A 144,179-nucleotide genomic window follows, 5' to 3' on the forward strand; every position below is an offset into this window, starting at 1 on the left:
TTTGATCATTTTTGGCTTATTTCTACTTAGTCCAGTAATAAAGGACCTTTATGTATACATTTTGACTTACTTGGATCAAAATTTCAATGATTTGTATAGTCATGACTCTCATGTTGGAAAATCGAAAATTTTCAAAAAATGTTTTTTCTATCGAAAAATTTCAAATTTGATCATTTTTGGCTTAATTATACTTAGTCCAGTCATAAAGGACCTCTTTGTATACATTTTGACTTACGTGGATCAAAATTTCAATGATTTGTATAGTCATGACTCTCATGTTGAAAAAATCGAAAATTTCAAAAAATGTTTTTTCTATCGAAAAATGTCAAATTTGATCATTTTTGGCTTATTTATACTTAGTCCAGTCATAAAGGACCTCTATGTATACATTTTGACTTACTTGGATCAAAATTTCAATCATTTGTATAGTCATGACTCTCATGTTGGAAAATCGAAAATTTTCAAAAAATGTTTTTTCTATCGAAAAATTTCAAATTTGATCATTTTTGGCTTAATTATACTTAGTCCCAGTCATAAAGGACCTCTTTGTATACATTTTGACTTACGTGGATCAAAATTTCAATGATTTGTATAGTCATGACTCTCATGTTGAAAATCGAAAATTTTCAAAAAATGTTTTTTTCTATCGAAAAATTTCAAATTTGATCATTTTTGGCTTAATTATACTTAGTCCAGTCATAAAGGACCTCTTTGTATACATTTTGACTTACGTGGATCAAAATTTCAATGATTTGTATAGTCATGACTCTCATGTTGGAAAATCGAAAATTTTCAAAAAATGTTTTTTCTATCGAAAAATTTCAAATTTGATCATTTTTGGCTTAATTATACTTAGTCCAGTCATAAAGGACCTCTTTGTATACATTTTGACTTACGTGGATCAAAATTTCAATGATTTGTATAGTCATGACTCTCATGTTGAAAAGTCGAAAATTTTCAAAAAATGTTTTTTCTATCGAAAAATTTCAAATTTGATCATTTTTGGCTTATTTATACTTAGTCCAGTCATTAAGGACCTCTTTGTATACATTTTGACTTACTTGGATCAAAATTTCAATGATTTGTACAGTCATGACTCTCATGTTGAAAAATCGAAAATTTTCAAAAAATGTTTTTTCTATCGAAAAATGTCAAATTTGATCATTTTTGGCTTATTTATACTTAGTCCAGTCATAAAGGACCTCGATGTATACATTTTGACTTACTTGGATCAAAATTTCAATGATTTGTATAGTCATGACTCTCATGTTCAAAAATCGAAAATTTTCAAAAAGTGTTTTGTCTATCGAAATATGTCAAATTTGATCATTTTTGGCTTATTTATACTTAGTCTAGTCTAACGGACTTCTATGTATACATTTTGACTTACTTGGATCAAAATTTCAATGATTTGTATAGTCATGACTCTCATGTTGAAAAATCTAAAATTTTCAAAAAATGTTTTTTCTATCGAAAAATGTCAAATTTGATCATTTTTGGCTTATTTCTACTTAGTCTAGTCATAAAGGACCTCTTTGTATACATTTTGACTTACTTGGATCAAAATTTCAATGATTTGTATAGACATGACTCTCATGTTGAAAAATCGAAAATTTTCAAAAAATGTTTTTTCGATCGTAATATGTCAAATTTGATCATTTTTGGCTTATTTCTACTTAGTCCAGTAATAAAGGACCTTTATGTATACATTTTGACTTACTTGGATCAAAATTTCAATGATTTGTATAGTCATGACTCTCATGTTGAAAAATCCAAAATTTTCAAAAAATGTTTTTTCTTTCGAAAAATGTCAAATTTGATCATTTTTGGCTTATTTCTACTTAGTCCAGTCATAATGGATCTTTATGTTTACATTTTGACTTACTTGGATCAAAATTTCAATGATTTGTATAGTCATGACATTCTTGTTGAAAAATCGAAAATTTTCAAAAAAAGTTTTTTCTATCGAAAAATGTCAAATTTGATCATTTTTGGCTTACTTCTACTTAGTCCAGTCATAATGGACCTCAATGTATACATTTTGACTTACTTGGATCAAAATTTCAATGATTTGTATAGTCATGACTCTCATGTTGAAAAATCGAAAATTTTCAAAAAATGTTTTTTCTATCGAAAAATGTCAAATTTGATCATTTTTGGCTTATTTATACTTAGTCTAGTCATAAAGGACCTCTATGTATTTATTTTGACTTACTTGGATCAAAATTTCAATGATTTGTATAGACATAACTCTCATGTTGAAAAATCGAAAATTTTCAAAAAATGTTTTTTCTATCGAAAAATGTCAAATTTGATCATTTTTGGCTTATTTCTACTTAGTCTAGTCATAAAGGACCTCTATGTATACATTTTGACTTACTTGGATCAAAATTTCAATGATTTGTATAGACATGACTCTCATGTTGAAAAATCGAAAATTTTCAAAAAATGTTTTTTCTATCGAAAAATGTCAAATTTGATCATTTTTGGCTTATTTCTACTTAGTCTAGTCATAAAGGACCTCTATGTATACATTTTGACTTACTTGGATCAAAATTTCAATGATTTGTATAGACATGACTCTCATGTTGAAAAATCGAAAATTTTCAAAAAATGTTTTTTCGATCGTAATATGTCAAATTTGATCATTTTTGGCTTATTTCTACTTAGTCCAGTAATAAAGGACCTTTATGTATACATTTTGACTTACTTGGATCAAAATTTCAATGATTTGTATAGTCATGACTCTCATGTTGAAAAATCGAAAATTTTCAAAAAATGTTTTTTCTATCGAAAAATGTCAAATTTGATCATTTTTGGCTTATTTCTACTTAGTCCAGTCATAAAGGACCTCTATGTATACATTTTGACTTATTAGGATCAAAATTTCAATGATTTGTATAGTCATGACTCTCATGTTGAAAAATCGAAAATTTTCAAAAAATGTTTTTTCTATCGAAAAATGTCAAATTTGATCATTTTTGGCTTATTTCTACTTAGTCCAGTCATAATGGACCTTTATGTTTACATTTTGACTTACTTGGATCAAAATTTCAATGATTTGTATAGTCATGACTCTCATGTTGAAAAATCGAAAATTTTCAAAAAATGTTTTTTCACTCGAAAAATGTTAAATTTGATCATTTTTGGCTTATTTATACCTTGTCCATTCATAAAGGACCTCTATGTATACATTTTGACTTACTAGGATCAAAATTTTAATGATTTGTATAGTCATGATTCTCATGTTGAAAAATCGAAAAATTTCAAAAAATGTTTTTTCTGTCGAAAAATGTCAAATTTGATCATTTTTGGCTTATTTATACTTAGTCCAGTCATAAAGGACCTCTATGTATAAATTTCGACTTACTTGGATCAAAATTTCAATGATTTGTATAGTCATGACATTCTTGTTGAAAAATCGAAAATTTTCAAAAAAAGTTTTTTCTATCGAAAAATGTCAAATTTGATCATTTTTGGCTTACTTCTATTTAGTCCAGTCATAATGGACCTCTATGTATACATTTTGACTTACTTGGATCAAAATTTCAATGATTTGTATAGACATGACTCTCATGTTGAAAAATCGAAAATTTTCAAAAAATGTTTTTTCGATCGAAATATGTCAAATTTGATCATTTTTGGCTTATTTCTACTTAGTCCAGTCATAAAGGACCTCTATGTATACATTTTGACTTACTTGGATCAAAATTTCAATGATTTGTATAGACATGACTCTCATGTTGAAAAATCGAAAATTTTCAAAAAATGTTTTTTCGATCGTAATATGTCAAATTTGATCATTTTTGGCTTATTTCTACTTAGTCCAGTAATAAAGGTCCTTTATGTATACATTTTGACTTACTTGGATCAAAATTTCAATGATTTGTATAGTCATGACTCTCATGTTGAAAAATCGAAAATTTTCAAAAAATGTTTTTTCTATCGAAAAATGTCAAATTTGATCATTTTTGGCTTATTTCTACTTAGTCCAGTCATAAAGGACCTCTATGTATACATTTTGACTTATTAGGATCAAAATTTCAATGATTTGTATAGTCATGACTCTCATGTTAAAAAATCGAAAATTTTCAAAAAATGTTTTTTCTATCGAAAAATGTCAAATTTGATCAATTTTGGCTTATTTCTACTTAGTCCAGTCATAATGGACCTTTATGTTTACATTTTGACTTACTTGGATCAAAATTTCAATGATTTGTATAGTCATGACTCTCATGTTGAAAAATCGAAAATTTTCAAAAAATGTTTTTTCTATCGAAAAATGTCAAATTTGATCATTTTTGGCTTATTTATACTTAGTCTAGTCATAAAGGACCTCTATGTATACATTTTGACTTACTTGGATCAAAATTTCAATGATTTGTATAGACATGACTCTCATGTTGAAAAATCGAAAATTTTCAAAAAATGTTTTTTCTATCGAAAAATGTCAAATTTGATCATTTTTGGCTTATTTCTACTTAGTCTAGTCATAAAGGACCTCTATGTATACATTTTGACTTACTTGGATCAAAATTTCAATGATTTGTATAGACATGACTCTCATGTTGAAAAATCGAAAATTTTCAAAAAATGTTTTTTCTATCGAAAAATGTCAAATTTGATCATTTTTGGCTTATTTCTACTTAGTCTAGTCATAAAGGACCTCTTTGTATACATTTTGACTTACTTGGATCAAAATTTCAATGATTTGTACAGTCATGACTCTCATGTTGAAAAATCGAAAATTTTCAAAAAATGTTTTTTCTATCGAAAAATGTCAAATTTGATCATTTTTGGCTTATTTATACTTAGTCCAGTCATAAAGGACCTCGATGTATACATTTTGACTTACTTGGATCAAAATTTCAATGATTTGTATAGTCATGACTCTCATGTTCAAAAATCGAAAATTTTCAAAAAGTGTTTTGTCTATCGAAATATGTCAAATTTGATCATTTTTGGCTTATTTATACTTAGTCTAGTCTAACGGACTTCTATGTATACATTTTGACTTACTTGGATCAAAATTTCAATGATTTGTATAGTCATGACTCTCATGTTGAAAAATCTAAAATTTTCAAAAAATGTTTTTTCTATCGAAAAATGTCAAATATGATCAATTTTGGCTTATTTATACTTAGTCCAGTCATAAAAGACCTCTATGTATACATTTTGACTTACTTGGATCAAAATTTCAATGACTTGTATAGTCATGACTTTCATGTTGAAAAATCGAAAATTTTCAAAAAATGTTTTTTCTATCGAAAAATGTCAAATTTGATCATTTTTGGCTTATTTCTACTTAGTCTAGTCATAAAGGACCTCTATGTATACATTTTGACTTACTTGGATCAAAATTTCAATGATTTGTATAGACATGACTCTCATGTTGAAAAATCGAAAATTTTCAAAAAATGTTTTTTCTATCGAAAAATGTCAAATTTGATCATTTTTGGCTTATTTCTACTTAGTCTAGTCATAAAGGACCTCTATGTATACATTTTGACTTACTTGGATCAAAATTTCAATGATTTGTATAGACATGACTCTCATGTTGAAAAATCGAAAATTTTCAAAAAATGTTTTTTCGATCGTAATATGTCAAATTTGATCATTTTTGGCTTATTTCTACTTAGTCCAGTAATAAAGGACCTTTATGTATACATTTTGACTTACTTGGATCAAAATTTCAATGATTTGTATAGTCATGACTCTCATGTTGAAAAATCGAAATTTTCAAAAAATGTTTTTTCTATCGAAAAATGTCAAATTTGATCATTTTTTGGCTTATTTCTACTTAGTCCAGTCATAATGGATCTTTATGTTTACATTTTGACTTACTTGGATCAAAATTTCAATGATTTGTATAGTCATGACATTCTTGTTGAAAAATCGAAAATTTTCAAAAAAAGTTTTTTCTATCGAAAAATGTCAAATTTGATCATTTTTGGCTTACTTCTACTAAGTCCAGTCATAATGGACCTCATGTATACATTTTGACTTACTTGGATCAAAATTTCAATGATTTGTATAGTCATGACTCTCATGTTGAAAAATCGAAAATTTTCAAAAAATGTTTTTTTCTATCGAAAAATGTCAAATTTGATCATTTTTGGCTTATTTATACTTAGTCTAGTCATAAAGGACCTCTATGTATACATTTTGACTTACTTGGATCAAAATTTCAATGATTTGTATAGACATGACTCTCATGTTGAAAAATCGAAAATTTTCAAAAAATGTTTTTTCTATCGAAAAATGTCAAATTTGATCATTTTTGGCTTATTTCTACTTAGTCTAGTCATAAAGGACCTTTATGTTTACATTTTGACTTACTTGGATCAAAATTTCAATGATTTGTATAGTCATGACTCTCATGTTGAAAAATCGAAAATTTTCAAAAAATGTTTTTTCTATCGAAACATGTCAAATTTGATCATTTTTGGCTTATTTCTACTTAGTCCAGTCATAAAGGACCTCTATGTATACATTTTGACTTATTAGGATCAAAATTTCAATGATTTGTATAGTCATGACTCTCATGTTAAAAAATCGAAAATTTTCAAAAAATGTTTTTTCTATCGAAAAATGTCAAATTTGATCATTTTTGGCTTATTTCTACTTAGTCCAGTCATAATGGACCTTTATGTTTACATTTTGACTTACTTGGATCAAAATTTCAATGATTTGTATAGTCATGACTCTCATGTTGAAAAATCGAAAATTTTCAAAAAATGTTTTTTCACTCGAAAAATGTTAAATTTGATCATTTTTGGCTTATTTATACCTTGTCCATTCATAAAGGACCTCTATGTATACATTTTGACTTACTAGGATCAAAATTTTAATGATTTGTATAGTCATGATTCTCATGTTGAAAAATCGAAAAATTTCAAAAAATGTTTTTTCTGTCGAAAAATGTCAAATTTGATCATTTTTGGCTTATTTATACTTAGTCCAGTCATAAAGGACCTCTATGTATAAATTTCGACTTACTTGGATCAAAATTTCAATGATTTGTATAGTCATGACATTCTTGTTGAAAAATCGAAAATTTTCAAAAAAAGTTTTTTCTATCGAAAAATGTCAAATTTGATCATTTTTGGCTTACTTCTATTTAGTCCAGTCATAATGGACCTCTATGTATACATTTTGACTTACTTGGATCAAAATTTCAATGATTTGTATAGACATGACTCTCATGTTGAAAAATCGAAAATTTTCAAAAAATGTTTTTTCGATCGAAATATGTCAAATTTGATCATTTTTGGCTTATTTCTACTTAGTCCAGTCATAAAGGACCTCTATGTATACATTTTGACTTACTTGGATCAAAATTTCAATGATTTGTATAGACATGACTCTCATGTTGAAAAATCGAAAATTTTCAAAAAATGTTTTTTCGATCGTAATATGTCAAATTTGATCATTTTTGGCTTATTTCTACTTAGTCCAGTAATAAAGGACCTTTATGTATACATTTTGACTTACTTGGATCAAAATTTCAATGATTTGTATAGTCATGACTCTCATGTTGAAAAATCGAAAATTTTCAAAAAATGTTTTTTCTATCGAAAAATGTCAAATTTGATCATTTTTGGCTTATTTCTACTTAGTCCAGTCATAAAGGACCTCTATGTATACATTTTGACTTATTAGGATCAAAATTTCAATGATTTGTATAGTCATGACTCTCATGTTAAAAAATCGAAAATTTTCAAAAAATGTTTTTTCTATCGAAAAATGTCAAATTTGATCATTTTTGGCTTATTTCTACTTAGTCCAGTCATAATGGACCTTTATGTTTACATTTTGACTTACTTGGATCAAAATTTCAATGATTTGTATAGTCATGACTCTCATGTTGAAAAATCGAAAATTTTCAAAAAATGTTTTTTCACTCGAAAAATGTTAAATTTGATCATTTTTGGCTTATTTATACCTTGTCCATTCATAAAGGACCTCTATGTATACATTTTGACTCACTAGGATCAAAATTTTAATGATTTGTATAGTCATGATTCTCATGTTGAAAAATCGAAAAATTTCAAAAAATGTTTTTTCTGTCGAAAAATGTCAAATTTGATCATTTTTGGCTTATTTATACTTAGTCCAGTCATAAAGGACCTCTATGTATAAATTTCGACTTACATGGATCAAAATTTCAATGATTTGTATAGTCATGACATTCTTGTTGAAAAATCGAAAATTTTCAAAAAAAGTTTTTTCTATCGAAAAATGTCAAATTTGATCATTTTTGGCTTACTTCTATTTAGTCCAGTCATAATGGACCTCTATGTATACATTTTGACTTACTTGGATCAAAATTTCAATGATTTGTATAGTCATGACTCTCATGTTGAAAAATCGAAAATTTTGAAAAAATGTTTTTTCTATCGAAAAATGTCAAATTTGATCATTTTTGGCTTATTTATACTTAGTCTAGTCATAAAGGACCTCTATGTATACATTTTGACTTACTTGGATCAAAATTTCAATGATTTGTATAGACATGACTCTCATGTTGAAAAATCGAAAATTTTCAAAAAATGTTTTTTCGATCGAAATATGTCAAATTTGATCATTTTTGGCTTATTTCTACTTAGTCCAGTCATAAAGGACCTCTATGTATACATTTTGACTTACTTGGATCAAAATTTCAATGATTTTTATAGTCATGACTCTCATGTTGAAAAATCGAAAATTTTCAAAAAATGTTTTTTCTATCGAAAAATGTCAAATTTGATCATTTTTGGCTTATTTCTACTTAGTCTAGTCATAAAGGACCCCTATGTATACATTTTGACTTACTTGGATCAAAATTTCAATGATTTGTATAGACATGACTCTCATGTTGAAAAATCGAAAATTTTCAAAAAATGTTTTTTCTATCGAAAAATGTCAAATTTGATCATTTTTGGCTTATTTCTACTTAGTCTAGTCATAAAGGACCTCTATGTATACATTTTGACTTACTTGGATCAAAATTTCAATGATTTGTATAGACATGACTCTCATGTTGAAAAATCGAAAATTTTCAAAAAATGTTTTTTCGATCGTAATATGTCAAATTTGATCATTTTTGGCTTATTTCTACTTAGTCCAGTAATAAAGGACCTTTATGTATACATTTTGACTTTCTTGGATCAAAATTTCAATGATTTGTATAGTCATGACTCTCATGTTGAAAAATCGAAAATTTTCAAAAAATGTTTTTTCTATCGAAAAATGTCAAATTTGATCATTTTTGGCTTATTTCTACTTAGTCCAGTCATAATGGACCTTTATGTTTACATTTTGACTTACTTGGATCAAAATTTCAATGATTTGTATAGTCATGACTCTCATGTTGAAAAATCGAAAATTTTCAAAAAATGTTTTTTCACTCGAAAAATGTTAAATTTGATCATTTTTGGCTTATTTATACCTTGTCCATTCATAATGGACCTCTATGTATACATTTTGACTTACTAGGATCAAAATTTTAATGATTTGTATAGTCATGATTCTCATGTTGAAAAATCGAAAAATTTCAAAAAATGTTTTTTCTGTCGAAAAATGTCAAATTTGATCATTTTTGGCTTATTTATACTTAGTCCAGTCATAAAGGACCTCTATGTATAAATTTCGACTTACTTGGATCAAAATTTCAATGATTTGTATAGTCATGACATTCTTGTTGAAAAATCGAAAATTTTCAAAAAAAGTTTTTTCTATCGAAAAATGTCAAATTTGATCATTTTTGGCTTACTTCTACTTAGTCCAGTCATAATGGACCTCTATGTATACATTTTGACTTACTTGGATCAAAATTTCAATGATTTGTATAGTCATGACTCTCATGTTGAAAAATCGAAAATTTTCAAAAAATGTTTTTTCTATCGAAAAAATGTCAAATTTGATCATTTTTGGCTTATTTATACTTAGTCTAGTCATAAAGTACCTCTATGTATACATTTTGACTTACTTGGATCAAAATTTCAATGATTTGTATAGACATGACTCTCATGTTGAAAAATCGAAAATTTTCAAAAAATGTTTTTTCGATCGAAATATGTCAAATTTGATCATTTTTGGCTTATTTCTACTTAGTCCAGTCATAAAGGACCTTTATGTATACATTTTGACTTACTTGGATCAAAATTTCAATGATTTGTATAGTCATGACTCTCATGTTGAAAAATCGAAAATTTTCAAAAAATGTCTTTTCTATCGAAAAATGTCAAATTTGATCATTTTTGGCTTATTTCTACTTAGTCTAGTCATAAAGGACCTCTATGTATACATTTTGACTTACTTGGATCAAAATTTCAATGATTTGTATAGACATGACTCTCATGTTGAAAAATCGAAAATTTTCAAAAAATGTTTTTTCGATCGTAATATGTCAAATTTGTTCATTTTTGGCTTATTTCTACTTAGTCCAGTAATAAAGGACCTTTATGTATACATTTTGACTTACTTGGATCAAAATTTCAATGATTTGTATAGTCATGACTCTCATGTTGAAAAATCGAAAATTTTCAAAAAATGTTTTTTCTATCGAAAAATGTCAAATTTGATCATTTTTGGCTTATTTCTACTTAGTCCAGTCATATAGGACATCTTTGTATACATTTTGACTTATTAGGATCAAAATTTCAATGATTTGTATAGTCATGACTCTCATGTTGAAAAATCGAAAATTTTCAAAAAATGTTTTTTCTATCGAAATATGTCAAATTTGATCATTTTTGGCTTATTTCTACTTAGTCCAGTCATAATGGACCTTTGTGTTTACATTTTGACTTACTTGGATCAAATTTCAATGATTTGTATAGTCATGACTCTCATGTTGAAAAAATCGAAAATTTTCAAAAAAATGTTTTTTCACTCGAAAAATGTTAAATTTGATCATTTTTGGCTTATTTATACCTTGTCCATTCATAAAGGACCTCTATGTATACATTTTGACTTACTAGGATCAAAATTTTAATGATTTGTATAGTCATGATTCTCATGTTGAAAAATCGAAAATTTTCAAAAAATGTTTTTTCTGTCGAAAAATGTCAAATTTGATCATTTTTGGCTTATTTATACTTAGTCCAGTCATAAAGGACCTATATGTATACATTTTGACTTACTTGGATCAAAATTTCAATGATTTGTATAGTCATGACATTCTTGTTGAAAAATCGAAAATTTTTAAAAAAAGTTTTTTCTATCGAAAAATGTCAAATTTGATCATTTTTGGCTTACTTCTACTTAGTCCAGTCATAATGGACCTCTATGTATACATTTTGACTTACTTGGATCAAAATTTCAATGATTTGTATAGTCATGGCTCTTATGTTGAAAAATCGAAAATTTTCAAAAAATGTTTTTTCTATCGAAAAATGTCAAATTTGATCATTTTTGGCTTATTTATACTTAGTCCAGTCATAAAGGACCTCTTTGTATACATTATGACTTACTTGGATCAAAATTTCAATGATTTGTATAGTCATGACTCTCATGTTGAAAAATCGAAAATTTTCAAAAATGTTTTTCCTATCGAAAAATGTCAAATTTGATCAATTTCGGCTTATTTCTGCTTAGTCCAGTCTTAAAGGACCTCTATGTATACATTTTGACTTACTTGGATCAAAATTTCAATGATTTGTATAGTCATGACTCTCATGTTGAAAAATCGAAAATTTTCAAAAAATGTTTTTTCTATCGAAAATGTCAAATTTGATCATTTTTGGCTTATTTATACTTAGTCTAGTCATAAAGGACCTCTATGTATACATTTTGACTTACTTGGATCAAAATTTCAATGATTTGTATAGACATGACTCTCATGTTGAAAAATCGAAAATTTTCAAAAAATGTTTTTTTCGATCGAAATATGTCAAATTTGATCATTTTTGGCTTATTTCTGCTTAGTCCAGTCTTGAAGGACCTCTGTGTATACATTTTGACTTACTTGGATCAAAATTTCAATGATTTGTATAGTCATGACTCTCATGTTGAAAAATCGAAATTTTCAAAAAATGTTTTTTCTATCGAAAAATGTCACATTTGATCATTTTTGGCTTATTTATACTTAGTCCAGTCATAAAGGATCTCTATGTATACATTTTGACTTACTTGGATCAAAATTTCAATGATTTGTATAGTCATCATACTCATGTTGAAAAATCGATAATTTTCAAAAAATGTTTTTTCTATCGAAAAATGTCAAATTTGATCATTTTTGGCTTATTTGTACTTAGTCCAGTCATAAAGGACCTCTATGTATACATTTTGACTTACTTGGATCAAAATTTCAATGATTTGTATTGTCATGACATTCTAGTTGTAAAATCGGAAATTTTCAAAAAATGTTTTTCCTACCGAAAAGTGTCAAATTTGATCATTTTTTGCTTATTTCTACTTAGTCCAGTCATGAAGGACCTCTATGTATACATTTTGACTTACTTGGATCAAAATTTCAATGATTTGTATAGTCATGACTATCATGTTGAAAAATCGAAAATTTTCAAAAAATGTTTTGTCTATCGAAATATGTCAAATTTGATCATTTTTGGCTTATTTATACTTAGTCTAGTCTAACGGACCTCTATGTATTCATTTTGACTTACTTGGATCAAAATTTCAATGATTTGTATAGTCATGACTCGCATGTTGAAAAATCGAAAATTTTCAAATAATGTTTTTTCTATCGCAAAATGTCAAATATGATCATTTTTGGCTTATTTATACTTAGTCCAGTCATGAAGGACCTCTATGTATACATTTTGACTTACTTGGATCAAAATTTCAATGATTTGTATAGTCATGACTCTCATGTTGAAAAATCGAAAATTTTCAAAAAATGTTTTGTCTATCGAAATATGTCAAATTTGATCATTTTTGGCTTATTTATACTTAGTCTAGTCTAACGGACCTCTATGTATTCATTTTGACTTACTTGGATCAAAATTTCAATGATTTGTATAGTCATGACTCTCATGTTGAAAAATCGAATATTTTCAAATAATGTTTTTTCTATCAATAATGTCAAATATGATCATTTTTGGCTAATTTATACTTAGTCCAGTCATAAAGGACCTCTATGTATACATTTTGACTTACTTGGATCAAAATTTCAATGATTTGTATAGTCATCATACTCATGTTGAAAAATCGATAATTTTCAAAAAATGTTTTTTCTATCGAAAAATGTCAAATTTGATCATTTTTGGCTTATTTCTACTTATTCCAGTCATAAAGGACCTTTATGTATACATTTTGACTTACTTGGATCAAAATTTCAATGATTTGTATTGTCATGACATTCTAGTTGTAAAATCGGAAATTTTCAAAAAATGTTTTTTCTACCGAAAAATGTCAAATTTGATCATTTTGTGCTTATTTCTACTTAGTCCAGTTATTAAGGACCTCTATGTATACATTTTGACTTACTTTGATCAAAGTTTCAATGATTTGTATAGTCATGACTCTCATGTTGAAAAATCAGAAATTTTCAAAAAATGTTTTTTCTATCGAAAAATGTCAAATTTGATCATTTTTGGCTTATTTATACTTAGTCCAGTCATAAAGGACCTCTTTGTATACATTTTGACTGACTTGGATCAAAATTTCAATGATTTGTATAGACATGACTCTCATGTTCAAAAATCGAAAATTTTCAAAAAATGTTTTTTCTATCGAAAAATGTCAAATTTGATCATTTTTGGCTTATTTATACTTAGTCCAGTCTAACGGACCTCTATGTATACATTTTGACTTACTTGGATCAAAATTTCAATGATTTGTATAGTCATAACTCTCATGTTGAAAAATCGAATATTTTCAAATAACGTTTTTTCTATCAATAATGTCAAATATGATCATTTTTGGCTAATTTATACTTAGTCCAGTCATAAAGGACCTCTATGTATACATTTTGACCTACTTGGATCAAAATTTCAATGATTTGTATAGTCATGACTCTCATGTTGAAAAATCGAATATTTTCAAATAATGTTTTTTCTATCAATAATGTCAAATATGATCATTTTTGGCTAATTTATACTTAATCCAGTCATAAAGGACCTCTATGTATACATTTTGACTTACTTGGATCAAAATTTCAATGATTTGTATAGTCATGACTCTCATGTTCAAAAATCGAAAATTTTCAAAAAATGTTTTGTCTATCGAAATATGTCAAATATGATCATTTTTGGCTTATTTATACTTAGTCCAGTCATGAAGGACCTCTATGTATACATTTTGACTTACTTGGATCAAAATTTCAATGATTTGTATAGTCATGACTCTCATGTTGAAAAATCGAAAATTTTCAAAAAATGTTTTGTCTATCGAAATATGTCAAATTTGATCATTTTTGGCTTATTTATACTTAGTCTAGTCTAACGGACCTCTATGTATTCATTTTGACTTACTTGGATCAAAATTTCAATGATTTGTATAGTCATGACTCTCATGTTGAAAAATCGAAAATTTCCAAAAAATTTTTTTCTATCGAAAAATGTCAAATTTGATCATTTTTGGCTTATTTGTACTTAGTCCAGTCATATAGGACCTCTATGTATACATTTTGACTTACTTGGATCAAAATTTCAATGATTTGTATTGTCATGACATTCTAGTTGTAAAATCGGAAATTTTCAAAAAATGTTTTTTCTTCCGAAAAATGTCAAATTTGATCTTTTTTGGCTTATTTCTACTTAGTCCAGTCATAAAGGACCTCTATGTATACATTTTGACTTATTAGGATCAAAATTTCAATGATTTGTATAGTCATGACTCTCATGTTGAAAAATCGAAAATTTTCAAAAAATGTTTTTTCTATCGAAAAATGTCAAATTTGATCATTTTTGGCTTATGTCTACTTATTCCAGTCATAAAGGACCTTTATGTATACATTTTGACTTACTTGGATCAAAATTTCAATGATTTGTATTGTCATGACATTCTAGTTGTAAAATCGGAAATTTTCAAAAAATGTTTTTTCTACCGAAAAATGTCAAATTTGATCATTTTGTGCTTATTTCTACTTAGTCCAGTCATAAAGGACCTCTATGTATACATTTTGACTTACTTTGATCAAAGTTTCAATGATTTGTATAGTCATGACTCTCATGTTGAAAAATCAAAAATTTTCAAAAAATGTTTTTTCTATCGAAAAATGTCAAATTTGATTATTTTTGGCTTATTTATACTTAGTCCAGTCATAAAGGACCTCTTTGTATACATTTTGACTGACTTGGATCAAAATTTCAATGATTTGTATAGACATGACTCTCATGTTCAAAAATCGAAAATTTTCAAAAAATGTTTTTTCTATCGAAAAATGTCAAATTTGATCATTTTTGGCTTATTTATACTTAGTCCAGTCTAACGGACCTCTATGTATACATTTTGACTTACTTGGATCAAAATTTCAATGATTTGTATAGTCATGACTCTCATGTTGAAAAATCGAATATTTTCAAATAATGTTTTTTCTATCAATAATGTCAAATATGATCATTTTTGGCTAATTTATACTTAGTCCAGTCATAAAGGACCTCTATGTATACATTTTGACTTACTTGGATCAAAATTTCAATGATTATTATGGTCATGACTCTCATGTTCAAAAATCGAAAATTTTCAAAAAATGTTTTGTCTATCGAAATATGTCAAATTTGATCATTTTTGGCTTATTTATACTTAGTCTAGTCTAACGGACTTCTATGTATACATTTTGACTTACTTGGATCAAAATTTCAATGATTTGTATAGTCATGACTCTCATGTTGAAAAATCGAAAATTTTCAAAAAATGTTTTTTCACTCGAAAAATGTTAAATTTGATCATTTTTGGCTTATTTATACCTTGTCCATTCATAAAGGACCTCTATGTATACATTTTGACTTACTAGGATCAAAATTTTAATGATTTGTATAGTCATGATTCTCATGTTGAAAAATCGAAAATTTTCAAAAAATGTTTTTTCTGTCGATAAATGTCAAATTTGATCATTTTTGGCTTATTTATACTTAGTCCAGTCATAAAGGACCTCTATGTATACATTTTGACTTACTTGGATCAAAATTTCAATGATTTGTATAGTCATGACATTCTTGTTGAAAAATCGAAAATTTTCAAAAAAGTTTTTTCTATCGAAAAATGTCAAATTTGATCATTTTTGGCTTACTTCTACTTAGTCCAGTCATAATGGACCTCTATGTATACATTTTGACTTACTTGGATCAAAATTTCAATGATTTGTATAGTCATGACTCTCATGTTGAAAAATCGAAAATTTTCAAAAAATGTTTTTTCTATCGAAAAATGTCAAATTTGATCATTTTTGGCTTATTTATACTTAGTCCAGTCATAAAGGACCTCTATGTATACATTATGACTTACTGGGATCAAAATTTCAATGATTTGTATAGTCATGACTCTCATGTTGAAAAATCGAAAATTTTCAAAAAATGTTTTTTCTATCGAAAAATGTCAAATTTGATCAATTTTGGCTTATTTCTGCTTAGTCCAGTCTTAAAGGACCTCTATGTATACATTTTGACTTACTTGGATCAAAATTTCAATGATTTGTATAGTCATGACTCTCATGTTGAAAAATCGAAAATTTTCAAAAAATGTTTTTTCTATCGACAAATGTCAAATTTGATCATTTTTGGCTTATTTATACTTAGTCCAGTCATAAAGGACCTCTATGTATACATTTTGACTTACTTGGATCAAAATTTCAATGATTTGTATAGTCATCATTCTCATGTTGAAAAATCGATAATTTTCAAAAAATGTTTTTTCTATCGAAAAATGTCAAATTTGATCATTTTTGGCTTATTTGTACTTTGTCCAGTCAGAAAGGACCTCTATGTATACATTTTGACTTACTTGGATCAAAATTTCAATGATTTGTATTGTCATGACATTCTAGTTGTAAAATCCGAAATTTTCAAAAAATGTTTTTCCTACCGAAAAATGTCAAATTTGATCATTTTTTGCTTATTTCTACTTAGTCCAGTCATAAAGGACCTTTATGTATACATTTTGACTTACTTGGATCAAAATTTCAATGATTTGTATAGTCATGACTCTCATGTTGAAAAATCGAAAATTTTCAAAAAAATTTTTTTCTATCGAAAAATGTCAAATTTGATCATTTTTGGCTTATTTCTACTTAGTCCAGTCATAAAGGACCTCTATGTATACATTTTGACTTATAAGGATCAAAATGTCAATGATTTGTTTAGTCATGACTCTCATGTTGAAAAATCGAAAATTTTCAAAAAATGTTTTTTCACTCGAAAAATGTCAAATTTGATCATTTTTGGCTTATTTATACCTTGTCCATTCATAAAGGACCTCTATGTATACATTTTGACTTACTAGGATCAAAATTTTAATGATTTGTATAGTCATGACATTCTTGTTGAAAAATCGAAAATTTTCAAAAAATGTTTTTTCTATCGAAAAATGTCAAATTTGATCATTTTTGGCTTATTTCTACTTAGTCCAGTCATAATGGACCTCTATGTATACATTTTGACTTACTTGGATCAAAATTTCAATGATTTGTATAGTCATGACTCTCATGTTGAAAAATCGAAAATTTTCAAAAAATGTTTTTTCTATCGAAAAATGTCAAATTTGATCATTTTTGGCTTATTTATACTTAGTCCAGTCATAAAGGACCTCTATGTATACATTTTGACTTACTTGGATCAAAATTTCAATGATTTGTATAGTCATCATACTCATGTTGAAAAATCGATAATTTTCAAAAAATGTTTTTTCTATCGAAAAATGTCAAATTTGATCATTTTTGGCTTATTTGTACTTAGTCCAGTCATAAAGGACCTCTATGTATACATTTTGACTTACTTGGATCAAAATTTCAATGATTTGTATTGTCATGACATTCTAGTTGTAAAATCGGAAATTTTCAAAAAATGTTTTTCCTACCGAAAAATGTCAAATTTGATCATTTTTTGCTTATTTCTACTTAGTCCAGTCATGAAGGACCTCTATGTATACATTTTGACTTACTTGGATCAAAATTTCAATGATTTGTATAGTCATGACTCTCATGTTGAAAAATCGAAAATTTTCAAAAAATGTTTTGTCTATCGAAATATGTCAAATTTGATCATTTTTGGCTTATTTATACTTAGTCTAGTCAAACGGACCTCTATGTATTCATTTTGACTTACTTGGATCAAAATTTCAATGATTTGTATAGTCATGACTCTCATGTTGAAAAATCGAAAATTTTCAAAAAATGTCTTTTCTATCGAAAAATGTCAAATTTGATCATTTTTGGCTTATTTCTACTTAGTCTAGTCATAAAGGACCTCTATGTATACATTTTGACTTACTTGGATCAAAATTTCAATGATTTGTATAGACATGACTCTCATGTTGAAAAATCGAAAATTTTCAAAAAATGTTTTTTCGATCGTAATATGTCAAATTTGTTCATTTTTGGCTTATTTCTACTTAGTCCAGTAATAAAGGACCTTTATGTATACATTTTGACTTACTTGGATCAAAATTTCAATGATTTGTATAGTCATGACTCTCATGTTGAAAAATCGAAAATTTTCAAAAAATGTTTTTTCTATCGAAAAATGTCAAATTTGATCATTTTTGGCTTATTTCTACTTAGTCCAGTCATATAGGACATCTTTGTATACATTTTGACTTATTAGGATCAAAATTTCAATGATTTGTATAGTCATGACTCTCATGTTGAAAAATCGAAAATTTTCAAAAAATGTTTTTTCTATCGAAAAATGTCAAATTTGATCATTTTTGGCTTATTTCTACTTAGTCCAGTCATAATGGACCTTTGTGTTTACATTTTGACTTACTTGGATCAAAATTTCAATGATTTGTATAGTCATGACTCTCATGTTGAAAAATCGAAAATTTTCAAAAAATGTTTTTTCACTCGAAAAATGTTAAATTTGATCATTTTTGGCTTATTTATACCTTGTCCATTCATAAAGGACCTCTATGTATACATTTTGACTTACTAGGATCAAAATTTTAATGATTTGTATAGTCATGATTCTCATGTTGAAAAATCGAAAATTTTCAAAAAATGTTTTTTCTGTCGAAAAATGTCAAATTTGATCATTTTTGGCTTATTTATACTTAGTCCAGTCATAAAGGACCTATATGTATACATTTTGACTTACTTGGATCAAAATTTCAATGATTTGTATAGTCATGACATTCTTGTTGAAAAATCGAAAATTTTTAAAAAAAGTTTTTTCTATCGAAAAATGTCAAATTTGATCATTTTTGGCTTACTTCTACTTAGTCCAGTCATAATGGACCTCTATGTATACATTTTGACTTACTTGGATCAAAATTTCAATGATTTGTATAGTCATGGCTCTTATGTTGAAAAATCGAAAATTTTCAAAAAATGTTTTTTCTATCGAAAAATGTCAAATTTGATCATTTTTGGCTTATTTATGCTTAGTCCAGTCATAAAGGACCTCTTTGTATACATTATGACTTACTTGGATCAAAATTTCAATGATTTGTATAGTCATGACTCTCATGTTGAAAAATCGAAAATTTTCAAAAATGTTTTTCCTATCGAAAAATGTCAAATTTGATCAATTTCGGCTTATTTCTGCTTAGTCCAGTCTTAAAGGACCTCTATGTATACATTTTGACTTACTTGGATCAAAATTTCAATGATTTGTATAGTCATGACTCTCATGTTGAAAAATCGAAAATTTTCAAAAAATGTTTTTTCTATCGAAAAATGTCAAATTTGATCATTTTTTGGCTTATTTATACTTAGTCTAGTCATAAAGGACCTCTATGTATACATTTTGACTTACTTGGATCAAAATTTCAATGATTTGTATAGACATGACTCTCATGTTGAAAAATCGAAAATTTTCAAAAAATGTTTTTTCGATCGAAATATGTCAAATTTGATCATTTTTGGCTTATTTCTGCTTAGTCCAGTCTTGAAGGACCTCTGTGTATACATTTTGACTTACTTGGATCAAAATTTCAATGATTTGTATAGTCATGACTCTCATATTGAAAAATCGAAAATTTTCAAAAAATGTTTTTTCTATCGAAAAATGTCACATTTGATCATTTTTGGCTTATTTATACTTAGTCCAGTCATAAAGGATCTCTATGTATACATTTTGACTTACTTGGATCAAAATTTCAATGATTTGTATAGTCATCATACTCATGTTGAAAAATCGATAATTTTCAAAAAATGTTTTTTCTATCGAAAAATGTCAAATTTGATCATTTTTGGCTTATTTGTACTTAGTCCAGTCATAAAGGACCTCTATGTATACATTTTGACTTACTTGGATCAAAATTTCAATGATTTGTATTGTCATGACATTCTAGTTGTAAAATCGGAAATTTTCAAAAAATGTTTTTCCTACCGAAAAATGTCAAATTTGATCATTTTTTGCTTATTTCTACTTAGTCCAGTCATGAAGGACCTCTATGTATACATTTTGACTTACTTGGATCAAAATTTCAATGATTTGTATAGTCATGACTATCATGTTGAAAAATCGAAAATTTTCAAAAAATGTTTTGTCTATCGAAATATGTCAAATTTGATCATTTTTGGCTTATTTATACTTAGTCTAGTCTAACGGACCTCTATGTATTCATTTTGACTTACTTGGATCAAAATTTCAATGATTTGTATAGTCATGACTCGCATGTTGAAAAATCGAAAATTTTCAAAAAATGTTTTTTCTATCGCAAAATGTCAAATATGATCATTTTTGGCTTATTTATACTTAGTCCAGTCATGAAGGACCTCTATGTATACATTTTGACTTACTTGGATCAAATTTCAATGATTTGTATAGTCATGACTCTCATGTTGAAAAATCGAAAATTTTCAAAAAATGTTTTGTCTATCGAAATATGTCAAATTTGATCATTTTTTGGCTTATTTATACTTAGTCTAGTCTAACGGACCTCTATGTATTCATTTTGACTTACTTGGATCAAAATTTCAATGATTTGTATAGTCATGACTCTCATGTTGAAAAATCGAATATTTTCAAATAATGTTTTTTCTATCAATAATGTCAAATATGATCATTTTTGGCTAATTTATACTTAGTCCAGTCATAAAGGACCTCTATGTATACATTTTGACTTACTTGGATCAAAATTTCAATGATTTGTATAGTCATCATTCTCATGTTGAAAAATCGATAATTTTCAAAAAATGTTTTTTCTATCGAAAAATGTCAAATTTGATCATTTTTGGCTTATTTCTACTTATTCCAGTCATAAAGGACCTTTATGTATACATTTTGACTTACTTGGATCAAAATTTCAATGATTTGTATTGTCATGACATTCTAGTTGTAAAATCGGAAATTTTCAAAAAATGTTTTTTCTACCGAAAAATGTCAAATTTGATCATTTTGTGCTTATTTCTACTTAGTCCAGTTATTAAGGACCTCTATGTATACATTTTGACTTACTTTGATCAAAGTTTCAATGATTTGTATAGTCATGACTCTCATGTTGAAAAATCAGAAATTTTCAAAAAATGTTTTTTCTATCGAAAAATGTCAAATTTGATCATTTTTGGCTTATTTATACTTAGTCCAGTCATAAAGGACCTCTTTGTATACATTTTGACTGACTTGGATCAAAATTTCAATGATTTGTATAGACATGACTCTCATGTTCAAAAATCGAAAATTTTCAAAAAATGTTTTTTCTATCGAAAAATGTCAAATTTGATCATTTTTGGCTTATTTATACTTAGTCCAGTCTAACGGACCTCTATGTATACATTTTGACTTACTTGGATCAAAATTTCAATGATTTGTATAGTCATAACTCTCATGTTGAAAAATCGAATATTTTCAAATAACGTTTTTTCTATCAATAATGTCAAATATGATCATTTTTGGCTAATTTATACTTAGTCCAGTCATAAAGGACCTCTATGTATACATTTTGACCTACTTGGATCAAAATTTCAATGATTTGTATAGTCATGACTCTCATGTTGAAAAATCGAATATTTTCAAATAATGTTTTTTCTATCAATAATGTCAAATATGATCATTTTTGGCTAATTTATACTTAATCCAGTCATAAAGGACCTCTATGTATACATTTTGACTTACTTGGATCAAAATTTCAATGATTTGTATAGTCATGACTCTCATGTTCAAAAATCGAAAATTTTCAAAAATGTTTTGTCTATCGAAATATGTCAAATATGATCATTTTTGGCTTATTTATACTTAGTCCAGTCATGAAGGACCTCTATGTATACATTTTGACTTACTTGGATCAAAATTTCAATGATTTGTATAGTCATGACTCTCATGTTGAAAAATCGAAAATTTTCAAAAAATGTTTTGTCTATCGAAATATGTCAAATTTGATCATTTTTGGCTTATTTATACTTAGTCTAGTCTAACGGACCTCTATGTATTCATTTTGACTTACTTGGATCAAAATTTCAATGATTTGTATAGTCATGACTCTCATGTTGAAAAATCGAAAATTTCCAAAAAAATTTTTTCTATCGAAAAATGTCAAATTTGATCATTTTTGGCTTATTTGTACTTAGTCCAGTCATATAGGACCTCTATGTATACATTTTGACTTACTTGGATCAAAATTTCAATGATTTGTATTGTCATGACATTCTAGTTGTAAAATCGGAAATTTTCAAAAAATGTTTTTTCTTCCGAAAAATGTCAAATTTGATCTTTTTTGGCTTATTTCTACTTAGTCCAGTCATAAAGGACCTCTATGTATACATTTTGACTTATTAGGATCAAAATTTCAATGATTTGTATAGTCATGACTCTCATGTTGAAAGGACCTCTATGTATACATTTTGACTTACTTGGATCAAAATTTCAATGATTATTATGGTCATGACTCTCATGTTCAAAAATCGAAAATTTTCAAAAAATGTTTTGTCTATCGAAATATGTCAAATTTGATCATTTTTGGCTTATTTATACTTAGTCTAGTCTAACGGACTTCTATGTATACATTTTGACTTACTTGGATCAAAATTTCAATGATTTGTATAGTCATGACTCTCATGTTGAAAAATCGAAAATTTTCAAAAAATGTTTTTTCACTCGAAAAATGTTAAATTTGATCATTTTTGGCTTATTTATACCTTGTCCATTCATAAAGGACCTCTATGTATACATTTTGACTTACTAGGATCAAAATTTTAATGATTTGTATAGTCATGATTCTCATGTTGAAAAATCGAAAATTTTCAAAAAATGTTTTTTCTGTCGATAAATGTCAAATTTGATCATTTTTGGCTTATTTATACTTAGTCCAGTCATAAAGGACCTCTATGTATACATTTTGACTTACTTGGATCAAAATTTCAATGATTTGTATAGTCATGACATTCTTGTTGAAAAATCGAAAATTTTCAAAAAAGTTTTTTCTATCGAAAAATGTCAAATTTGATCATTTTTGGCTTACTTCTACTTAGTCCAGTCATAATGGACCCCTATGTATACATTTTGACTTACTTGGATCAAAATTTCAATGATTTGTATAGTCATGACTCTCATGTTGAAAAATCGAAAATTTTCAAAAAATGTTTTTTCTATCGAAAAATGTCAAATTTGATCATTTTTGGCTTATTTATACTTAGTCCAGTCATAAAGGACCTCTATGTATACATTTTGACTTACTGGGATCAAAATTTCAATGATTTGTATAGTCATGACTCTCATGTTGAAAAATCGAAAATTTTCAAAAAATGTTTTTTCTATCGAAAAATGTCAAATTTGATCAATTTTGGCTTATTTCTGCTTAGTCCAGTCTTAAAGGACCTCTATGTATACATTTTGACTTACTTGGATCAAAATTTCAATGATTTGTATAGTCATGACTCTCATGTTGAAAAATCGAAAATTTTCAAAAAATGTTTTTTCTATCGACAAATGTCAAATTTGATCATTTTTGGCTTATTTATACTTAGTAAAGTCATAAAGGACCTCTATGTATACATTTTGACTTACTTGGATCAAAATTTCAATGATTTGTATAGTCATCATTCTCATGTTGAAAAATCGATAATTTTCAAAAAATGTTTTTTCTATCGAAAAATGTCAAATTTGATCATTTTTGGCTTATTTGTACTTATTCCAGTCATAAAAGACCTCTATGTATACATTTTGACTTACTTGGATCAAAATTTCAATGATTTGTATTGTCATGACATTCTAGTTGTAAAATCCGAAATTTTCAAAAAATGTTTTTCCTACCGAAAAATGTCAAATTTGATCATTTTTTGCTTATTTCTACTTAGTCCAGTCATAAAGGACCTTTATGTATACATTTTGACTTACTTGGATCAAAATTTCAATGATTTGTATAGTCATGACTCTCATGTTGAAAAATCGAAAATTTTCAAAAAAATTTTTTTCTATCGAAAAATGTCAAATTTGATCATTTTTGGCTTATTTCTACTTAGTCCAGTCATAAAGGACCTCTATGTATACATTTTGACTTATAAGGATCAAAATGTCAATGATTTGTTTAGTCATGACTCTCATGTTGAAAAATCGAAAATTTTCAAAAAATGTTTTTTCACTCGAAAAATGTCAAATTTGATCATTTTTGGCTTATTTATACCTTGTCCATTCATAAAGGACCTCTATGTATACATTTTGACTTACTAGGATCAAAATTTTAATGATTTGTATAGTCATGACATTCTTGTTGAAAAATCGAAAATTTTCAAAAAATGTTTTTTCTATCGAAAAATGTCAAATTTGATCATTTTTGGCTTATTTCTACTTAGTCCAGTCATAATGGACCTCTATGTATACATTTTGACTTACTTGGATCAAAATTTCAATGATTTGTATAGTCATGACTCTCATGTTGAAAAATCGAAAATTTTCAAAAAATGTTTTTTCTATCGAAAAATGTCAAATTTGATCATTTTTGGCTTATTTATACTTAGTCCAGTCATAAAGGATCTCTATGTATACATTTTGACTTACTTGGATCAAAATTTCAATGATTTGTATAGTCATCATACTCATGTTGAAAAATCGATAATTTTCAAAAAATGTTTTTTCTATCGAAAAATGTCAAATTTGATCATTTTTGGCTTATTTGTACTTAGTCCAGTCATAAAGGACCTCTATGTATACATTTTGACTTACTTGGATCAAAATTTCAATGATTTGTATTGTCATGACATTCTAGTTGTAAAATCGGAAATTTTCAAAAAATGTTTTTCCTACCGAAAAATGTCAAATTTGATCATTTTTTGCTTATTTCTACTTAGTCCAGTCATGAAGGACCTCTATGTATACATTTTGACTTACTTGGATCAAAATTTCAATGATTTGTATAGTCATGACTCTCATGTTGAAAAATCGAAAATTTTCAAAAAATGTTTTGTCTATCGAAATATGTCAAATTTGATCATTTTTGGCTTATTTATACTTAGTCTAGTCAAACGGACCTCTATGTATTCATTTTGACTTACTTGGATCAAAATTTCAATTATTTGTATAGTCATGACTCTCATGTTGAAAAATCGAAAATTTTCAAATAATGTTTTTTCTATCGCAAAATGTCAAATATGATCATTTTTGGCTTATTTATACTTAGTCCAGTCATAAAGGACCTCTATGTATACATTTTGACTTACTTGGATCAAAATTTCAATGATTTGTATAGTCATGACTCTCATGTTGAAAAATCGAAAATTTTCAAAAAATGTTATTTCTATCGAAAAAGGTCAAATTTGATCATTTTTGGCTTATTTCTACTTAGTCCAGTCATAAAGGACCTCTATGTATACATTTTGACTTACTTGGATCAAAATTTCAATGATTTGTATAGACATGACTCTCATGTTGAAAAATCGAAAATTTTCAAAAAATGTTTTTTCGATCGAAATATGTCAAATTTGATCATTTTTGGCTTATTTCTACTTAGTATAGTCATAAAGGACCTCTATGTATACATTTTGACTTACTTGGATCAAAATTTCAATGATTTGTATAGTCATGACTCTCATGTTGAAAAATCGAAAATTTTCAAAAAATGTTTTTTCCATCGAAAAATGTCAAATTTGATCATTTTTGGCTTATTTGTACTTAGTCTAGTCATAAAGGACCTCTATGTATACATTTTGACTTACTTGGATCAAAATTTCAATGATTTGTATTGTCATGACATTCTAGTTGTAAAATCGGAAATTTTCAAAAAATGTTTTTTCTTCCGAAAAATGTCAAATTTGATCTTTTTTGGCTTATTTCTACTTAGTCCAGTCATAAAGGACCTCTATTTATACATTTTGACTTATTAGGTTCAAAATTTCAATGATTTGTATAGTCATGACTCTCATGTTGAAAAATCGAAAATTTTCAAAAAATGTTTTTTCTATCGAAAAATGTCAAATTTGATCATTTTTGGCTTATTTCTACTTATTCCAGTCATAAAGGACCTTTATGTATACATTTTGACTTACTTGGATCAAAATTTCAATGATTTGTATTGTCATGACATTCTAGTTGTAAAATCGGAAATTTTCAAAAAATGTTTTTTCTACCGAAAAATGTCAAATTTGATCATTTTGTGCTTATTTCTACTTAGTTCAGTCATAAAGGACCTCTATGTATACATTTTGACTTACTTTGATCAAAGTTTCAATGATTTGTATAGTCATGACTCTCATGTTGAAAAATCAAAAATTTTCAAAAAATGTTTTTTCTATCGAAAAATGTCAAATTTGATCATTTTTGGCTTATTTATACTTAGTCCAGTCATAAAGGACCTCTTTGTATACATTTTGACTGACTTGGATCAAAATTTCAATGATTTGTATAGACATGACTCTCATGTTCAAAAATCGAAAATTTTCATAAAATGTTTTTTCTATCGAAAAATGTCAAATTTGATCATTTTTGGCTTATTTATACTTAGTCCAGTCTAACGGACCTCTATGTATACATTTTGACTTACTTGGATCAAAATTTCAATGATTTGTATAGTCATGACTCTCATGTTGAAAAATCGAATATTTTCAAATAATGTTTTTTCTATCAATAATGTCAAATATGATCATTTTTGGCTAATTTATACTTAGTCCAGTCATAAAGGACCTCTTTGTATACATTTTGACTTACTTGGATCAAAATTTCAATGATTTGTATAGTCATGACTCTCATGTTCAAAAATCGAAAATTTTCAAAAAATGTTTTGTCTATCGAAATATGTCAAATTTGATCATTTTTGGCTTATTTATACTTAGTCTAGTCTAACGGACTTCTATGTATACATTTTGACTTACTTGGATCAAAATTTCAATGACTTGTATAGTCATGACTCTCATGTTGAAAAATCGAAAATTTTCAAAAAATGTTTTTTCTATCGAAAAATGTCAAATATGATCAGTTTTGGCTTATTTATACTTAGTCCAGTCATAAAGGACCTCTATGTATACATTTTGACTTACTTGGATCAAAATTTCAATGATTTGTATTGTCATGACATTCTAGTTGTAAAATGGGAAATTTTCAAAAAATGTTTTTCCTACCGAAAAATGTCATATTTGATCATTTTTTGCTTATTTCTACTTAGTCCAGTCATGAAGGACCTCTATGTATACATTTTGACTTACTTGGATCAAAATTTCAATGATTTGTATAGTCATGACTCTCATGTTGAAAAATCGAAAATTTTCAAAAAATGTTTTGTCTATCGAAATATGTCAAATTTGATCATTTTTGGCTTATTTCTACTTAGTCCAGTCATAAAGGACCTCTATGTATACATTTTGACTTACTTGGATCAAAATTGCAATGATTTGTATAGACATGACTCTCATGTTGAAAAATCGAAAATTTTCAAAAAATGTTTTTTCTATCGAAAAATGTCAAATTTGATCATTTTTGGCTTATTTATACTTAGTCCAGTCATAAAGGATCTCTATGTATACATTTTGACTTACTTGGATCAAAATTTCAATGATTTGTATAGTCATCATACTCATGTTGAAAAATCGATAATTTTCAAAAAATGTTTTTTCTATCGAAAAATGTCAAATTTGATCATTTTTGGCTTATTTGTACTTAGTCCAGTCATAAAGGACCTCTATGTATACATTTTGACTTACTTGGATCAAAATTTCAATGATTTGTATTGTCATGACATTCTAGTTGTAAAATCGGAAATTTTCAAAAAATGTTTTTCCTACTGAAAAATGTCAAATTTGATCATTTTTTGCTTATTTCTACTTAGTCCAGTCATGAAGGACCTCTATGTATACATTTTGACTTACTTGGATCAAAATTTCAATGATTTGTATAGTCATGACTCTCATGTTGAAAAATCGAAAATTTTCAAAAAATGTTTTTTCTATCGAAAAATGTCAAATTTGATCATTTTTGGCTTATTTATACTTAGTCTAGTCATAAAGGATCTCTATGTATACATTTTGACTTACTTGGATCAAAATTTCAATGATTTGTATAGTCATCATACTCATGTTGAAAAATCGATAATTTTCAAAAAATGTTTTTTCTATCGAAAAATGTCAAATTTGATCATTTTTGGCTTATTTATACTTAGTCTAGTCTAACGGACCTCTATGTATTCATTTTGACTTACTTGGATCAAAATTTCAATGATTTGTATTGTCATGACATTCTAGTTGTAAAATCGGAAATTTTCAAAAAATGTTTTTCCTACCGAAAAATGTCAAATTTGATCATTTTTTGCTTATTTCTATTTAGTCCAGTCATGAAGGACCTCTATGTATACATTTTGACTTACTTGGATCAAAATTTCAATGATTTGTATAGTCATTATACTCATGTTGAAAAATCGATAATTTTCAAAAAATGTTTTTTCTATCGAAAAATGTCAAATTTGATCATTTTTGGCTTATTTATACTTAGTCTAGTCTAACGGACCTCTATGTATTCATTTTGACTTACTTGGATCAAAATTTCAATGATTTGTATAGTCATCATACTCATGTTGAAAAATCGATAATTTTCAAAAAATGTTTTTTCTTTCGAAAAATGTCAAATTTGATCATTTTTGGCTTATTTATACTTAGTCTAGTCTAACGGACCTCTATGTATTCATTTTGACTTACTTGGATCAAAATTTCAATGATTTGTATAGTCCTGACTCTCATGTTGAAAAATCGAAAATTTTCAAAAAATGTTTTTTCTATCGAAAAATGTGAAATTTGATCATTTTTGGCTTATTTATACTTAGTCCAGTCATAAAGGACCTCTTTGTATACATTTTGACTTACTTGGATCAAAATTTCAATGGTTTGTATAGTCATGACTCTCATGTTGAAAAATCGAAAATTTTCAAAAAATGTTTTTTCTATCGAAAAATGTCAAATTTGATCATTTTTGGCTTATTTGTACTTAGTCTAGTCATAAAGGACCTCTATGTATACATTTTGTCTTACTTGGATCAAAATTTCAATGATTTGTATAGTCATGACTCTCATGTTGAAAAATCGACAATTTTCAAAAAATGTTTTTTCTATCGCAAAATGTCAAATATGATCATTTTTGGCCTATTTATACTTAGTCCAGTCATAAAGGACCTCTATGTATACATTTTGACTTACTTGGATCAAAATTTCAATGATTTGTATTGTCATGACATTCTAGTTGTAAAATCGGAAATTTTCAAAAAATGTTTTTTCTTCCGAAAAATGTCAAATTTGATCTTTTTTGGCTCATTTCTACTTAGTCCAGTCATAAAGGACCTCTATGTATACATTTTGACTTATTAGGATCAAACTTTCAATGATTTGTATAGTCAGGACTCTCATGTTGTAAAATCGGAAATTTTCAAAAAATGTTTTTTCTTCCGAAAAATGTCAAATTTGATCTTTTTTGGCTCATTTCTACTTAGTCCAGTCATAAAGGACCTCTATGTATACATTTTGACTTACTTGGATCAAAATTTCAATGATTTGTATAGTCATGACTCTCATGTTGAAAAATCGAAAATTTTCAAAAAATGTTTTGTCTATCGAAATATGTCAAATTTGATCATTTTTGGCTTATTTATACTTAGTCTAGTCTAACGGACCTCTATGTATTCATTTTGACTTACTTGGATCAAAATTTCAATGATTTGTATAGTCATGACTCTCATGTTGAAAAATCGAAAATTTCCAAAAAAATTTTTTCTATCGAAAAATGTCAAATTTGATCATTTTTGGCTTATTTGTACTTAGTCCAGTCATATAGGACCTCTATGTATACATTTTGACTTACTTGGATCAAAATTTCAATGATTTGTATTGTCATGACATTCTAGTTGTAAAATCGGAAATTTTCAAAAAATGTTTTTTCTTCCGAAAAATGTCAAATTTGATCTTTTTTGGCTTATTTCTACTTAGTCCAGTCATAAAGGACCTCTATGTATACATTTTGACTTATTAGGATCAAAATTTCAATGATTTGTATAGTCATGACTCTCATGTTGAAAAATCGAAAATTTTCAAAAAATGTTTTTTCTATCGAAAAATGTCAAATTTGATCATTTTTGGCTTATGTCTACTTATTCCAGTCATAAAGGACCTTTATGTATACATTTTGACTTACTTGGATCAAAATTTCAATGATTTGTATTGTCATGACATTCTAGTTGTAAAATCGGAAATTTTCAAAAAATGTTTTTTCTACCGAAAAATGTCAAATTTGATCATTTTGTGCTTATTTCTACTTAGTCCAGTCATAAAGGACCTCTATGTATACATTTTGACTTACTTTGATCAAAGTTTCAATGATTTGTATAGTCATGACTCTCATGTTGAAAAATCAAAAATTTTCAAAAAATGTTTTTTCTATCGAAAAATGTCAAATTTGATCATTTTTGGCTTATTTATACTTAGTCCAGTCATAAAGGACCTCTTTGTATACATTTTGACTGACTTGGATCAAAATTTCAATGATTTGTATAGACATGACTCTCATGTTCAAAAATCGAAAATTTTCAAAAAATGTTTTTTCTATCGAAAAATGTCAAATTTGATCATTTTTGGCTTATTTATACTTAGTCCAGTCTAACGGACCTCTATGTATACATTTTGACTTACTTGGATCAAAATTTCAATGATTTGTATAGTCATGACTCTCATGTTGAAAAATCGAATATTTTCAAATAATGTTTTTTCTATCAATAATGTCAAATATGATCATTTTTGGCTAATTTATACTTAGTCCAGTCATAAAGGACCTCTATGTATACATTTTGACTTACTTGGATCAAAATTTCAATGATTATTATGGTCATGACTCTCATGTTCAAAAATCGAAAATTTTCAAAAAATGTTTTTTCTATCGACAAATGTCAAATTTGATCATTTTTGGCTTATTTATACTTAGTAAAGTCATAAAGGACCTCTATGTATACATTTTGACTTACTTGGATCAAAATTTCAATGATTTGTATAGTCATCATTCTCATGTTGAAAAATCGATAATTTTCAAAAAATGTTTTTTCTATCGAAAAATGTCAAATTTGATCATTTTTGGCTTATTTGTACTTATTCCAGTCATAAAAGACCTCTATGTATACATTTTGACTTACTTGGATCAAAATTTCAATGATTTGTATTGTCATGACATTCTAGTTGTAAAATCCGAAATTTTCAAAAAATGTTTTTCCTACCGAAAAATGTCAAATTTGATCATTTTTTGCTTATTTCTACTTAGTCCAGTCATAAAGGACCTTTATGTATACATTTTGACTTACTTGGATCAAAATTTCAATGATTTGTATAGTCATGACTCTCATGTTGAAAAATCGAAAATTTTCAAAAAAATTTTTTTCTATCGAAAAATGTCAAATTTGATCATTTTTGGCTTATTTCTACTTAGTCCAGTCATAAAGGACCTCTATGTATACATTTTGACTTATTAGGATCAAAATGTCAATGATTTGTTTAGTCATGACTCTCATGTTGAAAAATCGAAAATTTTCAAAAAATGTTTTTTCACTCGAAAAATGTCAAATTTGATCATTTTTGGCTTATTTATACCTTGTCCATTCATAAAGGACCTCTATGTATACATTTTGACTTACTAGGATCAAAATTTTAATGATTTGTATAGTCATGACATTCTTGTTGAAAAATCGAAAATTTTCAAAAAATGTTTTTTCTATCGAAAAATGTCAAATTTGATCATTTTTGGCTTATTTCTACTTAGTCCAGTCATAATGGACCTCTATGTATACATTTTGACTTACTTGGATCAAAATTTCAATGATTTGTATAGTCATGACTCTCATGTTGAAAAATCGAAAATTTTCAAAAAATGTTTTTTCTATCGAAAAATGTCAAATTTGATCATTTTTGGCTTATTTATACTTAGTCCAGTCATAAAGGATCTCTATGTATACATTTTGACTTACTTGGATCAAAATTTCAATGATTTGTATAGTCATCATACTCATGTTGAAAAATCGATAATTTTCAAAAAATGTTTTTTCTATCGAAAAATGTCAAATTTGATCATTTTTGGCTTATTTGTACTTAGTCCAGTCATAAAGGACCTCTATGTATACATTTTGACTTACTTGGATCAAAATTTCAATGATTTGTATTGTCATGACATTCTAGTTGTAAAATCGGAAATTTTCAAAAAATGTTTTTCCTACCGAAAAATGTCAAATTTGATCATTTTTTGCTTATTTCTACTTAGTCCAGTCATGAAGGACCTCTATGTATACATTTTGACTTACTTGGATCAAATTTCAATGATTTGTATAGTCATGACTCTCATGTTGAAAAATCGAAAATTTTCAAAAAATGTTTTGTCTATCGAAATATGTCAAATTTGATCATTTTTGGCTTATTTATACTTAGTCTAGTCAAACGGACCTCTATGTATTCATTTTGACTTACTTGGATCAAAATTTCAATTATTTGTATAGTCATGACTCTCATGTTGAAAAATCGAAAATTTTCAAATAATGTTTTTTCTATCGCAAAATGTCAAATATGATCATTTTTGGCTTATTTATACTTAGTCCAGTCATAAAGGACCTCTATGTATACATTTTGACTTACTTGGATCAAAATTTCAATGATTTGTATAGTCATGACTCTCATGTTGAAAAATCGAAAATTTTCAAAAAATGTTATTTCTATCGAAAAAGGTCAAATTTGATCATTTTTGGCTTATTTCTACTTAGTCCAGTCATAAAGGACCTCTATGTATACATTTTGACTTACTTGGATCAAAATTTCAATGATTTGTATAGACATGACTCTCATGTTGAAAAATCGAAAATTTTCAAAAAATGTTTTTTCGATCGAAATATGTCAAATTTGATCATTTTTGGCTTATTTCTACTTAGTATAGTCATAAAGGACCTCTATGTATACATTTTGACTTACTTGGATCAAAATTTCAATGATTTGTATAGTCATGACTCTCATGTTGAAAAATCGAAAATTTTCAAAAAATGTTTTTTCCATCGAAAAATGTCAAATTTGATCATTTTTGGCTTATTTGTACTTAGTCCAGTCATAAAGGACCTCTATGTATACATTTTGACTTACTTGGATCAAAATTTCAATGATTTGTATTGTCATGACATTCTAGTTGTAAAATCGGAAATTTTCAAAAAATGTTTTTTCTTCCGAAAAATGTCAAATTTGATCTTTTTTGGCTTATTTCTACTTAGTCCAGTCATAAAGGACCTCTATTTATACATTTTGACTTATTAGGTTCAAAATTTCAATGATTTGTATAGTCATGACTCTCATGTTGAAAAATCGAAAATTTTCAAAAAATGTTTTTTCTATCGAAAAATGTCAAATTTGATCATTTTTGGCTTATTTCTACTTATTCCAGTCATAAAGGACCTTTATGTATACATTTTGACTTACTTGGATCAAAATTTCAATGATTTGTATTGTCATGACATTCTAGTTGTAAAATCGGAAATTTTCAAAAAATGTTTTTCTACCGAAAAATGTCAAATTTGATCATTTTGTGCTTATTTCTACTTAGTTCAGTCATAAAGGACCTCTATGTATACATTTTGACTTACTTTGATCAAAGTTTCAATGATTTGTATAGTCATGACTCTCATGTTGAAAATCAAAAATTTTCAAAAAATGTTTTTTCTATCGAAAAATGTCAAATTTGATCATTTTTGGCTTATTTATACTTAGTCCAGTCATAAAGGACCTCTTTGTATACATTTTGACTGACTTGGATCAAAATTTCAATGATTTGTATAGACATGACTCTCATGTTCAAAAATCGAAAATTTTCATAAAATGTTTTTTCTATCGAAAAATGTCAAATTTGATCATTTTTGGCTTATTTATACTTAGTCCAGTCTAACGGACCTCTATGTATACATTTTGACTTACTTGGATCAAAATTTCAATGATTTGTATAGTCATGACTCTCATGTTGAAAAATCGAATATTTTCAAATAATGTTTTTTCTATCAATAATGTCAAATATGATCATTTTTGGCTAATTTATACTTAGTCCAGTCATAAAGGACCTCTATGTATACATTTTGACTTACTTGGATCAAAATTTCAATGATTTGTATAGTCATGACTCTCATGTTCAAAAATCGAAAATTTTCAAAAATGTTTTGTCTATCGAAATATGTCAAATTTGATCATTTTTGGCTTATTTATACTTAGTCTAGTCTAACGGACTTCTATGTATACATTTTGACTTACTTGGATCAAAATTTCAATGACTTGTATAGTCATGACTCTCATGTTGAAAAATCGAAAATTTTCAAAAAAATGTTTTTTCTATCGAAAAATGTCAAATATGATCAGTTTTGGCTTATTTATACTTAGTCCAGTCATAAAGGACCTCTATGTATACATTTTGACTTACTTGGATCAAAATTTCAATGATTTGTATTGTCATGACATTCTAGTTGTAAAATGGGAAATTTTCAAAAAATGTTTTTCCTACCGAAAAATGTCATATTTGATCATTTTTTGCTTATTTCTACTTAGTCCAGTCATGAAGGACCTCTATGTATACATTTTGACTTACTTGGATCAAAATTTCAATGATTTGTATAGTCATGACTCTCATGTTGAAAAATCGAAAATTTTCAAAAAATGTTTTGTCTATCGAAATATGTCAAATTTGATCATTTTTGGCTTATTTCTACTTAGTCCAGTCATAAAGGACCTCTATGTATACATTTTGACTTACTTGGATCAAAATTGCAATGATTTGTATAGACATGACTCTCATGTTGAAAAATCGAAAATTTTCAAAAAATGTTTTTTCTATCGAAAAATGTCAAATTTGATCATTTTTGGCTTATTTATACTTAGTCCAGTCATAAAGGATCTCTATGTATACATTTTGACTTACTTGGATCAAAATTTCAATGATTTGTATAGTCATCATACTCATGTTGAAAAATCGATAATTTTCAAAAAATGTTTTTTCTATCGAAAAATGTCAAATTTGATCATTTTTGGCTTATTTGTACTTAGTCCAGTCATAAAGGACCTCTATGTATACATTTTGACTTACTTGGATCAAAATTTCAATGATTTGTATTGTCATGACATTCTAGTTGTAAAATCGGAAATTTTCAAAAAATGTTTTTCCTACTGAAAAATGTCAAATTTGATCATTTTTTGCTTATTTCTACTTAGTCCAGTCATGAAGGACCTCTATGTATACATTTTGACTTACTTGGATCAAAATTTCAATGATTTGTATAGTCATGACTCTCATGTTGAAAAATCGAAAATTTTCAAAAAATGTTTTTTCTATCGAAAAATGTCAAATTTGATCATTTTTGGCTTATTTATACTTAGTCTAGTCATAAAGGATCTCTATGTATACATTTTGACTTACTTGGATCAAAATTTCAATGATTTGTATAGTCATCATACTCATGTTGAAAAATCGATAATTTTCAAAAAATGTTTTTTCTATCGAAAAATGTCAAATTTGATCATTTTTGGCTTATTTATACTTAGTCTAGTCTAACGGACCTCTATGTATTCATTTTGACTTACTTGGATCAAAATTTCAATGATTTGTATTGTCATGACATTCTAGTTGTAAAATCGGAAATTTTCAAAAAATGTTTTTCCTACCGAAAAATGTCAAATTTGATCATTTTTTGCTTATTTCAACTTAGTCCAGTCATGAAGGACCTCTATGTATACATTTTGACTTACTTGGATCAAAATTTCAATGATTTGTATAGTCATTATACTCATGTTGAAAAATCGATAATTTTCAAAAAATGTTTTTTCTATCGAAAAATGTCAAATTTGATCATTTTTGGCTTATTTATACTTAGTCTAGTCTAACGGACCTCTATGTATTCATTTTGACTTACTTGGATCAAAATTTCAATGATTTGTATAGTCATGACTCTCATGTTGAAAAATCGAAAATTTTCAAAAAATGTTTTTTCTATCGAAAAATGTCAAATTTGATCATTTTTGGCTTATTTGTACTTAGTCTAGTCATAAAGGACCTCTATGTATACATTTTGTCTTACTTGGATCAAAATTTCAATGATTTGTATAGTCATGACTCTCATGTTGAAAAATCGACAATTTTCAAAAAATGTTTTTTCTATCGCAAAATGTCAAATATGATCATTTTTGGCCTATTTATACTTAGTCCAGTCATAAAGGACCTCTATGTATACATTTTGACTTACTTGGATCAAAATTTCAATGATTTGTATTGTCATGACATTCTAGTTGTAAAATCGGAAATTTTCAAAAAATGTTTTTTCTTCCGAAAAATGTCAAATTTGATCTTTTTTGGCTCATTTCTACTTAGTCCAGTCATAAAGGACCTCTATGTATACATTTTGACTTATTAGGATCAAACTTTCAATGATTTGTATAGTCATGACTCTCATGTTGTAAAATCGGAAATTTTCAAAAAATGTTTTTCCTACCGAAAAATGTCAAATTTGATAATTTTTTGCTTATTTCTACTTAGTCCAGTCATGAAGGACCTCTATGTATACATTTTGACTTACTTGGATCAAAATTTCAATGATTTGTATAGTCATTATACTCATGTTGAAAAATCGATAATTTTCAAAAAATGTTTTTTCTATCGAAAAATGTCAAATTTGATCATTTTTGGCTTATTTATACTTAGTCTAGTCTAACGGACCTCTATGTATTCATTTTGACTTACTTGGATCAAAATTTCAATGATTTGTATAGTCATGACTCTCATGTTGAAAAATCGAAAATTTTCAAAAAATGTTTTGTCTATCGAAATATGTCAAATTTGATCATTTTTGGCTTATTTATACTTAGTCTAGTCTAACGGACCTCTATGTATTCATTTTGACTTACTTGGATCAAAATTTCAATGATTTGTATAGTCATGACTCTCATGTTGAAAAATCGAAAATTTTCAAATAATGTTTTTTCTATCGCAAAATGTCAAATATGATCATTTTTGGCTTATTTATACTTAGTCCAGTCATAAAGGACCTCTATGTATACATTTTGACTTACTTGGATCAAAATTTCAATGATTTGTATAGTCATGACTCTCATGTTGAAAAATCGAAAATTTTCACAAAATGTTTTTTCTATCGAAAAAGGTCAAATTTGATCATTTTTGGCTTATTTCTACTTAGTCCAGTCATAAAGGACCTCTATGTATACATTTTGACTTACTTGGATCAAAATTTCAATGATTTGTATAGTCATCATACTCATGTTGAAAAATCGATAATTTTCAAAAAATGTTTTTTCTATCGAAAAATGTCAAATTTGATCATTTTTGGCTTATTTATACTTAGTCTAGTCTAACGGACCTCTATGTATTCATTTTGACTTACTTGGATCAAAATTTCAATGATTTGTATAGTCATCATACTCATGTTGAAAAATCGATAATTTTCAAAAAATGTTTTTTCTATAGAAAAATGTCAAATTTGATCATTTTTGGCTTATTTATACTTAGTCTAGTCTAACGGACCTCTATGTATTCATTTTGACTTACTTGGATCAAAATTTCAATGATTTGTATAGTCCTGACTCTCATGTTGAAAAATCGAAAATTTTCAAAAAATGTTTTTTCTATCGAAAAATGTGAAATTTGATCATTTTTGGCTTATTTATACTTAGTCCAGTCATAAAGGACCTCTTTGTATACATTTTGACTTACTTGGATCAAAATTTCAATGGTTTGTATAGTCATGACTCTCATGTTGAAAAATCGAAAATTTTCAAAAAATGTTTTTTCTATCGAAAAATGTCAAATTTGATCATTTTTGGCTTATTTGTACTTAGTCTAGTCATAAAGGACCTCTATGTATACATTTTGTCTTACTTGGATCAAAATTTCAATGATTTGTATAGTCATGACTCTCATGTTGAAAAATCGACAATTTTCAAAAAATGTTTTTTCTATCGCAAAATGTCAAATATGATCATTTTTGGCTTATTTATACTTAATCCAGTCATAAAGGACCTCTATGTATACATTTTGACTTACTTGGATCAAAATTTCAATGATTTGTATTGTCATGACATTCTAGTTGTAAAATCGGAAATTTTCAAAAAATGTTTTTTCTTCCGAAAAATGTCAAATTTGATCTTTTTTGGCTCATTTCTACTTAGTCCAGTCATAAAGGACCTCTATGTATACATTTTGACTTATTAGGATCAAACTTTCAATGATTTGTATAGTCATGACTCTCATGTTGAAAAATCGAAAATTTTCAAAAAATGTTTTTTCTATCGAAAAATGTCAAATTTGATCATTTTTGGCCTATTTCTACTTATTCCAGTCATAAAGGACCTTTATGTATACATTTTGACTTACTTGGATCAAAATTTCAATGATTTGTATTGTCATGACATTCTAGTTGTAAAATCGGAAATTTTCAAAAAATGTTTTTTCTACCGAAAAATGTCAAATTTGATCATTTTGTGCTTATTTCTACTTAGTCCAGTCATAAAGGACCTCTATGTATACATTTTGACTTACTTTGATCAAAATTTCAATGACTTGTATAGTCATGACTCTCATGTTGAAAATTCAAAAATTTTCAAAAAATGTTTTTTCTATCGAAAAATGTCAAATTTGATCATTTTTGGCTTATTTATACTAAGTCCAGTCATAAAGGACCTCTTTGTATACATTTTGACTGACTTGGATCAAAATTTCAATGATTTGTATAGACATGACTCTCATGTTCAAAAATCGAAAATTTTCAAAAAATGTTTTTTCTATCGAAAAATGTCAAATTTGATCATTTTTGGCTTATTTATACTTAGTCCAGTCTAACGGACCTCTATGTATACATTTTGACTTACTTGGATCAAAATTTCAATGATTTGTATAGTCATGACTCTCATGTTGAAAAATCGAATATTTTCAAATAATGTTTTTTCTATCAATAATGTCAAATATGATCATTTTTGGCTAATTTATACTTAGTCCAGTCATAAAGGACCTCTATGTATACATTTTGACTTACTTGGATCAAAATTTCAATGATTTGTATAGTCATGACTCTCATGTTGAAAAATCGAAAATTTTCAAAAAATGTTTTGTCTATCGAAATATGTCAAATTTGATCATTTTTGGCTTATTTATACATAGTCTAGTCTAACGGACCTCTATGTATTCATTTTGACTTACTTGGATCAAAATTTCAATGATTTGTATAGTCATGACTCTCATGTTGAAAAATCGAAAATTTTCAAATAATGTTTTTTCTATCGCAAAATGTCAAATATGATCATTTTTGGCTTATTTATACTTAGTCCAGTCATAAAGGACCTCTATGTATACATTTTGACTTACTTGGATCAAAATTTCAATGATTTGTATAGTCATGACTCTCATGTTGAAAAATCGAAAATTTTCAAAAAATGTTTTTTCTATCGAAAAAGGTCAAATTTGATCATTTTTGGCTTATTTCTACTTAGTCCAGTCATAAAGGACCTCTATGTATACATTTTGACTTACTTGGATCAAAATTTCAATGATTTGTATAGACATGACTCTCATGTTGAAAAATCGAAAATTTTCAAAAAATGTTTTTTCGATCGAAATATGTCAAATTTGATCATTTTTGGCTTATTTCTACTTAGTCCAGGCATAAAGGACCTCTATGTATACATTTTGACTTACTTGGATCAAAATTTCAATGATTTGTATAGTCATGACTCTCATGTTGAAAAATCGAAAATTTTCAAAAAATGTTTTTTCTATCGAAAAATGTCAAATTTGATCATTTTTGGCTTATTTGTACTTAGTCCAGTCATAAAGGACCTCTTTGTATACATTTTGACTTACTTGGATCAAAATTTCAATGATTTGTATTGTCATGACATTCTAGTTGTAAAATCGGAAATTTTCAAAAAATGTTTTTCCTTCCGAAAAATGTCAAATTTGATCTTTTTTGGCTTATTTCTACTTAGTCCAGTCATAAAGGACCTCTATGTATACATTTTGACTTATTAGGATCAAAATTTCAATGATTTGTATAGTCATGACTCTCATGTTGAAAAATCGAAAATTTTCAAAAAATGTTTTGTCTATCGAAATATGTCAAATTTGATCATTTTTGGCTTATTTATACTTAGTCTAGTCTAACGGACCTCTATGTATTCATTTTGACTTACTTGGATCAAAATTTCAATGATTTGTATAGTCATGACTCTCATGTTGAAAAATCGAAAATTTTCAAATAATGTTTTTTCTATCGCAAAATGTCAAATATGATCATTTTTGGCTTATTTATACTTAGTCCAGTCATAAAGGACCTCTATGTATACATTTTGACTTACTTGGATCAAAATTTCAATGATTTGTATAGTCATGACTCTCATGTTGAAAAATCGAAAATTTTCAAAAAATGTTTTTTCTATCGAAAAAGGTCAAATTTGATCATTTTGTGCTTATTTCTACTTAGTCCAGTCATAAAGGACCTCTATGTATACATTTTGACTTACTTGGATCAAAATTTCAATGATTTGTATAGACATGACTCTCATGTTGAAAAATCGAAAATTTTCAAAAAATGTTTTTTCGATCGAAATATGTCAAATTTGATCATTTTTGGCTTATTTCTACTTAGTCCAGTCATAAAGGACCTCTATGTATACATTTTGACTTACTTGGATCAAAATTTCAATGATTTGTATAGTCATGACTCTCATGTTGAAAAATCGAAAATTTTCAAAAAATGTTTTTTCTATCGAAAAATGTCAAATTTGATCATTTTTGGCTTATTTGTACTTAGTCCAGTCATAAAGGACCTCTATGTATACATTTTGACTTACTTGGATCAAAATTTCAATGATTTGTATTGTCATGACATTCTAGTTGTAAAATCGGAAATTTTCAAAAAATGTTTTTCCTTCCGAAAAATGTCAAATTTGATCTTTTTTGGCTTATTTCTACTTAGTCCAGTCATAAAGGACCTCTATGTATACATTTTGACTTATTAGGATCAAAATTTCAATGATTTGTATAGTCATGACTCTCATGTTGAAAAATCGAAAATTTTCAAAAAATGTTTTTTCTATCGAAAAATGTCAAATTTGATCATTTTTGGCTTATTTCTACTTATTCCAGTCATTAAGGACCTTTATGTATACATTTTGACTTACTTGGATCAAAATTTCAATGATTTGTATTGTCATGACATTCTAGTTGTAAAATCGGAAATTTTCAAAAAATGTTTTTTCTACCGAAACATGTCAAATTTGATCATTTTGTGCTTATTTCTACTTAGTCCAGTCATAAAGGACCTCTATGTATACATTTTGACTTACTTTGATCAAAATTTCAATGATTTGTATAGTCATGACTCTCATGTTGAAAAATCAAAAATTTTCAAAAAATGTTTTTTCTATCGAAAAATGTCAAATTTGATCATTTTTGGCTTATTTATACTTAGTCCAGTCATAAAGGACCTCTTTGTATACATTTTGACTGACTTGGATCAAAATTTCAATAATTTGTATAGACATGACTCTCATGTTCAAAAATCGAAAATTTTCAAAAAATGTTTTTTCTATCGAAAAATGTCAAATTTGATCATTTTTGGCTTATTTATACTTAGTCCAGTCTAACGGACCTCTATGTATACATTTTGACTTACTTGGATCAAAATTTCAATGATTTGTATAGTCATGACTCTCATGTTGAAAAATCGAATATTTTCAAATAATGTTTTTTCTATCAATAATGTTAAATATGATCATTTTTGGCTAATTTATACTTAGTCCAGTCATAAAGGACCTCTATGTATACATTTTGACTTACTTGGATCAAAATTTCAATGATTTGTATAGTCATGACTCTCATGTTCAAAAATCGAAAATTTTCAAAAAATGTTTTGTCTATCGAAATATGTCAAATTTGATCATTTTTGGCTTATTTATACTTAGTCTAGTCTAACGGACTTCTATGTATACATTTTGACTTACTTGGATCCAAATTTCAATGATTTGTATAGTCATGACTCTCATGTTGAAAAATCGAAAATTTTCAAAAAATGTTTTTTCGATCGAAATATGTCAAATTTGATCATTTTTGGCTTATTTCTACTTAGTCCAGTCATAAAGGACCTTTATGTATACATTTTGACTTACTTGGATCAAAATTTCAATGATTTGTATAGTCATGACTCTCATGTTGAAAAATCGAAAATTTTCAAAAAATGTTTTTTCTATCGAAAAATGTCAAATTTGATCATTTTTGGCTTATTTCTACTTAGTCCAGTCATAAAGGACCTCTATGTATACATTTTGACTTACCTGGATCAAAATTTCAATGATTTGTATTGTCATGACATTCTAGTTGTAAAATCGGAAATTTTCAAAAAATGTTTTTCCTACCGAAAAATGTCAAATTTGATCATTTTGTGCTTATTTCTACTTAGTCCAGTCATGATGGACCTCTATGTATACATTTTGACTTACTTGGATCAAAATTTCAATGATTTGTATAGTCATGACTCTCATGTTGAAAAATCGAAAATTTTCAAAAAATGTTTTGTCTATCGAAATATGTCAAATTTGATCATTTTTGGCTTATTTATACTTAGTCTAGTCTAACGGACCTCTATGTATTCATTTTGACTTACTTGGATCAAAATTTCAATGATTTGTATAGTCATGACTCTCATGTTGAAAAATCGAAAATTTTCAAATAATGTTTTTTCTATCGCAAAATGTCAAATTTGATCAATTTTGGCTTATTTATACTTAGTCTAGTCTAACGGACCTCTATGTATACATTTTGACTTACTTGGATCAAAATTTCAATGATTTGTATAGTCATGACTCTCATGTTGAAAAATCGAAAATTTTCAAAAAATGTTTTTTCTATCGAAAAAGGTCAAATTTGATCATTTTTGGCTTATTTCTACTTAGTCCAGTCATAAAGGACCTCTATGTATACATTTTGACTTACTTGGATCAAAATTTCAATGATTTGTATAGACATGACTCTCATGTTGAAAAATCGAATATTTTCAAAAAATGTTTTTTCGATCGAAATATGTCAAATTTGATCATTTTTGGCTTATTTCTACTTAGTCCAGTCATAAAGGACCTCTATGTATACATTTTGACTTACTTAGATCAAAATTTCAATGATTTGTATAGTCATGACTCTCATATTGAAAAATCGAAAATTTTCAAAAAATGTTTTTTCTATCGAAAAATGTCAAATTTGATCATTTTTGGCTTATTTGTACTTAGTCCAGTCATAAAAGACCTCTATGTATACATTTTGACTTACTTGGATCAAAATTTCAATGATTTGTATTGTCATGACATTCTAGTTGTAAAATCGGAAATTTTCAAAAAATGTTTTTTCTACCGAAAAATGTCAAATTTGATCATTTTGTGCTTATTTCTACTTAGTCCAGTCATAAAGGACCTCTATGTATACATTTTGACTTACTTTGGTCAAAATTTCAATGATTTGTATGGTCATGACTCTCATGTTGAAAAATCAAAAATTTTCAAAAAATGTTTTTTCTATCGAAAAATGTCAAATTTGATCATTTTTGGCTTATTTATACTTAGTCCAGTCATAAAGGACCTCTTTGTATACATTTTGACTGACTTGGATCAAAATTTCAATGATTTGTATAGACATGACTCTCATGTTCAAAAATCGAAAATTTTCAAAAAATGTTTTTTCTATCGAAAAATGTCAAATTTGATCATTTTTGGCTTATTTATACTTAGTCCAGTCTAACGGACCTCTATGTATACATTTTGACTTACTTGGATCAAAATTTCAATGATTTGTATAGTCATGACTCTCATGTTGAAAAATCGAATATTTTCAAATAATGTTTTTTCTATCAATAATGTCAAATATGATTATTTTTGGCTAATTTATACTTAGTCCAGTCATAAAGGACCTCTATGTATACATTTTGACTTACTTGGTTCAAAATTTCAATGATTCGTATAGACATGACTCTCATGTTCAAAAATCGAAAATTTTCAAAAAATGTTTTTTCTATCGAAAAATGTCAAATTTGATCATTTTTGGCTTATTTCTACTTAGTCTAGTCATAAAGGACCTCTATGTATACATTTTGACTTACTTGGATCAAAATTTCAATGATTTGTATAGACATGACTCTCATGTTGAAAAATCGAAAATTTTCAAAAAATGTTTTTTCGATCGTAATATGTCAAATTTGATCATTTTTGGCTTATTTCTACTTAGTCCAGTCATAAAGGACCTCTATGTATACATTTTGACTTATTAGGATCAAAATTTTAATGATTTGTATAGTCATGACTCTCATGTTGAAAAATCGAAAATTTTCAAAAAATGTTTTTTCTATCGAAAAATGTCAAATTTGATCATTTTTGGCTTATTTCTACTTAGTCCAGTCATAAAGGACCTCTATGTATACATTTTGACTTACCTGGATCAAAATTTCAATGATTTGTATTGTCATGACATTCTAGTTGTAAAATCGGAAATTTTCAAAAAATGTTTTTCCTACCGAAAAATGTCAAATTTGATCATTTTTTGCTTATTTCTACTTAGTCCAGTCATGATGTACCTCTATGTATACATTTTGACTTACTTGGATCAAAATTTCAATGATTTGTATAGTCATGACTCTCATGTTGAAAAATCGAAAATTTTCAAAAAATGTTTTTTCTATCGAAAAATGTCAAATTTGATCAGCTTTGGCTTATTTGTACTTAGTCCAGTCATAAAGGACCTCTATGTATACATTTTGACTTACTTGGATCAAAATTTCAATGATTTGTATTGTCATGACATTCTAGTTGTAAAATCGGAAATTTTCAAAAAATGTTTTTTCTTCCGAAAAATGTCAAATTTGATCTTTTTTGGCTCTTTTCTACTTAGTCCAGTCATAAAGGACCTCTATGTATACATTTTGACTTACTTGGATCAAAATTTCAATGATTTGTATAGTCATGACCCTCGTGTTCAAAAATCGAAAATTTTCAAAAAATGTTTTGTCTATCGAAATATGTCAAATTTGATCAATTTTGGCTTATTTATACTTAGTCTAGTCTAACGGACTTCTATGTATACATTTTGACTTACTTGGATCAAAATTTCAATGATTTGTATAGTCATGACTCTCATGTTGAAAAATCGAAAATTTTCAAAAAAAGGTTTTTTCCATCGAAAAATGTCAAATATGATCAGTTTTGGCTTATTTATACTTAGTCCAGTCATAAAAGACCTCTATGTATACATTTTGACTTACTTGGATCAAAATTTCAATGATTTGTATAGTCATGACTCTCATGTTGAAAAATCGAAAATTTTCAAAAAATGTTTTTTCTATCGAAAAATGTCAAATTTGATCATTTTTGGCTTATTTCTACTTAGTCTAGTCATAAAGGACCTCTATGTATACATTTTGACTTACTTGGATCAAAATTTCAATGATTTGTATAGACATGACTCTCATGTTGAAAAATCGAAAATTTTCAAAAAATGTTTTTTCGATCGAAATATGTCAAATTTGATCATTTTTGGCTTATTTCTACTTAGTCCAGTCATAAAGGACCTTTATGTATACATTTTGACTTACTTGGATCAAAATTTCAATGATTTGTATAGTCATGACTCTCATGTTGAAAAATCGAAAATTTTCAAAAAATGTTTTTTCTATCGAAAAAGGTCAAATTTGATCATTTTTGGCTTATTTCTACTTAGTCCAGTCATAAAGGACCTCTTTGTATACATTTTGACTGACTTGGATCAAAATTTCAATGATTTGTATAGACATGACTCTCATGTTCAAAAATCGAAAATTTTCAAAAAATGTTTTTTCTATCGAAAAATGTCAAATTTGATCATTTTTGGCTTATTTATACTTAGTCCAGTCTAACGGACCTCTATGTATACATTTTGACTTACTTGGATCAAAATTTCAATGATTTGTATAGTCATGACTCTCATGTTGAAAAATCGAATATTTTCAAATAATGTTTTTTCTATCAATAATGTCAAATATGATCATTTTTGGCTAATTTATACGTAGTCCAGTCATAAAGGACCTCTATGTATACATTTTGACTTACTTGGATCAAAATTTCAATGATTTGTATAGTCATGACTCTCATGTTCAAAAATCGAAAATTTTCAAAAAATGTTTTGTCTATCGAAATATGTCAAATTTGATCATTTTTGGCTTATTTATACTTAGTCTAGTCTAACGGACTTCTATGTATACATTTTGACTTACTTGGATCAAAATTTCAATGATTTGTATAGTCATGACTCTCATGTTGAAAAATCGAAAATTTTCAAAAAATGTTTTGTCTATCGAAAAATGTCAAATTTGATCATTTTTGGCTTATTTATACTTAGTCCAGTCATAAAGGACCTCTTTGTATACATTTTGACTGACTTGGATCAAAATTTCAATGATTTGTATAGACATGACTCTCATGTTCAAAAATCGAAAATTTTCAAAAAATGTTTTTTCTATCGAAAAATGTCAAATTTGATCATTTTTGGCTTATTTATACTTAGTCCAGTCTAACGGACCTCTATGTATACATTTTGACTTACTTGGATCAAAATTTCAATGATTTGTATAGTCATGACTCTCATGTTGAAAAATCGAATATTTTCAAATAATGTTTTTTCTATCAATAATGTCAAATATGATCATTTTTGGCTAATTTATACTTAGTCCAGTCATAAAGGACCTCTATGTATACATTTTGACTTACTTGGATCAAAATTTCAATGATTTGTATAGACATGACTCTCATGTTGAAAAATCGAATATTTTCAAAAAATGTTTTTTCGATCGAAATATGTCAAATTTGATCATTTTTGGCTTATTTCTACTTAGTCCAGTCATAAAGGACCTCTATGTATACATTTTGACTTACTTGGATCAAAATTTCAATGATTTGTATAGTCATGACTCTCATGTTGAAAAATCGAAAATTTTCAAAAAATGTTTTTTCTATCGAAAAATGTCAAATTTGATCATTTTTGGCTTATTTGTACTTAGTCCAGTCATAAAGGACCTCTATGTATACATTTTGACTTACTTGGATCAAAATTTCAATGATTTGTATTGTCATGACATTCTAGTTGTAAAATCGGAAATTTTCAAAAAATGTTTTTTTTTCCGAAAAATGTCAAATTTGATCATTTTTGGCTCTTTTCTACTTAGTCCAGTCATAAAGGGCCTCTATATATACATTTTGACTTATTAGGATCAAAATTTCAATGATTTGTATAGTCATGACTCTCATGTTGAAAAATCGAAAATTTTCAAAAAATGTTTTTTCTATCGAAAAATGTCAAATTTGATCATTTTTGGCTTATTTGTACTTAGTCCAGTCATAAAGGACCTCTATGTATACATTTTGACATACTTGGATCAAAATTTCAATGATTTGTATTGTCATGACATTCTAGTTGTAAAATCGGAAATTTTCAAAAAATGTTTTTTCTATCGAAAAATGTCAAATTTGATCATTTTTGGCTTATTTATACTTAGTCCAGTCTAACGGACCTCTATGTATACATTTTGACTTACTTGGATCAAAATTTCAATGATTTGTATAGTCATGACTCTCATGTTGAAAAATAGAATATTTTCAAATAATGTTTTTTCTATCAATAATGTCAAATATGATCATTTTTGGCTAATTTATACTTAGTCCAGTCATAAAGGACCTCTATGTATACATTTTGACTTACTTGGATCAAAATTTCAATGATTCGTATAGACATGACTCTCATGTTCAAAAATCGAAAATTTTCAAAAAATGTTTTTTCTATCGAAAAATGTCAAATTTGATCATTTTTGGCTTATTTCTACTTAGTCCAGTCATAAAGGACCTCTATGTATACATTTTGACTTATTAGGATCAAAATTTTAATGATTTGTATAGTCATGACTCTCATGTTGAAAAATCGAAAATTTTCAAAAAATGTTTTTTCTATCGAAAAATGTCAAATTTGATCATTTTTGGCTTATTTGTACTTAGTCCAGTCATAAAGGACCTCTATGTATACATTTTGACTTACTTGGATCAAAATTTCAATGATTTGTATTGTCATGACATTCTAGTTGTAAAATCGGAAATTTTCAAAAAATGTTTTTTCTTCCGAAAAATGTCAAATTTGATCTTTTTTGGCTCTTTTCTACTTAGTCCAGTCATAAAGGACCTCTATGTATACATTTTGACTTACTTGGATCAAAATTTCAATGATTTGTATAGTCATGACTCTCATGTTGAAAAATCGAAAATTTTCAAAAAAAGGTTTTTTCTATCGAAAAATGTCAAATATGATCAGTTTTGGCTTATTTATACTTAGTCCAGTCATAAAAGACCTCTATGTATACATTTTGACTTACTTGGATCAAAATTTCAATGATTTGTATAGTCATGACTCTCATGTTGAAAAATCGAAAATTTTCAAAAAATGTTTTTTCTATCGAAAAATGTCAAATTTGATCATTTTTGGCTTATTTCTACTTAGTCTAGTCATAAAGGACCTCTATGTATACATTTTGACTTACTTGGATCAAAATTTCAATGATTTGTATAGACATGACTCTCATGTTGAAAAATCGAAAATTTTCAAAAAATGTTTTTTCGATCGAAATATGTCAAATTTGATCATTTTTGGCTTATTTCTACTTAGTCCAGTCATAAAGGACCTTTATGTATACATTTTGACTTACTTGGATCAAAATTTCAATGATTTGTATAGTCATGACTCTCATGTTGAAAAATCGAAAATTTTCAAAAAATGTTTTTTCTATCGAAAAATGTCAAATTTGATCATTTTTGGATTATTTCTACTTAGTCTAGTCATAAAGGACCTCTATGTATACATTTTGACTTACTTGGATCAAAATTTCAATGATTTGTATAGACATGACTCTCATGTTGAAAAATCGAAAATTTTCAAAAAATGTTTTTTTCGATCGTAATATGTCAAATTTGATCATTTTTGGCTTATTTCTACTTAGTCCAGTAATAAAGGACCTTTATGTATACATTTTGACTTACTTGGATCAAAATTTCAATGATTTGTATAGTCATGACTCTCATGTTGAAAAATCGAAAATTTTCAAAAAATGTTTTTTCACTCGAAAAATGTTAAATTTGATCATTTTTGGCTTATTTATACCTTGTCCATTCATAAAGGACCTCTCTGTATACATTTTGACTTACTAGGATCAAAATGTTAATGATTTGTATAGTCATGATTCTCATGTTGAAAAATCGAAAATTTTCAAAAAATGTTTTTTCTGTCGAAAAATGTCAAATTTGATCATTTTTGGCTTATTTATACTTAGTCCAGTCATAAAGGACCTCTATGTATACATTTTGACTTACTTGGATCAAAATTTCAATGATTTGTATAGTCATGACATTCATGTTGAAAAATCGAAAATTTTCAAAAAAAGTTTTTTCTATCGCAAAATGTCAAATTTGATCATTTTTGGCTTATTTCTACTTAGTCCAGTCATAATGGACCTCTATGTATACATTTTGACTTACTTGGATCAAAATTTCAATGATTTGTATAGTCATGACATTCTTGTTGAAAAATCGAAATTTTTCAAAAAATGATTTTTCTATCGAAATATGTCAAATTTGATCATTTTTGGCTTATTTCTACTTAGTCCAGTCATAAAGGACCTTTATGTATACATTTTGACTTACTTGGATCAAAATTTCAATGATTTTTATAGTCCTGACTCTCATGTTGAAAAATCGAAAATTTTCAAAAAATGTTTTTTCTATCGAAAAATGTCAAATTTGATCATTTTTGGCTTATTTATACTTAGGTCAGTCATAAAGGACCTCTATGTATACATTTAGACTTACTTGGATCAAAATTTCAATGATTTGTATAGTCATGACATTCTAGTTGAAAAATCGAAAATTTTCAAAAAATGTTTTTTCTATCGAAAAATGCCAAATTGTTCACTTTTGGCTTATTTCTACTTAGTCCAGTCATAAAGGACCTTTAGTATACATTTTGACTTACTTGGATCAAAATTTCAATGATTTGTATAGTCATGACATTCTAGTTGAAAAATCGAAAATTTTCAAAAAATGTTTTTCCTATCGAAAAATGTCAAATTTGATCATTTTTGGCTTATATCTACTTAGTCCAGTCATAAAGGACCTCTATGTATACATTTTGACTTACTTGAATCAAAATTTCAATGATTTGTATAGTCATGACATTTTAGTTGTAAAATCGGAAATTTTCAAAAAATGTTTTTTCTATCGAAAAATGTCAAACTTGATCATTTTTGGCTTATTTATACTTAATCCAGTCAAAAAGACCCTCTCTGTAAACATTTTGACTTACTTGGATCAAAATTTCAATGATTTGTATAGTCATGACTCTCATGTTGAAAAATCGAAAATTTTCAAAAAATGTTTTTTTCTATCGAAAAATGTCAAATTTGATCATTTTTGGCTTATTTATACTTAGTCCAGTCATAAAGGACCTCTATGTATACATTTTGACTTACTTGGATCAATATTTCAATGATTTGTATAGTCATGACATTCTAGTTGTAAAATCGGAAATTTTCAAAAAATGTTTTTTCTATCGAAAAATGTCAAATTTGATCATTTTTGGCTTATTTATACTTAGTCCAGTCATAAAGGACCTCTATGTATACATTTTGACTTACTTGGATCAAAATTTCAATGATTTGTATAGTCATGACATTCTTGTTGAAAAGTCGAAAATTTTCAAAAAATGTTTTTTCTATCGAAATATGTCAAATTTGATCATTTTTGGCTTATTTCTACTTAGTCCAGTCATAAAGGACCTTTATGTATACATTTTGACTTACTTGGATCAAAATTTCAATGATTTTTATAGTCCTGACTCTCATGTTGAAAAATCGAAAATTTTCAACAAAATTTTTTTCTATCGAAAAATGTGAAATTTAATCATTTTTGGCTTATTTATACTTAGTCCAGTCATAAAGGACCTCTATGTATACATTTTGACTTACTTGGATCAAAATTTCAATGATTTGTATAGTCATGACGCTCATGTTGAAAAATCGAAAATTTTCAAAAAATGTTTTTTCTATCGAAAAATGTCAAATTTGATCATTTTGGCTTATTTATACTTAGTCCAGCCATAAAGGACCTCTTTGTTTACATTTTGACTTACTTGGATCAAAATTTCAATGATTTGTATAGTCATGACATTCTAGTTGAAAAATCGAAAATTTTCAAAAAATGTTTTTTCTATCGAAAAATGTCAAATTTGTTCATTTTTGGCTTATTTCTACTTAGGCCAGCCATAAAGGACCTCTATGTATACATTTTGACTTATTTGGATCAAAATTTCAATGATTTGTATAGTCATGACATTCTAGTTGAAAAATCGAAAATTTTCAAAAAATGTTTTTCCTATCGAAAAATGTCAAATTTGATCATTTTTGGCTTATTTCTACTTAGTCCAGTCATAAAGGACCTCTATGTATACATTTTGACTTACTTGGATCAAAATTTCAATGATTTGTATAGTCATGACATTCTAGTTAAAAAATCGAAAATTTTCAAAAAATGTTTTTCCTATCGAAAAATGTCAAATTTGATCATTTTTGGCTTATTTTTACTTAGTCCAGTCATAAAGGACCTCTATGTTTACATTTTGACTTACTTGGATCAAAATTTCAATGATTTGTTTAGTCATGACTCTCATGTTGAAAAATCGAAAATTTTCAAAAAATGTTTTTTCTATCGAAAAATGTGAAATTTGATCATTCTTGGCTTATATATACTTAGTCCAGTCATAAAGGACCTCTATGTATACATTTTGACTTACTTAGATCAGAATTTCAATGATTTGTATAGTCATGACATTTTAGTTGTAAAATCGGAAATTTTCAAAAAATGTTTTTTCTATCAAAAAATGTAAAATTTGATCATTTTTGGCTTATTTATACTTAGTCCAGTCATAAAGGACTTCTATGTATACGTTTTGACTAACTTGGATCAAAATTTCAATGATTTGTATAGTCATGACATTTTAGTTGTAAAATCGGAAATTTTCAAAAAATGTTTTTTCTATCGAAAAATGTCAAATTTTATCATTTTTGGCTTATTTATACTAAGTCCAGTCATAAAGGACTTCAATGTATACATTTTGACTTACTTGGATCAAAATTTCAATGATTTGTTTAGTCATGACTCTCATGTTGTAAAATCGAAAATTTTCAAAAAATGTTTTTTCTATCGGAAAATGTCAAATTTGATCATTTTTGGCTTATTTATACTTAGTCCGGTCATAAAGGACCTCTATGTATACATTTTGACTTACTTGGATCAAAATTTCAATGATTTGTATAGTCATGACATTCTTGTTGAAAAGTCGAAAATTTTCAAAAAATGTTTTTTCTATCGAAATATGTCAAATTTGATCACTTTTGGCTTATTTCTACTTAGTCCAGTCATAAAGGACCTTTATGTATACATTTTGACTTACTTGGATCAAAATTTCAATGATTTGTATAATCATGACATTTTAGTTGTAAAATCGGAAATTTTCAAAAAATGTTTTTTCTATTGAAAAATGTCAAATTTGATCATTTTTGGCTTATTTATACTTAATCCAGTCAAAAAGGACCTCTTTGTATACATTTTGACTTACTTGGATCAAAATTTCAATGATTTGTATAGTCATGACATTCTAGTTGAAAAATCGAAAATTTTCAAAAAATGTTTTTTCTATCGAAAAATGTCAAATTTGTTCATTTTTTGCTTATTTCTACTTAGGCCAGTCATAAAGGACCTCTATGTATACATTTTGACTTACTTGGATCAAAATTTCAATGATTTGTATAGTCATGACATTCTAGTTGAAAAATCGAAAATTTTCAAAAAATGTTTTTCCTATCGAAAAATGTCAAATTTGATCATTTTTGGCTTATTTCTACTTAGTCCAGTCATAAAGGACCTCTATGTATACATTTTGACTTACTTGGATCAAAATTTCAATGATTTGTTTAGTCATGACATTTTAGTTGTAAAATCGGAAATTTTCAAAAAATTTTTTTTCTATCGAAAAATGTGAAATTTGATCATTTTTGGCTTATTTCTACTTAGTCCAGTCTTAAAGGACCTCTATGTATACATTTTGACTTACTTGGATCAAAATTTCAAGGATTTGTATAGTCATGACTCTTCTGTTGAAAAGTCGAAAATTTTCAAAAAATGTTTTTTCTATCGAAAAATGTCAAATTTAATCATTTTTGGCTTATTAATACTTAGTCCAGTCATAAAGGACCTCAATGTATACATTTTGACTTACTTGGATCAAAATTTCAATGATTTGTATAGTCCTGACTCTCATGTTGAAAAATCGAAAAATTTCAAAAAATGTTTTTTCTGTCGAAAAATGTGAAATTTGATCATCTTTGGCTTAATTATACTTAGTCCAGTCATAAAGGACCTCTTTGTATACATTTTGACTTACTTGGATCAAAATTTCAATGATTTGTATAGTCATGACTCTCATGTTGAAAAATCGAAAATTTTCAAAAAATGTTTTTTCTATCGAAAAATGTCAAATATGATCATTTTTGGCTTATTTATACTTAGACCAGCCATAAAGGACCTCTTTGTATACATTTTGACATACTTGGACCAAAATTTCAATGATTTGTATAGTCATGACATTCTAGTGAAAAATCGAAAATTTTCAAACAATGTTTTTTCTATCGAAAAATGTCAAATTTGATCATTTTTGGCTTACTTATACTTAGTTCAGCCATAAAGGACCTCTTTGTATACTTTTTGACTAACTTGGATTAATATTTCAATAATTTGTATAGTCATGACTCTCATGTTGAAAAATCGGAAATTTTCAAAAAATGTTTTTTCTATCGAAAAATGTCAAATTTGATCATTTTTGGCTTATTTCTACTAAGTCCAGTCATAAAGGACCTCTATGTATACATTTTGACTTACTTGGATCAAAATTTCAATGATTTGTATAGTCATGACATTTTAGTTGTAAAATCGAAAATTTTCAAAAAATGTTTTTTCTATCGAAAAATGTCAAATTTGATAATTTTTGGCTTATTTATACTTAGTCCAGTCATAAAAGACCTCTTTGTATACATTTTGACTTACTTGGATCAATATTTCAATGATTTGTATAGTCATGACATTTTAGTTGTAAAATCGGAAATTTTCAAAAAATGTTTTTTCTATCGAAAAATGTCAAATTTGATCATTTTTGGCTTATTTATACCTTGTCCAGTCATAAAGGACCTCTATGTATACATTTTGACTTACTTGGATCAAAATTTCAATGATTTGTATAGTCATGACATTCTTGTTGAAAAATCGAAAATTTTCAAAAAATGTTTTTTTCTATCGAAAAATGTCAAATTTGATCATTTTTGGCTTATTTCTACTTAGTCCAGTCATAATTGACCTCTATGCATACATTTTGACTTACTTGGATCAAAATTTCAATGATTTCTATAGTCATGACTCTCATGTTGAAAAATCGAAAATTTTCAAAAAATGTTTTTTCTATCGAAAAATGTCAAATTTGATCATTTTTGGCTTATTAATTCTTAGTCCAGCCATAAAGGACCTCTTTGTATACATTTTGACATACTTGGATCAAAATTTCAATGATTTGTATAGTCATGACATTCTAGTGAAAAATCGAAAATTTTCAAACAATGTTTTTTCTATCGAAAAATGTCAAATTTGATGATTTTTGGCTTACTCATACTTAGTTCAGCCATAAAGGACCTCTTTGTATACATTTTGACTTACTTGGATTAATATTTCAATAATTTGTATAGTCATGACACTCATGTTGAAAAATGGGAAATTTTCAAAAAATGTTTTTTCTATCGAAAAATGTCAAATTTGATCATTTTTGGCTTATTTATACTTATTCCAGTCATAAAGGACCTCTATGTATACATTTTGACTTACTTGGATCAAAATTTCAATGATTTGTATAGTCATGACATTTTAGTTGTAAAATCGAAAATTTTCCAAAAATGTTTTTTCTATCGAAAAATGTCAAATTTGATAATTTTTGGCTTATTTATACTTAGTCCAGTCATAAAAGACCTCTTTGTATACATTTTGACTTACTTGGATCAATATTTCAATGATTTGTATAGTCATGACATTTTAGTTGTAAAATCGGAAATTTTCCAAAATGTTTTTTCTATCGAAAAATGTCAAATTTGATCATTTTTGGCTTATTTATACTTAGTCCAGTCATAAAGGACCTCTATGTATACATTTTGACTTACTTGGATCAAAATTTCAATGATCTGTATAGTCATGACATTCTTGTTGAAAAATCGAAAATTTTCAAAAAATGTTTTTTCTATCGAAAAATGTCAAATTTGATCATTTTTGGCTTATTTCTACTTAGTCCAGTCATAAAGGACCTTTATGTATACATTTTGACTTACTTGGATCAAAATTTCAATGATTTGTATAGTCCTGACTCTCATGTTGAAAAATCGAAAATTTTCAAAAAATGTTTTTTTCTATCGAAAAATGTGAAATTTGATCATTTTTGGCTTATTTATACTTAGTCCAGTCATTAAGGACCTCTATGTATACATTTTGACTTACTTGGATCAAAATTTCAATGATTTCTATAGTCATGACTCTCATGTTGAAAAATCGAAAATTTTCAAAAAATGTTTTTTTCTATCGAAAAATGTCAAATTTGATCATTTTTGGCTTATTTATACTTAGTTTAGCCATAAAGGACCTTTTTGTATACATTTTGACTTACTTGGATCAAAATTTCAATGATCTGTATAGTCATGACATTCTAGTGAAAAATCGAAAATTTTCAAACAATGTTTTTTCTATCGAAAAATGTCAAATTTGATCATTTTTGGCTTATTTCTACTTAGTCCAGTCATAAAGGACCTCTATGTATACAATTTGACTTACTTGGATCAAAATTTCAATGATTTGTATAGTCATGACATTTAAGTTGTAAAATCGAAAATTTTCAAAAAATGTTTTTTCTATCGAAAAATGTCAAATTTGATCAGTTTTGGCTTATTTCTACTTAGTCCAGTCATAAAGGACCTCTATGCATACATTTTGACTTACTTGGATCAAAATTTCAATGATTTGTATAGTCATGATATTCTTGTTGAAAAATCGAAAATTTTCAAAAAATGTTTTTCCTATCGAAAAATGTCAAATTTGATCATTTTTGGCTTATTTCTACTTAGTCCAGTCATAAAGGACCTCTGTGTATACAATTTGACTTACTTGGATCAAAATTTCAATGATTTGTATAGTCATGACATTTTAGTTGTAAAATCGGAAATTTTCAAAAAATGCTTTTTCTATCGAAAAATGTCAAATTTGATCATTTTTGGCTTATTTATACTTAATCCAGTCATAAATGACCTCTTTGTATACATTTTGACTTACTTGGATCAAAATTTCAATGATTTGTATAGTCATGACTCTGATGTTGAAAAATCGAAAATTTTCAAAAAATGTTTTTTCTATCGAAAAATGTCAAATTTGATTATTTTTGGCTTATTTATACTTAGTCCAGTCATAAAGGACCTCTTTGTATACATTTTGACTTACTTGGATCAAAATTTCAATGATTTATATAGTCATGACATTCTAGTTGTAAAATCGAAAATTTTCAAACAATGTTTTTTCTATCGAAAAATGTCAAATTTGATCATTTTTGGCTTATTTCTACTTAGTCCAGTCATAAAGGACCTCTATGTATACATTTTGACTTACTTGGATCAAAATTTTAATGATTTGTATAATAATGACATTTTAGTTGTAAAATCGAAAATTTTCAAACAATGTTTTTTCAATCGAAAAATGTCAAATTTGATCATTTTTTTCTTACTTATACTTAGTCCAGCCATAAAGGACCCCTTTGTATACATTTTGACTTACTTGGATCAAAATTTCAATGATTTGTATAGTCATGACTCTGATGTTGAAAAATCGAAAATTTTCAAAAAATGTTTTTTCTATCGAAAAATGTCAAATTTGATTATTTTTGGCTTATTTATACTTAGTCCAGTCATAAAGGACCTCTTTGTATACATTTTGACTTACTTGGATCAAAATTTCAATGATTTCTATAGTCATGACTCTCATGTTGAAAAATCGAAAATTTTCAAAAAATGTTTTTTCTATCGAAAAATGTCAAATTTGATCATTTTTGGCTTATTTATACTTAGTTTAGCCATAAAGGACCTTTTTGTATACATTTTGACTTACTTGGATCAAAATTTCAATGATCTGTATAGTCATGACATTCTAGTGAAAAATCGAAAATTTTCAAACAATGTTTTTTCTATCGAAAAATGTCAAATTTGATCATTTTTGGCTTATTTCTACTTAGTCCAGTCATAAAGGACCTCTATGTATACAATTTGACTTACTTGGATCAAAATTTCAATGATTTGTATAGTCATGACATTTAAGTTGTAAAATCGAAAATTTTCAAAAAATGTTTTTTCTATCGAAAAATGTCAAATTTGATCATTTTTGGCTTATTTCTACTTAGTCCAGTCATAAAGGACCTCTGTGCATACATTTTGACTTACTTGGATCAAAATTTCAATGATTTGTATAGTCATGATATTCTTGTTGAAAAATCGAAAATTTTCAAAAAATGTTTTTTCCTATCGAAAAATGTCAAATTTGATCATTTTTGGCTTATTTCTACTTAGTCCAGTCATAAAGGACCTCTGTGTATACAATTTGACTTACTTGGATCAAAATTTCAATGATTTGTATAGTCATGACATTTTAGTTGTAAAATCGGAAATTTTCAAAAAATGCTTTTTCTATCGAAAAATGTCAAATTTGATCATTTTTGGCTTATTTATACTTAATCCAGTCATAAATGACCTCTTTGTATACATTTTGACTTACTTGGATCAAAATTTCAATGATTTGTATAGTCATGACTCTGATGTTGAAAAATCGAAAATTTTCAAAAAATGTTTTTTCTATCGAAAAATGTCAAATTTGATTATTTTTGGCTTATTTATACTTAGTCCAGTCATAAAGGACCTCTTTGTATACATTTTGACTTACTTGGATCAAAATTTCAATGATTTATATAGTCATGACATTCTAGTTGTAAAATCGGAAATTTTCAAAAAATGTTTTTTCTATCGAAAAATGTCAAATTTGATCATTTTTGGCTTATTTCTACTTAGTCCAGTCATAAAGGACCTCTATGTATACATTTTGACTTACTTGGATCAAAATTTTAATGATTTGTATAATAATGACATTTTAGTTGTAAAATCGGAAATTTTCAAAAAATGTTTTTTCTATCGAAAAATGTCAAATTTGATCATTTTTGGCTTATTTATACTTAATCCAGCCATAAAGGACCTCTTTGTATACATTTTGACTTACTTGGATCAAAATTTCAATGATTTGTATAGTCATGACATTCTAGTGAAAAATCGAAAATTTTCAAACAATGTTTTTTCTATCGAAAAATGTCAAATTTGATCATTTTTGGCTTATTTCTACTTAGTCCAGTCATATAGGACCTCTATGTATACATTTTGACTTACTTGGATCAAAATTTTAATGATTTGTATAATAATGACATTTTAGTTGTAAAATCGAAAATTTTCAAACAATGTTTTTTCAATCGAAAAATGTCAAATTTGATCATTTTTTTCTTACTTATACTTAGTCCAGCCATAAAGGACCCCTTTGTATACATTTTGACTTACTTGGATCAAAATTTCAATGATTTGTATAGTCATGAAATTCTAGTGAAAAATCGGAAATTTTCAAACAATGTTTTTTCTATCGAAAAATGTCTAATTTGATCATTTTTGGCTTATTTCTACCTAGTCCAGTCATAAAGGACCTCTATATACACATTGACTTACTTGGATCAAAATTTCAATGATTTGTCTAGTCATGACTCTCATGTTGAAAAATCGAAAATTTTCAAAAAATGTTTTTTCTATCGAAAAATGTCAAATTTGATCATTTTTGGCTTATTTATACTTAATCCAGCCATAAAGGACCTCTTTGTATACAATTTGACTTACTTGGATCAAAATTTCAATGATTTGTATAGTCATGACATTTTAGTTGTAAAATCGGAAATTTTCAAAAAATGTTTTTTCTATCGAAAATTGTCAAATTTGATCATTTTTGGCTTATTTATACTTAGTCCAGTCATAAAGGACCAATATGTATACATTTTGACTTACTTGGATCAAAATTTCAATGATTTGTATAGGCATGACATTTTAGTTGTAAAATCAAAAATTTGCAAAAAATGTTTTTTCTATCGAAAAATGTCAAATTTGATCATTTTTGGCTTATTTCTATTTAGTCCAGTCATAAAGGACCTCTATGTATACATTTTGACTTACTTGGATCAAAATTTCAATGATTTGTATAGTCATGACTCTCATGTTGAAAAATCGAAAATTTTCAAAAAATGTTTTTTCTATCGAAAAATGTCAAATTTGATCATTTTTATCTTATTTCTACTTAGTCCAGTCATAAAGGACCTCTATGTATACATTTTGACTTACTTGGATCAAAATTTCAATGATTTGTATAGTCATGACTCTCATGTTGAAAAATCGAAAATTTTCAAAAAATGTTTTTTCTATTGAAAAATGTCAAATTTGATCATTTTTGGCTTAGTTATACTTAGTCCAGCCATAAAGGACCTCTTTGTATACATTTTGACTTACTAGGATCAAAATTTCAATGATTTGTATAGTCATGACATTCTAGTGAAAAATCGAAAATTTTCAAACAATGTTTTTTCTATCGAAAAATGTCAAATTTGATCATTTTTTTCTTACTTATACTTAGTCCAGCCATAAAGGACCTCTTTGTATACATTTTGACTTACTTGGATCAAAATTTCAAAGATTTGTATAGTCATGAAATTCAAGTGAAAAATCGAAAATTTTCAAACAATGTTTTTTCTATCGAAAAATGTCTAATTTGATCATTTTTGGCTTATTTCTACTTAGTCCAGTCATAAAGGACCTCTATGTATACATTTTGACTTACTTGGATCAAAATTTCAATGATTTGTATAGCCATGACTCTCATGTTGAAAAATCGAAAATATTCAAAAAATGTTTTTTCTATCGAAAAATGTCAAATTTGATCATTTTTGGCTTATTTATACTTAGTCCAGTCATAAAGGACCTCTATGTATACAATTTGACTTACTTGGATCAAAATTTCAATGATTTGTATAGTCATGACATTTTAGTTGTAAAATCGGAAATTTTCAAAAAATGTTTTTTCCATCGAAAAATGTCAAATTTGATAATTTTTTTCTTATTTATACTTATTCCAGTCATAAAGGAATTCTATGTATACATTTTGACTTACTTGGATCAAAATTTTAATGATTTGTATAGTCATGACATTTTAGTTGTAAAATCGGAAATTTTCAAAAAATGTTTTTTCTATCGAAAAATGTCAAATTTGATCATTTTTGGCTTATTTATACTTAGTCCAGTCATAAAGGACCAATATGTATACCTTTTGACTTACTTGGATCAAAATTTCAATGATTTGTATAGTCATGACATTTTAGTTGTAAAATCAAAAATTTGCAAAAAATGTTTTTCTATCGAAAAATGTCAAATTTGATCATTTTTGGCTTATTTCTACTTGTTCCAGTCATAAAGGACCTCTATGTATACATTATGACTTACTTGGATCAAAATTTCAATGATTTGTATAGTCATGACTCTCATGTTGAAAATTCGAAAATTTTCAAAAAATGTTTTTTCTATCGAAAAATGTCAAATTTGATCATTTTTGGCTTATTTCTACTTAGTCCAGTCATAAAGGACCTCTATGTATACATTTTGACTTACTTAGATCAAAATTTCAATGATTTGTATAGTCATGACTCTCATGTTGAAAAATCGAAAATTTTCAAAAAATGTTTTTTCTATCGAAAAATGTCAAATTTGATCATTTTTGGCTTAATGCTACTTAGTCCAGTCATACAGGACCTCTATGTATACATTTTGACTTACTTGGATCAAAATTTCAATGATTTGTATAGTCATGACTCTCATGTTGAAAAATCGAAAATTTTCAAAAAATGTTTTTCTATCGAAAAATGTCAAATTTGATCATTTTTGGATTATTTATACTTAGTCCAGCCATAAAGGACCTCTTTGTATACATTTTGACTTACTTGGATCAAAATTTCAATGATTTGTATAGTCATGACATTCTAGTGAAAAATCGAAAATTTTCAAAGAATGATTTTTCTATCGAAAAATGTCAAATTTGATCATTTTTTTCTTACTTATACTTAGTCCAGCCAAAAAGGACCTCTTTGTATACATTTTGACTTACTTGGATCAAAATTTCAATGATTTGTATAGTCGTGACTCTCATGTTGAAAAATCGAAAATTTTCAAAAAATGTTTTTTCTATCGAAAAATGTCAAATTTGATCATTTTTGGCTTATTTCTACTTAGTCCAGTCATAAAGGATCTCTATGTATACATTTTGACTTACTTGGATCAAAATTTCAATGATTTGTATAGTCGTGACTCTCATGTTGAAAAATCGAAAATTTTCAAAAAATGTTTTTTCTATCGAAAAATGTCAAATTTGATCATTTTTGGCTTATTTCTACTTAGTCCAGCCATAAAGGACCTCTATGTATACATTTTGACTTACTTAAATCAAAATTTCAATGATTTGTATAGTCATGACTCTCATGTTGAAAAATCGAAAATTTTCAAAAAATGTTTTTTCTATCGAAAAATGTCAAATTTGATCATTTTTGGCTTATTTCTACTTATTCCAGTCATAAAGGACCTCTATGTATACATTTTGACTTACTTGGATCAAAATTTCAATGATTTGTATAGTCATGACTCTCATGTTGAAAAATCGAAAATTTTCAAAAAATGTTTTTTCTATCGAAAAATGTCAAATTTGATCATATTTGGCTTATTTCTACTTAGTCCAGTCATAAAGGACCTCTATGTATACATTTTGACTTACTTGGATCAAATTTTCAATGATTTGTATAGTCATGACTCTCATGTTGAAAAATCGAAAATTTTCAAAAAATGTTTTTTCTATCGAAAAATGTCAATTTTGATCATTTTTGGCTTATTTATACTTAGTCCAGCCATAAAGGACCTCTTTGTATACATTTTGACTTACTTGGATCAAAATTTTAATGATTTGTATAGTCATGACATTCTAGTGAAAAATCGAAAATTTTCAAACAATGTTTTTTCTATAAAAAAATGTCAAATTTGATCATTTTTGGCTTATTTCTAGTTAGTCCAGTCATTAAAGACCTCTATGTATACATTTTGACTCACTTGGATCAAAATTTCAATGATTTGTATAGACATGACATTTTAGTTGTAAAATCGGAAATTTTCAAAAAATGTTTTTCTATCGAAAAATGTCAAATTTGATCATATTTGGCTTATTTCTACTTAGTCCAGTCATAAAGGACCTCTATGTATACATTTTGACTTACTTTGATCAAATTTTCAATGATTTGTATAGTCATGACTCTCATGTTGAAAAATCGAAAATTTTCAAAAAATGTTTTTTCTATCGAAAAATGTCAAAATTGATCATTTTTGGCTTAATTATACTTAGTCCAGCCATAAAGGACCTCTTTGTATACATTTTGACTTACTTGGATCAAAATTTCAATGATTTGTATAGTCATGACATTCTAGTGAAAAATCGAAAATTTTCAAACAAGGTTTTTTCTATCGAAAAATGTCAAATTTGATCATTTTTGGCTTACTTTTACTTAGTCCAGTCATACAGGACCTCTATGTATACAATTTGACTTACTTGGATCAAAATTTCAGTGATTTGTATAGTCATGACATTTAAGTTGTAAAATCGGAAATTTTCAAAAAATGGTTTTTCTATCGAAAAATGTCAAATTGGATCATTTTTGGCTTATTTATACTTAGTCCAGTCATAAAGGACCTCTATGTATACATTTTGACTTACTTGGATCAAAATTTCAATGATTTGTATAGTCATGACTCTCATGTTGAAAAATCGGAAATTTTCAAAAAATGTTTTTTCTATCGAAAAATGTCAAATTTGATCATTTTTGGCTTATTTATACTTAGTCCAGTCATAAAGGACCTCTATGTATACATTTTGACTTACTTGGATCAAAATTTCAATGATTTGTATAGTCGTGACTCTCATGTTGAAAAATCGAAAATTTTCAAAAAATGTTTTTTCTGTCGAAAAATGTCAAATTTGATCATTTTTGGCTTATTTCTACTTAGTCCAGTCATAAAGGACCTCTATGTATACATTTTGACTTACTTAAATCAAAATTTCAATGATTTGTATAGTCATGACTCTCATGTTGAAAAATCGAAAATTTGCAAAAAATGTTTTTTCTATCGAAAAATGTCAAATTTGATCATTTTTGGCTTATTTATACTTAGTCCAGTCATAGAGGACCTCTTTGTATACATTTTGACTTACTTGGATCAAAATTTCAAAGATTTGTATAGTCATGACTCTCATGTTGAAAAATCGAAAATTTTCAAAAAATGTTTTTTCTATCGAAAAATGTCAAATTTGATCATTTTTGGCTTATTTATACCTAGTCCAGGCATAAAAGACCTCTATGTATACATTTTGACTTACTTGGATCAATATTTAATGATTTGTATAGTCCTGACATTCTAGTTGTAAAATCGGAAATTTTCAAAAAATGTTTTTTTCTATCGAAAAATGTCAAATTTGATCATTTTTGGCTTATTTATACTTAGTCCAGTCATAAAGGACCTCCATGTATACATTTTGACTTACTTGGATCAAAATTTCAATGATTTGTATAGTCATGACTCTCATGTTGAAAAATCGAAAATTTTCAAAAAATGTTTTTTCTATCGACAAATGTCAAATTTGATCATTTTTTTCTTATTTCTACTTAGTCCAGTCATAAAGGACCTTTATGTATACATTTTGACTTACTTGGATCAAAATTTCAATGATTTGTATAGTCGTGACTCTCATGTTGAAAAATCGAAAATTTTCAAAAAATGTTTTTTCTGTCGAAAAATGTCAAATTTGATCATTTTTGGCTTATTTCTACTTAGTCCAGTCATAAAGGACCTCTATGTATACATTTTGACTTACTTAAATCAAAATTTCAATGATTTGTATAGTCATGACTCTCATGTTGAAAAATCGAAAATTTGCAAAAAATGTTTTTTCTATCGAAAAATGTCAAATTTGATCATTTTTGGCTTATTTATACTTAGTCCAGTCATAGAGGACCTCTTTGTATACATTTTGACTTACTTGGATCAAAATTTCAAAGATTTGTATAGTCATGACTCTCATGTTGAAAAATCGAAAATTTTCAAAAAATGTTTTTTCTATCGAAAAATGTCAAATTTGATCATTTTTGGCTTATTTATACCTAGTCCAGGCATAAAAGACCTCTATGTATACATTTTGACTTACTTGGATCAATATTTAATGATTTGTATAGTCATGACATTCTAGTTGTAAAATCGGAAATTTTCAAAAAATGTTTTTTCTATCGAAAAATGTCAAATTTGATCATTTTTGGCTTATTTATACTTAGTCCAGTCATAAAGGACCTCCATGTATACATTTTGACTTACTTGGATCAAAATTTCAATGATTTGTATAGTCATGACTCTCATGTTGAAAAATCGAAAATTTTCAAAAAATGTTTTTTCTATCGACAAATGTCAAATTTGATCATTTTTGGCTTATTTCTACTTAGTCCAGTCATAAAGGACCTTTATGTATACATTTTGACTTAATTGGATCAAAATTTCAATGATTTGTATAGTCCTGACTCTCATGTTGAAAAATCGAAAATTTTCAAAAAATGTTTTTTCTATCGAAAAATGTGAAATTTGATCATTTTTGGCTTACTTTTACTTAGTCCAGTCATACAGGACCTCTATGTTTACAATTTTACTTACTTGGATCAAAATTTCAATGATTTGTATAGTCATGACATTTTAGTTGTAAAATCGGAAATTTTCAAAAAATGTTTTTTCTATCGAAAAATGTCAAATTTGATCATTTTTTTCTTACTTATACTTAGTCCAGCCTAAAAGGACCTCTTTCTATACATTTTGACTTACTTGGATCAAAATTTCAATGATTTGTATAGTCGTGACTCTCATGTTGAAAAATCGAAAATTTTCAAAAAATGTTTTTTCTATCGAAAAATGTCAAATTTGATCATTTTTGGCTTATTTCTACTTAGTCCAGTCATAAAGGATCTCTATGTATACATTTTGACTTACTTGGATCAAAATTTCAATGATTTGTATAGTCGTGACTCTCATGTTGAAAAATCGAAAATTTTCAAAAAATGTTTTTTCTATCGAAAAATGTCAAATTTGATCATTTTTGGCTTATTTCTACTTAGTCCAGCCATAAAGGACCTCTATGTATACATTTTGACTTACTTAAATCAAAATTTCAATGATTTGTATAGTCATGACATTCTAGTGAAAAATCGAAAATTTTCAAACAATGTTTTTTCTATCAAAAAATGTCAAATTTGATCATTTTTGGCTTATTTCTAGTTAGTCCAGTCATTAAAGACCTCTATGTATACATTTTGACTTACTTGGATCAAAATTTCAATGATTTGTATAGACATGACATTTTAGTTGTAAAATCGGAAATTTTCAAAAAATGTTTTTCTATCGAAAAATGTCAAATTTTATCATATTTGGCTTATTTCTACTTAGTCCAGTCATAAAGGACCTCTATGTATACATTTTGACTTACTTGGATCAAATTTTCAATGATTTGTATAGTCATGACTCTCATGTTGAAAAATCGAAAATTTTCAAAAAATGTTTTTTCTATCGAAAAATGTCAAAATTGATCATTTTTGGCTTATTTATACTTAGTCCAGCCATAAAGGACCTCTTTGTATACATTTTGACTTACTTGGATCTAAATTTCAATGATTTGTATAGTCATGACATTCTAGTGAAAAATCGAAAATTTTCAAACAAGGTTTTTTCTATCGAAAAATGTCAAATTTGATCATTTTTGGCTTACTTTTACTTAGTCCAGTCATACAGGACCTCTATGTATACAATTTGACTTACTTGGATCAAAATTTCAATGATTTGTATAGTCATGACATTTAAGTTGTAAAATCGGAAATTTTCAAAAAATTGTTTTTCTATCGAAAAATGTCAAATTGGATCATTTTTGGCTTATTTATACTTAGTCCAGTCATAAAGGACCTCTATGTATACATTTTGACTTACTTGGATCAAAATTTCAATGATTTGTATAGTCATGACTCTCATGTTGAAAAATCGGAAATTTTCAAAAAATGTTTTTTCTATCGAAAAATGTCAAATTTGATCATTTTTGGCTTATTTATACTTAGTCCAGTCATAAAGGACCTCTATGTATACATTTTGACTTACTTGGATCAAAATTTCAATGATTTGTATAGTCGTGACTCTCATGTTGAAAAATCGAAAATTTTCAAAAAATGTTTTTTCTGTCGAAAAATGTCAAATTTGATCATTTTTGGCTTATTTCTACTTAGTCCAGTCATAAAGGACCTCTATGTATACATTTTGACTTACTTAAATCAAAATTTCAATGATTTGTATAGTCATGACTCTCATGTTGAAAAATCGAAAATTTGCAAAAAATGTTTTTTCTATCGAAAAATGTCAAATTTGATCATTTTTGGCTTATTTATACTTAGTCCAGTCATAGAGGACCTCTTTGTATACATTTTGACTTACTTGGATCAAAATTTCAAAGATTTGTATAGTCATGAAATTCTAGTGAAAAATCGAAAATTTTCAAACAATGTTTTTTCTATCGAAAAATGTCAAATTTGATCATTTTTGGCTTATTTCTACTTAGTCCAGTCATAAAGGACCTCTATGTATACATTTTGACTTACTTGGATCAAAATTTCAATGATTTGTATAGTCATGACTCTCATGTTGAAAAATCGACAATTTTCAAAAAATGTTTTTTCTATCGAAAAATGTCAAATTTGATCATTTTTGGCTTATTTATACCTAGTCCAGGCATAAAAGACCTCTATGTATACATTTTGACTTACTTGGATCAATATTTAATGATTTGTATAGTCATGACATTCTAGTTGTAAAATCGGAAATTTTCAAAAAATGTTTTTTCTATCGAAAAATGTCAAATTTGATCATTTTTGGCTTATTTTTACTTAGTCCAGTCATAAAGGACCTCCATGTATACATTTTGACTTACTTGGATCAAAATTTCAATGATTTGTATAGTCATGACTCTCATGTTGAAAAGTCGAAAATTTTCAAAAAATGTTTTTTCTATCGACAAATGTCAAATTTGATCATTTTTGGCTTATTTCTACTTAGTCCAGTCATTAAGGACCTTTATGTATACATTTTGACTTAATTGGATCAAAATTTCAATGATTTGTATAGTCCTGACTCTCATGTTGAAAAATCGAAAATTTTCAAAAAATGTTTTTTCTATCGAAAAATGTGAAATTTGATCATTTTTGGCTTACTTTTACTTAGTCCAGTCATACAGGACCTCTATGTATACAATTTGACTTACTTGGATCAAAATTTCAATGATTTGTATAGTCATGACATTTTAGTTGTAAAATCGGAAATTTTCAAAAAATGTTTTTTCTATCGAAAAATGTCAAATTTGATCATTTTTGGCTTATTTCTACTTAGTCCAGTCATAAAGGACCTCTATGTATACATTTTGACTTACTTGGATCAAAATTTCAATGATTTGTATAGTCATGACTCTCATGTTGAAAAATCGAAAATTTTCAAAAAATGTTTTTTTCTATCGAAAAATGTCAAATTTGATCATTTTTGGCTTATTTATACTTAGTCCAGGCATAAAAGACCTCTATGTATACATTTTGACTTACTTGGATCAATAATTAATGATTTGTATAGTCATGACATTCTAGTTGTAAAATCGGAAATTTTCAAAAAATGTTTTTTCTATCAAAAAATGTCAAATTTGACCATTTTTGGCTTATTTATACTTAGTCCAGTCATAAAGGACCTCTATGTATACATTTTGACTTACTTGGATCAAAATTTCAATGATTTGTATAGTCATGACTCTCATGTTGAAAAATCGAAAATTTTCAAAAAATGTTTTTTCTATCGAAAAATGTCAAATTTGATCATTTTTGGCTTATTTCTACTTAGTCCAGTCATAAAGGACCTTTATGTATACATTTTGACTTAATTGGATCAAAATTTCAATGATTTGTATAGTCCTGACTCTCATGTTGAAAAATCGAAAATTTTCAAAAAATGTTTTTTCTATCGAAAAATGTGAAATTTGATCATTTTTGGCTTACTTATACTTAGTCCAGTCATAAAGGACCTCTATGTATACATTTTGACTTACTTGGATCAAAATTTCAATGATTTGTATAGTCATGACTTTTAGTTGTAAAATCGGAAATTTTCAAAAAATGTTTTTTCTATCGAAAAATGTCAAATTTGATCATTTTTGGCTTATTTATACTTAATCCAGCCATAAAGGACCTCTTTGTATACATTTTGACTTACTTGGATCAAAATTTCAATGATTTGTATAGTCATGACATTCTAGTTGTAAAATCGGAAATTTTCAAAAAATGTTTTTTCTATCGAAAAATGTCAAATTTGATCATTTTTGGCTTATTTATACTTAGTCCAGTCATAAAGGACCTCTATGTATACATTTTGACCTACTTGGATCAAAATTTCAATGATTTGTATAGTCATGACATTCTAGTTGTAAAATCGGAAATTTTCAAAAATTGTTTTTTCTATCGAAAAATGTCAAATTTGATCATTTTTGGCTTATTTATACTTAGTTCAGCCATAAAGGACCTCTTTGTATACATTTTGACTTACTTGGATCAAAATTTCAATGATTTGTATAGTCTTGACATTCTAGTGAAAAATCTAAAATTTTCAAACAATGTTTTTTCTATCGAAAAATGTCCAATTTGATCATTTTTTTCTTACTTATACTTAGTCCAGCCATAAAGGACCTCTTTGTATACATTTTGACTTACTTGGATCAAAATTTCAATGATTTGCATAGTCATGAAATTCTAGTGAAAAATCGAAAATTTTCAAACAATGTTTTTTCTATCGAAAAATGTCAAATTTGATCATTTTTGGCTTATTTCTACTTAGTCCAGTCATAAAGGACCTCTATGTATACATTTTGACTTACTTGGATCAAAATTTCAATGATTTGTATAGTCATGACTCTCATGTTGAAAAATCGAAAATTTTCAAAAAATGTTTTTTCTATCTAAAAATGTCAAATTTGATCATTTTTGGCTTATTTCTACTTAGTCCAGTCATAAAGGACCTCTATGTATACATTTTGACTTACTTGGATCAAAATTTCAATGATTTGTATAGTCATGACTCTCATGTTGAAAAATCGAAAATTTTCAAAAAATGTTTTTTCTATCGAAAAATGTCAAATTTGATCATTTTTGGCTTATTTATACTTAGTCCAGTCATAAAGGACCTCTATGTATACATTTTGACTTACTTGGATCAAAATTTCAATGATTTGTATAGTCATGACTCTCATGTTGAAAAATCGAAAATTTTCAAAAAATGTTTTTTCTATCGAAAAATGTCAAATTTGATCATTTTTGGCTTATTTCTACTTAGTCCAGTCATAAAGGACCTTTATGTATACATTTTGACTTAATTGGATCAAAATTTCAATGATTTGTATAGTCCTGACTCTCATGTTGAAAAATCGAAAATTTTCAAAAAATCTTTTTTTCTATCGAAAAATGTGAAATTTGATCATTTTTGGCTTACTTATACTTAGTCCAGTCATAAAGGACCTCTATGTATACATTTTGACTTACTTGGATCAAAATTTCAATGATTTGTATAGTCATGACTTTTAGTTGTAAAATCGGAAATTTTCAAAAAATGTTTTTTCTATCGAAAAATGTCAAATTTGATCATTTTTGGCTTATTTATACTTAATCCAGCCATAAAGGACCTCTTTGTATACATTTTGACTTACTTGGATCAAAATTTCAATGATTTGTATAGTCATGACATTCTAGTTGTAAAATCGGAAATTTTCAAAAAATGTTTTTTCTATCGAAAAATGTCAAATTTGATCATTTTTGGCTTATTTATACTTAGTCCAGTCATAAAGGACCTCTATGTATACATTTTGACCTACTTGGATCAAAATTTCAATGATTTGTATAGTCATGACATTCTAGTTGTAAAATCGGAAAATTTTCAAAAATTGTTTTTTCTATCGAAAAATGTCAAATTTGATCATTTTTGGCTTATTTATACTTAGTTCAGCCAGAAAGGACCTCTTTGTATACATTTTGACTTACTTGGATCAAAATTTCAATGATTTGTATAGTCTTGACATTCTAGTGAAAAATCGAAAATTTTCAAACAATGTTTTTTCTATTGAAAAATGTCAAATTTGATCATTTTTTTCTTACTTATACTTAGTCCAGCCATAAAGGACCTCTTTGTATACATTTTGACTTACTTGGATCAAAATTTCAATGATTTGCATAGTCATGAAATTCTAGTGAAAAATCGGAAATTTTCAAAAAATGTTTTTTCTATCGAAAAATGTCAAATTTGATCATTTTTGGCTTATTTATACTTAGTCCAGTCATAAAGGACCTCTATGTATACATTTTGACTAACTTGGATCAAAATTTCAATGATTTGTATAGTCATGACTCTCATGTTGAAAAATCGAAAATTTTCAAAAAATGTTTTTTCTATCGAAAAATGTCAAATTTGATCATTTTTGGCTTACTTATACTTAGTCCAGTCATACAGGACCTCTATGTATACAATTTGACTTACTTGGATCAAAATTTCAATGATTTGTATAGTCATGACTCTCATGTTGAAAAATCGAAAATTTTCAAAAAATGTTTTTTCTATCGAAAAATGTCAAATTTGATCATTTTTGGCTTATTTATACTTATTCCAGTCATAAAGGACCTCTATGTATACATTTTGACTTACTTGGATCAAAATTTCAATGATTTGTATAGTCATGACTCTCATGTTGAAAAATCGAAAAATTTCAAAGAATGTTTTTTCTATCGAAAAATGTCAAATTTGATCATTTTTGGCTTATTTCTACTTAGTTCAGTCATAAAAGACCTCTATGTATACATTTTGACTTACTTGGATCAAAATTTCAATGATTTGTATAGTCATGACTCTCATGTTGAAAAATCGAAAAATTTCAAAGAATGTTTTTTCTATCGAAAAATGTCAAATTTGATCATTTTTGGCTTATTTCTACTTAGTTCAGTCATAAAAGACCTCTATGTATACATTTTGACTTACTTGGATCAAAATTTCAATGATTTGTATAGTCATGACTCTCATGTTGAAAAATCGAAAAATTTCAAAGAATGTTTTTTCTATCGAAAAATGTCAAATTTGATCATTTTTGGCTTATTTATACTTATTCCAGTCATAAAGGACCTCTATGTATACATTTTGACTTACTTGGATCAAAATTTCAATGATTTGTATAGTCATGACTCTCATGTTGAAAAATCGAAAAATTTCAAAGAATGTTTTTTTCTATCGAAAAATGTCAAATTTGATCATTTTTGGCTTATTTCTACTTAGTTCAGTCATAAAAGACCTCTATGTATACATTTTGACTTACTTGGATCAAAATTTCAATGATTTGTATAGTCATGACTCTCATGTTGAAAAATCGAAAATTTTCAAAAAATGTTTTTTCTATCGAAAACTGTCAAATTTGATCATTTTTGGCTTATTTCTACTTAGTTCAGTCATACAGGACTTCTATGTATACATTTTGACTTACTTGGATCAAAATTTCAATGATTGGTATAGTCATGACTCTCATGTTGAAAAATCGGAAATTTTCAAAAAAATGTTTTTTCTATCGAAAAATGTCAAATTTGATCATTTTTGGCTTATTTATACTTAGTCCAGTCATAAAAGACCTCTATGTATACATTTTGACTTACTTGGATTAAAATTTCAATGATTTGTATAGTCATGACTCTCATGTTGAAAAATCGAAAAATTTCAAAGAATGTTTTTTCTATCGAAAAATGTTAAATTTGATCATTTTTGGCTTATTTCTACTTAGTCCAGTCATAAAGGACCTCTATGTATACATTTTGACTTACTTGGATCAAAATTTCAATGATTTGTATAGTCATGACTCTCATGTTGAAAAATCGAAAATTTTCAAAAAATGTTTTTTCTATCGAAAACTGTCAAATTTGATCATTTTTGGCTTATTTCTACTTAGTTCAGTCATACAGGACTTCTATGTATACATTTTGACTTACTTGGATCAAAATTTCAATGATTTGTATAGTCATGACTCTCATGTTGAAAAATCGAAAATTTTCAAAAAAATGTTTTTTCTATCGAAAAATGTCAAATTTGATCATTTTTGGCTTATTTATACTTAGTCCAGTCATAAAAGACCTCTATGTATACATTTTGACTTACTTGGATAAAAATTTCAATGATTTGTATAGTAATGACATTTTAGTTGTAAAATCGGAAATTTTCAAAAAATGTTTTTTCTATCAAAAAATGTCAAATTTGATCATTTATGGCTTATTTATACTTAGTCCAGTCAAAAAGGACCTCTATGTGTACATTTTGACTTACTCGGATCAAAACTTCAATGATTTGTATAGTCATGACTCTCATGTTGAAAAATCGGAAATTTTCAAAAAATGTTTTTTCTATCGAAAAATGTCAAATTTGATCATTTTTGGCTTATTTATACTTAGTCCAGTCATAAAGGACCTCTATGTTTACATTTTGACTTACTTGGATCAAAATTTCAATGATTTGTATAGTCATGACTCTCATGTTGAAAAATCGGAAATTTTCAAAAAATGTTTTTTTCTATCGAAAAATGTCAAATTTGATCATTTTTGGCTTATTTATACTTAGTCCAGTCATAAAAGACCTCTATGTATACATTTTGACTTACTTGGATCAAAATTTCAATGATTTGTATAGTAATGACATTTTAGTTGTAAAATCGGAAATTTTCAAAAAATGTTTTTTCTATCGAAAAATGTCAAATTTGATCATTTATGGCTTATTTATACTTAGTCCAGTCATAAAGGACCTCTATGTGTACATTTTGACTTACTTGGATCAAAATTTCAATGATTTGTATAGTCATGACTCTCATGTTGAAAAATCGGAAATTTTCAAAAAATGTTTTTTTCTACCGAAAAATGTCAAATTTGATCATTTTTGGCTTATTTATACTTAGTCCAGTCATAAAGGACCTCTATGTATACATTTTGACTTACTTGGATCAAAATTTCAATGATTTGTATAGTCATGACTCTCATGTTGAAAAATCGGAAATTTTCAAAAAATGTTTTTTTCTATCGAAAATGTCAAATTTGATCATTTTTGGCTTATTTATACTTAGTCCAGTCATAAAGGACCTCTCTGTATACATTTTGACTTACTTGGATCAAAATTTCAATGATTTGTATAGTAATGACATTTTAGTTGTAAAATCGGAAATTTTCAAAAAATGTTTTTTCTATCGAAAATGTCAAATTTGATCAATTATGGCTTATTTATACTTAGTCCAGTCATAAAGGGACCTCTATGTATACATTTTGACTTACTTGGATCAAAATTTCAATGATTTGTATAGTCATGACTCTCCTGTTGAAAAATCGGAAATTTTCAAAAAATGTTTTTTTCTATCGAAAAATGTCAAATTTGATCATTTTTGGCTATTTATACTTAGTCCAGTCATAAAGGACCTTCTATGTATACATTTTGACTTACTTGGATCAAAATTTCAATGATTTGTTTAGTCATGACTCTCATGTTGCAAAATCGGAAATTTTCAAAAAATGTTTTTTCTATCGAAAAATGTCAAATTTGATCATTTTTGGCTTATTTATACTTAGTCCAGTCATAAAGGACCTCTATGTATACATTTTTAACTTACTTGGATCAAAATTTCAATGATTTGTATAGTCATGACTCTCATGTTGAAAAATCGAAAATTTTCAAAGAATGTTTTTTTCTATCGAAAAATGTCAAATTTGATCATTTTTGGCTTATTTCTATTTAGTCCAGTCATAAAGGACCTCTATGTATATATTTTTAACTTACTTGGATCAAAATTTCAATGATTTGTATAGTCATGACTCTCATGTTGAAAAATCGGAAATTTCAAAAAATGTTTTTTCTATCGAAAAATGTCAAATTTGATCATTTTTGGCTTATTTATACTTAGTCCAGTCATAAAGGACCTCTATGTATACATTTTGACTTACTTGGATCAAAATTACAATGATTTTTATAGTCATGACATTTTAGTTGTAAAATCGGAAATTTTCAAAAAATGTTTTTTCTATCGAAAATGTCAAATTTGATCATTTTTTACTTATTTATACTTAGTCCAGTCATAAAAGACCTCTATGTATACATTTTGACTTACTTGGATCAAAATTTCAATGATTTGTATAGTCATGACTCTCATGTTGAAAAATCGAAAAATTTCAAAGAATGTTTTTTCTATCGAAAAATGTTAAATTTGATCATTTTTGGCTTATTTCTACTTAGTCCAGTCATAAAGGACCTATATGTATACATTTTGACTTACTTGGATCAAAATTTCAATGATTTATATAGTCATGACTCTCATGTTGAAAAATCGAAAATTTTCAAAAAATGTTTTTTCTATCGAAAACTGTCAAATTTGATCATTTTTGGCTTATTTCTAATTAGTTCAGTCATACAGGACTTCAATGTATACATTTTGACTTACTTGGATCAAAATTTCAATGATTGGTATAGTCATGACTCTATAGTCATGACTCTCATGTTGAAAAATCGGAAATTTTCAAAAAATGTTTTTTCTACCGAAAAATGTCAAATTTGATCATTTTTGGCTTATTTATACTTAGTCCAGTCATAAAAGACCTCTTTGTATACATTTTGACTTACTTGGATCAAAATTTCAATGATTTGTATAGTAATGACATTTTAGTTGTAAAATCGGAAATTTTCAAAAAATGTTTTTTCTATCGAAAAATGTCAAATTTGATCATTTTTGGCTTATTTATACTTAGTCCAGTCATAAAGGACCTCTATGTATACATTTTGACTTACTTGGATCAAAATTTCAATGATTTGTATAGTCATGACATTTTAGTTGTAAAATCGGAAATTTTCAAAAAATGTTTTTTCTATCGAAAAATGTCAAATTTGATCATTTATGGCTTATTTATACTTAGTCCAGTCATAAAGGACCTCTATGTGTACATTTTGACTTACTTGGATCAAAATTTCAATGATTTGTATAGTCATGACTCTCATGTTGAAAAATCGAAAATTTTCAAAAAATGTTTTTCTATCGAAAAATGTCAAATTTGATCATTTTTGGCTTATTTCTACTTAGTTCAGTCATACAGGACTTCTATGTATACATTTTGACTTACTTGGATCAAATTTCAATGATTTGTATAGTCATGACTCTCATGTTGAAAAATCGGAAATTTTCAAAAAATGTTTTTTCTACCGAAAAATGTCAAATTTGATCATTTTTGGCTTATTTATACTTAGTCCAGTCATAAAAGACCTCTATGTATACATTTTGACTTACTTGGATCAAAATTTCAATGATTTGTATAGTAATGACATTTTAGTTGTAAAATCGGAAATTTTCAAAAAATGTTTTTTCTATCGAAAAATGTCAAATTTGATCATTTCTGGCTTATTTATACTTAGTCCAGTCATAAAGGACCTCTATGTGTACATTTTGACTTACTTGGATCAAAACTTCAATGATTTGTATAGTCATGACTCTCATGTTGAAAAATCGGAAATTTTCAAAAAATGTTTTTTCTATCGAAAAATGTCAAATTTGATCATTTTTGGCTTATTTATACTTAGTCCAGTCATAAAGGACCTCTATGTATACATTTTGACTTACTTGGATCAAAAATTCAATGATTTGTATAGTCATGACTCTCATGTTGAAAAATCGGAAATTTTCAAAAAATGTTTTTTCTATCGAAAAAAGTCAAATTTGATCATTTTTGGCTTATTTATACTTAGTCCAGTCATAAAGGACCTCTATGTATACATTTTGACTTACTTGGATCAAAATTTCAATGATTTGTATAGTAATGACATTTTAGTTGTAAAATCGGAAATTTTCAAAAAATGTTTTTTCTATCGAAAAATGTCAAATTTGATCATTTATGGCTTATTTATACTTAGTCCAGTCATAAAGGACCTCTATGTGTACATTTTGACTTACTTTGATCAAAATTTCAATGATTTGTATAGTCATGACTCTCATGTTGAAAAATCGGAAATTTTCAAAAAATTTTTTTTTCTATCGAAAAATGTCAAATTTGATCATTTTTGGCTTATTTATACTTACTCCAGTCATAAAGGACCTCTATGTATACATTTTGACTTACTTGGATCAAAATTTCAATGATTTGTATAGTCATGACATTCTAGTTGAAAAATCAAAAATTTTCAAAAAAATGATTTTTCTATCGAAAAATGCCAAATTGTTCACTTTTGGCTTATTTCTACTTAGTCCAGTCATAAAGGACCTTTAAGTATACATTTTGACTTACTTGGATCAAAATTTCAATGATTTGTATAGTCATGACATTCTAGTTGAAAAATCGAAAATTTTCAAAAATGTTTTTCCTATCGAAAAATGTCAAATTTGAACATTTTTGGCTTATTTCTACTTAGTCCAGTCATAAAGGACCTCTATGTATACATTTTGACTTACTTGAATCAAAATTTCAATGATTTGTATAGTCATGATATTTTAGTTGTAAAATCGGAAATTTTCAAAAAATGTTTTTTCTATCGAAAAATGTCAAATTTGATCATTTTTGGCTTATTTATACTAAGTCCAGTCATAAAGGAACTCTATGTTTACGTTTTGACATACTTGATCAAAATTTCAATGATTTGTATAGTCATGACTCTCATGTTGAAAAAATCGAAACTTTTCAAAAAATGTTTTTTCTATCGAAAAATGTCAAATTTGATCATTTTTGGCTTATTTATACTTAGTCCAGTCATAAAGGACCTCTATGTATACATTTTGACTTACTTGGATCAAAATTTCAATGATTTGTTTAGTCATGACTCTCATGTTGCAAAATCGGAAATTTTCAGAGAATGTTTTTTCTATCGAAAAATGTCAAATTTGATCATTTTTGGCTTATTTATACTTAGTCCAGTCATAAAGGACCTCTATGTATACATTTTAACTTACTTGGATCAAAATTTCAATGATTTGTATAGTCATGACTCTCATGTTGAAAAATCGAAAATTTTCAAAGAATGTTTTTTCTATCGAAAAATGTCAAATTTGATCATTTTTGGCTTATTTCTATTTAGTCCAGTCATAAAAGACCTTTATGTATACATTTTAACTTACTTGGATCAAAATTTCAATGATTTGTATAGTCATGACTCTCATGTTGAAAAATCGGAAATTTTCAAAAAATGTTTTTTCTATCGAAAAATGTCAAATTTGATCATTTTTGGCTTATTTATACTTAGTCCATTCATAAAGGACCTCTATGTATACATTTTGACTTACTTGGATCAAAATTTCAATGATTTGTATAGTCATGACATTTTAGTTGTAAAATCGGAAATTTTCAAAAATGTTTTTTCTATCGAAAAATGTCAAATTTGATCATTTTTGGCTTATTTATACTTATTCCAGTCATAAAGGACCTCTATGTATACATTTTGACTTACTTGGATCAAAATTTCAATGATTTGTATAGTCATGACTCTCATGTTGAAAAATCGAAAATTTCAAAGAATGTTTTTTCTATCGAAAAATGTTAAATTTGATCATTTTTGGCTTATTTCTACTTAGTCCAGTCATAAAGGACCTCTATGTATACATTTTGACTTACTTGGATCAAAATTTCAATGATTTATATAGTCATGACTCTCATGTTGAAAAATCGAAAATTTTCAAAAAATGTTTTTTCTATCGAAAACTGTCAAATTTGATCATTTTTGGCTTATTTCTACTTAGTTCAGTCATACAGGACTTCTATGTATACATTTTGACTTACTTGGATCAAAATTTCAATGATTTGTATAGCCATGACTCTCATGTTGAAAAATCGGAAATTTTCAAAAAAATGTTTTTTCTATCGAAAAATGTCAAATTTGATCATTTTTGGCTTATTTATACTTAGTCCAGTCATAAAAAACCTCTATGTATACATTTTGACTTACTTGGATCAAACTTTCAATGATTTGTATAGTAATGACATTTTAGTTGCAAAATCGGAAATTTTCAAAAAATGTTTTTTCTATCGAAAAATGTCAAATTTGATCATTTATGGCTTATTTATACTTAGTCCAGTCATAAAGGACCTCTATGTGTACATTTTGACTTACTTGTATCAAAATTTCAATGATTTGTATAGTCATGACTCTCATGTTGAAAAATCGGAAATTTTCAAAAAATGTTTTTACTATCGAAAAAAGTCAAATTTGATCATTTTTGGCTTATTTATACTTAATCCAGTCATAAAGGACCTCTATGTATACATTTTGACTTACTTGGATCAAAATTTCAATGATTTGTATAGTAATGACATTTTAGTTGTAAAATGTCAAATTTTCAAAAAATGTTTTTTTCTATCGAAAAATGTCAAATTTGAGCATTTATGGCTTATTTATACTTAGTCCAGTCATAAAGGACCTCTTTGTGTACATTTTGACTTACTTTGATCAAAATTTTAATGATTTGTATAGTCATGACTCTCATGTTGAAAAATCGGAAATTTTCAAAAAATGTTTTTTCTATCGAAAAATGTCAAATTTGATCATTTTTGGCTTATTTATACTTAGTCCAGTCATAAAGGACCTCTATGTATACATTCTGACTTACTTGGATCAAAATTTCAATGATTTGTATAGTCATGACTCTCATGTTGAAAAATCGGAAATTTTCAAAAAATGTTTTTTCTATCGAAAAATGTCAAATTTGATCATTTTTGGCTTATTTCTACTTAGTCCAGTCATAAAGGACCTCTATGTATACATTTTGACTTAATTGGATCAAAATTTCAATGATTTATATAGTCATGATATTCTAGTTGTAAAATCGAAAATTTTCAAAAAATGTTTTTTCTATCGAAAAATGTCACATTTGATCATTTTTGGCTTATTTATACTTTGTCCAGTCATAAAGGACCTCTATGTATACATTTTGACTTACTTGGATCAAAATTTCAATGATTTGTATAGTCATGACATTCTAGTTTAAAAATCGGAAAATTTCAAAAAATGTTTTTTCTATCGAAAAATGTCAAATTTGATCATTTTTGGATTATTTCTACTTAGTCTTGTCATAAAGGACCTCTATGTATACATTTTGACTTACTTGGATCAAAATTTCAATGATTTGTAAAGTCATGTCATTCTTGTTGTAAAATCGAAAATTTTCAAAAAATGTTTTTTCTATCGAAAAATGTCACATTTGATCATTTTTGGCTTATTTATACTTTGTCCAGTCATAAAGGACCTCTATGTATACATTTTAACTTACTTGGATCAAAATTTCAATGATTTGTATAGTCATGACATTCTAGTGAAAAATCGAAAATTTTCAAACAATGTTTTTTTCTATCGAAAAAATGTCAAATTTGATCATTTTTGGCTTATTTCTACTTAGTCCAGTCATAAAGGACCTCTATGTATACATTTTGACTTACTTGGATCAAAATTTCAATGATTTGTATAGTCATGACATTCTAGTTGAAAAAATCGAAAATTTTCAAAAAATGTTTTTCCTATCGAAAAATGTCAAATTTGATCATTTTTGGCTTATTTCTACTTAGTCCAGTCATAAAGGACCTCTATGTATACATTTTGACTTACTTGGATCAAAATTTCAATGATTTGTATAGTCATGACATTCTTGTTGAAAAAATCGAAAATTTTCAAAAAATGTTTTTCCTATCGAAAAATGTCAAATTTGATCATTTTTGGCTTATTTCTACTTAGTCCAGTCATAAAGGACCTCTGTGTATACAATTTGACTTACTTGGATCAAAATTTCAATGATTTGTATAGTCATGACATTTTAGTTGTAAAATCGGAAATTTTCAAAAAATGTTTTTTCTATCGAAAAATGTCAAATTTGATCATTTTTGGCTTATTTATACTTAATCCAGTCATAAATGACCTCTTTGTATACATTTTGACTTACTTGGATCAAAATTTCAATGATTTGTATAGTCATGACTCTGATGTTGAAAAATCGAAAATATTCAAAAAATGTTTTTTCTATCGAAAAATGTCAAATTTGATTATTTTTGGCTTATTTATACTTAGTCCAGTCATAAAGGACCTCTATGTATACATTTTGACTTACTTGGATCAAAATTTCAATGATTTATATAGTCATGACATTCTAGTTGTAAAATCGGAAATTTTCAAAAAATGTTTTTTCTATCGAAAAATGTCAAATTTGATCATTTTTGGCTTATTTCTACTTAGTCCAGTCATAAAGGACCTCTATGTATACATTTTGACCCACTTGGATCAAAATTTTAATGATTTTTATAGTCATGACTCTCATGTTGAAAAATCGAAAATTTTCAAAAAATGTTTTTTCTATCGAAAAATGTCAAATTTGATCATTTTTGGCTTAATTATACTTAGTCCAGTCATAAAGGAATTCTATGTATACATTTTGACCTACTTGGATCAAAATTTCAATGATTTGTATAATAATGACATTTTAGTTGTAAAATCGGAAATTTTCACACAATGGTTTTTCTATCGAAAAATGTCAAATTTGATCATTTTTGGTTTATTTCTACTTAGTCCAGTCATAAAGGACCTCTATGTATACATTTTGACTTACTTGGATCAAAATTTCAATGATTTATATAGTCATGACATTCTAGTTGTAAAATCGAAAATTTTCAAAAAATGTTTTTTCTATCGAAAAATGTCAAATTTGATCATTTTTGGCTTATTTCTACTTAGTCCAGTCATAAAGGACCTTTATGTATACATTTTGACTTACTTGGATCAAAATTTCAATGATTTGTATAGTCATGACATTCTAGTTGAAAAATCAAAAATTTTCAAAAAATGATTTTTCTATCGAAAAATGCCAAATTGTTCACTTTTGGCTTATTTCTACTTAGTCCAGTCATAAAGGACCTTTAAGTATACATATTGACTTACTTGGATCAAAATTTCAATGATTTGTATAGTCATGACATTCTAGTTGAAAAATCGAAAATTTTCAAAAAATGTTTTTCCTATCGAAAAATGTCAAATTTGAACATTTTTGGCTTATTTCTACTTAGTCCAGTCATAAAGGACCTCTATGTATACATTTTGACTTACTTGAATCAAAATTTCAATGATTTGTATAATCATGACATTTTAGTTGTAAAATCGGAAATTTTCAAAAAATGTTTTTTCTATCGAAAAATGTCAAATTTGATCATTTTTGGTTTATTTCTACTTAGTCCAGTCATAAAGGACCTCTATGTATACATTTTGACTTACTTGGATCAAAATTTCAATGATTTATATAGTCATGACATTCTAGTTGTAAAATCGAAAATTTTCAAAAAATGTTTTTTCTATCGAAAAATGTCAAATTTGATCATTTTTGGCTTATTTCTACTTAGTCCAGTCATAAAGGACCTTTATGTATACATTTTGACTTACTTGGATCAAAATTTCAATGATTTGTATAGTCATGACATTCTAGTTGAAAAATCAAAAATTTTCAAAAAATGATTTTTCTATCGAAAAATGCCAAATTGTTCACTTTTGGCTTATTTCTACTTAGTCCAGTCATAAAGGACCTTTAAGTATACATATTGACTTACTTGGATCAAAATTTCAATGATTTGTATAGTCATGACATTCTAGTTGTAAAATCGGAAATTTTCAAAAAATGTTTTTTCTATCGAAAAATGTCAAATTTGATCATTTTTGGCTTATTTCTACTTAGCCCAGTCATAAAGGACCTCTATGTATACTTTTTGACTTACTTGGATCAAAATTTTAATGATTTTTATAGTCATGACTCTCATGTTGAAAAATCGAAAATTTTCAAAAAATGTTTTTTCTATCGAAAAATGTCAAATTTGATCATTTTTGGCTTAATTATACTTAGTCCAGTCATAAAGGAATTCTATGTATACATTTTGACCTACTTGGATCAAAATTTCAATGATTTGTATAATAATGACATTTTAGTTGTAAAATCGGAAATTTTCAAAAAATGTTTTTTCTATCGAAAAATGTCAAATTTGATCATTTTTGGCTTATTTCTACTTAGTCCAGTCATAAAGGACCTCTATGTATACATTTTGACTTACTTGGATCAAAATTTCAATGATTTGTATAGTCATGACATTCTAGTTGAAAAATCAAAAATTTTCAAAAAATGATTTTTCTATCGAAAAATGCCAAATTGTTCACTTTTGGCTTATTTCTACTTAGTCCAGTCATAAAGGACCTTTAAGTATACATTTTGACTTACTTGGATCAAAATTTCAATGATTTGTATAGTCATGACATTCTAGTTGAAAAATCGAAAATTTTCAAAAAATGTTTTTCCTATCGAAAAATGTCAAATTTGAACATTTTTGGCTTATTTCTACTTAGTCCAGTCATAAAGGACCTCTATGTATACATTTTGACTTACTTGAATCAAAATTTCAATGATTTGTATAATCATGACATTTTAGTTGTAAAATCGGAAATTTTCAAAAAATGTTTTTTCTATTGAAAAATGTCAAATTTGATCATTTTTGGCTTATTTGTACTTAATCCAGTCAAAAAGGCCCTCTATGTATACATTTTGACTTACTTGGATCAAAATTTCAATGATTTGTATAGTCATGACTCTGATGTTGAAAAATCGAAAATATTCAAAAAATGTTTTTTCTATCGAAAAATGTCAAATTTGATTATTTTTGGCTTATTTATACTTAGTCCAGTCATGAAGGACCTCTATGTATACATTTTGACTTACTTGGATCAAAATTTCAATGATTTATATAGTCATGACATTCTAGTTGTAAAATCGGAAATTTTCAAAAAATGTTTTTTCTATCGAAAAATGTCAAATTTGATCATTTTTGGCTTATTTCTACTTAGCCCAGTCATAAAGGACCTCTATGTATACTTTTTGACTTACTTGGATCAAAATTTTAATGATTTTTATAGTCATGACTCTCATGTTGAAAAATCGAAAATTTTCAAAAAATGTTTTTTCTATCGAAAAATGTCAAATTTGATCATTTTTGGCTTAATTATACTTAGTCCAGTCATAAAGGAATTCTATGTATACATTTTGACCTACTTGGATCAAAATTTCAATGATTTGTATAATAATGACATTTTAGTTGTAAAATCGGAAATTTTCAAAAAATGTTTTTTCTATCGAAAAATGTCAAATTTGATCATTTTTGGCTTATTTTCTACTTAGTCCAGTCATAAAGGACCTCTATGTATACATTTTGACTTACTTGGATCAAAATTTCAATGATTTGTATAGTCATGACATTCTAGTTGAAAAATCAAAAATTTTCAAAAAATGATTTTTCTATCGAAAAATGCCAAATTGTTCACTTTTGGCTTATTTCTACTTAGTCCAGTCATAAAGGACCTTTAAGTATACATTTTGACTTACTTGGATCAAAATTTCAATGATTTGTATAGTCATGACATTCTAGTTGAAAAATCGAAAATTTTCAAAAAATGTTTTTTCCTATCGAAAAATGTCAAATTTGAACATTTTTGGCTTTTTTCTACTTAGTCCAGTCATAAAGGACCTCTATGTATACATTTTGACTTACTTGAATCAAAATTTCAATGATTTGTATAATCATGACATTTTAGTTGTAAAATCGGAAATTTTCAAAAAATGTTTTTTTCTATTGAAAAATGTCAAATTTGATCATTTTTTGGCTTATTTATACTTAATCCAGTCAAAAAGGCCCTCTATGTATACATTTTGACTTACTTGGATCAAAATTTCAATGATTTGTATAGTCATGACTCTCATGTTGAAAAATCGAAAATTTTTCAAAAAATGTTCTTTCTATCGAAAAATGTCAAATTTGATCATTTTTGGCTTATTTATACTTAGTCCAGTCATAAAGGACCTCTATGTATACATTTTGACTTACTTGGATCAATATTTCAATGATTTGTATAGTCATGACATTCTAGTTGTAAAATCGGAATTTTCAAAAAATGTTTTTTCTATCAAAAAATGTCAAATTTGATCATTTTTGGCTTATTTATATTTAGTCCAGTCATAAAGGACCTCTATGTATACGTTTTGACTAACTTGGATCAAAATTTCAATGATTTGTATAGTCATGACATTTTAGTTGTAAAATCGGAAATTTTCAAAAAATGTTTTTTCTATCGAAAAATGTCAAATTTGATCATTTTTGGCATATTTATACTTACTCCAGTCATAAAGGACCTCAATGTATACATTTTGACTTACTTGGATCATAATTTCAATGATTTGTATAGTCATGACTCTCTTGTTGAAAAATCGAAAATTTTCGAAAAATATTTTTTCTATCGAAAAATGTCAAATTTGATCATTTTTGGCTTATTTATACTTAGTCCAGTCATAAAGGACCTCTATGTATACATTTTGACTTACTTGGATCAAAATTTCAATGATTTGTATAACCATGATATTCTTGTTGAAAAGTCGAAAATTTTCAAAAAATGTTTTTTCTATCGAAATATGTCAAATTTGATCATTTTTGGCTTATTTCTACTTAGTCCAGTCATAAAGGACCTTCATGTATACATTTTGACTTACTTGGATTAAAATGTCAATGATTTTTATAGTCCTGACTCTCATGTTGAAAAATCGAAAATTTTCAAAAAATTTTTTTCTATCGAAAAATGTGAAATTTGATCATTTTTGGCTTATTTATACTTAGTCCAGTCATAAAGGACCTCTATGTATACATTTTGACTTACTTGGATCAAAATTTCAATGATTTGTATAGTCATGACTCTCATGTTGAAAAATCGAAAATTTTCAAAAAATGTTTTTTCTATCGAAAAATGTCAAATTTGATCATTTTTGGCTTAATTATACTTAGTCCAGTCATAAAGGAATTCTATGTATACATTTTGACCTACTTGGATCAAAATTTCAATGATTTGTATAATAATGACATTTTAGTTGTAAAATCGGAAATTTTCAAAATATGTTTTTTCTATCGAAAAATGTCAAATTTGATCATTTTTGGCTTATTTCTACTTAGTCCAGTCATTAAGGACCTCTATGTATACATTCTGACTTACTTGGATCAAAATTTCAATGATTTATATAGTCATGACATTCTAGTTGTAAAATCGAAAATTTTCAAAAAATGTTTTTTCTATCGAAAAATGTCAAATTTGATCATTTTTGGCTTATTTCTACTTAGTCCAGTCATAAAGGACCTTTATGTATACATTTTGACTTACTTGGATCAAAATTTCAATGATTTGTATAGTCATGACATTCTAGTTGAAAAATCAAAAATTTTCAAAAAATGATTTTTCTATCGAAAAATGCCAAATTGTTCACTTTTGGCTTATTTCTACTTAGTCCAGTCATAAAGGACCTTTAAGTATACATTTTGACTTACTTGGATCAAAATTTCAATGATTTGTATAGTCATGACATTCTAGTTGAAAAATCGAAAATTTTCAAAAAATGTTTTTCCTATCGAAAAATGTCAAATTTGAACATTTTTGGCTTATTTCTACTTAGTCCAGTCATAAAGGACCTCTATGTATACATTTTGACTTACTTGGATCAAAGTTTCAATGATTTGTATAGTCATGACTCTCATGTTGAAAATCGAAAATTTTCAAAAAATGTTCTTTCTATCGAAAAATGTCAAATTTGATCATTTTTGGCTTATTTATACTTAGTCCAGTCATAAAGGACCTCTATGTATACATTTTGACTTACTTGGATCAATATTTCAATGATTTTTATAGTCATGACATTCTAGTTGTAAAATCGGAAATTTTCAAAAAATGTTTTTTCTATCAAAAAATGTCAAATTTGATCATTTTTGGCTTATTTATACTTAGTCCAGTCATAAAGGACCTCTATGTATACGTTTTGACTAACTTGGATCAAAATTTCAATGATTTGTATAGTCATGACATTTTAGTTGTAAAATCGGAAATTTTCAAAAAATGTTTTTTCTATCGAAAAATGTCAAATTTGATCATTTTTGGCTTATTTATACTTACTCCAGTCATAAAGGACCTCAATGTATACATTTTGACTTACTTGGATCAAAATTTCAATGATTTGTATAGTCATGACTCTCATGTTGAAAAATCGAAAATTTTCGAAAAATATTTTTTCTATCGAAAAATGTCAAATTTGATCATTTTTGGCTTATTTATACTTAGTTCAGTCATAAAGGACCTTTATGTATACATTTTGACTTACTTGGATCAAAATTTCAATGATTTGTATAGCCATGACATTCTTGTTGAAAAATCGAAAATTTTCAAAAAATGTTTTTTCTATCGAAATATGTCAAATTTGATCATTTTTGGCTTATTTCTACTTAGTCCAGTCATAAAGGACCTTTATGTATACATTTTGACTTACTTGGATCAAAATTTCAATGATTTTTATAGTCCTGACTCTCATGTTGAAAAATCGAAAATTTTCAAATAAGTGTTTTTTCTATCGAAAAATGTGAAATTTGATCATTTTTGGCTTATTTATACTTAGTCCAGTCATAAAGGACCCCTATGTATACATTTTGACTTACTTGGATCAAAATTTCAATGATTTGTATAGTCATGACTCTCATGTTGAAAAATCGAAAATTTTCAAAAAATGTTTTTTCTATCGAAAAATGTCAAATTTGATCATTTTTGGCTTATTTATACTTAGGTCAGTCATAAAGGACCTCTATGTATACATTTAGACTTACTTGGATCAAAATTTCAATGATTTGTATAGTCATGACATTCTAGTTGAAAAATCGAAAATTTTCAAAAAATGATTTTTCTATCGAAAAATGCCAAATTGTTCACTTTTGGCTTATTTCTACTTAGTCCAGTCATAAAGGACCTTAAAGTATACATTTTGACTTACTTGGATCAAAATTTCAATGATTTGTATAGTCATGACATTCTAGTTGAAAAATCGAAAATTTTCAAAAAATGTTTTTCCTATCGAAAAATGTCAAATTTGATCATTTTTGGCTTATTTCTACTTAGTGCAGTCATAAAGGACCTCTTTGTATACATTTTGACTTACTTGAATCAAAATTTCAATGATTTGTATAATCATGACATTTTAGTTGTAAAATCGGAAATTTTCAAAAAATGTTTTTTCTATTGAAAAATGTCAAATTTGATCATTTTTGGCTTATTTATACTTAATCCAGTCAAAAAGGCCCTCTATGTATACATTTTGACTTACTTGGATCAAAATTTCAATGATTTGTATAGTCATGACTCTCATGTTGAAAAATCGAAAATTTTCAAAAAATGTTCTTTCTATCGAAAAATGTCAAATTTGATCATTTTTGGCTTATTTATACTTAGTCCAGTCACAAAGGACCTCTATGTATACATTTTGACTTACTTAGATCAATATTTCAATAATTTGTATAGTCATGACATTCTAGTTGTAAAATCGGAAATTTTCAAAAAATGTTTTTTCTATCAAAAAATGTCAAATTTGATCATTTTTGGCTTATTTATATTTAGTCCAGTCATAAAGGACCTCTATGTATACGTTTTGACTAACTTGGATCAAAATTTCAATGATTTGTTTAGTCATGACTCTCATGTTGCAAAATCGGAAATTTTCAAAAAATGTTTTTTCTATCGAAAAATGTCAAATTTGATCATTTTTGGCTTATTTATACTTACTCCAGTCATAAAGGATCTCAATGTATACATTTTGACTTACTTGGATCAAAATTTCAATGATTTGTATAGTCATGACTCTCATGTTGTAAAATCGAAAATTTTCAAAAAATGTTTTTTCTATCGAAAAATGTCAAATTTTATCATTTTTGGCTTATTTATACTTAGTCCAGTCATAAAGGACCTCTATGCATACATTTTGACTTACTTGGATCAAAATTTCAATGATTTGTATAGTCATGACTCTCATGTTGAAAAATCGAAAATTTTCAAAAAATGTTCTTTCCATCGAAAAATGTCAAATTTGATCATTTTTGGCTTATTTATACTTAGTCCAGTCATAAAGAACCTCTATGTATACATTTTGACTTACTTGGATCAATATTTCAATGATTTGTATAGTCATGACATTTTAGTTGTAAAATCGGAAATTTTCAAAAAATGTTTTTTCTATCGAAAAATGTCAAATTTGATCATTTTTGGCTTATTTATACTTACTCCAGTCATAAAGGACCACAATGTATACATTTTGACTTACTTGGATCAAAATTTCAATGATTTGTATAGTCATGACTCTCATGTTGTAAAATCGAAAATTTTCAAAAAATGTTTTTTCTATCGAAAAATGTCAAATTTTATCATTTTTGGCTTATTTATACTTAGTCCAGTCATAAAGGACCTCTTTGTATACATTTTGACTTACTTGGATCAAAATTTCAATGATTTGTATAGTCATGACTCTCATGTTGTAAAATCGAAAATTTTCAAAAAATGTTTTTTCTATCGAAAAATGTCAAATTTTATCATTTTTGGCTTATTTATACTTAGTCCAGTCATAAAGGACCTCTATGTATACATTTTGACTTACTTGGATCAAAATTTCAATGATTTGTATAACCATGACATTCTTGTTGAAAAGTCGAAAATTTTCAAAAAATGTTTTTTCTATCGAAATATGTCAAATTTGATCATTTTTGGCTTATTTCTACTTAGTCCAGTCATAAAGGACCTTCATGTATACATTTTGACTTACTTGGATCAAAATGTCAATGATTTTTATAGTCCTGACTCTCATGTTGAAAAATCGAAAATTTTCAAAAAATGTTTTTTCTATCGAAAAATGTGAAATTTGATCATTTTTGGCTTATTTTTACTTAGTCCAGTCATAAAGGACCTCTATGTATACATTTTGACTTACTTGGATCAAAATTTCAATGATTTGTATAGTCATGACTCTCATGTTGAAAAATCGAAAATTTTCGAAAAATATTTTTTCTATCGAAAAATGTCAAATTTGATCATTTTTGGCTTATTTATACTTAGTCCAGTCATAAAGGACCTTTATGTATACATTTTGACTTACTTGGATCAAAATTTCAATGATTTGTATAGTCATGACATTCTTGTTGAAAAATCAAAATTTTTCAAAAAATGATTTTTCTATCGAAATATGTCAAATTTGATCATTTTTGGCTTATTTCTACTTAGTCCAGTCATAAAGGACCTTTATGTATACATTTTGACTTACTTGGATCAAAATTTCAATGATTTTTATAGTCCTGACTATCATGTTGAAAAATCGAAAATTTTCAAAAAATGTTTTTTCTATCGAAAAATGTCAAATTTGATCATTTTTGGCTTATTTATACTTAGGTCAGTCATAAAGGACCTCTATGTATACATTAAGACTTACTTGGATCAAAATTACAATGATTTGTATAGTCATGACATTCTAGTTGAAAAATCAAAAATTTTCAAAAAATGTTTTTCCTATCGAAAAATGTCAAATTTGATCATTTTTGGCTTATTTCTACTTAGTCCAGTCATAAAGGACCTCTATGTATACATTTTGACTTACTTGGATCAAAATTTGAATGATTTGTATAGTCATGACATTCTTGTTGAAAAATCGAAAATTTTCAAAAACTGTTTTTCCTATCGAAAAATGTCAAATTTGATCATTTTTGGCTTATTTCTACTTAGTCCAGTCATAAAGGACCTCTGTGTATACAATTTGACTTACTTGGATCAAAATTTCAATGATTTGTATAGTCATGACATTTTAGTTGTAAAATCGGAAATTTTCAAAAAATGTTTTTTTCTATCGAAAAATGTCAAATTTGATCAATTTTGGCTTATTTATACTTAATCCAGTCATAAATGACCTCTTTGTATACATTTTGACTTACTTGGATCAAAATTTCAATGATTTGTATAGTCATGACTCTGATGTTGAAAAATCGAAAATTTTCAAAAAATGTTTTTTCTATCGAAAAATGTCAAATTTGATTATTTTTGGCTTATTTATACTTAGTTTAGTCATAAAGGACCTCTATGTATACATTTTGACTTACTTGGATCAAAATTTCAATGATTTATATAGTCATGACATTCTAGTTGTAAAATCGGAAATTTTCAAAAAATGTTTTTTCTATCGAAAAATGTCAAATTTGATCATTTTTGGCTTATTTCTACTTAGTCCAGTCATAAAGGACCTCTATGTATACATTTTGACTTACTTGGATCAAAATTTCAATGATTTGTATAGTCATGACATTTTAGTTGTAAAATCGGAAATTTTCAAAAAATGATTTTTCTATCGAAAAATGTCAAATTTGATCATTTTTGGCTTATTTATACTTAATCCAGTCATAAATGACCTCTTTGTATACATTATGACTTACTTGGATCAAAATTTCAATGATTTGTATAGTCATGACATTCTAGTTGAAAATTCGAAAATTTTCAAAAAATGTTTTTCCTATCGAAAAATGTCAAATTTGATCATTTTTGGCTTATTTCTACTTAGTCCAGTCATAAAGGACCTCTATGTATACATTTTGACTTACTTGAATCAAAATTTCAATGATTTGTATAGTCATGACATTTTAGTTGTAAAATCGGAAATTTTCAAAAAATGTTTTTTCTATCGAAAAATGTCAAATTTGATCATTTTTTACTTATTTATACTTAATCCAGTCAAAAAGGCCCTCTCTGTAAACATTTTGACTTACTTGGATCAAAATTTCAATGATTTGTATAGTCATGACTCTCATGTTGAAAAATCGAAAATTTTCAAAAAATGTTTTTTCTATCGAAAAATGTCAAATTTGATCATTTTTGGCTTATTTATACTTAGTCCAGTCATAAAGGACCTCTATGTATACATTTTGACTTACTTGGATCAATATTTCAATGATTTGTATAGTCATGACATTCTAGTTGAAAAATCGGAAATTTTCAAAAAATGTTTTTTCTATCGAAAAATGTCAAATTTGATCATTTTTGGCTTATTTCTACTTAGTCCAGTCATAAAGGACCTCTATGTATACATTTTGACTTACTTGGATCAAAATTTGAATGATTTGTATAGTCATGACATTCTTGTTGAAAAATCGAAAATTTTCAAAAACTGTTTTTCCTATCGAAAAATGTCAAATTTGATCATTTTTGGCTAATTTCTACTTAGTCCAGTCATAAAGGACCTCTGTGTATACAATTTGACTTACTTGGATCAAAATTTCAATGATTTGTATAGTCATGACATTTTAGTTGTAAAATCGGAAATTTTCAAAAAATGTTTTTTCTATCGAAAAATGTCAAATTTGATCAATTTTGGCTTATTTATACCTAATCCAGTCATAAATGACCTCTTTGTATACATTTTGACTTACTTGGATCAAAATTTCAATGATTTGTATAGTCATGACTCTGATGTTGAAAAATCGAAAATTTTCAAAAAATGTTTTTTCTATCGAAAAATGTCAAATTTGATCATTTTTGGCTTATTTCTACTTAGTCCAGTCATAAAGGACCTCTATGTATACATTTTGACTTACTTGGATCAAAATTTCAATGATTTGTATAGTCATGACATTTTAGTTGTAAAATCGGAAATTTTCAAAAAATGATTTTTCTATCGAAAAATGTCAAATTTGATCATTTTTGGCTTATTTATACTTAATCCAGTCATAAATGACCTCTTTGTATACATTATGACTTACTTGGATCAAAATTTCAATGATTTGTATAGTCATGACATTCTAGTTGAAAATTCGAAAATTTTCAAAAAATGTTTTTCCTATCGAAAAATGTCAAATTTGATCATTTTTGGCTTATTTCTACTTAGTCCAGTCATAAAGGACCTCTATGTATACATTTTGACTTACTTGAATCAAAATTTCAATGATTTGTATAGTCATGACATTTTAGTTGTAAAATCGGAAATTTTCAAATAATGTTTTTTCTATCGAAAAATGTCAAATTTGATCATTTTTTACTTATTTATACTTAATCCAGTCAAAAAGGCCCTCTCTGTAAACATTTTGACTTACTTGGATCAAAATTTCAATGATTTGTATAGTCATGACTCTCATGTTGAAAAATCGAAAATTTTCAAAAAATGTTTTTTCTATCGAAAAATGTCAAATTTGATCATTTTTGGCTTATTTATACTTAGTCCAGTCATAAAGGACCTCTATGTATACATTTTGACTTACTTGGATCAATATTTCAATGATTTGTATAGTCATGACATTCTAGTTGTAAAATCGGAAATTTTCAAAAAATGTTTTTTCTATCGAAAAATGTCAAATTTGATCATTTTTGGCTTATTTATACTTAGTCCAGTCATAAAGGACCTCTATGTATACATTTTGACTTACTTGGATCAAAATTTCAATGATTTGTATAGTCATGACTCTCATGTTGAAAAATCGAAAATTTTCAAAAAATGTTTTTTCTATCGAAAAATGTCAAATTTGATCATTTTTGGCTTAATTATACTTAGTCCAATCAAAAAGGAATTCTATGTATACATTTTGACCTACTTAGATCAAAATTTCAATGATTTGTATAATAATGACATTTTAGTTGTAAAATCGGAAATTTTCAAAAAATGTTTTTTTCTATCGAAAAATGTCAAATTTGATCAGTTTTGGCTTATTTCTACTTAGTCCAGTCATAAAGGACCTCTATGTATACATTTTGACTTACTTGGATCAAAATTTCAATGATTTATATAGTCATGACATTCTAGTTGTAAAATCGAAAATTTTCAAAAAATGTTTTTTCTATCGAAAAATGTCACATTTGATCATTTTTGGCTTATTTATACTTTGTCCAGTCATAAAGGACCTCTATGTATACATTTTGACTTACTTGGATCAAAATTTCAATGATTTGTATAGTCATGTCATTCTTGTTGAAAACTCGAAAATTTTCAAAAAATGTATTTTCTACCGAAAAATGTCAAATTTGATCATTTTTGGCCTAAATCTACTTAGTCCAGTCATAAAGGACCTTTATGTATACATTTTAACTTACTTGGATCAAAATTTCAATGATTTGTATAGTCATGACTCTCATGTTGAAAAATCGAAAATTTTCAAAAAATGTTTTTTCTATCGAAAAATGTCAAATTTGATCATTTTTGGCTTATTTCTACTTAGTCCAGTCATAAAGAACCTCTATGTATACATTTTCACTTACTTGGATCAAAATTTCAATGATTTGTACAGTCATTACTCTCATGTTGAAAAATCGAAAATTTTCAAAAAATGTTTTTTCTATCGAAAAATGTCAAATTTGATCATTTTTGGCTTATTTCTACTTAGTCCAGTCATAAAGGACCTTTATGTATACATTTTGACTTACTTGGATCAAAATTTCAATGATTTTTATAGTCATGACTCTCATGTTGAAAAATCGGAAATTTTCAAAAAATGTTTTTTCTATTGAAAAATGTCAAATTTGATCATTTTTGGCTTATTTATACTTAATCCAGTCAAAAAGGCCCTCTATGTATACATTTTGACTTACTTGGATCAAAATTTCAATGATTTGTATAGTCATGACTCTCATGTTGAAAAATCGAAAATTTTCAAAAAATGTTCTTTCTATCGAAAAATGTCAAATTTGATCATTTTTGGCTTATTTATACTTAGTCCAGTCACAAAGGACCTCTATGTACACATTTTGACTTACTTGGATCAATATTTCAATGATTTGTATAGTCATGACATTCTAGTTGAAAAATCGAAAATTTTCAAAAAATGATTTTTCTATCGAAAAATGCCAAATTGTTCACTTTTGGCTTATTTCTACTTAGTCCAGTCATAAAGGACCTCTATGTATACATTTTGACTTACTTGGATCAAAATTTCAATGATTTGTATAGTCATGACTCTCATGTTGAAAAATCGAAAATTTTCGAAAAATTTTTTTTCTATCGAAAAATGTCAAATTTGATCATTTTTGGCTTATTTATACTTAGTCCAGTCATAAAGGACCTTTATGTATACATTTTGACTTACTTGGATCAAAATTTCAATGATTTGTATAGTCATGACATTCTTGTTGAAAAATCGAAATTTTTCAAAAAATGATTTTTTCTATCGAAATATGTCAAATTTGATCATTTTTGGCTTATTTCTACTTAGTCCAGTCATAAAGGACCTTTATGTATACATTTTGACTTACTTGGATCAAAATTTCAATGATTTTTATAGTCCTGACTCTCATGTTGAAAAATCGAAAATTTTCAAAAAATGTTTTTTCTATCGAAAAATGTCAAATTTGATCATTTTTGGCTTATTTATACTTAGGTCAGTCATAAAGGACCTCTATGTATACATTTAGACTTACTTGGATCAAAATTTCAATGATTTGTATAGTCATGACATTCTAGTTGAAAAATCGAAAATTTTCAAAAAATGTTTTTTCTATCGAAAAATGCCAAATTGTTCACTTTTGGCTTATTTCTACTTAGTCCAGTCATAAAGGACCTTTAGTATACATTATGACTTACTTGGATCAAAATTTCAATGATTTGTATAGTCATGACATTCTAGTTGAAAAATCGAAAATTTTCAAAAAATGTTTTTCCTATCGAAAAATGTCAAATTTGATCATTTTTGGCTTATTTCTACTTAGTCCAGTCATAAAGGACCTCTATGTATACATTTTGACTTACTTGAATCAAAATTTCAATGATTTGTATAGTCATGACATTTTAGTTGTAAAATCGGAAATTTTCAAAAAATGTTTTTTCTATCGAAAAATGTCAAATTTGATCATTTTTGGCTTATTTATACTTAATCCAGTCAAAAAGGCCCTCTCTGTAAACATTTTGACTTACTTGGATCAAAATTTCCATGATTTGTATAGTCATGACTCTCATGTTGAAAAATCGAAAATTTTCAAAAAATGTTTTTTCTATCGAAAAATGTCAAATTTGATCATTTTTGGCTTATTTATACTTAGTCCAGTCATAAAGGACCTCTATATATACATTTTAACTTACTTGGATCAATATTTCAATGATTTGTATAGGCATGACATTCTAGTTGTAAAATCGGAAATTTTCAAAAAATGTTTTTTCTATCGAAAAATGTCAAATTTGATCATTTTTGGCTTATTTATACTTAGCCCAGTCATAAAGGACCTCTATGTATACATTTTGACTTACTTGGATCAAAATTTCAATGATTTGTTTAGTCATGACTCTCATGTTGTAAAATCGAAAATTTTCAAAAAATGTTTTTTCTATCGGAAAATGTCAAATTTGATCATTTTTGGCTTATTTATACTTAGTCCAGTCATAAAGGACCTCTATGTATACACTTTGACTTACTTGGATCAAAATTTCAATGATTTGTATAATCATGACATTCTTGTTGAAAAGTCGAAAATTTTCAAAAAATGTTTTTTCTATCGAAATATGTCAAATTTGATCATTTTTGGCTTATTTCTACTTAGTCCAGTCATAAAGGACCTTTATGTATACATTTTGACTTACTTGGATCAAAATTTCAATGATTTTTATAGTCCTGACTCTCATGTTGAAAAATCGAAAATTTTCAAAAAAATTTTTTTCTATCGAAAAATGTGAAATTTGATCATTTTTGGCTTATTTATACTTAGTCCAGTCATAAAGGACCTCTATGTTTACATTTTGACTTACTTGGATCAAAATTTCAATGATTTGTATAGTCATGACGCTCATGTTGAAAAATCGAAAATTTTCAAAAAATGTTTTTTCTATCGAAAAATGCCAAATTTGATCATTTTGGCTTATTTATACTTAGTCCAGCCATAAAGGACCTCTTTGTATACATTTTGACTTACTTGGATCAAAATTTCAATGATTTGTATAGTCATGACATTCTAGTTGAAAAATCGAAAATTTTCAAAAAATGTTTTTTCTATCGAAAAATGTCAAATTTGTTCATTTTTGGCTTATTTCTACTTAGGCAAGTCATAAAGGACCTCTATGTATACATTTTTACTTACTTGGATCAAAATTTCAATGATTTGTATAGTCATGACATTCTAGTTGAAAAATCGAAAATTTTCAAAAAATGTTTTTCCTATCGAAAAATGTCAAATTTGATCATTTTTGGCTTATTTCTACTTAGTCCAGTCTTAAAGGACCTCTATGTATACATTTTGACTTACTTGGATCAAAATTTCAATTATTTGTAAAGTCATGACATTCTAGTTGAAAAATCGAAAATTTTCAAAAAATGTTTTTCCTATCGAAAAATGTCAAATTTGATAATTTTTGGCTTATTTCTACTTAGTCCAGTCTTAAAGGACCTCTATGTATACATTTTGACTTACTTGATCAAAATTTCAATGATTTGTATAGTCATGACATTCTAGTTGAAAAATCGAAAATTTTCAAAAAATGTTTTCTCTATCGAAAAATGTCAAATTTGATCATTTTGGCTTATTTATACTTAGTCCAGTCATAAAGGACCTCTATGTATGCATTTGGACTTACTTGGATCAAAATTTCAATGATTTGTTTAGTCATGACTCTCATGTTGTAAAATCGAAAATTTTCAAAAAATGTTTTTTCTATCGGAAAATGTCAAATTTGATCATTTTTGGCTTATTTATACTTAGTCCAGTCATAAAGGACCTCTATGTATACATTTTGACTTACTTGGATCAAAATTTCAATGATTTGTATAGTCATGACATTCTTGTTGAAAAGTCGAAAATTTTCAAAAAATGTTTTTTCTATCGAAAAATGTCAAATTTGATCATTTTTGGCTTATTTATACTAAGGTCAGTCATAAAGGACCTCTATGTATACCTTTAGACTTACTTGGATCAAAATTTCAATGATTTTTATACTCCTGACTCTCATGTTGAAAAATCGAAAATTTTCAAAAAAATTTTTTTCTATCGAAAAATGTGAAATTTGATCATTTTTGGCTTATTTATACTTAGTCCAGTCATAAAGGACCTCTATGTTTACATTTTGACTTACTTGGATCAAAATTTCAATGATTTGTATAGTCATGACGCTCATGTTGAAAAATCGAAAATTTTCAAAAAATGTTTTTTCTATCGAAAAATGTCAAATTTGATCATTTTGGCTTATTTATACTTAGTCCAGCCATAAAGGACCTCTTTGTATACATTTTGACTTACTTGGATCAAAATTTCAATGATTTGTATAGTCATGACATTCTAGTTGAAAAATCGAAAATTTTCAAAAAATGTTTTTTCTATCGAAAAATGTCAAATTTGTTCATTTTTGGCTTATTTCTACTTAGGCCAGTCATAAAGGACCTCTATGTATACATTTTGACTTACTTGGATCAAAATTTCAATGATTTGTATAGTCATGACTCTCATGTTGAAAAATCGAAAATTTTCGAAAAATTTTTTTTCTATCGAAAAATGTCAATTTTGATCATTTTTGGCTTATTTATACTTAGTCCAGTCATAAAGGACCTTTATGTATACATTTTGACTTACTTGGATCAAAATTTCAATGATTTGTATAGTCATGACATTCTTGTTGAAAAATCGAAATTTTTCAAAAAATGATTTTTCTATCGAAATATGTCAAATTTGATCATTTTTGGCTTATTTCTACTTAGTCCAGTCATAAAGGACCTTTATGTATACATTTTGACTTACTTGGATCAAAATTTCAATGATTTTTATAGTCCTGACTCTCATGTTGAAAAATCGAAAATTTTCAAAAAATGTTTTTTCTATCGAAAAATGTCAAATTTGATCATTTTTGGCTTATTTATACTTAGGTCAGTCATAAAGGACCTCTATGTATACATTTTGACTTACTTGGATCAAAATTTCAATGATTTGTATAGTCATGACATTCTAGTTGAAAAATCGAAAATTTTCAAAAAATGTTTTTTCTATCGAAAAATGCCAAATTGTTCACTTTTGGCTTATTTCTACTTAGTCCAGTCATAAAGGACCTTTAGTATACATTATGACTTACTTGGATCAAAATTTCAATGATTTGTATAGTCATGACATTCTAGTTGAAAAATCGAAAATTTTCAAAAAATGTTTTTCCTATCGAAAAATGTCAAATTTGATCATTTTTGGCTTATTTCTACTTAGTCCAGTCATAAAGGACCTCTATGTATACATTTTGACTTACTTGAATCAAAATTTCAATGATTTGTATAGTCATGACATTTTAGTTGTAAAATCGGAAATTTTCAAAAAATGTTTTTTCTATCGAAAAATGTCAAATTTGATCATTTTTGGCTTATTTATACTTAATCCAGTCAAAAAGGCCCTCTCTGTAAACATTTTGACTTACTTGGATCAAAATTTCCATGATTTGTATAGTCATGACTCTCATGTTGAAAAATCGAAAATTTTCAAAAAATGTTTTTTCTATCGAAAAATGTCAAATTTGATCATTTTTGGCTTATTTATACTTAGTCCAGTCATAAAGGACCTCTATGTATACATTTTAACTTACTTGGATCAATATTTCAATGATTTGTATAGGCATGACATTCTAGTTGTAAAATCGGAAATTTTCAAAAAATGTTTTTTCTATCGAAAAATGTCCAATTTGATCATTTTTGGCTTATTTATACTTAGCCCAGTCATAAAGGACCTCTATGTATACATTTTGACTTACTTGGATCAAAATTTCAATGATTTGTTTAGTCATGACTCTCATGTTGTAAAATCGAAAATTTTCAAAAAATGTTTTTTCTATCGGAAAATGTCAAATTTGATCATTTTTGGCTTATTTATACTTAGTCCAGTCATAAAGGACCTCTATGTATACACTTTGACTTACTTGGATCAAAATTTCAATGATTTGTATAGTCATGACATTCTTGTTGAAAAGTCGAAAATTTTCAAAAAATGTTTTTTCTATCGAAATATGTCAAATTTGATCATTTTTGGCTTATTTCTACTTAGTCCAGTCATAAAGGACCTTTATGTATACATTTTGACTTACTTGGATCAAAATTTCAATGATTTTTATAGTCCTGACTCTCATGTTGAAAAATCGAAAATTTTCAAAAAAATTATTTTCTATCGAAAAATGTGAAATTTGATCATTTTTGGCTTATTTATACTTAGTCCAGTCATAAAGGACCTCTATGTTTACATTTTGACTTACTTGGATCAAAATTTCAATGATTTGTATAGTCATGACGCTCATGTTGAAAAATCGAAAATTTTCAAAAAATGTTTTTTCTATCGAAAAATGCCAAATTTGATCATTTTGGCTTATTTATACTTAGTCCAGCCATAAAGGACCTCTTTGTATACATTTTGACTTACTTGGATCAAAATTTCAATGATTTGTATAGTCATGACATTCTAGTTGAAAAATCGAAAATTTTCAAAAAATGTTTTTTCTATCGAAAAATGTCAAATTTGTTCATTTTTGGCTTATTTCTACTTAGGCAAGTCATAAAGGACCTCTATGTATACATTTTTACTTACTTGGATCAAAATTTCAATGATTTGTATAGTCATGACATTCTAGTTGAAAAATCGAAAATTTTCAAAAAATGTTTTTCCTATCGAAAAATGTCAAATTTGATCATTTTTGGCTTATTTCTACTTAGTCCAGTCTTAAAGGACCTCTATGTATACATTTTGACTTACTTGGATCAAAATTTCAATGATTTGTAAAGTCATGACATTCTAGTTGAAAAATCGAAAATTTTCAAAAAATGTTTTTCCTATCGAAAAATGTCAAATTTGATAATTTTTGGCTTATTTCTACTTAGTCCAGTCTTAAAGGACCTCTATGTATACATTTTGACTTACTTGGATCAAAATTTCAATGATTTGTATAGTCATGACATTCTAGTTGAAAAATCGAAAATTTTCAAAAAATGTTTTCTCTATCGAAAAATGTCAAATTTGATCATTTTGGCTTATTTATACTTAGTCCAGTCATAAAGGACCTCTATGTATGCATTTGGACTTACTTGGATCAAAATTTCAATGATTTGTTTAGTCATGACTCTCATGTTGTAAAATCGAAAATTTTCAAAAAATGTTTTTTCTATCGGAAAATGTCAAATTTGATCATTTTTGGCTTATTTATACTTAGTCCAGTCATAAAGGACCTCTATGTATACATTTTGACTTACTTGGATCAAAATTTCAATGATTTGTATAGTCATGACATTCTTGTTGAAAAGTCGAAAATTTTCAAAAAATGTTTTTTCTATCGAAAAATGTCAAATTTGATCATTTTTGGCTTATTTATACTAAGGTCAGTCATAAAGGACCTCTATGTATACATTTAGACTTACTTGGATCAAAATTTCAATGATTTTTATAGTCCTGACTCTCATGTTGAAAAATCGAAAATTTTCAAAAAAATTTTTTTCTATCGAAAAATGTGAAATTTGATCATTTTTGGCTTATTTATACTTAGTCCAGTCATAAAGGACCTCTATGTTTACATTTTGACTTACTTGGATCAAAATTTCAATGATTTGTATAGTCATGACGCTCATGTTGAAAAATCGAAAATTTTCAAAAAATGTTTTTTCTATCGAAAAATGTCAAATTTGTTCATTTTTGGCTTATTTCTACTTAGGCCAGTCATAAAGGACCTCTATGTATACATTTTGACTTACTTGGATCAAAATTTCAATGATTTGTATAGTCATGACATTCTAGTTGAAAAATCGAAAATTTTCAAAAAATGTTTTTCCTATCGAAAAATGTCAAATTTGATCATTTTTGGCTTATTTCTACTTAGTCCAGTCTTAAAGGACCTCTATGTATACATTTTGACTTACTTGGATCAAAATTTCAATGATTTGTATAGTCATGACATTCTAGTTGAAAAATCGAAAATTTTCAAAAAATGTTTTTTCTATCGAAAAATGTCAAATTTGTTCATTTTTGGCTTATTTCTACTTAGGCCAGTCATAAAGGACCTCTATGTATACATTTTGACTTACTTGGATCAAAATTTCAATGATTTGTATAGTCATGACATTCTAGTTGAAAAATCGAAAATTTTCAAAAAATGTTTTTCCTATCGAAAAATGTCAAATTTGATCATTTTTGGCTTATTTTTACTTAGTCCAGTCATAAAGGACCTCTATGTTTACATTTTGACTTACTTGGATCAAAATTTCAATGATTTGTTTAGTCATGACTCTCATGTTGAAAAATCGAAAATTTTCAAAAAATGTTTTTTCTATCGAAAAATGTCAAATTTGATCATTTTGGCTTATTTATACTTAGTCCAGCCATAAAGGACCTCTTTGTATACATTTGGACTTACTTGGATCAAAATTTCAATGATTTGTATAGTCATGACATTCTTGTTGAAAAATCGAAAATTTTCAAAAAATGTTTTTTCTATCGAAAAATGTCAAATTTGATCATTTTTGGCTTATTTTTACTTAGGCCAGTCATAAAGGACCTCTATGTATACATCTTGACTTACTTGAATCAAAATTTCAACGATTTGTATAGTCCTGACTCTCATGTTGAAAAATCGAAAATTTTCAAAAAATGTTTTTTCTATCGAAAAATGTGAAATTTGATCATTTTTGGCTTATTTACACTTAGTCTAGTCATAAACGACCTCTTTGTATACATTTTGACTTACCTGGATCAAAATTTCAATGATTTGTATAGTCATGACATTCTAGTGAAAAATCGAAAATTTTCAAACAATGTTTTTTCTATCGAAAAATGTCAAATTTGATCATTTTTGGCTTATTTCTACTTAGTCCAGTCATAAAGGACCTCTATGTATACATTTTGACTTACTTGAATCAAAATTTCAATGATTTGTATAGTCATGACATTTTAGTTGTAAAATCGGAAATTTTCAAAAAATGTTTTTTCTATCGAAAAATGTCAAATTTGATCATTTTTGGCTTATTTATACTTAGTCCAGCCATAAAGGACCTCTTTGTATACATTTTGACATACTTGGATCAAAATTTCAATGACTTGTATAGTCATGACATTCTAGTGAAAAATCGAAAATTTTCAAACAATGTTTTTTCTATCGAAAAATGTCAAATTTGATCATTTTTGGCTTACTTATACTTAGTTCAGCCATAAAGGACCTCTTTGTATACATTTTGACTTACTTGGATTAATATTTCAATAATTTGTATAGTCATGACACTCATGTTGAAAAATCGGAAATTTTCAAAAAATGTTTTTTCTATCGAAAAATGTCAAATTTGATCATTTTTGGCTTATTTATACTTATTTCAGTCATAAAGGACCTCTATGTATACATTTTGACTTACTTGGATCAAAATTTCAATGATTTGTATAGTCATGACATTTTAGTTGTAAAATCGAAAATTTTCCAAAAATGTTTTTTCTATCGAAAAATGTCAAATTTGATAATTTTTGGCTTATTTATACTTATTCCAGTCATAAAGGACCTCTTTGTATACATTTTGACTTACTTGGATCAATATTTCAATGATTTGTATAGTCATGACATTTTAGTTGTAAAATCGGAAATTTTCAAAAAATGTTTTTTCTATCGAAAAATGTCAAATTTTATCATTTTTGGCTTATTTATACTTAGTCCAGTCATAAAAGACCTCTATGTATACATTTTGACTTACTTGGATCAAAATTTCAATGATTTGTATAGTCATGACATTTTAGTTGTAAAATCGAAAATTTTCCAAAAATGTTTTTTCTATCGAAAAATGTCAAATTTGATAATTTTTGGCTTATTTATACTTATTCCAGTCATAAAGGACCTCTTTGTATACATTTTGACTTACTTGGATCAATATTTCAATGATTTGTATAGTCATGACATTTTAGTTGTAAAATCGGAAATTTTCAAAAAATGTTTTTTCTATCGAAAAATGTCAAATTTGATCATTTTTGGCTTATTTATACTTAGTCCAGTCATAAAGGACCTCTATGTATACATTTTGACTTACTTGGATTAATATTTCAATAATTTGTATAGTCATGACACTCATGTTGAAAAATCGGAAATTTTCAAAAAATGTTTTTTCTATCGAAAAATGTCAAATTTGATCATTTTTGGCTTATTTATACTTATTCCAGTCATAATGGACCTCTATGTATACATTTTGACTTACTTGGATCAAAATTTCAATGATTTGTATAGTCATGACATTTTAGTTGTAAAATCGATAATTTTCCAAAAATGTTTTTTCTATCGAAAAATGTCAAATTTGATAATTTTTGGCTTATTTATACTTATTCCAGTCATAAAGGACCTCTTTGTATACATTTTGACTTACTTGGATCAATATTTCAATGATTTGTATAGTCATGACATTTTAGTTGTAAAATCGGAAATTTTCAAAAAATGTTTTTTCTATCGAAAAATGTCAAATTTGATCATTTTTGGCTTATTTATACTTAGTCCAGTCATAAAGGACCTCTGTGTATACAATTTGACTTACTTGGATCAAAATATCAATGATTTGTATAGTCATGACATTTTAGTTGTAAAATCGGAAATTTTCAAAAAATGTTTTTTATATCGAAAAATGTCAAATTTGATCATTTTTGGCTTATTTATACTTAATCCAGTCATAAATGACCTCTTTGTATACATTTTGACTTACTTGGATCAAAATTTCAATGATTTGTATAGTCATGACTCTGATGTTGAAAAATCGAAAATTTTCAAAAAATGTTTATTCTATCGAAAAATGTCAAATTTGATTATTTTTGGCTTATTTATACTTAGTCCAGTCATAAAGGACCTCTTTGTATACATTTTGACTTACTTGGATCAAAATTTCAATGATTTATATAGTCATGACATTCTAGTTGTAAAATCGGCAATTTTCAAAAAATGTTTTTTCTATCGAAAAATGTCAAATTTGATCATTTTTGGCTTATTTCTACTTAGTCCAGTCATAAAGGACCTCTATGTATACATTTTGACTTACTTGGATCAAAATTTTAATGATTTGTATAATAATGACATTTTAGTTGTAAAATCGGAAATTTTCAAAAAATGTTTTTTCTATCGAAAAATGTCAAATTTGATCATTTTTGGCTTATTTATACTTAATCCAGCCATAAAGGACCTCTTTGTATACATTTTGACTTACTTGGATCAAAATTTCAATGATTTGTATAGTCATGACTCTGATGTTGAAAAATCGAAAATTTTCAAAAAATGTTTTTTCTATCGAAAAATGTCAAATTTGATCATTTTTGGCTTATTTGTACTTATTCCAGCCATAAAGGACCTCTTTGTATACATTTTGACTTACTTGGATCAAAATTTCAATGATTTGTATAGTCATGACATTCTAGTTGTAAAATCGGAAATTTTCAAAAAATGTTTTTTCTATCGAAAAATGTCAAATTTGATCATTTTTGGCTTATTTATACTTAGTCCAGCCATAAAGGACCTCTTTGTATACATTTTGACTTACTAGGATCAAAATTTCAATGATTTGTATAGTCATGACATTCTAGTGAAAAATCGAAAATTTTCAAACAATGTTTTTTCTATCGAAAAATGTCAAATTTGATCATTTTTTTCTTACTTATACTTAGTCCAGCCATAAAGGACCTCTTTGTATACATTTTGACTTACTTGGATCAAAATTTCAAAGATTTGTATTGTCATGAAATTCTAGTGAAAAATCGAAAATTTTCAAACAATGTTTTTTCTATCGAAAAATGTCAAATTTGATCATTTTTGGCTTATTTCTACTTAGTCCAGTCATAAAGGACCTCTATGTATACATTTTGACTTACTAGGATCAAAATTTCAATGATTTGTATAGCCATGACTCTCATGTTGAAAAATCGAAAATATTCAAAAAATGTTTTTTCTATCGAAAAATGTCAAATTTGATAATTTTTTTCTTATTTATACTTATTCCAGTCATAAAGGAATTCTATGTATACATTTTGACTTACTTGGATCAAAATTTTAATGATTTGTATAGTCATGACATTTTAGTTGTAAAATCGGAAATTTTCAAAAAATGTTTTTTCTATCGAAAAATGTCAAATTTGATCATTTTTGGCTTATTTATACTTAGTCCAGTCATAAAGGACCAATATGTATACCTTTTGACTTACTTGGATCAAAATTTCAATGATTTGTATAGTCATGACATTTTAGTTGTAAAATCAAAAATTTGCAAAAAATGTTTTTCTATCGAAAAATGTCAAATTTGATCATTTTTGGCTTATTTCTACTTGTTCCAGTCATAAAGGACCTCTATGTATACATTATGACTTACTTGGATCAAAATTTCAATGATTTGTATAGTCATGACTCTCATGTTGAAAATTCGAAAATTTTCAAAAAATGTTTTTTCTATCGAAAAATGTCAAATTTGATCATTTTTGGCTTATTTCTACTTAGTCCAGTCATAAAGGACCTCTATGTATACATTTTGACTTACTTGGATCAAAATTTCAAAGATTTGTATAGTCATGAAATTCTAGTGAAAAATCGAAAATTTTCAAACAATGTTTTTTCTATCGAAAAATGTCAAATTTGATCATTTTTGGCTTATTTCTACTTAGTCCAGTCATAAAGGACCTCTATGTATACATTTTGACTTACTTGGATCAAAATTTCAATGATTTGTATAGTCGTGACTCTCATGTTGAAAAATCGAAAATTTTCAAAAAATGTTTTTTTATCGAAAAATGTCAAATTTGATCATTTTTGGCTTATTTCTACTTAGTCCAGCCATAAAGGACCTCTATGTATACATTTTGACTTACTTAAATCAAAATTTCAATGATTTGTATAGTCATGACTCTCATGTTGAAAAATCGAAAATTTTCAAAAAATGTTTTTTCTATCGAAAAATGTCAAATTTGATCATTTTTGGCTTATTTCTACTTAGTCCAGTCATAAAGGACCTCTATGTATACATTTTGACTTACTTGGATCAAAATTTCAATGATTTGTATAGTCATGACTCTCATGTTGAAAAATCGAAAATTTTCAAAAAATGTTTTTTCTATCGAAAAATATCAAATTTGATCATATTTGGCTTATTTCTACTTAGTCCAGTCATAAAGGAAATTCTATGTATACATTTTGACTTAATTGGATCAAATTTTCAATGATTTGTATAGTCATGACTCTCAAGTTGAAAAATCGAAAATTTTCAAAAAATGTTTTTTCTATCGAAAAATGTCAATTTTGATCATTTTTGGCTTATTTATACTTAGTCCAGCCATAAAGGACCTCTTTGTATACATTTTGACTTACTTGGATCAAAATTTTAATGATTTGTATAGTCATGACATTCTAGTGAAAAATCGAAAATTTTCAAACAATGTTTTTTCTATCAAAAAATGTCAAATTTGATCATTTTTGGCTTATTTCTAGTTAGTCCAGTCATTAAAGACCTCTATGTTTACATTTTGACTTACTTGGATCAAAATTTCAATGATTTGTATAGACATGACATTTTAGTTGTAAAATCGGAAATTTTCAAAAAATGTTTTTCTTTCGAAAAATGTCAAATTTGATCATATTTGGCTTATTTCTACTTAATCCAGTCATAAAGGACCTCTATGTATACATTTTGACTTACTTGGATCAAATTTTCAATGATTTGTATAGTCATGACTCTCATGTTGAAAAATCGAAAATTTTCAAAAAATGTTTTTTCTATCGAAAAATGTCAAAATTGATCATTTTTGGCTTATTTATACTTAGTCCAGCCATAAAGGACCTCTTTGTTTACATTTTGACTTACTTGGATCAAAATTTCAATGATTTGTATAGTCATGACATTCTAGTGAAAAATCGAAAATTTTCAAACAAGGTTTTTTCTATCGAAAAATGTCAAATTTGATCATTTTTGGCTTACTTTTACTTAGTCCAGTCATACAGGACCTCTATGTATACAATTTGACTTACTTGGATCAAAATTTCAATGATTTTTATAGTCATGACATTTTAAATGTAAAATCGGAAATTTTCAAAAAATGGTTTTTCTATCGAAAAATGTCAAATTGGATCATTTTTGGCTTATTTATACTTAGTCCAGTCATAAAGGACCTCTATGTATACATTTTGACTTACTTGGATCAAAATTTCAATGATTTGTATAGTCATGACTCTCATGTTGAAAAATCGGAAATTTTCGAAAAATGTTTTTTCTATCGAAAAATGTCAAATTTGATCATTTTTGGCTTATTTATACTTAGTCCAGTCATAAAGGACCTCTATGTATACATTTTGACTTGCTTGGATCAAAATTTCAATGATTTGTATAGTCGTGACTCTCATGTTGAAAAATCGAAAATTTTCAAAAAATGTTTTTTCTGTCGAAAAATGTCAAATTTGATCATTTTTGGCTTATTTCTACTTAGTCCAGTCATAAAGGACCTCTATGTATACATTTTGTCTTACTTAAATCAAAATTTCAATGATTTGTATAGTCATGACTCTCATGTTGAAAAATCGAAAATTTGCAAAAAATGTTTTTTCTATCGAAAAATGTCAAATTTGATCATTTTTGGCTTATTTATACTTAGTCCAGTCATAGAGGACCTTTTTGTATACATTTTGACTTACTTGGATCAAAATTTCAAAGATTTGTATAGTCATGAAATTCTAGTGAAAAATCGAAAATTTTCAAACAATGTTTTTTCTATCGAAAAATGTCAAATTTGATCATTTTTGGCTTATTTCTACTTAGTCCAGTCATAAAGGACCTCTATGTATACATTTTAACTTACTTGGATCAAAATTTCAATGATTTGTATTGTCATGACTCTCATGTTGAAAAATCGAAAATTTTCAAAAAATGTTTTTTCTATCGAAAAATGTCAAATTTGATCATTTTTGGCTTATTTATACTTAGTCCAGGCATAAAAGACCTCTATGTATACATTTTGACTTACTTGGATCAATATTTAATGATTTGTATAGTCATGACATTCTAGTTGTAAAATCGGAAATTTTCAAAAAATGTTTTTTCTATCGAAAAATGTCAAATTTGATCATTTTTGGCTTATTTATACTTAGTCCAGTCATAAAGGACCTCTATGTATACATTTTGACTTACTTGGATCAAAATTTCAATGATTTGTATAGTCATGACTCTCATGTTGAAAAATCGAAAATTTTCAAAAAATGTTTTTTCTATCGACAAATGTCAAATTTGATCATTTTTGGCTTATTTCTACTTAGTCCAGTCATAAAGGACCTTTATGTATACATTTTGACTTAATTGGATCAAAATTTCAATGATTTGTATAGTCCTGACTCTCATGTTGAAAAATCGAAAATTTTCAAAAAATGTTTTTTCTATCGAAAAATGTGAAATTTGATCATTTTTGGCTTACTTTTACTTAGTCCAGTCATACAGGACCTCAATGTATACAATTTGACTTACTTGGATCAAAATTTCAATGATTTGTATAGTCATGACATTTTAGTTGTAAAATCGGAAATTTTCAAAAAATGTTTTTTCTATCGAAAAATGTCAAATTTGATCATTTTTGGCTTATTTCTACTTAGTCCAGTCATAAAGGACCTCTATGTATACATTTTGACTTACTTGGATCAAAATTGCAATGATTTGTATAGTCATGACTCTCATGTTGAAAAATCGAAAATTTTCAAAAAATGTTTTTTCTATCGAAAAATGTCAAATTTGATCATTTTTGGCTTACTTATACTTAGTCCAGGCATAAAAGACCTCTATGTATAAATTTTGACTTACTTGGATCAATATTTAATGATTTGTATAGTCATGACATTCTAGTTGTAAAATCGGAAATTTTCAAAAAATGTTTTTTCTATCGAAAAATGTCAAAATTGATCATTTTTGGCTTATTTATACTTAGTCCAGCCATGAAGGACCTCTTTGTATACATTTTGACTTACTTGGATCAAAATTTCAATGATTTGTATAGTCATGACATTCTAGTGAAAAATCGAAAATTTTCAAACAAGGTTTTTTCTATCGAAAAATGTCAAATTTGATCATTTTTGGCTTACTTTTACTTAGTCCAGTCATACAGGACCTCTATGTATACAATTTGACTTACTTGGATCAAAATTTCAATGATTTGTATAGTCATGACATTTTAGTTGTAAAATCGGAAATTTTCAAAAAATGTTTTTTCTATCGAAAAATGTCAAATTGGATCATTTTTGGCTTATTTATACTTAGTCCAGTCATAAAGGACCTCTATGTATACATTTTGACTTACTTGGATCAAAATTTCAATGATTTGTATAGTCATGACTCTCATGTTGAAAAATCGAAAATTTTCAAAAAATGTTTTTTCTATCGAAAAATGTCAAATTTGATCATTTTTGGCTTATTTGTACTTATTCCAGATATAAAGGACCTCTTTGTATACATTTTGACTTACTTGGATCAAAATTTCAATGATTTGTATAGTCATGACATTCTAGTTGTAAAATCGGAAATTTTCAAAAAATGTTTTTTCTATCGAAAACTGTCAAATTTGATCATATTTGGCTTATTTATACTTAGTCCAGTCATAAAGGACCTCTATGTATACATTTTGACTTACTTGGATCAAAATTTCAATGATTTGTATAGTCATGACTCTCATGTTGAAAAATCGAAAATTTTCAAAAAATGTTTTTTCTATCGAAAAATGTCAAATTTGATAATTTTTGGCTTATTAATACTTAGTCCAGTCATAAAGGACCTCTATGTATACATTTTGACTTACTTGGATCAAAATTTCAATGATTTGTATAGTCATGACTCTCATGTTGTAAAATCAAAAATTTTCAAAAATTGTTTTTTCTATCGAAAAATGTCAAATTTGATCATTTTTGGCTTATTTATACTAAGTCCAGTCATAAAGGAACTCTATGTTTACGTTTTGACTTACTTGGATCAAAATTTCAATGATTTGTATAGTCATGACTCTCATGTTGTAAAATCAAAAATTTTCAGAAAATGTTTTTTCTATCGAAAAATGTCAAATTTGATCATTTTTGGCTTATTTCTACTTAGTCCAGTCATAAAGGACCTCTATGTATACATTTTGACTTACTTGGATCAAAATTTCAATGATTTGTATAGTCATGACATTTAAGTTGTAAAATCGACAATTTTCAAAAAAGGTTTATTCTATCGTAAAATGTCAAATTTGATCATTTTTGGCTTATTTCTACTTAGTCCAGTCATAAAGGACCTCTATGTATACATTTTGACTTACTTGGATCAAAATTTCAATGATTTGTATAGTCATGACATTTTAGTTGCAAAATCGGAAATTTTCAAAAAATGTTTTTTCTATCGAAAAATGTCAAATTTGATCATCTTTGGCTTATTTCTACTTAGTCCAGTCATAAAGGACCTCTTTGTATACATTTTGACTTACTTGGATCAAAATTTCAAAGATTTGTACAGTCATGAAATTCTAGTGAAAAATCGAAAATTTTCAAACAATGTTTTTTCTATCGAAAAATGTCAAATTTGATCATTTTTGGCTTATTTCTACTTAGTCCAGTCATAAAGGACCTCTATGTATACATTTTGACTTACTTGGATCAAAATTTCAATGATTTGTATAGTCATGACTCTCATGTTGAAAAATCGAAAATTTTCAAAAATGTTTTTTCTATCGAAAACTGTCCAATTTGATCATTTTTGGCTTATTTCTACTTAGTTCAGTCATACAGGACTTCTATGTATACATTTTGACTTACTTGGATCAAAATTTCAATGATTTGTATAGTCATGACTCTCATGTTGAAAAATGGAAAATTTTCAAAAAAATGTTTTTTCTATCGCAAAATGTCAAATTTAATCATTTTTGGCTTATTTCTACTTAGTCTAGTCATAAAGGACCTCTATGTATACATTTTGACTTACTTGGATCAAAATTTCAATGATTTGTATAGTCATGACATTTAAGTTGTAAAATCGACAATTTTCAAAAAAGGTTTATTCTATCGTAAAATGTCAAATTTGATCATTTTTGGCTTATTTCTACTTAGTCCAGTCATAAAGGACCTCTATGTATACATTTTGACTTACTTGGATCAAAATTTCAATGATTTGTATAGTCATGACATTTTAGTTGCAAAATCGGAAATTTTCAAAAAATGTTTTTTCTATCGAAAAATGTCAAATTTGATCATCTTTGGCTTATTTCTACTTAGTCCAGTCATAAAGGACCTCTTTGTATACATTTTGACTTACTTGGATCAAAATTTCAAAGATTTGTATAGTCATGAAATTCTAGTGAAAAATCGAAAATTTTCAAACAATGTTTTTTCTATCGAAAAATGTCAAATTTGATCATTTTTGGCTTATTTCTACTTAGTCCAGTCATAAAGGACCTCTATGTATACATTTTGACTTACTTGGATCAAAATTTCAATGATTTGTATAGTCATGACTCTCATGTTGAAAAATCGAAAATTTTCAAAAAATGTTTTTTCTATCGAAAAATGTCAAATTTGATCATTTTTGGCTTATTTATACTTATTCCAGTCATAAAAGACCTCTATGTATACATTTTGACTTACTTGGATCAATATTTAATGATTTGTATAGTCATGACATTCTAGTTGTAAGATCGGAAATTTTCAAAAAATGTTTTTTCTATCGAAAAATGTCAAATTTGATCATTTTTGGCTTATTTATACTTAGTTCAGTCATAAAGGACCTCTATGTATACATTTTGACTTACTTGGATCAAAATTTCAATGATTTGTATAGTCATGACTCTCATGTTGAAAAATCGAAAATTTTCAAAAAATGTTTTTTCTATCGAAAAATGTCAAATTTGATCATTTTTGGCTTATTTCTACTTAGTCTAGTCATAAAGGACCTTTATGTATACATTTTGACTTAATTGGATCAAAATTTCAATGATTTGTATAGTCCTGACTCTCATGTTGAAAAATCGAAAATTTTCAAAAAATCTTTTTTCTATCGCAAAATGTGAAATTTGATCATTTTTGGCTTACTTATACTTAGTCCAGTCATAAAGGACCTCTATGTATACATTTTGACTTACTTGGATCAAAATTTCAATGATTTGTATAGTCATGACTCTCATGTTGAAAAATCGAAAATTTTCAAAAAATGTTTTTTCTATCGAAAAATGTCAAATTTGATCATTTTTGGCTTATTTATACTTAATCCAGCCATAAAGGACCTCTTTGTATACATTTTGACTTACTTGGATCAAAATTTCAATGATTTGTATAGTCATGACAATCTAGTGAAAAATCGAAAATTTTCAAAAAATGTTTTTTCTATCGAAAAATGTCAAATTTGATCATTTTTGGCTTATTTCTACTTAGTCCAGTCATAAAGGACCTCTATGTATACATGTTGACTTACTTGGATCAAAATTTCAATGATTTGTATAGTCATGACTCTCATGTTGAAAAATCGAAAATTTTCAAAAAATGTTTTTTCTATCGAAAAATGTCAAATTTGATCATTTTTGGCTTATTTCTACTTAGTCCAGTCATAAAGGACCTCTATGTATACATTTTGACTTACTTGGATCAAAATTTCAATGATTTGTATAGTCATGACATTTTAGTTGTAAAATCGAAAATTTTCAAAAAGGGTTTATTCTATCGTAAAATGTCAAATTTGATCATTTTTGGCTTATTTCTACTTAGTCCAGTCATAAAGGACCTCTATGTATACATTTTGACTTACTTGGATCAAAATTTCAATGATTTGTAGAGTCATGACTCTCATGTTTAAAAATCGAAAATTTTCAAAAAATGTTTTTTCTATCGAAAAATGTCAAATTTGATAATTTTTGGCTTATTAAAACTTAGTCCAGTCATAAAGGACCTCTATGTATACATTTTGACTTACTTGGATCAAAATTTCAATGATTTGTATAGTCATGACATTTTAGTTGTAAAATCGGAAATTTTCAAAAAATGTTTTTTCTATCGTAAAATGTCAAATTTGATCATTTTTGGCTTATTTATACTAAGTCCAGTCATAAAGGAACTCTATGTTTACGTTTTGACTTACTTGGATCAAAATTTCAATGATTTGTATAGTCATGACTCTCATGTTGTAAAATCAAAAATTTTCAAAAAATGTTTTTTCTATCGAAAAATGTCAAATTGGATCATTTTTGGCTTATTTCTACTTAGTCCAGTCATAAAGGACCTCTATGTATACATTTTGACTTACTTGGATCAAAATTTCAATGATTTGTATAGTCATGACATTTAAGTTGTAAAATCGACAATTTTCAAAAAAGGTTTATTCTATCGTAAAATGTCAAATTTGATCATTTTTGGCTTATTTCTACTTAGTCCAGTCATAAAGGACCTCTATGTATACATTTTGACTTACTTGGATCAAAATTTCAATGATTTGTATAGTCATGACATTTTAGTTGCAAAATCGGAAATTTTCAAAAAATGTTTTTTCTATCGAAAAATGTCAAATTTGATCATCTTTGGCTTATTTCTACTTAGTCCAGTCATAAAGGACCTCTTTGTATACATTTTGGCTTACTTGGATCAAAATTTCAAAGATTTGTATAGTCATGAAATTCTAGTGAAAAATCGAAAATTTTCAAACAATGTTTTTTCTATCGAAAAATGTCAAATTTGATCATTTTTGGCTTATTTCTACTTAGTCCAGTCATAAAGGACCTCTATGTATACATTTTGACTTACTTGGATCAAAATTTCAATGATTTGTATAGTCATGACTCTCATGTTGAAAAATCGAAAATTTTCAAAAAATGTTTTTTCTATCGAAAAATGTCAAATTTGATCATTTTTGGCTTATTTATACTTAGTCCAGTCATAAAAGACCTCTATGTATACATTTTGACTTACTTGGATCAATATTTAATGATTTGTATAGTCATGACATTCTAGTTGTAAGATCGGAAATTTTCAAAAAATGTTTTTTCTATCGAAAAATGTCAAATTTGATCATTTTTGGCTTATTTCTACTTAGTCCAGTCATAAAGGACCTCTATGTATACATTTTGACTTACTTGGATCAAAATTTCAATGATTTGTATAGTCATGACTCTCATGTTGAAAAATCGAAAATTTTCAAAAAATGTTTTTTCTATCGAAAAATGTCAAATTTGATCATTTTTGGCTTATTTATACTTAGTCCAGTCATAAAAGACCTCTATGTATACATTTTGACTTACTTGGATCAATATTTAATGATTTGTATAGTCATGACATTCTAGTTGTAAGATCGAAAATTTTCAAAAAATGTTTTTTCGATCGAAAAATGTCAAATTTGATCATTTTTGGCTTATTTATACTTAGTCCAGTCATAAAGGACCTCTATGTATACATTTTGACTTACTTGGATCAAAATTTCAATGATTTGTATAGTCATGACTCTCATGTTGAAAAATCGAAAATTTTCAAACAATGTTTTTTCTATCGAAAAATGTCAAATTTGATCATTTTTGGCTTATTTCTACTTAGTCCAGTCATAAAGGACCTCTATGTATACATTTTGACTTACTTGGATCAAAATTTCAATGATTTGTATAGTCATGACTCTCATGTTGAAAAATCGAAAATTTTCAAAAAATGTTTTTTCTATCGAAAAATGTCAAATTTGATCATTTTTGGCTTATTTCTACTTAGTCCAGTCATAAAGGACCTCTATGTATACATTTTGACCTACTTGGATCAAAATTTCAATGATTTGTATAGTCATGACATTCTAGTTGTAAAATCGGAAATTTTCAAAAATTGTTTTTTCTATCGAAAAATGTCAAATTTGATCATTTTTGGCTTATTTATACTTAGTCCAGCCATAAAGGACCTCTTTGTATACATTTTGACTTACCTGGATCAAAATTTCAATGATTTGTATAGTCATGACATTCTAGTGAAAAATCGAAAATTTTCAAACAATGTTTTTTCTATCGAAAAATGTCAAATTTGATCATTTTTGGCTTATTTATACTTAATCCAGCCATAAAGGATCTCTTTGTATACATTTTGACTTACTTGGATCAAAATTTCAATGATTTGTATAGTCATGACATTCTATGAAAAATCGAAAATTTTCAAACAATGTTTTTTCTATCGAAAAATGTCAAATTTGATCATTTTTGGCTTATTTCTACTTAGTCCAGTCATAAAGGATCTCTTTGTATACATTTTGACTTACTATGATCAAAATTTCAATGATTTGTATAGTCATGACATTCTAGTGAAAAATCGAAAATTTTCAAACAATGTTTTTTCTATCGAAAAATGTCAAATTTGATCATTTTTGGCTTATTTCTACTTAGTCCAGTCATAAAGGACCTCTATGTATTCATTTTGACTTACTTGGATCAAAATTTCAATGATTTGTATAGTCATGACATTCTAGTTGAAAATCCGAAAATTTTCAAAAAATGTTTTTCCTATAGAAAAATGTCAAATTTGATCATTTTTGGCTTATTTCTACTTAGTCCAGTCATAAAGGACCTCTATGTATACAACTTGACTTACTTGGATCAAAATTTCAATGATTTGTATAGTCATGACAAATTAGTTGTAAAATCGGAAATTTTCAAAAAATGTTTTTTCTATCGAAAAATGTCAAATTTGATCATTTTTGGCTTATTTATACTTAATCCAGTCATAAGGGACTTCTTTGTATACATTTTGACTTACTTGGATCAAAATTGCAATGATTTGTATAGTCATGACTCTGATGTTGAAAAATCGAAAATTTTCAAAAAATGTTTTTTCTATCGAAAAATGTCAAATTTGATCATTTTTGGCTTATTTATACCTAATCCAGCCATAAAGGACCTCTATGTATACATTTTGACTTACTTGGATCAAAATTTCAATGATTTGTATAGTCATGACCCTCATGTTGAAAAATCGAAAATTTTCAAAAAATGTTTTTTCTATCGAAAAATGTCAAATTTGATCATTTTTGGCTTATTTATACTTAATCCAGCCATAAAGGACCTCTTTGTATACATTTTGACTTACTTGGATCAAAATTTCAATGATTTGTATAGTCATGACATTCTAGTGAAAAATCGAAAATTTTCAAACAATGTTTTTTCTATCGAAAAATGTCAAATTTGATCATTTTTGGCTTATTTATACTTAGTAAAGTCATAATGGACCTCTATGTATACATTTTGACTTATTTGGATCAAAATTTCAATGATTTGTATAGTCATGACTCTCATGTTGAAAAATCGGAAATTTTCAAAAAATGTTTTTTCTATCGAAAAATGTCAAATTTGATCATTTATGGCTTATTTCTACTTAGTCCAGTCATAAAGGACCTCTATGTATACATTTTGACTTACTTGGATCAAAATTTCAATGATTTGTATAGTCATGACATTTTAGTTGTAAAATCGGAAATTTTCAAAAAATGTTTTTTCTATCAAAAAATGTCAAATTTGATCATTTTTAGCTTATTTATACTAAGTCCAGTCATAAAGGAACTCTATGTTTACGTTTTGACTTACTTGGATCAAAATTTCAATGATTTGTATAGTCATGACATTTTAGTTGTAAAATCGGAAATTTTCAAAAAATGTTTTTGCTGTCGAAAAATGTCAAATTTGATCATTTTTGGCTTATTTATACTTAATCTAGTCATAAAAGACTTCTTTGTATACATTTTGACTTACTTGGATCAAAATTTCAATGATTTGTATAGTCATGACTCTGATGTTGAAAAATCGAAAATTTTCAAAAAATGTTTTTTCTAACGAAAAATGTCAAATTTGATCATTTTTTGCTTATTTATACTTAGTCCGGTCATAAAGGACCTCTATGTATACATTTTGACTTACTTGGATCAATATTTCAATGATTTGTATAGTCATGACATTCTAGTTGTAAAATCGGAAATTTTCAAAAAATGTTTTTTCTATCGAAAAGTGTCAAATTTGATCATTTTTGGCTTATTTCTACTTAGTCCAGTCATAAAGGACCTCTATGTATACATTTTGACTTACTTGGATCAAAATTTCAATGATTTGTATAGTCATGACATTTTAGTTGTAAAATCGAAAATTTTCAAAAAAGGTTTATTCTATCGTAAAATGTCAAATTTGATCATTTTTGGCTTATTTCTACTTAGTCCAGTCATAAAGGACCTCTATGTATACATTTTGACTTACTTGGATCAAAATTTCAATGATTTGTATAGTCATGACATTTTAGTTGCAAAATCGGAAATTTTCAAAAAATGTTTTTTCTATCGAAAAATGTCAAATTTGATCATTTTTGGCTTATTTCAACTTAGTCCAGTCATTAAGGACCTCTATGTATACATTTTGACTTACTTGGATCAAAATTTCAATGATTTATATAGTCATGACATTTTAGTTGTAAAATCGAAAATTTTCAAAAAATGTTTTTTATATCGAAAAATGTCAAATTTGATTATTTTTGGCTTATTTATACTTAGTCCAGTCATAAAGGATCTCTATGTTTACATTTTGACTTACTTGGATCAAAATTTCAATGATTTGTATAGTCATGACTCTCATGTTGAAAAATCGAAAATTTTCAAAGAATGTTTTTTCTATCGAAAAATGTCAAATTTGATCATTTTTGGCTTATTTCAACTTAGTCCAGTCATAAAGGACCTCTTTGTATACATTTTGACTTACTTGGATCAAAATTTCAATGATTTGTATAGTCATGACTCTCATGTTGAAAAATCGAAAATTTTACAAAAATGTTTTTTGTATCGAAAAATGTCAAATTTGATCATTTTTGGCTTATTTATACTAAGTCCAGTCATAAAGGAACTCTATGTTTACTTTTTGACTTACTTGGATCAAAATTTCAATGATTTGTATAGTCATGACTCTCATGTTGAAAAATCGAAAATTTTCAAAAAATATTTTTTCTATCGAAAAATGTCAAATTTGATCTTTTTTGGCTTATTTATGCTTAGTCCAGTCATAAAGGACCTCTATGTATACATTTTGACTTACTTGGATCAAAATTTCAATGATTTGTATAGTCATGACTCTAATGTTGAAAAATCGAAAATTTTCAAAGAATGTTTTTTCTATCGAAAAATGTCAAATTTGATCATTTTTGGCTTATTTATGCTTAGTCCAGTCATAAAGGACCTCTATGTATACATGTTGACTTACTTGGATCAAAACTTCAATGATTTGTATAGTCATGACATTTTAGTTGTAAAATCGAAAATGTTCAAAAAAGGTTTATTCTATCGTAAAATGGCAAATTTGATCATTTTTGGCTTATTTCTACTTAGTCCAGTCATAAAGGACCTCTATGTATACATTTTGACTTACTTGGATCAAAATTTCAATGATTTGTATAGTCATGACATTTTAGTTGTAAAATCGAAAATTTTCAAAAAATGTTTTTTCTATCGAAAAATGTCAAATTTGATAATTTTTGGCTTATTAATACTTAGTCCAGTCATAAAGGATTTCTATGTATACATTTTGACTTACTTGGATCAAAATTTCAATGATTTGTATAGTCATGACATTTTAGTTGTAAAATCGGAAATTTTCAAAAAATGTTTTTTCTATCGAAAAATGTCAAATTTGATCATTTTTGGCTTATTTATACTAAGTCCAGTCATAAAGGAACTCTATGTTTACGTTTTGACTTACTTGGATCAAAATTTCAATGATTTGTATAGTCATGACTTTCATGTTGTAAAATCAAAAATTTTCAAAAAATGTTTTTTCTATCGAAAAATGTCAAATTTGATCATTTTTGGCTTATTTCTACTTAGTCCAGTCATAAAGGACCTCTATGAATACATTTTGACTTACTTGGATCAAAATTTCAATGATTTGTATAGTCATGACATTTTAGTTGTAAAATCGAAAATGTTCAAAAAAGGTTTATTCTATCGTAAAATGGCAAATTTGATCATTTTTGGCTTATTTCTACTTAGTCCAGTCATAAAGGACCTCTATGTATACATTTTGACTTACTTGGATCAAAATTTCAATGATTTGTATAGTCATGACATTTTAGTTGTAAAATCGAAAATTTTCAAAAAATGTTTTTTCTATCGAAAAATGTCAAATTTGATTATTTTTGGCTTATTTATACTTAGTCCAGTCATAAAGGACCTCTATGTATACATTTTGACTTACTTGGATCAAAATTTCAATGATTTGTATAGTCATGACTCTCATGTTGAAAAATCGAAAATTTTCAAAGAATGTTTTTTCTATCGAAAAATGTCAAATTTGATCATTTTTGGCTTATTTCTACTTAGTCCAGTCATAAAGGACCTCTTTGTATACATTTTGACTTACTTGGATCAAAATTTCAATGATTTGTATAGTCATGACTCTCATGTTGAAAAATCGAAAATTTTACAAAAATGTTTTTTCTATCGAAAAATGTCAAATTTGATCATTTTTGGCTTATTTATACTAAGTCCAGTCATAAAGGAACTCTATGTTTACGTTTTGACTTACTTGGATCAAAATTTCAATGATTTGTATAGTCATGACTCTCATGTTGTAAAATCAAAAATTTTCAAAAAATGTTTTTTCTATCGAAAAATGTCAAATTTGATCATTTTTGGCTTATTTCTACTTAGTCCAGTCACAAAGGACCTCTATGTATACATTTTGACTTACTTGGATCAAAATTTCAATGATTTGTATAGTCATGACTCTCATGTTGAAAAATCGAAAATTTTCAAAAAATGTTTTTTCTATCGAAAAATGTCAAATTTGATCATTTTTGGCTTATTTATACTTAGTCCAGTCATAAAAGACCTCTATGTATACATTTTGACTTACTTGGATCAATATTTAATGATTTGTATAGTCATGACATTCTAGTTGTAAGATCGGAAATTTTCAAAAAATGTTTTTTCTATCGGAAAATGTCAAATTTGATCATTTTTGGCTTATTTATACTTAGTTCAGTCATAAAGGACCTCTATGTATACATTTTGACTTACTTGGATCAAAATTTCAATGATTTGTATAGTCATGACTCTCATGTTGAAAAATCGAAAATTTTCAAAAAATGTTTTCTCTATCGAAAAATGTCAAATTTGATCATTTTTGGCTTATTTCTACTTAGTCCAGTCATAAAGGACCTTTATGTATACATTTTGACTTAATTGGATCAAAATTTCAATGATTTGTATAGTCCTGACTCTCATGTTGAAAAATCGAAAATTTTCAAAAAATCTTTTTTCTATCGAAAAATGTGAAATTTGATCATTTTTGGCTTACTTATACTTAGTCCAGTCATAAAGGACCTCTATGTATACATTTTGACTTACTTGGATCAAAATTTCAATGATTTGTATAGTCATGACATTTTAGTTGTAAAATCGGAAATTTTCAAAAAATGTTTTTGCTGTCGAAAAATGTCAAATTTGATCATTTTTGGCTTATTTATACTTAATCCAGTCATAAAAGACTTCTTTGTATACATTTTGACTTACTTGGATCAAAATTTCAATGATTTGTATAGTCATGACTCTGATGTTGAAAAATCGAAAATTTTCAAAAAATGTTTTTTCTAACGAAAAATGTCAAATTTGATCATTTTTTGCTTATTTATACTTAGTCCGGTCATAAAGGACCTCTATGTATACATTTTGACTTACTTGGATCAATATTTCAATGATTTGTATAGTCATGACATTCTAGTTGTAAAATCGGAAATTTTCAAAAAATGTTTTTTATATCGAAAAGTGTCAAATTTGATCATTTTTGGCTTATTTCTACTTAGTCCAGTCATAAAAGACCTCTATGTATACATTTTGACTTACTTGGATCAAAATTTCAATGATTTGTATAGTCATGACATTTTAGTTGTAAAATCGAAAATTTTCAAAAAAGGTTTATTCTATCGTAAAATGTCAAATTTGATCATTTTTGGCTTATTTCTACTTAGTCCAGTCATAAAGGACCTCTATGTATACATTTTGACTTACTTGGATCAAAATTTCAATGATTTGTATAGTCATGACATTTTAGTTGCAAAATCGGAAATTTTCAAAAAATGTTTTTTCTATCGAAAAATGTCAAATTTGATCATCTTTGGCTTATTTCTACTTAGTCCAGTCATAAAGGACCTCTTTGTATACATTTTGACTTACTTGGATCAAAATTTCAATGATTTGTATAGTCATGACTCTCATGTTGAAAAATCGAAAATTTTACAAAAATGTTTTTTGTATCGAAAAATGTCAAATTTGATCATTTTTGGCTTATTTCAACTTAGTCCAGTCATTAAGGACCTCTATGTATACATTTTGACTTACTTGGATCAAAATTTCAATGATTTATATAGTCATGACATTCTAGTTGTAAAATCGAAAATTTTCAAAAAATGTTTTTTCTATCGAAAAATGTCAAATTTGATTATTTTTGGCTTATTTATACTTAGTCCAGTCATAAAGGATCTCTATGTATACATTTGGACTTACTTGGATCAAAATTTCAATGATTTGTATAGTCATGACTCTCATGTTGAAAAATCGAAAATTTTCAAAGAATGTTTTTTCTATCGAAAAATGTCAAATTTGATCATTTTTGGCTTATTTCTACTTAGTCCAGTCATAAAGGACCTCTTTGTATACATTTTGACTTACTTGGATCAAAATTTCAATGATTTGTATAGTCATGACTCTCATGTTGAAAAATCGAAAATTTTACAAAAATGTTTTTTGTATCGAAAAATGTCAAATTTGATCATTTTTGGCTTATTTATACTAAGTCCAGTCATAAAGAAACTCTATGTTTACGTTTTGACTTACTTGGATCAAAATTTCAATGATTTGTATAGTCATGACTCTCATGTTGAAAAATCGAAAATTTTCAAAAAATATTTTTTCTATCGAAAAACTGTCAAATTTGATCATTTTTGGCTTATTTCTACTTAGTTCAGTCATACAGGACTTCTATGTATACATTTTGACTTACTTGGATCAAAATTTCAATGATTTGTATAGTCATGACATTTTAGTTGTAAAATCGGAAAATCTCAAAAAATGTTTTTTCTATCGAAAAATGTCAAATTTGATCATATTTGGCTTATTTATACTTAGTCCAGTCATAAAGGACCTCTATGTATACATTTTGACTTACTTGGATCAAAATTTCAATGATTTGTATAGTCATGACTCTCATGTTGAAAAATCGAAAATTTTCAAAAAATGTTTTTTCTATCGAAAAATGTCAAATTTGACAATTTTTGGCTTATTAATACTTAGTCCAGTCATAAAGGACCTCTATGTATACATTTTGACTTACTTGGATCAAAATTTCAATGATTTGTATAGTCATGACATTTTAGTTGTAAAATCGGAAATTTTCAAAAAATGTTTTTTCTATCGAAAAATGTCAAATTTGATCATTTTTGGCTTATTTATACTAAGTCCAGTCATAAAGGAACTCTATGTTTACGTTTTGACTTACTTGGATCAAAATTTCAATGATTTGTATAGTCATGACTCTCATGTTGTAAAATCAAAAATTTTCAAAAAATGTTTTTTCTATCGAAAAATGTCAAATTTGATCATTTTTGGCTCATTTCTACTTAGTCCAGTCATAAAGGACCTCTATGAATACATTTTGACTTACTTGGATCAAAATTTCAATGATTTGTATAGTCATGACATTTTAGTTGTAAAATCGAAAATGTTCAAAAAAGGTTTATTCTATCGTAAAATGGCAAATTTGATCATTTTTGGCTTATTTCTACTTAGTCCAGTCATAAAGGACCTCTATGTATACATTTTGACTTACTTGGATCAAAATTTCAATGATTTGTATAGTCATGACATTTTAGTTGTAAAATCGAAAATTTTCAAAAAATGTTTTTTCTATCGAAAAATGTCAAATTTGATTATTGTTGGCTTATTTATACTTAGTCCAGTCATAAAGGACCTCTATGTATACATTTTGACTTACTTGGATCAAAATTTCAATGATTTGTATAGTCATGACTCTCTTGTTGAAAAATCGAAAATTTTCAAAGAATGTTTTTTCTATCGAAAAATGTCAAATTTGATCATATTTGGCTTTTTTCTACTTAGTCCAGTCATAAAGGACCTCTTTGTATACATTTTGACTTACTTGGATCAAAATTTCAATGATTTGTATAGTCATGACTCTCATGTTGAAAAATCGAAAATTTTACAAAAATGTTTTTTCTATCGAAAAATGTCAAATTTGATCATTTTTGGCTTATTTCTACTTAGTCCAGTCATAAAGGACCTTTATGTATACATTTTGACTTAATTGGATCAAAATTTCAATGATTTGTATAGTCCTGACTCTCATGTTGAAAAATCGAAAATTTTCAAAAAATCTTTTTTCTATCGAAAAATGTGAAATTTGATCATTTTTGGCTTATTTATACTAAGTCCAGTCATAAAGGAACTCTATGTTTACGTTTTGACTTACTTGGATCAAAATTTCAATGATTTGTATAGTCATGACTCTCATGTTGTAAAATCAAAAATTTTCAAAAAATGTTTTTTCTATCGAAAAATGTCAAATTTGATCATTTTTGGCTTATTTCTACTTAGTCCAGTCATAAAGGACCTCTATGTATACATTTTGACTTACTTGGATCAAAATTTCAATGATTTGTATAGTCATGACTCTCATGTTGAAAAATCGAAAATTTTCATAAAATGTTTTTTCTATCGAAAAATGTCAAATTTGATCATTTTTGGCTTATTTATACTTAGTCCAGTCATAAAAGACCTCTATGTATACATTTTGACTTACTTGGATCAATATTTAATGATTTGTATAGTCATGACATTCTAGTTGTAAGATCGGAAATTTTCAAAAAATGTTTTTTCTATCGAAAAATGTCAAATTTGATCATTTTTGGCTTATTTATACTTAGTTCAGTCATAAAGGACCTCTATGTATACATTTTGACTTACTTGGATCAAAATTTCAATGATTTGTATAGTCATGACTCTCATGTTGAAAAATCGAAAATTTTCAAAAAATGTTTTCTCTATCGAAAAATGTCAAATTTGATCATTTTTGGCTTATTTCTACTTAGTCCAGTCATAAAGGACCTTTATGTATACATTTTGACTTAATTGGATCAAAATTTCAATGATTTGTATAGTCCTGACTCTCATGTTGAAAAATCGAAAATTTTCAAAAAATCTTTTTTCTATCGAAAAATGTGAAATTTGATCATTTTTGGCTTACTTATACTTAGTCCAGTCATAAAGGACCTCTATGTATACATTTTGACTTACTTGGATCAAAATTTCAATGATTTGTATAGTCATGACTCTCATGTTGAAAAATCGAAAATTTTCAAAAAATGTTTTTTCTATCGAAAAATGTCAAATTTGATCATTTTTGTTATTTGTACTTATTCCAGCCATAAAGGACCTCTTTGTATACATTTTGACTTACTTGGATCAAAATTTCAATGATTTGTATAGTCATGCCATTCTAGTGAAAAATCGAAAATTTTCAAACAATGTTTTTTCTATCGAAAAATGTCAAATTTGATCATTTTTGGCTTATTTCTACTTAGTCCAGTCATAAAGGACCTCTATGTATACATTTTGACTTACTTGGATCAAAATTTCAATGATTTGTATAGTCATGACTCTCATGTTGAAAAATCGAAAATTTTCCAAAAATGTTTTTTCTATCGAAAAATGTCAAATTTGATCATTTTTGGCTTATTTATACTTAGACCAGTCATAAAGGACCTTCATGTATACAATTTGACTTACTTGGATCAAACTTTCAATGATTTGTATAGTCATGACATTCTAGTTGTAAAATCGGAAATTTTCAAAAAATGTTTTTTCTATCGAAAAATGTCAAATTTGATCATTTTTGGCTTATTTATACTTAGTCCAGTCATAAAGGACCTCTATGTATACATTTTGACTTACTTGGATCAAAATTTCAATGATTTGTATAGTCATGACATTCTAGTTGTAAAATCGGAAATTTTCAAAAAATGTTTTTTTCTATCGAAAAATGTCAAATTTGATCATTTTTGGCTTATTTAAACTTAGTCCAGTCATAAAGGACCTCTATGTATACATTTTGACTTACTTGGATCAAAATTTCAATGATTTGTATAGTCCTGACTCTCATGTTGAAAAATCGAAAATTTTCAAAAAATGTTTTTTCTATCGAAAAATGTCAAATTTGATCATTTTTGGCTTATTTATACTTAATCCAGCCATAAAGGATCTCTTTGTATACATTTTGACTTACTTGGATCAAAATTTCAATGATTTGTATAGTCATGACATTCTAGTGAAAAATCGAAAATTTTCAAACAATGTTTTTTCTATCGAAAAATGTCAAATTTGATCATTTTTGGCTTATTTCTACTTAGTCCAGTCATAAAGGACCTCTATGTATTCATTTTGACTTACTTGGATCAAAATTTCAATGATTTGTATAGTCATGACATTCTAGTTGAAAATCCGAAAATTTTCAAAAAATGTTTTTCCTATCGAAAAATGTCAAATTTGATCATTTTTGGCTAATTTCTACTTAGTCCAGTCATAAAGGACCTCTATGTATACAACTTGACTTACTTGGATCAAAATTTCAATGATTTGTATAGTCATGACATTTTAGTTGTAAAATCGGAAATTTTCAAAAAATGTTTTTTCTATCGAAAAATGTCAAATTTGATCATTTTTGGCTTTTTTATACTTAATCCAGTCATAAGGGACTTCTTTGTATACATTTTGACTTACTTGGATCAAAATTGCAATGATTTGTATAGTCATGACTCTCATGTTGAAAAATCGAAAATTTTCAAAAAATGTTTTCTCTATCGAAAAATGTCAAATTTGATCATTTTTGTTATTTGTACTTATTCCAGCCATAAAGGACCTCTTTGTATACATTTTGACTTACTTGGATCAAAATTTCAATGATTTGTATAGTCATGCCATTCTAGTGAAAAATCGAAAATTTTCAAACAATGTTTTTTCTATCGAAAAATGTCAAATTTGATCATTTTTGGCTTATTTCTACTTAGTCCAGTCATAAAGGACCTCTATGTATACATTTTGACTTACTTGGATCAAAATTTCAATGATTTGTATAGTCATGACTCTCATGTTGAAAAATCGAAAATTTTCAAAAAATGTTTTTTCTATCGAAAAATGTCAAATTTGATCAATTTTGTTATTTGTACTTATTCCAGCCATAAAGGACCTCTTTGTATACATTTTGACTTACTTGGATCAAAATTTCAATGATTTGTATAGTCATGCCATTCTAGTGAAAAATCGAAAATTTTCAAACAATGTTTTTTCTATCGAAAAATGTCAAATTTGATCATTTTTGGCTTATTTCTACTTAGTCCAGTCATAAAGGACCTCTATGTATACATTTTGACTTACTTGGATCAAAATTTCAATGATTTGTATAGTCATGACTCTCATGTTGAAAAATCGAAAATTTTCAAAAAATGTTTTTTCTATCGAAAAATGTCAAATTTGATCATTTTTGGCTTATTTATACTTAGACCAGTCATAAAGGACCTTCATGTATACAATTTGACTTACTTGGATCAAACTTTCAATGATTTGTATAGTCATGACATTCTAGTTGTAAAATCGGAAATTTTCAAAAAATGTTTTTTCTATCGAAAAATGTCAAATTTGATCATTTTTGGCTTATTTATACTTAGTCCAGTCATAAAGGACCTCTATGTATACATTTTGACTTACTTGGATCAAAATTTCAATGATTTGTATAGTCATGACATTCTAGTTGTAAAATCGGAAATTTTCAAAAAATGTTTTTTCTATCGAAAAATGTCAAATTTGATCATTTTTGGCTTATTTAAACTTAGTCCAGTCATAAAGGACCTCTATGTATACATTTTGACTTACTTGGATCAAAATTTCAATGATTTGTAAAGTCCTGACTCTCATGTTGAAAAATCGAAAATTTTCAAAAAATGTTTTTTCTATCGAAAAATGTCAAATTTGATCATTTTTGGCTTATTTATACTTAATCCAGCCATAAAGGATCTCTTTGTATACATTTTGACTTACTTGGATCAAAATTTCAATGATTTGTATAGTCATGACATTCTAGTGAAAAATCGAAAATTTTCAAACAATGTTTTTTCTATTGAAAAATGTCAAATTTAATCATTTTTGGCTTATTTCTACTTAGTCCAGTCATAAAGGACCTCTATGTATTCATTTTGACTTACTTGGATCAAAATTTCAATGATTTGTATAGTCATGACATTCTAGTTGAAAATCCGAAAATTTTCAAAAAATGTTTTTCCTATCGAAAAATGTCAAATTTGATCATTTTTGGCTTATTTCTACTTAGTCCAGTCATAAAGGACCTCTATGTATACAACTTGACTTACTTGGATCAAAATTTCAATGATTTGTATAGTCATGACATTTTAGTTGTAAAATCGGAAATTTTCAAAAAATGTTTTTTCTATCGAAAAATGTCAAATTTGATCATTTTTGGCTTTTTTATACTTAATCCAGTCATAAGGGACTTCTTTGTATACATTTTGACTTACTTGGATCAAAATTGCAATGATTTGTATAGTCATGACTCTGATGTTGAAAAATCGAAAATTTTCAAAAAATGTTTTTTCTATCGAAAAATGTCAAATTTGATCATTTTTGGCTTATTTATACTTAATCCAGCCATAAAGGACCTCTATGTATACATTTTGACTTACTTGGATCAAAATTTCAATGATTTGTATAGTCCTGACTCTCATGCTGAAAAATCGAAAATTTTCAAAAAATGTTTTTTCTATCGAAAAATGTGAAATTTGATCATTTTTGGCTTATTTATACTTAGTCCAGTCATAAAGGACCTCTATGTATACATTTTGACTTACTTGGATCAAAATTTCAATGATTTGTATAGTCATGACATTCTTGTTGAAAAATCGAAAATTTTCAAAAAATGTTTTTTCTATCGAAAAATGTCAAATTTGATCATTTTTGGCTTATTTTTACTTAGGCCAGTCATAAAGGACCTCTGTGTATACAATTTGACTTACTTGGATCAAAATTTCAATGATTTGTATAGTCCTGACTCTCATGTTGAAAAATCGAAAATTTTCAAAAAATGTTTTTTCTATCGAAAAATGTGAAATTTGATCATTTTTGGCTTATTTACACTTAGTCTAGTCATAAACGACCTCTTTGTATACATTTTGACTTACCTGGATCAAAATTTCAATGATTTGTATAGTCATGACATTCTAGTGAAAAATCGAAAATTTTCAAACAATGTTTTTTCTATCGAAAAATGTCAAATTTGATCATTTTTGGCTTATTTTTACTTAGGCCAGTCATAAAGGACCTCTATGTATACATCTTGACTTACTTGGATCAAAATTTCAATGATTTGTATAGTCCTGACTCTCATGTTGAAAAATCGAAAATTTTCAAAAAATGTTTTTTCTATCGAAAAATGTGAAATTGTATCATTTTTGGCTTATTTATACTTAGTCCAGTCATAAAAGACCTCTATGTATACATTTTGACTTACTTGGATCAAAATTTCAATGATTTGTATAGTCCTGACTCTCATGTTGAAAAATCGAAAATTTTCAAAAAATGTTTTTTATATCGAAAAATGTCAAATTGTATCATTTTTGGCTTATTTATACTTAATCCAGCCATAAAGGACCTCTTTGTATACATTTTGACTTACTTGGATCAAAATTTCAATGATTTGTATAGTCATGACATTCTAGTGAAAAATCGAAAATTTTCAAACAATGTTTTTTCTATCGAAAAATGTCAAATTTGATCATTTTTGGCTTATTTATACTTAGTAAAGTCATAAAGGACCTCTATGTATACATTTTGACTTATTTGGATCAAAATTTCAATGATTTGTATAGTCATGACTCTCATGTTGAAAAATCGGAAATTTTCAAAAAATGTTTTTTCTATCAAAAAATGTCAAATTTGATCATTTTTAGCTTATTTATACTAAGTCCAGTCATAAAGGAACTCTATGTTTACGTTTTGACTTACTTGGATCAAAATTTCAATGATTTGTATAGTCATGACATTTTAGTTGTAAAATCGGAAATTTTCAAAAAATGTTTTTGCTGTCGAAAAATGTCAAATTTGATCATTTTTGGCTTATTTCTACTTAGTCCAGTCATAAAGGACCTCTATGTTTACATTTTGACTTACTTGGATCAAAATTTCAATGATTTGTAAAGTCCTGACTCTCATGTTGAAAAATCGAAAATTTTCAAAAAATGTTTTTTCTATCGAAAAATGTCAAATTTGATCATTTTTGGCTTATTTATACTTAATCCAGCCATAAAGGATCTCTTTGTATACATTTTGACTTACTTGGATCAAAATTTCAATGATTTGTATAGTCATGACATTCTAGTGAAAAATCGAAAATTTTCAAACAATGTTTTTTCTATCGAAAAATGTCAAATTTGATCATTTTTGGCTTATTTCTACTTAGTCCAGTCATAAAGGACCTCTATGTATTCATCTTGACTTACTTGGATCAAAATTTCAATGATTTGTATAGTCATGACATTCTAGTTGAAAATCCGAAAATTTTCAAAAAATGTTTTTCCTATCGAAAAATGTCAAATTTGATCATTTTTGGCTTATTTCTACTTAGTCCAGTCATAAAGGACCTCTATGTATACAACTTGACTTACTTGGATCAAAATTTCAATGATTTGTATAGTCATGCCATTCTAGTGAAAAATCGAAAATTTTCAAACAATGTTTTTTCTATCGAAAAATGTCAAATTTGATCATTTTTGGCTTATTTCTACTTAGTCCAGTCATAAAGCACCTCTATGTATACATTTTGACTTACTTGGATCAAAATTTCAATGATTTGTATAGTCATGACTCTCATGTTGAAAAATCGAAAATTTTCAAAAAATGTTTTTTCTATCGAAAAATGTCAAATTTGATCATTTTTGGCTTATTTATACTTAGACCAGTCATAAAGGACCTTCATGTATACAATTTGACTTACTTGGATCAAACTTTCAATGATTTGTATAGTCATGACATTCTAGTTGTAAAATCGGAAATTTTCAAAAAATGTTTTTTCTATCGAAAAATGTCAAATTTGATCATTTTTGGCTTATTTATACTTAGTCCAGTCATAAAGGACCTCTATGTATACATTTTGACTTACTTGGATCAAAATTTCAATGATTTGTATAGTCATGACATTCTAGTTGTAAAATCGGAAATTTTCAAAAAATGTTTTTTCTATCGAAAAATGTCAAATTTGATCATTTTTGGCTTATTTAAACTTAGTCCAGTCATAAAGGACCTCTATGTATACATTTTGACTTACTTGGATCAAAATTTCAATGATTTGTATAGTCCTGACTCTCATGTTGAAAAATCGAAAATTTTCAAAAAATGTTTTTTCTATCGAAAAATGTCAAATTTGATCATTTTTGGCTTATTTATACTTAATCCAGCCATAAAGGATCTCTTTGTATACATTTTGACTTACTTGGATCAAAATTTCAATGATTTGTATAGTCATGACATTCTAGTGAAAAATCGAAAATTTTCAAACAATGTTTTTTCTATCGAAAAATGTCAAATTTGATCATTTTTGGCTTATTTCTACTTAGTCCAGTCATAAAGGACCTCTATGTATTCATTTTGACTTACTTGGATCAAAATTTCAATGATTTGTATAGTCATGACATTCTAGTTGAAAATCCGAAAATTTTCAAAAAATGTTTTTCCTATCGAAAAATATCAAATTTGATCATTTTTGGCTTATTTCTACTTAGTCCAGTCATAAAGGACCTCTATGTATACAACTTGACTTACTTGGATCAAAATTTCAATGATTTGTATAGTCATGACATTTTAGTTGTAAAATCGGAAATTTTCAAAAAATGTTTTTTCTATCGAAAAATGTCAAATTTGATCATTTTTGGCTTATTTATACTTAATCCAGTCATAAGGGACTTCTTTGTATACATTTTGACTTACTTGGATCAAAATTGCAATGATTTGTATAGTCATGACTCTGATGTTGAAAAATCGAAAATTTTCAAAAAATGTTTTTTCTATCGAAAAATGTCAAATTTGATCATTTTTGGCTTATTTATACTTAATCCAGCCATAAAGGACCTCTATGTATACATTTTGACTTACTTGGATCAAAATTTCAATGATTTGTATAGTCCTGACTTTCATGCTGAAAAATCGAAAATTTTCAAAAAATGTTTTTTCTATCGAAAAATGTGAAATTTGATCATTTTTGGCTTATTTATACTTAGTCCAGTCATAAAGGACCTCTATGTATACATTTTGACTTACTTGGATCAAAATTTCAATGATTTGTATAGTCCTGACATTCTTGTTGAAAAATCGAAAATTTTCAAAAAATGTTTTTTCTATCGAAAAATGTCAAATTTGATCATTTTTGGCTTATTTTTACTTAGGCCAGTCATAAAGGACCTCTGTGTATACATCTTGACTTACTTGGATCAAAATTTCAATGATTTGTATAGTCCTGACTCTCATGTTGAAAAATCGAAAATTTTCAAAAAATGTTTTTTCTATCGAAAAATGTGAAATTTGATCATTTTTGGCTTATTTACACTTAGTCTAGTCATAAACGACCTCTTTGTATACATTTTGACTTACCTGGATCAAAATTTCAATGATTTGTATAGTCATGACATTCTAGTGAAAAATCGAAAATTTTCAAACAATGTTTTTTCTATCGAAAAATGTCAAATTTGATCATTTTTGGCTTATTTATACTTAGTCCAGTCATAAAGGACCTCTATGTATACATTTTGACTTATTTGGATCAAAATTTCAATGATTTGTATAGTCATGACTCTCATGTTGAAAAATCGGAAATTTTCAAAAAATGTTTTTTCTATCAAAAAATGTCAAATTTGATCATTTTTAGCTTATTTATACTAAGTCCAGTCATAAAGGAACTCTATGTTTACGTTTTGACTTACTTGGATCAAAATTTCAATGATTTGTATAGTCATGACATTTTAGTTGTAAAATCGGAAATTTTCAAAAAATGTTTTTGCTGTCGAAAAATGTCAAATTTGATCATTTTTGGCTTATTTCTACTTAGTCCAGTCATAAAGGACCTCTATGTATACATTTTGACTTACTTGGATCAAAATTTCAATGATTTGTATAGTCATGACTCTCATGTTGAAAAATCGAAAATTTTACAAAAATGTTTTTTGTATCGAAAAATGTCAAATTTGATCATTTTTGGCTTATTTATACTTAGTCCGGTCATAAAGGACCTCTATGTATACATTTTGACTTACTTGGATCAATATTTCAATGATTTGTATAGTCATGACATTCTAGTTGTAAAATCGGAAATTTTCAAAAAATGTTTTTTCTATCGAAAAATGTCAAATTTGATCATTTTTGGCTTATTTCTACTTTGTCCAGTCATAAAGGACCTCTATGTATACATTTTGACTTACTTGGATCAAAATTTCAATGATTTGTATAGTCATGACATTTTAGTTGTAAAATCGAAAATTTTCAAAAAAGGTTTATTCTATCGTAAAATGTCAAATTTGATCATTTTTGGCTTATTTCTACTTAGTCCAGTCATAAAGGACCTCTATGTATTCATTTTGACTTACTTGGATCAAAATTTCAATGATTTGTATAGTCATGACATTCTAGTTGAAAATCCGAAAATTTTCAAAAAATGTTTTTCCTATCGAAAAATATCAAATTTGATCATTTTTGGCTTATTTCTACTTAGTCCAGTCATAAAGGACCTCTATGTATACAACTTGACTTACTTGGATCAAAATTTCAATGATTTGTATAGTCATGACATTTTAGTTGTAAAATCGGAAATTTTCAAAAAATGTTTTTTCTATCGAAAAATGTCAAATTTGATCATTTTTGGCTTTTTTATACTTAATCCAGTCATAAGGGACTTCTTTGTATACATTTTGACTTACTTGGATCAAAATTGCAATGATTTGTATAGTCATGACTCTGATGTTGAAAAATCGAAAATTTTCAAAAAATGTTTTTTCTATCGAAAAATGTCAAATTTGATCATTTTTGGCTTATTTATACTTAATCCAGCCATAAAGGACCTCTATGTATACATTTTGACTTACTTGGATCAAAATTTCAATGATTTGTATAGTCCTGACTTTCATGCTGAAAAATCGAAAATTTTCAAAAAATGTTTTTTCTATCGAAAAATGTGAAATTTGATCATTTTTGGCTTATTTATACTTAGTCCAGTCATAAAGGACCTCTATGTATACATTTTGACTTACTTGGATCAAAATTTCAATGATTTGTATAGTCCTGACATTCTTGTTGAAAAATCGAAAATTTTCAAAAAATGTTTTTTCTATCGAAAAATGTCAAATTTGATCATTTTTGGCTTATTTTTACTTAGGCCAGTCATAAAGGACCTCTGTGTATACATCTTGACTTACTTGGATCAAAATTTCAATGATTTGTATAGTCCTGACTCTCATGTTGAAAAATCGAAAATTTTCAAAAAATGTTTTTTCTATCGAAAAATGTGAAATTTGATCATTTTTGGCTTATTTACACTTAGTCTAGTCATAAACGACCTCTTTGTATACATTTTGACTTACCTGGATCAAAATTTCAATGATTTGTATAGTCATGACATTCTAGTGAAAAATCGAAAATTTTCAAACAATGTTTTTTCTATCGAAAAATGTCAAATTTGATCATTTTTGGCTTATTTATACTTAGTAAAGTCATAAAGGACCTCTATGTATACATTTTGACTTATTTGGATCAAAATTTCAATGATTTGTATAGTCATGACTCTCATGTTGAAAAATCGGAAATTTTCAAAAAATGTTTTTTCTATCAAAAAATGTCAAATTTGATCATTTTTAGCTTATTTATACTAAGTCCAGTCATAAAGGAACTCTATGTTTACGTTTTGACTTACTTGGATCAAAATTTCAATGATTTGTATAGTCATGACATTTTAGTTGTAAAATCGGAAATTTTCAAAAAATGTTTTTGCTGTCGAAAAATGTCAAATTTGATCATTTTTGGCTTATTTCTACTTAGTCCAGTCATAAAGGACCTCTATGTATACATTTTGACTTACTTGGATCAAAATTTCAATGATTTGTATAGTCATGACTCTCATGTTGAAAAATCGAAAATTTTACAAAAATGTTTTTTGTATCGAAAAATGTCAAATTTGATCATTTTTGGCTTATTTATACTTAGTCCGGTCATAAAGGACCTCTATGTATACATTTTGACTTACTTGGATCAATATTTCAATGATTTGTATAGTCATGACATTCTAGTTGTAAAATCGGAAATTTTCAAAAAATGTTTTTTCTATCGAAAAATGTCAAATTTGATCATTTTTGGCTTATTTCTACTTTGTCCAGTCATAAAGGACCTCTATGTATACATTTTGACTTACTTGGATCAAAATTTCAATGATTTGTATAGTCATGACATTTTAGTTGTAAAATCGAAAATTTTCAAAAAAGGTTTATTCTATCGTAAAATGTCAAATTTGATCATTTTTGGCTTATTTCTACTTAGTCCAGTCATAAAGGACCTCTATGTATACATTTTGACTTACTTGGATCAAAATTTCAATGATTTGTATAGTCATGACTCTCATGTTGAAAAATCGAAAATTTTACAAAAATGTTTTTTGTATCGAAAAATGTCAAATTTGATCATTTTTGGCTTATTTCAACTTAGTCCAGTCATTAAGGACCTCTATGTATACATTTTGACTTACTTGGATCAAAATTTCAATGATTTATATAGTCATGACATTTTAGTTGTAAAATCGAAAATTTTCAAAAAATGTTTTTTCTATCGAAAAATGTCAAATTTGATTATTTTTGGCTTATTTATACTTAGTCCAGTCATAAAGGACCTCTATGTATACATTTTGACTTACTTGGATCAAAATTTCAATGATTTGTATAGTCATGACTCTCATGTTGAAAAATCGAAAATTTTCAAAGAATGTTTTTTCTATCGAAAAATGTCAAATTTGATCATTTTTGGCTTATTTCTACTTAGTCCAGTCATAAAGGACCTCTTTGTATACATTTTGACTTACTTGGATCAAAATTTCAATGATTTATATAGTCATGACTCTCATGTGGAAAAATCGAAAATTTTACAAAAATGTTTTTTGTATCGAAAAATGTCAAATTTGATCATTTTTGGCTTATTTATACTAAGTCCAGTCATAAAGGAACTCTATGTTTACGTTTTGACTTACTTGGATCAAAATTTCAATGATTTGTATAGTCATGACTCTCATGTTGAAAAATCGAAAATTTTCAAAAAATATTTTTTCTATCGAAAAATGTCAAATTTGATCTTTTTTGGCTTATTTATACTTAGTCCAGTCATAAAGGACCTCTATGTATACATTTTGACTTACTTGGATCAAAATTTCAATGATTTGTATAGTCATGACTCTAATGTTGAAAAATCGAAAATTTTCAAAGAATGTTTTTTCTATCGAAAAATGTCAAATTTGATCATTTTTGGCTTATTTATACTTAGTCCAGTCATAAAGGACCTCTATGTATACATTTTGACTTACTTGGATCAAAATTTCAATGATTTGTATAGTCATGACATTTTAGTTGTAAAATCGGAAAATCTCAAAAAATGTTTTTTCTATCGAAAAATGTCAAATTTGATCATATTTGGCTTATTTATACTTAGTCCAGTCATAAAGGAACTCTATGTTTACGTTTTGACTTACTTGGATCAAAATTTCAATGATTTGTATAGTCATGACTCTCATGTTGTAAAATCAAAAATTTTCAAAAAATGTTTTTTCTATCGAAAAATGTCAAATTTGATCATTTTTGGCTTATTTCTACTTAGTCCAGTCATAAAGGACCTCTATGTATACATTTTGACTTACTTGGATCAAAATTTCAATGATTTGTATAGTCATGACATTTAAGTTGTAAAATCGACAATTTTCAAAAAAGGTTTATTCTATCGTAAAATGCCAAATTTGATCATTTTTGGCTTATTTCTACTTAGTCCAGTCATAAAGGACCTCTATGTATACATTTTGACTTACTTGGATCAAAATTTCAATGATTTGTATAGTCATGACATTTTAGTTGCAAAATCGGAAATTTTCAAAAAATGTTTTTTCTATCGAAAAATGTCAAATTTGATCATCTTTGGCTTATTTCTACTTAGTCCAGTCATAAAGGACCTCTTTGTATACATTTTGACTTACTTAGATCAAAATTTCAATGATTTGTATAGTCTTGACATTCTAGTGAAAAATCGAAAATTTTCAAACAATGTTTTTTCTATCGAAAAATGTCAAATTTGATCATTTTTTTCTTACTTATACTTAGTCCAGCCATAAAGGACCTCTTTGTATACATTTTGACTTACTTGGATCAAAATTTCAATGATTTGTATAGTCATGAAATTCTAGTGAAAAATCGAAAATTTTCAAACAATGTTTTTTCTATCGAAAAATGTCAAATTTGATCATTTTTGGCTTATTTCTACTTAGTCCAGTCATAAAGGACCTCTATGTATACATTTTGACTTACTTGGATCAAAATTTCAATGATTTGTATAGTCATGACTCTCATGTTGAAAAATCGAAAATTTTCAAAAAATGTTTTTTCTATCGAAAAATGTCAAATTTGATCATTTTTGGCTTATTTATACTTAGACCAGTCATAAAGGACCTTCATGTATACAATTTGACTTACTTGGATCAAAATTTCAATGATTTGTATAGTCATGACATTCTAGTTGTAAAATCGGAAATTTTCAAAAAATGTTTTTTCTATCGAAAAATGTCAAATTTGATCATTTTTGGCTTATTTATACTTAGTCCAGTCATAAAGGACCTCTATGTATACATTTTGACTTACTTGGATCAAAATTTCAATGATTTGTATAGTCATGACATTCTAGTTGTAAAATCGGAAATTTTCAAAAAATGTTTTTTCTATCGAAAAATGTCAAATTTGATCATTTTTTGCTTATTTAAACTTAGTCCAGTCATAAAGGACCTCTATGTATACATTTTGACTTACTTGGATCAAAATTTCAATGATTTGTATAGTCCTGACTCTCATGTTGAAAAATCGAAAATTTTCAAAAAATGTTTTTTCTATCGAAAAATGTCAAATTTGATCATTTTTGGCTTATTTATACTTAATCCAGCTATAAAGGATCTCTTTGTATACATTTTGACTTACTTGGATCAAAATTTCAATGATTTGTATAGTCATGACATTCTAGTGAAAAATCGAAAATTTTCAAACAATGTTTTTTCTATCGAAAAATGTCAAATTTGATCATTTTTGGCTTATTTCTACTTAGTCCAGTCATAAAGGACCTCTATGTATTCATTTTGACTTACTTGGATCAAAATTTCAATGATTTGTATAGTCATGACATTCTAGTTGAAAATCCGAAAATTTTCAAAAAATGTTTTTCCTATCGAAAAATGTCAAATTTGATCATTTTTGGCTTATTTCTACTTAGTCCAGTCATAAAGGACCTCTATGTATACAACTTGACTTACTTGGATCAAAATTTCAATGATTTGTATAGTCATGACATTTTAGTTGTAAAATCGGAAATTTTCAAAAAATGTTTTTTAATCGAAAAATGTCAAATTTGATCATTTTTAGCTTATTTATACTTAATCCAGTCATAAGGGACTTCTTTGTATACATTTTGACTTACTTGGATCAAAATTTCAATGATTTGTATAGTCCTGACTCTCATGTTGAAAAATCGAAAATTTTCAAAAAATGTTTTTTCTATCGAAAAATGTGAAATTTGATCATTTTTGGCTTATTTATACTTAGTCCAGTTATAAAGGACCTCTATGTATACATTTTGACTTACTTGGATCAAAATTTCAATGATTTGTATAGTCATGACCCTCATGTTGAAAAATCGAAAATTTTCAAAAAATGTTTTTTATATCGAAAAATGTCAAATTTGATCATTTTTGGCTTATTTATACTTAATCCAGCCATAAAGGACCTCTTTGTATACATTTTGACTTACTTGGATCAAAATTTCATTGATTTGTATAGTCATGACATTCTAGTGAAAAATCGAAAATTTTCAAACAATGTTTTTTCTATCGAAAAATGTCAAATTTGATCATTTTTGGCTTATTTATACTTAGTAAAGTCATAAAGGACCTCTATGTATACATTTTGACTTATTTGGATCAAAATTTCAATGATTTGTATAGTCATGACTCTCATGTTGAAAAATCGGAAATTTTCAAAAAATGTTTTTTCTATCGAAAAATGTCAAATTTGATCATTTTTGGCTTATTTCTACTTAGTCCAGTCATAAAGGACCTCTATGTATACATTTTGACTTACTTGGATCAAAATTTCAATGATTTGTATAGTCATGACATTCTAGTTGTAAAATCGGAAATTTTCAAAAATTGTTTTTTCTATCGAAAAATGTCAAATTTGATCATTTTTGGCTTATTTATACTTAGTCCAGCCATAAAGGACCTCTTTGTATACATTTTGACTTACTTGGATCAAAATTTCAATGATTTGTATAGTCATGACATTCTAGTGAAAAATCGAAAATTTTCAAACAATGTTTTTTCTATCGAAAAATGTCAAATTTGATCATTTTTTTCTTACTTATACTTAGTCCAGCCATAAAGGACCTCTTTGTATACATTTTGACTTACTTGGATCAAAATTTCAATGATTTGTATAGTCATGACATTTTAGTTGTAAAATCGGAAATTTTCAAAAAATGTTTTTTCTATCAAAAAATGTCAAATTTGATCATTTTTAGCTTATTTATACTAAGTCCAGTCATAAAGGAACTCTATGTTTACGTTTTGACTTACTTGGATCAAAATTTCAATGATTTGTATAGTCATGACATTTTAGTTGTAAAATCGGAAATTTTCAAAAAATGTTTTTGCTGTCGAAAAATGTCAAATTTGATCATTTTTGGCTTATTTATACTTAATCCAGTCATAAAAGACTTCTTTGTATACATTTTGACTTACTTGGATCAAAATTTCAATGATTTGTATAGTCATGACTCTGATGTTGAAAAATCGAAAATTTTCAAAAAATGTTTTTTCTAACGAAAAATGTCAAATTTGATCATTTTTGGCTTATTTATACTTAGTCCGGTCATAAAGGACCTCTATGTATACATTTTGACTTACTTGGATCAATATTTCAATGATTTGTATAGTCATGACATTTTAGTTGTAAAATCGAAAATTTTCAAAAAAGGTTTTTTCTATCGTAAATGTCAAATTTGATCATTTTTGGCTTATTTCTACTTAGTCCAGTCATAAAGGACCTCTTTGTATACATTTTGACTTACTTGGATCAAAATTTCAATGATTTGTATAGTCATGACATTTTAGTTGCAAAATCGGAAATTTTCAAAAAATGTTTTTTCTATCGAAAAATGTCAAATTTGATCATCTTTGGCTTATTTCTACTTAGTCCAGTCATAAAGGACCTCTTTGTATACATTTTGACTTACTTGGATCAAAATTTCAATGATTTGTATAGTCATGACATTCTAATTGTAAAATCGGAAATTTTCAAAAAATGTTTTTTTCTATCGAAAAATGTCAAATTTGATCATTTTTGGCTTATTTATACTTAGTCCAGTCATAAAGGACCTCTATGTATACATTTTGACCTACTTGGATCAAAATTTCAATGATTTGTATAGTCATGACATTCTAGTTGTAAAATCGGAAATTTTCAAAAATTGTTTTTTCTATCGAAAAATGTCTAATTTGATCATTTTTGGCTTATTTATACTTAGTCCAGCCATAAAGGACCTCTTTGTATACATTTTGACTTACTTGGATCAAAATTTCAATGATTTGTATAGTCATGACATTCTAGTGAAAAATCGAAAATTTTCAAACAATGTTTTTTCTATCGAAAAATGTCAAATTTGATCATTTTTTTCTTACTTATACTTAGTCCAGCCATAAAGGACCTCTTTGTATACATTTTGACTTACTTGGATCAAAATTTCAATGATTTTTATAGTCATGAAATTCTAGTGAAAAATCGAAAATTTTCAAACAATGTTTTTTCTATCGAAAAATGTCAAATTTGATCATTTTTGGCTTATTTATACTTAGACCAGTCATAAAGGACCTTCATGTATACAATTTGACTTACTTGGATCAAAATTTCAATGATTTGTATAGTCATGACATTCTAGTAGTAAAATCGGAAATTTTCAAAAAATGTTTTTTCTATCGAAAAATGTCAAATTTGATCATTTTTGGCTTATTTATACTTAGTCCAGACATAAAGGACCTCTATGTATACATTTTGACTTACTTGGATCAAAATTTCAATGATTTGTATAGTCATGACATTCTAGTTGTAAAATCGGAAATTTTCAAAAAATGTTTTTTCTATCGAAAAATGTCAAATTTGATCATTTTTGGCTTATTTAAACTTAGTCCAGTCATAAAGGACCTCTATGTATACATTTTGACTTACTTGGATCAAAATTTCAATGATTTGTATAGTCCTGACTCTCATGTTGAAAAATCGAAAATTTTCAAAAAATGTTTTTTCTATCGAAAAATGTCAAATTTGATCATTTTTGGCTTATTTATACTTAATCCAGCCATAAAGGATCTTTTTGTATACATTTTGACTTACTTGGATCAAAATTTCAATGATTTGTATAGTCATGACATTCTAGTGAAAAATCGAAAATTTTCAAACAATGTTTTTTCTATCGAAAAATGTCAAAATTGATCATTTTTGGCTTATTTCTACTTAGTCCAGTCATAAAGGACCTCTATGTATTCATTTTGACTTACTTGGATCAAAATTTCAATGATTTGTATAGTCATGACATTCTAGTTGAAAATCCGAAAATTTTCAAAAAATGTTTTTCCTATCGAAAAATGTCAAATTTGATCATTTTTGGCTTATTTCTACTTAGTCCAGTCATAAAGGACCTCTATGTATACAACTTGACTTACTTGGATCAAAATTTCAATGATTTGTATAGTCATGACATTTTAGTTGTAAAATCGGAAATTTTCAAAAAATGTTTTTTCTATCGAAAAATGTCAAATTTGATCATTTTTGGCTTACTTATACTTAGTTCAGCCATAAAGGACCTCTTTGTATACATTTTGACTTACTTGGATTAATATTTCAATAATTTGTATAGTCATGACACTCATGTTGAAAAATCGAAAATTTTCAAAAAATGTTTTTTATATCGACAAATGTCAAATTTGATCATTTTTTTCTTACTTATACTTAGTCCAGCCATAAAGGACCTCTTTGTATACATTTTGACTTACTTGGATCAAAATTTCAATGATTTTTATAGTCATGAAATTCTAGTGAAAAATCGAAAATTTTCAAACAATGTTTTTTCTATCGAAAAATGTCAACTTTGATCATTTTTGGCTTATTTATACTTAGTAAAGTCATAAAGGACCTCTATGTATACATTTTGACTTATTTGGATCAAAATTTCAATGATTTGTATAGTCATGACTCTCATGTTGAAAAATCGGAAATTTTCAAAAAATGTTTCTTCTATCGAAAAATGTCAAATTTGATCATTTTTGGCTTATTTCTACTTAGTCCAGTCATAAAGGACCTCTATGTATACATTTTGACTTACTTGGATCAAAATTTCAATGATTTGTAGAGTCATGACATTTTAGTTGTAAAATCGGAAAATCTCAAAAAATGTTTTTTCTATCGAAAAATGTCAAATTTGATCATATTTGGCTTATTTATACTTAGTCCAGTCATAAAGGACCTCTATGTATACATTTTGACTTACTTGGATCAAAATTTCAATGATTTGTATAGTCATGACATTTTAGTTGTAAAATCGGAAATTTTCAAAAAATGTTTTTTCTATCAAAAAATGTCAAATTTGATCATTTTTAGCTTATTTATACTAAGTCCAGTCATAAAGGAACTCTATGTTTACGTTTTGACTTACTTGGATCAAAATTTCAATGATTTGTATAGTCATGACATTTTAGTTGTAAAATCGGAAATTTTCAAAAAATGTTTTTGCTGTCGAAAAATGTCAAATTTGATCATTTTTGGCTTATTTATACTTAATCCAGTCATAAAAGACTTCTTTGTTTACATTTTGACTTACTTGGATCAAAATTTCAATGATTTGTATAGTCATGACTCTGATGTTGAAAAATCGAAAATTTTCAAAAAATGTTTTTTCTAACGAAAAATGTCAAATTTGATCATTTTTGGCTTATTTATACTTAGTCCGGTCATAAAGGACCTCTATGTATACATTTTGACTTACTTGGATCAATATTTCAATGATTTGTATAGTCATGACATTCTAGTTGTAAAATCGGAAATTTTCAAAAAATGTTTTTTCTATCGAAAAATGTCAAATTTGATCATTTTTGGCTTATTTCTACTTAGTCCAGTCATAAAGGACCTCTATGTATACATTTTGACTTACTTGGATCAAAATTTCAATGATTTGTATAGTCATGACATTTTAGTTGTAAAATCGAAAATTTTCAAAAAAGGTTTATTCTATCGTAAAATGTCAAATTTGATCATTTTTGGCTTATTTCTACTTAGTCCAGTCATAAAGGACCTCTATGTATACATTTTGACTTACTTGGATCAAAATTTCAATGATTTGTATAGTCATGACATTTTAGTTGCAAAATCGGAAATTTTCAAAAAATGTTTTTTCTATCGAAAAATGTCAAATTTGATCATCTTTGGCTTATTTCTACTTAGTCCAGTCATAAAGGACCTCTTTGTATACATTTTGACTTACTTGGATCAAAATTTCAATGATTTGTATAGTCATGACTCTCATGTTGAAATATCGAAAATTTTACAAAAATGTTTTTTGTATCGAAAAATGTCAAATTTGATCATTTTTGGCTTATTTATACTAAGTCCAGTCATAAAGGAACTCTATGTTTACGTTTTGACTTACTTGGATCAAAATTTCAATGATTTGTATAGTCATGACTCTCATGTTGAAAAATCGAAAATTTTACAAAAATGTTTTTTGTATCGAAAAATGTCAAATTTGATCATTTTTGGCTTATTTCAACTTAGTCCAGTCACTAAGGACCTCTATGTATACATTTTGACTTACTTGGATCAAAATTTCAATGATTTATATAGTCATGACATTTTAGTTGTAAAATCGAAAATTTTCAAAAAATGTTTTTTCTATCGAAAAATGTCAAATTTGATTATTTTTGGCTTATTTATA

Source organism: Chrysoperla carnea, unplaced genomic scaffold, assembly GCF_905475395.1.
Source record: "Chrysoperla carnea unplaced genomic scaffold, inChrCarn1.1, whole genome shotgun sequence".
NCBI classification, from domain to species: Eukaryota; Metazoa; Arthropoda; class Insecta; order Neuroptera; family Chrysopidae; genus Chrysoperla; species Chrysoperla carnea.